Source organism: Squalius cephalus (genome assembly GCF_949319135.1).
Source record: "Squalius cephalus genome assembly, chromosome: 16".
Classification (NCBI taxonomy): domain Eukaryota; kingdom Metazoa; phylum Chordata; class Actinopteri; order Cypriniformes; family Leuciscidae; genus Squalius; species Squalius cephalus.
Window position 1 is genome coordinate 13,439,838 of NC_137137.1, and position 104,382 is coordinate 13,544,219.

The window sequence follows — 104,382 nt, forward strand, 5'->3', positions numbered from 1 at the left end:
AGGTCATCTGTTATAGCTAAACAAATGCAATGATTAAATTTTGCTGCTCCAATCTCATTTAAAAGATATCAGCCTCACATATCCTGTAATTAGATTCAATCAATTGTTTCTAATAAACGTTCAGTAAATGTTCCGCCTCCTTTGTCTATGTTGTGACATTATTTACTAATGGTACAAGGCTACACACACAGCAGTTAAGAATTGCTACTCAATAAGGGAATTACTACAATTACATGGCGAGCAGCAGAGAGAACGGCTCCTGTTAAACTGTCAAGTCAGATAAGTGAGAAGTAACAACGTTTGATTTCCAGCAGGGGGAGGCGGAATACCAAACTCATTCAATCATCCAGAGACGGCTGCTGATCATTCACAGTAAAGTCTTTTTCCAATTAAGGCTGTAGAATAATGTGAAACAGATTTTCTTTAAATGTTGATTTAAGCGTTGTGGTGTAAACTGTGATAAATGTTTTCATCCTCCTAAAATCAGGTGCTTTATTAAATTAAATTAAATGTTTTTTTTTATTTTTCTGAAGTTCTCTTCAGACGGAACAGATGAATTCACTGTCCTCCATTTTCAAAGCCGTTCAATATTTCGTCTTTTGCTGTGGGGTCAAAGGTCACAGATTAGCTGTAACAATAGCCGTTTCTCAATACCAAGTACGCAAAGTTCGGACTTGAGTCCTTGGTAGTTCGGACTGACAAGTTCGACTCAGGAGAACGAACTCCCGAGAACGGGAGGACACAAGTCCGATAATTCTGCAAATGGAACAGCGGCGTACTTGATAGCGTCACTCATGCAGCTCGCTCTGGCTACTCCGGTTATCTCTTTAGGCTACAAATAAAACGAAATATGTTATAAACCACCACTTTGCCTCTTTTCATTTTCATTTAAAAAAAAATCTTTAACATAATGGCCACACAAATGTGGTTCAGGAAACGCAATTGATTATCTTCACTGCATATTTACAACAACACAAAATATAAAGCACAACCCTGACTCTTTTTGTTTTCATTTTAAAAATATGATGAATAAAAAAACATTATAATATTGATCATTAAAACGAATATTTAGCAAAAAGAGACAGGGTTGTGTCATATATGTATATACAGTGAAGAGAATAGGCAACATGCAGACTATAATAAAATATTGTATAGGCTATGTTTTAAATATATAAAATAAAATGACATAACCTTTTTTGTTAAATGTCAGTTTTAATGATCAATAATAGCCATTCTAAAAGTATAAGTAGCCTAAAAGGTATAAGAAGCTATACAACAATAAAAAGCCAACGAGTCAGTCAAACATGTCAGCTCTCGCTAAAACGTTAAATTTAAATAGACTAACGTTAAATAAAGCTATGAAACTTCACTTTGCTCTCAGCTAAAACATTTTGCCAGGGAACAAATTATACATTAATGAGACAAATAAAATAAATAAATCGCCTGTTGGATATACACAAGACGATTTATATCTCATGTTAGTTAAACCACTAGACTAGACATCCGAGCCACCGGCAAGTCAGCAGCACTAGCCGAGAGAGGCTGTTCTCGGCGGGGTACGAGCGCCGAGCGTCCGATTGCCTGGTTCTCAAAACTCCGAAAACGTCAGATCAAATTTTCAAATAGGCGCTATCTTTATAAATAAACCAAAGATTTGAGCTTTTAACAACTACATTCTCGCCTGAAATACTCTTAAAACTACATTTTGTGACACAATTATAGCAGTATTTTTAAATTACGCGGGGTTTCTCCTCTGCTATTGACGCTTGCTGGTTGGTGTGAGATGCATTCTGGGATACCTGGCTGTCTGAAGTCCGCACAAGTCACCTCTCGATGCATCCTCGGTAAAAGGGGCGGATCAAGAACACATCCGGGGATTTGAACTGGACTTGGCTAGATGTGAACTTTGAATTGGAACAGTACTAGGGCAGCGACTGATGACGTTTCACAAGTCCACAAGAACACAAGTACAGACAAGTTCGCATATTGAGAAACGGCTATTGCTTCCACATCCTTCACTCTTCACTAAAGTGTCTGTTGAGCACTGAAATGAGGTGCAGTGAGTTAGTACACACAGCAAAAGAGCAGTATAGGCCTCCAGGTTGACAGTCAGTCTTCCTCTGTATTTATGTCACAGTGAGGGCCTGAGTGTCATGGTAAATGCCATTCTGATGTTCCATTTCTCTTCACATGTCCGCTTTCTAAAAGGAATATGACACACTTTCCCTTTTAGTTGAATCAACTGAGCTAATAACAAAAGGGGTTGCAGAGAGAAGATAGTCAACAATAGAGACCATTACACACACAGACACATGCATATTTTATTTATTTATTTTTGTGTTAGTGTACACTTGTTCGGAGAAGGTTGACATTAAATAGTATACATGTATATTGCTTATTAGAAATGAAGACATGATGATGGGATATTGTTGTCAATATTTAAAGTTAAGATAAATTGTATTCTAAATAATTAGTTTTTAAAGGGTGAGGATGAATAATTAATAACTTCCCTTTTAAGAACCATCCCTTTACCAAATGAAAATTAGAATTATATAGATCAAATTTTGCATAGCCTATTTCTCTATATATTTTATTGTATTTGATACAAGTATCTGATATTCGTGCAAAACAAAAGTAGTGCTTATTGCTTATATTAATTTAAAATATTCATTTTGGCCAGGTCTGGGTATAATCCTGCCTCTAACACGTTGGATGAGGTCCTGTGTGGCAGTATGATCAATGGGAGTTTAATCACAGGGTTTTTCGTGAATGATACATCCAAAATAACCTGCAACAGAAAGAATAAGTTATATTGTTGTTGATTTCAAGAATCTGTAATTCAAGACTATTTCTTATTTGCAACATGTGTATTGTGTATTCAAACACATGACATTGAGTGACATTTCCATTCCTTAGTTCCATTAAAACACAAAAGAAGACTATTAAAAAAAAAATATTCAGCAAAATACCTGACCAACATGAATATTTTTGCTGCTGAAAATAAATCAGACCCTTTTGGAAACCTGGTCTTGTTTTCCGGTACCTACCTTCAGTCTGTACTCTACTTTGAGGATTCTGCAGTTGTGGATGCTGGTGCTGATTTCTGGGGGAATGACTAATACTTTGGTCAGATTCTGTCTGGTGGAGGACACTAAAGGCTCTCCCTTCTCCTTCAGTATCTGTGTGGTGTGAACGGCTCTCTGGCCTCCGGCAAAAAAGCTCTGCTTCTGGTAGATGATGTACTTTGGCGCAATTTTTCGAGTTGAGCTGTTGACAATCTCACCATCAACAACTAGCCCTTCACCTGTTTGAGAAATAAACATTGCATTATAGCTTGTCAAATGAATCAAAGTAATTATCTCTGTTTGATGGTTGTTGTTTTTTAGTTGATAGATCTATTAATTTACCAAAATGCATGTTATATTGCTTGGGTTACCTTGCTGGTAGCCTGTCTTTGGCAAGAAAATATCCATTGAAATATTTCCAGAGGCAAAAAATATGACATTCTTGTCTTTACTACCATGCTGAGGTGCCTGCAGAGGATGAAAGTTATAGAGCTTGTTTGGTTATTACTATTCATAAAGTAAGAGTTACTTCTGCTATCATGTTAATCTCACCATTACAGTCAGAGTGACATTTTTCGGCCTTTTACTATTCAAATTGTAAAACTTGTCGTATTATTGTTCGACGTTTGTCTGCATGTTTCATGCATTAAATGAGCCTTTGAATATTATATCAGGCCTAAACATAATGATTTTAATCATACCATCAGTGTTGACTGATCATAATCAGCTCTGGCAAGAAAGTTGAACTTTGTGTCAGTTTTGCTCGCTGCACGCAAAGACCTGGTCAGCTTGGCCTGAAGTCGGTAGTGGATTTTACCATGAGCACCTTTGAAAGATGACGGCAGCCCCCTGAGAGTAGAGACATTTTCATGAATGACTAACAGTCTTCAGAGAGAAAAACTTGCATCATATGATAGATCAATATTTCAGCATATAGGATATAGCACATTGAAGTATTGACTACATTGCAAAAAGTAACTGAGACTGTTTCAAATGAAGATTGAGTTTCTCTCAGGAATCAATTAAGTATATATACTGTCCATTTGTAAGTCTCATCTATCAACCAGACCGTATGTCTGGTGACTTACTGGTAGGGAAGCTGAAAGGCAAAAGAGAAGACATGTCTACCGGCCACTAGAGTAACAGAGCCTATAGTAAAAAAAAAATACAGACACAGACACAGACACATATATATGTGTGTATATATATATATATATATATAGTCAAAAAATGCTATTAAACATACGGTATATTTAACATTTAATATTTTAAATATACAGTCTTAATGTTGTTTCTACATTCATTTGGAGATTCAGTGTGAAAATATGTATTAAAATATAGAAATATATTACATATTGTAATATTTGGTGTAATTAATAGTGATTAATTACAGAAAATGTGCAATTAATTAGTTATTTTTTTATATACACTACCAGTCAAAAGTTTTGGATCGGTAAGATTTTTAAAGTTTAAAAAAAAAAGTATCTTTGCTCACCAAGGCTGCATTTCTTTGAGAGAGAGAGAGAGAGAAAAAAAACCCAGCATTATTGTGAAATATTATTATGATTTAAAACAGCTGTTTTCTATGTGAATATATAGTAAAGTGTAATTTATTCCTGTGATCAAAGCTGAATTTTCAGCATCATTACTCCAGTCTTCAGTGTCACATGATCCTTCAGAAATCATTCTAATATGATGATTTGATGCTCAAGAAACATTTCTCGTTATTATCAGTGTTGAAAACAGTTATTTACATTTTTATTTCAGGATTATTTGATGAATAGAAAATTCAAAAGAACAGCATTTATCTGAAATAGAAAGTTTTTGTAACATTAAAGGGATCGTATGATGCGATTTCTTGTTTTCCTTTTTCTTTAGTGTGTTTTAGCTGTTAGTGCAAGTATAAGATCTGCAGAGTTACAAAGCTCAAAGTGTCAAACCTAAAGATAACTGTTGAGACTCAGCCACGCTTTCCTAAAACGATTCGTTCAAACACGCCTCCACAAATCTACGTCAGTATGTGGGAGCAGAGATTCATAACACCATCCAAATGTTCACATCAAAAAGAAAGAAGGTGGAACTTTTATTCTCGCTGTATTATTGTTGCGCCGGCGCCTCCATGTCGTGGAGACGCTGTGTTTTTCATTGCGAAAGCTAAACTACTTTGTTTGGCCTTCCAAAAGAGGACACAATTATAAAACAGCGGTTAAGCTTTATTTACAACACTGTTCCAGAACAGTACAACCAAAAAAATTTGACTGTGTGCTGCGCATTTTTCTGAGGACTGTTTCCAGAACCTGGGAGAGTAGACTACGTAACAAAAGCTGATTCTTGAAAGTGGGGCAATTCCATATTTGCATGTACATTCTGGTGCTTCTGACTCACAGACACAGCCTGTAAGTATGTTTTCATTATTTAAAGGATTAGTTCACCTCAAAATGAAAATGTCCTGATAATTTATTCACCCCAATGCCATCCAAGATGTTCATGTCTTTCTTTCTTCAGTGGAAAAGAAATTAAGTTTTTTGAGGAAAACATTTCAGGATTTTTCTCCACACAATGGACTTCAACGATAACCAAATTGTTGAAGTCCAAATCAATGCGGTTTCAAAGGGCTCTGCACGATCCCAGGAGAAATAAGGGTCTTATCTAGTGAAACAATAGGTCATTTTCTAAATAAAATAAAAATGTATATACGTTTTAACCACAATTGTTCGTCTTGTGCTGGTCATGCGTCAAGTCATCTATCTAAGTTATTTGTCTGTGTACTCTGGTTCAAAAAGGTAGGGAAGGGAGAAAAATTCCATCTCATTTTCTCCTCCAACTTCAAAATCGTCCGACATCTTTGTTTTAATGTTTTTTTTTTTTTTTTTTTTTCGTGACCTTCACACGTGATGCCGTAATACGTGGCGAATTATTTTTAATCAAATAACTTTTAAAAACTTTAAAAATCTTAGGCTACCTATCCAAAACTTTTGACTGGGAGTGTATATACATACTGTATAGCCTATTAGTGTTGTGTGTTAGTAAATATATGAAATATATGCACAACATATTATAAAATATATGTATAATATATGAAATATTATGTTATAGAAATACAGTCCATTTTTGTCTCTTCAGTACAGTATACGTCTACGCATAAAATGCAAAGATTGTTTTTCACAGATGAGTGTGTATAACAGCATATGCATCATCAGATATTACCATCTGCTTTGTCCTCCGGTAAGACAGATAAGACGGTTTGTGAGAAATACTTCTCTTTATCCCAGTATGTCACATTATTTTCCCCTTGTGATTCAGTCCAAGCCACATCAGCCTTGCCTTTTGCCTTGACAGTGAGAGTTTTGATCTTGGTTTCCTTTGACACCTCCACAATAACTCTGCCTGCCAAAGTATCCCCATTGCTGAATGTGTTGCGATCATTTAAGGCATCATACTCAATGGCGAAGTTCCGGATTGTCATCTCCAGGAAGAGCAGGTCAAGTCTAAAATTGTAAGCGTATTTTGTAGGATATACCTGGAGTTGAAATAATCCCTTCTGTTTTCTTTATCCGTGTTTTGAAAATACACCTGTTGGCATCTCCCTGACGGACTCACCAAACTGGCTCAGCGGGTTTCACCTCGGAAAGACATAGACCTTACCTCAACAGGTCTAGCATGTAAACTGAAAGTAAACCACATGATGAAATGGAAGAGCTGTATGTATTTCTATGGTGTCAGTGACCAAAGAGTCTATTGGGAAAATCTGTTTTTAGAGCATGTGAGGGAGCAAACATGAATACGGAAGAGCTTGTGTTGTTCACACGGCCCCTTTGCTCTCGCTGCACCTGCTCCACAAACCTGAGCTTTAATCAGTGCAGTTCATTATGGATGTGTGTTTTGTGACTGAAGAGATTTTAACCACAATCTTGTCTATTGTTTAATAATTGCAACATGCAATGATGGATGAAGCAATTATGATTGAATGGAAATATGTGGGATGACATTTCTACAGGATTTCTAAGTGCTTGATTGTGTTTTGGAGTAGCTAAATTTTCTCCTCTTTTCAAGCACATACTGGCAATACATATATGATGGCAATGCAATAATGAAGTTAATAATGAAGGGATGACTTTGAATAAGTCAATTAAAAGCTTGTATTGGCCACTGCATCCTGCTGTTATAAATCTTTTATAAATCTTTTTCTTAATCCGTAAAAAAAATTATGTGCCTTAAAGACGTGCCACTTTTTTTGCCCTGCAGGTCTGCCCTAAGCTTGATTTTAAAACATTTATAGTCTTACATATTGTTGCCAATATTAAATAATATGCAGTTAACATTTACTTATTTACTTATACTTATTTATTTGTTTGTTTTTGTTATCCATTTTTGAAGAATCTACCTTTTTAGTATTTGGTTAAATTAAAATATTCTATTAGATTCCCATCATTAAGCAGTCATCATCAACGTTCGAAATATTTTTTCTGTTGTTGCACATTTCTGTTGCCTTATGTTAAAGGATGCAAATAGTATGATTTTCGTTGCAATGACAATTCTATCAAAGAAAACTGAATCAAAATAGTTTAATAGCTAATAACAGGAATGTGTGCAAATCAGTCACAAGACCCATGACATGATCCAACCAATGTATGGAAAGGAACCTGATAATATCAGTGTTATAGTGCATGAAGATGCAAGAAGGGCGAAATTTGATTCTATAGATTTTCTGAAAATTGCCGAACACACTTACTGTCTGTAACATGATTCTAACCTGATATAGTCAAGGGTTTTCAAGGACAGATTCATTAGACTTGTTCAATATATATTTCACATCCAGCATTTCATTAAATACAAATTAGAATTAGTTGCTGACCTGATTCTTAATTGTTTTCAAGTTGTTAATAAATTCTGTAAATTATTTAAGCATGATGATTTGTTGAAATATATACGGTTTGAATCAAAATGATTGGTTGTTTTTAGCCTCTGTAATAGAGTTAATGAGAGAACATAAATCAATTGATGTCATAATGTCAACATATCAGGCAATAAGTTTTTAGTTGCTTTAGTATAATACATTTATCTAAGCACTGCTCCAACATTGCTTATAACCTATTACATTTTTTCTCCAGCAAGCGGTTAGTCTTTATTTAAGGTTTTCAGCTTTTCAGACTGAAGGTTTTCAGATTATGTTTTTCTAATTAAGGACTGCGGTCTAATCTTCAATAGCCTCCAGTAGGGCATAACATAACGAGCAATGACACAAATGAGAGCCAGGAAAGAATTTATTTTTTTCACTCTTATCTAACTCAGTTGGGTCAGCAAGCATGAATGAAGTATATGTGTGCTGTTCTAGTTGAAGCTCCAATAATTTATTCAGGCTTAAGCTTGAATAAACATCTACATCAGAGCCGATTCAATGATGCTGAAAGCTAAACGTTCCGTAAAGATACTTTTTAAGGATTCGGAAATGGAAAAATCCATCCTCCTGGATTTCAGGTGTGTCCTGATGTGAATTAAAGGTGCAGTCAGTAACTTAAATGTACCATATTGACCAGTGCAACATGAACAAAAATAGACTAATAGACAAAAATGTGAAAATATAATCGTTTTTTGAGGTATTTAAACTCACAAGATTTTGGACTTAAATATCTGGGGGAAAGGCCTCGTTAATTCACCCAGGCCAAACTGGCTTTGTCCCAGGAAGATTTTCATTTTTTAATTCACGTCGCCTGCTAAATATTTTGTACAGTAATCAGAGTAAGAGCTCTAAGGCAGCTGTTCTTTCTTTTGATCGAATAGAATGGAGTTATATGTTACACTCTAAAGTCCAAACTCTAGTATTGGTAAAGGAGTAGTTTTTAACATATTTTGGCCTACAGTTTTTCAAATGAGTGTTGAAGATAACATCTGACATAAAAGATGCCCCCTTGGCCATTATGCCTCTGAGATTGTCAAACAAGCATTGTGTAAAATGATGATCTAACAGAGCTGTTATGGGCCAGGCTGTCCACAGAGCTGATCGATAGTACAGTGCAGTATATTTATGGAGAAGACATCAGGCTTAAAAGGCCCAGTAAGCCAGAAACAGAGGGGCAGGGAGACCAGTAATCAAGCAGATCTATAAATTGCTATGAGGTATAAAGCATAAAAGGAGAAAATTAAATTATTTTTTGTAATTAAATTGATTTAATAAACGCAAGCACATACATAAGTTTGAAAAATGGTTCTAGCACACCTCTATTAACCATCTTACTTGAAGGAAATTTTTAAATCATTGACATAAATCAATGATAACAAACACTAAACCAGTTACAGTTTCTGTGATCAGTTTTCTATTTGAGGTCACAGGTTTAATCAAGCACCATGGGATTTCTAGCACCCTCATACTCTAATACTCAAGTACAGAAACATACGATGTATGAATCCTGATGTATTTAGAAAAAAGTAATGATGTGTTATGCATTTTAATTTCTGAAAGATGTGCTGAGTTATTGTACACACAGAAAAAAATGGTACCTTTAGGGGTACAACAGCTTTTCACTGCATGGGGCGGTAGCCTTAAAAGGACATCTTTGTACCTTTTTGTTTTTTTTTACCACAAAAAGGTTCATAGTAGTACCTAAGGTACGTATTTGTACTCTATATGCACCTTTTAGGAGTAAAAAAGGTACAAAGATGTCCAGTGACAAGCTGTTGTACCCCTAAAGGTACAATTTATGTATGTGTGTTGAATTCTTTTTATATTTTGTATTTCTTGCAACAGACGGGCGTGTTTTTTCCTGTTATGTTTCAATATGAAATAAAGACAAAATTTATTAAGATGCTGATTATTTTATTCTATACACTGCATTGATTTGCTTTCTGATAGCAAGCAAAAGGCATGGTTGTACAAGTTTACCTTAAAAAAAAAGAAACTGTTCCAATAAATGTTTTGGTTTGTGTCTCATTGACTTGTTATACTACAGTTTGTGTGTTAATGATTTGTCCACAGAGTTTACAAAGATACACACTGCCCTCTACAGGTAGATCCATGCTTTAAATAAATAAAACTAATGTAAACAGACGTTTAGACTGTGCAATGTAGGCTACTTGCTGGAGACCACCTTTGCATTCTGACACGCCAGAGGTGTAAACAGCCTTTTTAAGAGGACGCTACACTCATTGGCCGGAGTGAATGAGATTTCATCTTTGTTGATCCTAGAACAACATTCCTATCAACCAGTCAGATTTTAGGGACAAGTTTACAGTTTTTGTCAACTTTAGGCTTACAACCAGGTTTAGGTGCTTCTACATCAGTGTTATTCACCTATCAATGCCCTCTGATTTTAAGGAGAAGTTATGTTTAGGAGATAGGGATAGGGATAGGGTTAAAGGTTGTATCAGTGATTTCAGGCCCAAAAATAAATGATCACATTCATCTAATCTTTCCTAAGGATCCGCTAGCTAACCGCCCCATAAGCAGGCCGTTAAAAAAACGCGTCTCTGTAGGCAGCCTCTCAGGACCTGAAATGGGACACTCACATAAGGCTTCATTGTGTATTCATTCACCAGCTAATGAAGTTCAACCTGCCACAGCAGTTCTACTCTGCAGTTATAGAGTCGGTCCTCTGCACTTCTGTAACTGTCTGGTTCGGCTACCTAATCATACCTCAGAAGACTACAGCGGATAGTCCGGACTGCTGAGAGAATCATCGGTACATCCCTTTTCACTTCCAAGAACTGCACTCATTAAGAGTGAGTAAAAGTGAAAATCACTCTGGACCCCTCACATCCAGGCCACTTCCTCTTTGAACTGTTGCCTCCTGGTCAGCGCTTCAGAGCACTGAGCACCAGAACAGCCAGGCACAAGAAAAGTTTCTTTCCTCAGGCCATCTACCTTATGAATATTTAAATGCCCCCACTGGGAAATAAACATGTGCAATACAGAACACTATTTATACTCATATTTGTTTAACATGTATATCTTATTCACATTCCCTTGCATTGTATATAACATATCTACCTGTACATGGGTCATTGACGATTAAGGTTTTTAAAAGTGTGAAAAAATAGAATGGAGATATAACTATATTTGAAACCATTTTTTTAGTTTACCTAGGTGTTAACAATAAGATTTTGTGGTTTGTAAAATCAATTAACACAGTTTTTTGTCATTTTTTACAAGATGGAAAAAATGTCACCAAAAAAGTCATTCGGTTTAACCACTGATTTGAAAGTTAAAAACTGATTTGACATTGATGTTGAGATAGTATATAGTGTGTACCACAGAAGAAATATTTAAAAAAATTATCACTGATCTCATAAATGTAATCATTTATTGGACTACTCTAAACACTCCATATTCAAGTAAAACATTGCACAGGGAAAGGAGAAAAGGGGAAATGTAAAAAAAAGAGCCTTATCTGCTTTATATTTGTATTATTGTAGTTCCTTTAGTTATTAAAAACAATATTATTCCATTTAAATATTTATATCGGTTTTACCGAATGACCTTTTGACACTTCAAAATCTTTAAAATTCCTTTATATGTAGTAAAATATAATTAAAACCTTTTGGATTCAGTAAAATAGATCAAGTTGTACTACCTTACATACTTTGGATGTTATATATTTATTTTTTTATTATTATTAAGGCCTTTGGACAAAAAAAATGACCCGTCACGTCATTGACCCACATACAGTCATACTGTCCATTATTATATTGTCCACTTTAATCACTTATTTTATTTTTATTATCTGTCTTGTCTGTGCTGGAAGCTTCTGTCACCGAGACAAATTCCTTGTATGTGTAGGCATAATTGGCAATAAAGCTCTTTCTGATTCTGATTCTGTTTAATCGGTTTTAATTAAATCAGGAGTACTTTGACATAAAACTTCATAATGACCTCACTTATGACTGATTGATTGTTTATTATTTCTTAACCTTTGGGTTAAGTTAGGTGCCACTGTCTGTTTTGTTTTTTTAAAGTTTTGAACTTTTTCGTGTTGAAACAGATTTGTTACAGCCGAAAATTGATTGATTATTCAGAATTCAACAATGTAAACGTCACCCTCAGTGGATTACATGGTCCTGGAGTTCCCTATAGTTTAAGATGATTAACACTTACAGGAAAAGACTGCCTGCAGGGATGTGGGAGGTTCATTGTGAGTGCATGTGGAAAACTAGAAATTTACCTGGATTCTGACGGTCATCCTGCTGTCACTTGTCAGTTGTGAAATGCTGAAATACCCTTTATATATTCGGTCAATAAAAACATAGCATACCCTAAAACAACCTTACACTTCTCTACATCAAATATTATTTATCTAAAATGGTTTTTGTTAACAAAATAATTTCTTTAAATTATTATAAATTATTAGTTTAATTATTATTAAATTATTACAATTATTTTTTGTTAAGAGCTTGCTTTTATGACAAATCTCTCATTTGCATTTAAAATACACAATGCAATCATCTGTGTAAATGGAATAGCTATCAACCTGCCTTAGCTTATAACTGAACCTAAGGTTGTTTATTCTTTCTTCTTCATACAACCTCTTCCTGCTTTTCTCCACCCAAATTTCACTGTGTTTGTGTTATGTCAGCAGCACACAAATGTGTTTATTATTGGGACAGCCAGATTCTTGCAGAATTAGTAAGTTACAAATTAGTGGTCCAGAAAATATGCTCACCTTAGGGTGACCAATTACCCAACCTCATACAAACGCACAAAAATGAACCCAGCATTGTCATGTCAGGGCCTGCATGTGGTTGGTTGTGCTAGCAGCTGCTCCTGACTCAAGCGAGGGGGAAATTCCCTAACCTGCTGCCTTGAGAGGAACTGTTGATTTATACATAAAGTTGAAACTTGGTGGTGGTGATGTTGATGATGATTGTTTGTGCATACTGAGGGGATTCTTCCGATAAATGATACTAAACACAGGTCATTAAGACTGTGAATGTTGTGGTGCTTCCTGAAACCTATGTGAAACACATTTTAAAGTTCTAAATACCTGGTATTCTCTCTCAAAAGACATCTCTGAGGAACTAATGTGTGTCTAAGACATTTTTCACAGAGAAAAAAAAAAGAAATAAACATATTTAAACTGTTATAGAGGCGTAGTCTTGTGTATTCCAACATGTTAAATAAGCTCTAATTATATGTGGGTTAATCAAGCTTTGTGGTAAATTCCTCTCACTGCGGCACTGAGTGATCAACCACAGCTTTACAACTGTTTTCCTTCGCCAACTTGAATCCTTTCTGCTCAAACAGCACTTCTCTCACTCCTCATTGACTGTCTTTGGTAAAATCCATCCGTTTTTAGATTTAACCCCCACCCCACTTTTTGTTTGTTGTGTTAACGTTGTTTCTTTCATTCTGCACTTGAATGTAACCTAATTGCCCTTTAAACTGACCTTGTTAAATAAGTCTGTTGTACATTGCATATAACTCTCTTTTTTATTTTGAGTGTGGTTTTGCTGCGGTTGTGTGTATTTATATGTACATTTCTACATTTCTGTCTCTATATTTCTACAGTGTCTAGCTGAATAGACACTGCTGGGTTAAAAACGTAAGTGTTTTTTCAATGGAAGGGAGGAAATGGAAATGGAAAACCACAGGTCTTGCTGCTGAGTTCAGCTTTTGGCTGCTTTGAGGTGACAGTAAATTCTGGATATTGTGCAGTTTATCAGTTAATGCTGAGCAAAAAAAAAAAAAAAAAAAAAACGAACAAAAAAACATCTGTTTTTTGCACACCATTTTATTTTTCCCTTAAACGCATACCTCTGGACTTTAGTAACCCGGGATGTCATTCACTATACCCCACTCTTCATTCATTTTTTTTTTTTTTTAAGTTAGACATCAACCTTCTTAGTATTTCTCAATCAATTCATTATAAACAATAGAACAATTTTTTTTATATAATAGAATGCCTGTTTTCCCATTCATTTTTTGTGAGTATTTTTGTCTGCACAACACTAATTGAATCTTTGATGACTGAATAAGTGCAATTAACCTTTATTCCACAAGGTGGCAATGTCTGAAGTGAATAATGATGAGGTGACATTTCACTCTTTGGGCCTTATTTTAATGATCTAAGCGCATGGTCTAAAGCGCACGGCGCAAGTGCACTTAGGGAGTGTACGAATCCACTTTTGCTAGTTTAACAATGGGAAAAATGGTCGCCCCAGCGCATGGTCTAAAAGGGTTGTCCCTATTCTCTTAAAGGTATTGCGGAGGATTTTCCCGAATTTTAGAAAAAAACCGCCCTCTCCACTTTTTGAAAAAATGCACATGCGCAACACTCTACCTGCTCCCGAGAGGGAACGCCTATTAAACATGTGCACGAGAGAGCATGCACGAGCTAATCATAGCTTACATTAACTTTTACTAGCAGTGATTTTAAATGGATTTCTCCAAATATCATGCCAAACTTTACCTGTCAAGAAACTTCGCGACTGAGACATCAGTGGGAAGCCCAACCTGTGTTTTGAGCGCACGCCATCGTGTGAATCGTGTGCACGAGCACGTACGACGGCCTTACGTAAACATATCACCAGAATGATTGACACTTAGGAGGACCAATAGTCTTGATGATCCCCCCCGGAAAAAGAAAATCCTCCGCTATACCTTTAATGAGTAATGGGTGTGTTTTGGGCGTAAGATTGCTTTAAACCAATCAGAGTGTCATTTCCAAATTCCAATTCCCTTTAAAAGCCGATTGCTATTTACAAGGCGGAATTTGCAAGCGGAAAGACTGAACGCGTCTCCAGAGGGGAAACGGATCTTCTCGTGTGCAAGGTTAAAGTGCGCAAGCAGACCATCTACGGGACAAGCCGGATTCCACCATACACAATATTAATCTTTTACATTGTAATCCTTTTATTTGTAATATTTGGTATGTTTGTGTGCTGCTGCGCGTCCCTGTGTGTGTAATAAGCAGAGTGTATGCACATTGTGCACCAGCCTATAAGCGTATATTACTAATGCGCTCTTTAAATAACCCCAAAAAAATAATACTGAATTGACTTTGACCATTGAACTGAATTGACCATTGACTTTAGACCAGGTTTCAGTTGGCGCAGTCTATTTCGGTTGCCTCAAAATAGCAACGCGCCAACAACGCGCCTGAACACACCTCGTTTTCAGACCAGCACGCCCATGGGCGCACAAATGGGCGCAAATGCATTTGCTATTTAAACAACGTGGCACAGGACGTGAAAAAGATAACTACACCGGGATGAAACTAGCAAAAAACACTTGCGTTTTGCCATGTTGCGCCAGGTATATGATAGGGCCCATAGTTACCACAGGCAGAAAACAAAAGAATATAAAAATGGAGGAAAAGAGTAAAAAAAGTAATAAATGTGATGAAATGGGGTGCAAGTATCATCACTGAAAAGAATATATGTGGCATTAATACGATCAGTTCTAGATTATAGAAGCATAGTATTTGGATCGGCAGCTAAATCTCAGTTAAAAAAGTTAGATGCTGTCCAGGCACAGGCTCTGAGAATATGATGTGTGGAGCTTTCAGAACAACTCCTGTAACAGCCATACAGGTAGAAATGGGAGAATTGCCACTAGAGTTAAAAAGGAAGCAGCTGATGGCAAACTATTGGACGGGTTTACAGGGGCATAATACTGTAATTCACATCTCACTAAAGCAGTACTGCAGGAGAGCTGGGAGTATGAGAAAAATCTAAAGGAACATTTTGGATGGATTGGAAATGATCTAGCCAAAGAATTAGAAGTGTTTCATTTGAGGATAAGTCCCATGGTAGTTTATCCTTGCTCCATGGAAGATAGTATCATGGCCTCCTAATAATCCCCTTACATTGAATTGGCTATCACTCGCTCTCCTCTCTCCACCTATATCTGGTGTGTGGTGAGCGCACTGGTGCCGTTGTTCTGTGGCTGCCGTCGCATCATCCAAGTGGATGCTGCACACTGGTGGTGGTTGAGGAGAGATCCCCTGATATGATTGTAAAGCGCTTTGGGTGCACACTACAGTAGTGCATATGAAAGCGCTATATAAATGCTTCATTCATTCATTCATTCATTCTGTTTGGCCTGAGGTAGACTGGTCTGTGTTAGGAAAAAAGGAAGGCAAAGGAGGATTCTAATTTGGAAAGAGTGTTCAATAATCGGGTAATGGAAAAATATAATGAATATGTCCAGATTTATACAGGTGGTGCTAAGAATCCAGAGACAGAAGCAACAGGATTGGGGGTGGTGATAACGGATAAAGGAATAGGAATCAATAGAAGAACATCTAATAAATTAGGGGTTTATTCAGTGGAAATGCTGGCAATATTATTAAAATGTTAATGTTAAAATGTTATTAAATGATGAGTAGAAAAGACAGGACAGAACAAAGTTTTGGTATGCTCTGTTTCATCATCAGTTTTAGCAAGCCATACGGTTATTCTATTCCAAAAGGTGTCAAGATATTCTGTTTGAAGTAATCTAGTTAGTAACAAAAATAGTAAATCAAGGAAGACAGGTAAAATTGATATGGGTTCCAGGACATGTAGGGATAAGGGGGAATGAAATAGCAGATAGATTAGCAACAAGGGCGTTAACAAAAGGAAATATAGAAATGCAAGTAAGTAAAGGGTTAAAGGGTTAGTTCACCCAAAAATGAAAATTCTGTCTGTAATTACTCACCCTCATGTTGTTCCAACCCCGTAAGACTTTCGTTCATCTTCGGAACACAAATTAAGATATTTTTGATTAAAATCTGAGAGCTGGATAGGTCCTCCATAGGCTTCTATGGGATCGAAACTTGCCGGCCTAAGTTACTAAAGACATTGTTAAAATAGTCCAAGTGACTACAGTAGCTCAACCTTAAGTTTATCAAGCAACGAGAATACTTTTTGTGTGCTAATATGTAATAATGATTGGTGAAACATTCATGCATTTAAGGGTTAACCTTGACATGTTTTCCTGTGAAATTTTGCCTTAATTATATTACTATTCTTTTAAGTATTGATTTTGCTGTTGTAACAGTTTCAGTCATTAATTTGTTTTTATTGTTTACAACAACTGTAGAATCTGCAGTTTACACTGATATGAGTAATATCTCTCTTGCAAACAATTCATCCAGGAAACAACATCATTCTGACAGCTGAACACCCAATTAGCCTCTTTCTCAGGGATTTAAATGAATCATTACAGTGAGGCCTGCTCTATGAAAAGATTTGCAGAACTACTTCAGCCAGACGGAAGAGTCATCTGGGATTTATCAACACCAGCCCTTTGAGTCACAGATCCCATGGATCACAGACATGAATTTATTTTGATGTTGCTTTTTCTTTTCAGCCTGGTTTCACATGACACCTTAGGCTCTAAATAATAATGCCATACATTTGATTGAAAGCATTACTTAGCGTTTTGTGTGTGACTGCATTTACTCTTACAAATTCTTCAGTTTTGTGGGACAGGTGAACTTCAACTTCACCAAAAAAAAAAAAAAAAAAAAATATATATATAATATTTGGTGGGTGTATCATATTGGTTTGGATTTAATGCATTGTTTTATATGTAATGCGATAATTTGTTTTATTCTAATTTTGGGGGACCTTTTGAAGAACTGGCCTGAGATGACATCTGAGGATGAGCTTACAGGCCTCACTTTGACTCATTTACAGTCTTGTTTCTGTTGATTAATCAGCACTGTCTCTGTCAAACAAAGACTGAAAACAAAGGCCCTGCACAATACATAATTCCAAAAACACATACTGTATATGCACTTGCATTTAAGTGCTGCAGGGTGTATCCAGTGACATGATGGAAGTGAAAGTAGGCTGATTTGGCAGGATGACGGCTCTCTTGAGGAAGCATTGTAGTTGACAGGTGATGGGATAGAGTTTGTGTCAATCCATCTCATTCTGAAGCTGCATGGTACTTTGAAGGATGATGGCTGTTACAGTTGCCCAAGGGCAGAGAAGTCGAGAATTCTTAAATTCATGCTTAATCTGAGGGAGTAGATGATGTGAGTCATGTTGTTGCATATATATCAACTCTTGATTGTTGACATAATCTTCCCATGTAGTCCCAATGTTTGCAAAAAAAAAAAAAGTTAAGTGGCTCATTTCCTACCCCTCACTGGTAATGTTTAGGATGAAAAAATCCCCACAAGACTCCTACAGTGTCATCACATACTGAACGTAGCCACAGGAAATGATTCAAGCTCTTATGCAAACACCTATTTGCTGCGCTAGTAGCAAAGCAAAAAGCAATTAACTTTGATTCTGCCCATACCTTGCATTCTTACCGGCAGAGTTGCTTGATTTAACACTGCTCTGTTTCCTGCAAATGGAAGTGTATGTCAACATTGCAGCGGATGATGTGCATTCAGTTGATACACACAGAGGCCATATTCACACAGCAACACAATACAGTTGTCAATATTGCGGTATATGTTTGGTTTATTTAGGTGACAACCACATTCAGGACTCATAACCCCATTTTTGTGACTGAAATGCGGCATACTCTGTATAAAATCTGCTGGTTAATTTGACAGATGCACTTGTGCTGTTGAGCTCTTATCGTGTCAAATAAGACATTTGAGATGTCGCCATCTTTGATATTTACTTTATTTATTGTCACTATTGTTATTGTGATATATTTCTGGTTAGAGTGGGAATATCACGTACATAGGCTACTCATGTAAAAGCTGTTGTGAAAGAGACAATTTGAGAGTCACACCTGTAATTAAATACAGTTACCAATCACTCATTATTTTTGTGCCATGCTGCAAAAAAACAACTATTAAATTATGAATTATATCATTGGATAGATATATTTTTTTATTTATAAAAACATGTTGTCCATTGAATGTAACTTAAATTTAGTTAATTACTTTTTGTTTGTTTGTAGTTTAGACAGAAATCATCAGCTTAGTTTAATTATACGTCAAATTATGATTATCTGTAGCCTGCAAGCTACAGTTTAGCAACAGATGTTTTCTTCCGCATTGAAGAAAACATACATCTGTGTGTAACGTTTTATCGAAAAATAAAAAATATAGTGACTTGGTTCTATTCATTGGTTGTTGAATGGATTTTGTTGCGCAGACCTGGCAACCCTGAGGCAGATGAACATGAGCTTGCAGAGACAAGGTTTAAGTGGACTAAGTGAATGGAGAAGTCCTGCATATATCCCCATGCACTTGTATGTCGTTTTCCCCAGAAGGTCCAGTTATGACATTTTTGATTAAACATTATGAAGTCAAAATATTTTTTTTTATAAATTAATGGATGAACTCTTCACATTAAGATCTATAACATGCATTTAGAAAACGATAAGGTGAATTTTCATTTCATGCCAACTAACTTATAGCTTTCCCAACACTAGTCAAAGAACAGGCCTTTTCAACATGCTTTCTGTGCATTTTCTTTCAGTTTTACAAAATTGTGCAATAATTTAGTAAAAACAACACCAAAAAAAAAAAAAAAAGAAAAAGAAAAAACACGGAAATCCTGGTAGTGTCTGACTGGGAGTGAAATTCCCAACAAACATTTTTTTTGCTGATGTGCAAATTTACCCCCTGTGGGAGTACAATCATGACATTTCAGACCATTTCTCAATAATTCAGAAATCCAGTGTCATATTTGCTCTGCTGTATGGTGTATGGTAAACACAATAAGGAATTACTCTCGATTTATGAACGGTTTATTCGGTTATTCAGCCATTTCGTAACACAATCTCATGGGCCAAACATATCATAAAATATTTTTAGAGTATTGTTTTCCTAAAAAGTAGCCTGCTGGTGTGGGACGAAGCCAAGTGTTGAGGGTTCAGTGTCTGTGTAGGCTTTGGCTGGAAGACCAGGGCAGGGCAGACTATGTTGCTGTGGTCGTTTTATAGCCAGCAATCTCTGCCTGCGACATTTAAAACATAATTATTTTCATGCATCACCCTGAGAGTTTAAGAAGAGGCGGCCACAGACCTGTGCTGTTATCACAAATGATCTTTTCAGATTTTTGGTTTTGTTTTTTTGTGTAGTCACATCACACTGATGTCACACTCACTTCCTCTGTTGTGATGCAATAACATATGTCTCTTTGCTGTGGTTTCCTCTTGTCACATATGGCATGAGAAATGTTTTCTCAAATAAAGGGTAAATTTACTGTTGCCAAACAAGGCAAGTTGATATTTTGTTCCCAGCAGAAGATGCTAGGGGGTGTGTGCTAGGTTTTTGGGATGTAGAATAGCAAAAACACTGTGGCATTCTCTACAGCCCTGGAGCCGTTTTTCATTACTCACTTGACGCCATTCTTAAACACATACAGATGTTTCCGTATAAGCAATCTGGATGTGTGACAAATGCAAATCGTAGCGCCCATATGATTGTGCATAAATTATTGTAAATTGATGTCCGGTAAGTTAACCCAACTTATAAATAGTTATAGCTGCAGGACTTGATTACCATAAAACATTTACAGAGTGTCAACAAGTCATTATAGAACTTTTATTGTAGAAATGCTATATGAAGTGAGAAATCATCCAACATCATTATAACAACAACAGAGCAAAAACCAAACCTGACCACATCAGCAAGTTTTGTTTGATTTTGGTTTCTTTCTAAACAGCCTATTGCACAATGTGTGTGTTGTTCTGCTAATCCGTATCGAAAGGTTTTGTACATTTGACATTTACCATCCTCGTAGGAAGGTTCGTCCTCAAAAGGGTTTTCATGGCCAAACTTTAAATGAACAACAGCGCTCTCCACATCAAAGTCGTATGTCAGAAAAACATAAACACCAGTATATTTCCCTTGTTTTGTTTTGAACTTTAAAGAGTCACTCCCTTGTTATCTAATGAGAAAATTGTGCACATTAAACTAGTCTTAATGTGGACTTACTCTACCTATCAAACAATATTTTCATATATATAATGAAAATGATTAATAATAGAATAATATATAATATTTCTACACTCTTAACTTAAAAAAGTAAGTTATAAACTTGAAAAAATTAAGTTATGTGAATTTTACTTAATAATTTTAAGGCAATTGGTTTCCTCACTTTTTAAGTTAAGTCACTTTTTACAGTGTAAAAAAACCGTGTGTGTGTGTGTGTGTGTGCGTGTGCTTTGGTGTGTGTAAATATGGCATATGGACTATTGCTATTTGAAATTAATGATGTAATAAAGATAAGAACAACTTACAAAATTGTCTCAGAATTTGCACATTTCTAACAAATTTCCTAATGTATGTTAGTTACACACCCCATACAAACTTACACATGGCATTGCACTGACACACATACAAACACACACACACTGGTTAAAAATGACCTCATTATATTGTAATCTTTATGATCCTTTTAACAAATCAAACGCATTTTCCAATACAACTCCACCCACAGGATACAGACATTACAGTGCACCATAAAAGTTTCAAAACTATTTCTGATAAAATGCTCTCAACATGTTTGATAAATTGCCCTATATGGTCATGCTTTCTATAGCGATTTACTTTAAAATCAGGTAGAATAGAACATATACATACGGACTACAGTTCCAAACCTCTTGATGGTTGTTTATGAAAAAAATTCTGAGGGGGAAACATGCAAGTGAAGTGACAAGACTAAACCTCAACTGGGATGCACTCGTCCTGAAGTGTTGTGTGTCATGACACAAACAACTCAAACAAGGGTTCCTTGCCCTTGGCATCCACTAAATCTGAAACTGACAATGAAACAATTTAAGTAAACAACATATGAAGCCTCATAAGCAAACTGCATCTCATCTACAAATGTGAAAACACTGATGCGTGAATGGATGGCAGATGCAAAAAAGCTTTTACATTTGAATTCTGAAATGTTTGTCTTGTTGTCCAATTATGTGCAATAAAGCATGTGTTATTAAGTTGTTGAAAGAGATTGATTAATACCTGTTTGTGATTAGGTTTCATCATTCGCTTCTGATGAAATTATCTAAAAGGATGTTGCATTTGTGTCGGAAGACACAAGAATGTCTTAATGCAAGTTAGTTTTACTGTGGTATCAGTACATATCTGTGTCAAAAGCCATTACTGAATGTTCATATTTATCTCACTTTGCAGTCAGAATGTATATTAAGCTTAAGTTCAGTTTAAATATATTATACTTTTCCCCACCTTATTCTCTATTCTGTTCTTAGAGTAACCATTTATTTATAAAAATAAACAGGTAATTTTATCTATGTCCTTAAAAGAACTAATATACAGGCAGTCACCACCCCCACTGTAGCTGCTGATTCATTATCAAGCGTATTGAGACAGAGGAAATGAATTTTCATGTCCAAAATAGAGACATGCATTATAAATGAGATACTTTTAGTTATGACAGAAGTGTTTCCTGTCTCAGTTTTTCACAGTAAATGATGTAATAAATAATGCTCTTAATGTACTGATGCATTTGTTGATGTTTATACCTAAAAGGTTGTAATATAAAATATTTTTAAAATATTATGTGATGTGTGTGTGACAACATGTTCTTAAAAACGCACATAGACACACCAGCGACCGGAATTAGGAAATTAGCATATGATTGTGGTTTTTTGCATAACTTAAGAACACTCTTACATCCTCATTTTCAAAGCATCATTAGGCAACTTTTCTCAACATCAATAGCTGATTGCTTCTGCATTTTTGCAGACACCAGAGCAGTTTATGGCCATGTATGGATTAGGATTTCCTTTGCCTCTGGGTCAAAACTACTCATCAATACAGCACAGATTAACATGAATACACTTGTGCAACATTGAGTTTTGTAAGACCATAGCTGCGTTAGCAAGACTGTATATGACATTCCAACACAATCTCATGGCAATTTGTTACTACGTTTTGGCGAATTGGTGGCTAATTCATATGAATTCTTTGCATCTCATTCTTATGTTTTTGTCTTTACGCCCCGGTTATGTTTAGGGGTGGACCCTCATGCCAATTTTTTTCTAATAATCGTATGTTTTGCCACCTTAGTTACATTTTTCCGTGAGATCAGGTTGATCACTCAGCTTCATGAATGTCGTGCAATTAATCTGACACCTTTTCAGTTTCCCAAAATTTACTTACACAGTGTGAATTTACATCCATCCATTGTTCTTGGTCCACAAAAAAAAAAAAAACTACGAAAACACCCTTTGAAAAATCACCATGTAATTTATTTTACATTTAATTTATTATATATAGTAGCCTACATTTATATTATAATGGTTTATTAATAATTTTTCTACATTCAAATACATATATATATGCATAAAAAATATGTATGTATGTATGTTTATATATGTATTTATTTATTTATTTTGCATAAAAACATTTATACTCATATAGCCAGTTTCTAAAATGATATACTATTCATTCATTCATGCATGCATTTATACTCCTATAGCTAATTTATATTTCTTGTACATAAGTACATTTATATACTTGTATAGCCAATTGTTAAAAATATATATGATTTATTTATTGTCCATGAATACATTTATACTCTTATAGTAACTGCTAAATATATATATATACTGTTTATTAACTAATCTTTTACATAAATACAGTCATATTCATATAGCCTATTTCGCAATTAAATTATATATACTATATATATGTTTATTATATGTATTATATTTATATTAAAGATACTTAAATAAAAATATATGTTCTTTTTTTTTAAAGTGACTATTTATTTTAAGAAACTAGATAAAAGACAAGACAGTGTTTGTTGTCATCTTTTGTGTCTTCAAGCTCAATGTGAGGTTGCTGGAAATCCCCTTATGTTTTGAATGGACCAAAAAAAAAAATCTCACTCCTTTCAGTGGGCAAGTGTTTGGTAAGTGGGAGTGCTAAAATGACCTACAGGAGGTGGGTGGGTGCTCAGTGACTAATCCATGAGGTGCATAAATACTGCCTTCAGGGCACAAGAGAAGACAGACAAATCAGGAGGAGAAGACGTAACAAGATTGTATGCACTTAGTCTCTCTGGAAGACAGTTTTTCTAGTTTTGAGTCTATTTTCTTATTGAAGTTAACTTTTTTCTAAGTTGGCTAGAAACTCAAACCATGAGACTTGGAGTCGTGGTGTTTCTGGTTCTTGGAACCTGTTCTTTGAGAGCTTGGTCCGTGCCGCTCAAATCTGTGTATGTGACGTTCCCTGGAGATGTGATCAAGAATATGACGGACATTCAGCTGGCAGATGTGAGTATATAGATTTTTAGTTCATGGTTTTTATGATTATGGATATCTACTTTCAGTCCTGTACTTTGAAAATAGTACAAATGCAGTTGTATCATTCTAAATGAATACCTCTCTATATAAATATTTGCCTCCAGGAGTACCTGAAGCGTTATGGCTACATAGATGTTCTCCAGAAGAGCGGAATGCAGGCAGTCGTGTCCACTTCTAAGGCTCTGAAGAAGCTCCAGGAGAAGCTCGGGCTGGAGGAGACGGGGTCGCTTGACCAGCCCACCATTGATGCCATGAAGCAGCCTCGCTGTGGGGTCCCAGACATCCGAAACTATCAGACATTTGAAGGAGACCTGAAGTGGGATCACACTGATGTTACATACAGGTGGGATATTATCTGCACCCAACCTTTACTACAACACTTTTAAATCTCATAGGTTTGTGATGAACATGTTGTAATCAATTGCATTGTTTTGACTTTCAGGATTTTGAACTATTCACCGGACATGGAAGCCCCTTTGATCGATGACGCCTTTGCCAGAGCTTTCAAAGTCTGGAGTGACGTTACCCCTCTGAAGTTCACACGCCTCTATGATGGCACTGCTGACATCATGATCTCCTTTGGGAAACAAAGTGAGTTGATTTTTTTTCTAATGGATAAAATTATTAAGATTTAACACTTGGACTTCTGAGAAGGTTTGAATGAACTGCTGTTTTTGTTTCAGATCACGGAGATCCCTACCCTTTTGATGGGAAAGATGGACTGCTGGCTCACGCTTACCCTCCAGGTGAGGGAATCCAAGGAGATGCCCATTTTGATGATGATGAATACTGGACCCTTGGATCTGGACCAGGTGAGTGGGATTCTTACTTGAAGTGGCTTTGATAAATAGTTCACATATCATGAAGCATCTTTGCTCTAACAGTTTCATAGGGGACATAGTGGGACAATAGCTCCCTCTACAGTTTTGAGTGTAGTGACAGTTAGAATGTGTCCTAAAACAGGGATTGTCAAACTGGGAAAATATTTAAAGTATTTGATTTGGGTTCATTTTAATAACCATAAAAAAGCCAGTTACTTAATTTTTGAAATCTATTGTTTTTATAATATCACACTTAATATTTCTCATATAGAATAAATGAGTCCTTAATTGTTCAAATGTATAGTTCTGTTTTTAAACTTGGGTCAGAATATGACCCCACTTAATTTCATATATAATATAAATAACCCTTATATATAGAAAAAAGAAAATTATATCTCGGGTCCCACACAAGGGGATCATCATGTTTACCCCTATATATATTTAATTTATATATACATTTGTGGATTAGACAATGACATTGATGTGTCTCTTTCAGCCATTCAAACCCGCTATGGTAATGCAGATGGTGCAATGTGTCACTTCCCCTTCCTGTTTGAGGGAACATCCTACACCTCCTGCACCACCGAGGGCCGCACAGATGGTCTCCCCTGGTGCGCAACCACTGCAGACTACGACAAGGACAAGAAATTTGGCTTCTGTCCCAGTGAGCGTAAGTGTTCCAGTAATAGGGCTTTAATTCCAAAACAGACATTTAAACTGCCTCCTTTTCCCATAATATGTGGAATTAATGTGAAAGTATTTCAACAAGCACACGTTTTTATTCATTGAGCATGTCTAACATTCCATCTCTGTTTTCCCACAGTTCTCTTCACGTTTGATGGGAACAGCAATGAAGCACCATGTGTATTCCCCTTCGTGTTTCAGGGGGTAACATATAACTCATGCACCACGGATGGACGAACTGATGGGTATCGTTGGTGTGCCACTACAGCTAACTTTGACACTGATACCAAGTATGGATTCTGCCCTAACAGAGGTGAGCAGTTGTCAAGACTCAAACCTGAAACTTTGGTGGAGTCAGATACATCGTAAATGCAAAAATAATATGTTCTCAGCAGTTCACAATCAGATATCATTTTTTCACTAACATATAGCATATATAGTAAACATTTAACAGCATATTTCTACAGTATCTATCTAAGATATGTAATGTTTTATAATATAATATTTTCCCCTCACAGATACAGCTGTGATTGGTGGAAATTCAGAAGGAGAGCCATGCCAGTTTCCTTTCATCTTCCTGGGAAATACATACACTTCCTGCACCAGCGAAGGCCGTGGTGATGGAAAACTCTGGTGTGGAACTACCAGCAACTATGACACAGATAAAAAATGGGGATTTTGCCCTGATAAGGGTAAGTGATAATCATCCCCTTCAGACACTATACAAATATGAAAGTGAGAGATTAGCTAACATGCCTTTTCTCTTATAGGATACAGTCTGTTTCTGGTGGCTGCTCATGAGTTTGGTCATGCACTTGGTTTGGATCACTCCAAAATTAAAGACGCTCTGATGTATCCCATGTACAAATATGTAGAGGATTTCTCCTTGAATCAGGATGATATTGAAGGCATTCAGTATCTCTATGGTATTTATCCACCATCATTCACTTATTGTTAAGTTTACTATGCATGTTCGTATTCAAGATTCAAGAATTTTGATCTTGACACTTAAGAGTCTGGTCAATTCTGGTTTTATAGCAATATTTGTATTCATTTTTTTCTTTTCAGGACCTAAAACTGGCCCTAATCCCACTCCTCCAAAACCAAAGACCACCACTTCCTCTCCGGTTGTGCCAACTAAACCCACCCCAAGTGAGAAAACAACCACTGTTTCCACCACAACACTTGTAGACCCATCACAGGATGCCTGCGAAATCAAGGAATTTGATGCCATCACCGAAATCCAGAAAGAGCTTCATTTCTTCAAGGATAGGTATATGCTGTAATTCTACATATACTGACAAGAAATTGCAAACATAACTCAGGAAACTTCTCATTTAGTCACATTCTCAAATAACATCTTTCTAAATTCTCTCTTTTTAACATCTAAGGCATTACTGGAAGATCTCAAACAAAGGAGAACGCAAAGGCCCTTTCTTGATATCAGAGAAGTGGCCTGCCCTGCCTGCCACCATTAACAGTGCCTTTGAGGAACCCCTCACTAAAAAGATCTACTTCTTTGCAGGTTCTTATTTATCAGATTGAGATATTTTGCCATTATTGCAAAATATATGTTAAATTTCAGATATATAACAGTGCTGTATTTCATGCACACAGGTAAACAGTTCTGGGTTTATACTGCAAATGAGGTGCTTGGACCACGTAAAATCGAGAAGCTCGGCCTCCCAAGCGACTTGGACAGAGTGGAGGGAACTGTGCAGAGAACAAATGGCAAGGTGCTCCTGTTTAACGGAGAGAAATTCTGGAGGTAAGTAACTTTGCTATGATTGTAACTGATCAGAAAGAGTAAAGTTTATAGCATTGAGTTAACGATGGGAAATTATAATTTAATAATAATAATTGTAGTTTTTCATAGTATTGTCTTATCTCTTATTTATTGTCACAGACTCGATGTGAAGGCTCAGATGATCGACACAGGATACCCTCGATCCACTGACATTGTTTTTGGTGGAGTGCCCATCGATTCACATGACGTGTTCCTCTACAAGGGTAAGTGAGATTATGTTCAAATTCATTTAAAAAATCTGATTTACTGATCAAGCAAACTAAATTTGTTCTTTCTATTTTTTAATATTTTGCAGGATTCTTTTACTTCTGCCGGGAAAGTTTCTACTGGAGAATGAATGCCAAAAGGCAAGTAGACCGTGTCGGTTATGTGAGGCACGACCTGCTGAAATGCTAAGACGTGCAGTCGCTCGGCACAGTGAAGACGTCCAACATCCTAACCTGATGATGACAGAGCCCTTTTTAAAATGGGGAAACCATTTCTCTTCTGTGTAAAATTTAGTGAGGAAGACACAGACAGAATGTATTAAATTTTAAGTCCTGTTTTGGGGATTTTGACTTTAACTGTTATAGATGAACAGTTTTAACACTGAAATTATCATAGGCACATGAAACGGGATGTTAGGCATATTTGTCTCATTGTCTGTCAGCTTTAACTTGGTCTTATAATTTATTATTTCAGCTTACTATATAACTGCTTTGGTCATGATGAGTTTCTTAACAGCACAGTAAGAGAAACTATAATCTTGTTCTATAAAACGTCAATGAGGCAATGCCAGTCTAACTCGAGGAATTAACTTTGTGTATGTAAATGTATGAGTGGAGTCACCACAGGAACATTGTAGCCTAGATGCATTTGTTGACAACTGAGCCTCTATTCTCTGTATTGACCCACTTAGATGTTTTTCAAAGCAAAGGTTTATTTTTAGCCTTGGAGCTAATGTTGAGATGTTATTAAGCCCAGATTTTGGTGTATTGTGTAATCATTTGCCTGGTGTAAATGATAATATTAATATTATTAATTTAATGTTCCACTTTCCACTTATTTATATTGTATTTGTTTGCTGCATTATGTTTACTCAATAAATTTGTAAGCAAGACCATTCAATATGTGCAACTGCTCTTTCATTAGTATTTGGCCTGTGTGAAAACACACTAAAATCTCTCGTATGGTGATTTTACGAAAAAATCGGGTGCTTTTTCGTAATAAGCAAGTTTGGAATATATTCAATAACCAATCACTGCAGATGGGTTTAAACAGTTGCCACAAAAGCATTTGACATGTAGCAGGTGATAAATATTAAAAGTAATAAAAAGGTTCAAGCTTGTATGCAGTATCCATAAATGTCCACACATTCACACACAATCCACCCCACATACTCATGTTAAAAGTTCTCAGTTGAAAATACAATGACTCATAAAAAAATGCTCTGTACAAGAAAGTAAAACTGTCTAGATTGATTATGCAGAAAGTAATAAAAATACTTATTGAATTTCAGGGGGGCTTTTGGTATTGGTGTGTGAAAATGTTGGGTTGTCTTTGAAAATGTAGGTAAATGATACAAGATAATTGACATAAAAAGCAGTGTACTTTAATGCATGCTCTAAATGATTTACCAAAAGGCCATTTATGATTTTCTTAAATTTACCTTACGGGTAAATGCACAAATAAGTGAAAGAGCTGGACTAATTCTAGAATCAAAATCTACATTTAAAATAAAATAAACCATAAATATGAATAGCAGGATGACAGCATATTTGCAGTGTGGTTTAATGCCACATATCCACAGCACAAATTCAACAGAATGCAAATTAAATCGTGAATACCATGTGATCCCTCACATTCAATCTGAGCAAAGAGATGTTTATTTTGGCGTAATCAAAAAATATATACATATAAATGAGAATCTCAAGATAAACAACTCGCGTCATATTAATCCGCGAGACATTCAGTGGTTTCATCCTCTCAGAGCAATAGTCCTCCGGTTCACACTTTTACTTGACAAAACACTTAAAAGATAAAGCGAAATGGTCGATATACACGTTCTTTAGATAAAACTTGACTTCACGAAAAAATCGTGATACATTATTAAACCGATAAAGCGTTTATCCCACTCCGTCTTTTCCCCATGACAGATAAATGAGTTCCGGCCAGCTCTGAGGACAGGAAGCGAGGAGACGCTGATGGCGCCCGACTAGAAAGCACAGCAACTATTCGCTTTCGAAGATTTATTTATTTCGCCTCATTCGCGAGCTTGAAGAGCAAAACAATCGTCTATTTACGGTAAGAAAAATTCCTAGCTCAAAATAATGGGGGCAAATTGTTTACAAATTCAGCTTCTTGCATGATGGCCGAGAGAAAAACATTCGGGCGGACTGGCTCTCCCTGCTCACGCAGGCCCTCGAGGTCCCCGAGCGGTTCTTCATATCGCCTGAGCGGAAAAAAATAAACTCGGTGCGGCGGGAGGGAAAATGGCGCTGCGCGAGCAGGCAGGAGGAAGGGCAGCACATAGTCATTTGAAACGAACAAGACAAGATTAGCCAGCTACAGTTCATGCGGGGCCTCAAGCTTTAACTTATGATCTATTGCTGTGACATTGTCTCCATAAAGCTGTTAGTGTGCTCAACATTAAAACGTGTTAATGATGAGTAAGAACCAGGACCTTGATGTCCTTGAGAAGTTTGAATCAAACGACAGGTTTTATGTCCCAAACACAGCCAGATGGGTGCTCTGGTGGGGAGGGATTGATATCATTTGGCGTATTGTAGAAATCAAATGGTTTAGGGTTTATTTTTTTTAATTTTTTTGCTGTTAAAGTGCATGTGGAGACCACGTTGGCTTGTGGTTTCGCTGGTAAGCTTATAATATGCTTATAAAGTACTTAAGTGACCTAGAAAGGTGCTATCACAACAACTGCATTCATCCCCTGGGGGAATTTGAGACGTTCGTTAAATTTTGTTTTTTAAAAAAAAAAACCTTACATCATTTGACATAATCAAATCACACAGTAGGCAATAACATTTCATACAAAACCAACACAAAATATAAAGAGAATAGATGTGAATAAAACGTGCTATGTAATGTGCAATTAATTATTTAGAAAATTCTAATGTTAATTGTGCAATAAGGCTCTTGTGCAAATACTGCAGAGAATATGCAGGTGAATGAATGTTTATGTGAATGAATGAAAAGAACACATGCAAAGTGTATCAAATTAAACTCTCTATGTATATATAGTTTTAAATTACTTTATTTCCACACAGATTAGCCTACTTAGCTCACATTACTGTGAGAAACAATTGGAAAATCTATATAACATATAATTAATATATAATTTGATATATGAAGCCTACAGTAAAGTTAAAAAGTTTGGTGTCGGAAAGGTTTTATTATTATAATTTTTTTGTATTTAAAAAAAGTCTCTTACGCACACCCAGAATGCATTTAATGATAAAAATAAATAACTATAGTAAATGTAGTAATATTGTGAAATGTAATTGATGATGGCAAAGCTGAATTTTCAGCATCATTACTCCAGTCTTCAGTGTCACATGATCCTTCAGAAATCATTCTAATATGATGATTTGCTGCTCAAGAAACATTTATTATTATCAATGTTGAAAACAACTGTGCATCATGATGATTTTTTTTTTTTAGATTCCTTGATGAATAGAACATTTCAAAGAACAGCATTTATTTGTAATATTATAAATGTCTTTACGGACACTTTAGATCAGATTAATGCAAAATCTTAATGACCTCAGACTTTTGAACATTAGTGTGTTAAATCATTATTTTAAACAATATATTATTCATATAAATATTAAAATACTGAACATCCACTGAATCACTTCAATACATCAAAATAATTTTTACTTGTTTTTTTATTCATTTATTCATTTATTTATTTTTTAAATAAAATGATTATACTTACCTACACTTTACATTATGCACTTGTCCACATGTCTTCCATATCCTAGCATTTATAATTCAGGACACATTCAGTGCTGTATAACCGAGTGACAGACACTTTCCCATAGAGCAGAGATGGATTCTGACGACATGGAGGTGGAGAGCAGCAGTGATGTGGGGCATTCTGGGATGGAGGAGCCGTCAGAAAGCGGCATGGGCATGGAGTCTTCAGAAGCCATGTCTGCCGATAGCAGCGATGCGGCCGCTCCTCCTGCCCCGGCCCCAGAATCAGACTGTCACGTAGGACAGAGCTCCGAGGGACTTGTGGTAAGACAAGTAATCCACACATCTGCGTAGCTCCACATGTTGGTGTGTAATTCTTCATTTTGAATTTTTTCTTTGGGTGGGTGTTTTGTAGGTTTTTATCCCAGAGACAAGCTCCAGTACAGATGTGCAAAGAGTTCATCTCCCAGACTCCTCTTCTGTCGCCCAGTCAACCAGTGTCTCCAGCGTCTCCACCGTGACACAATCGGTTCTGGTTTCGGAGTCTGTCCAGGTCCTGGTGCACTCCAGTGCTGTTTCTGAAGGAGGAATGATGGTTTCTGATTCCACTGCTTCCACGTCCTCAGATCTTGGCTCGGCTATTGATAAGATCATTGAATCCACCATTGGACCCGACATTATGAATGGTAGAAAAACCTTGCCTCTTCATTTTTATTACACTCAAGGTATTTAAGTTTAGTATTCAATGTAAATGCTGTGTTTCTATGCCCATTTTACAGGATGTATTGCAGTTACAAGTGCAGAGGATGGCAGTGCAGAGACCACACAGTATCTGATACTCCAAGGTCCTGATGATGGTGAGAAAGATCCCCAGAGTTCACAGTTTAGGGCTGCGTCTGAAATCACATATTCTAGTAGGTTCTTCTTTTGTAAAAGTACTTTCGTTCTACATAGTATTAATGTAATCCAGACGTGACCTACAGCCATTCACAAATCCCTTCCCGTGGCCTCATGGGATAGTAAAGGGTCCATAGGATGCGCACTTCAGAATCTTGCCAGTGGTAGTAAGTCATCCTGGTACTTTTTGCCTACTGTTTAATGAATACTGTTAATTTGCACGTGCTACTCTTTTCATATACCGTCTTTAACACAACTACTCTAAAGTAGGGAAGTATGCATATTCAGACGCAGCCTAGATAGGTTTTAAATTAAATTAAATAATAGTTAAAGGGATAAATCAATTAAAGGGATAGTTTAGCAAAATATTTAAGCTCTGTCATCATTCACTTAACCTCATGTCATTGGAAAGTAAATTCATTTCCTTTTCAATGGAACACAAAATTTGTTATTTACCTGTCCAGTCTGCTGTTTTCCATACAATGAAGGTGAGTGGGAACGGGGGCTGTAAAGCTATAAAAATGTACCATAAAAATAGCCATGCAATACTTTTATAGTGCTTTTGTTCCTTTTGGAGGTTGGCAGTACCAGTATGGAAAAAAGCAGCCTTTACCTTTGTTAAATCAGTGGTTCTCAATCAAATAAATATGTCTTCTTGATTATGAATGACTTAAAATAAAAAAGCTAAAGTTATAAGCATTTCTTATATTAATTCACTCCCAAACTTCTGGAAAACTATTTTTTTAATTTAAACTATAATTGTTGTTACTTATTTTAGTTTTTTGTAGACATTGGGGGGCCTTGGAGTCAAAAAGGTTGCGAACTACTATGCTAAATAACGTTTTCTGTGTTCCACAGAAAAATGCTAATCAAATGGGCATGATTGAGCGTGAAACATCATGAGCATGAATACATTATGGACGATTTTTCATGTGTGGCTAAATTATACATTCATATGGCACTGTCATTAGTTATCTTGTAGTAAAATTCCCTTTTGTTCTTTTTCTCAGCATAATCTTCGTGACAAATCTAGATTTTAAAGTTGTTAATCAATGTATTGTTTGACCCAAATGTGCTTGTGTTACTGCCACACTCGTTGCAGGAAAGAATATTTCAAATGAACTTAAAGGGACAGTTCACCCAAAAATAAAAATTCTTCACTCGCCCTCATGTCATTCCAAACCTGAATGACTGACTTTCTTCTGTGGAACAAAAAAAGATATTTTGAAGAATATTGGTAACCAAACAGATTCAGTTCAATTTGCAAAACATACAATGGAAGTCAATGGGAACTAGAACTGTTCAGAAGTTCAAAATAAATTCTTTTGTGACACAGAAGAAAGAAAGTCATACGGGTTTGAAGCGACATGAGGGTGAGTAAATGATGACAGAATTTTTATATTTGGGTGAACTATTCCTTTAAAAATCAAATACATTTGCAGAAATAAAAGAGAAGTGGGGTAGTTTTTGGATATTCAGACATTTTCTTTGTTCACTGTGTGTGTAGGAGCTCCTATGGTGGCACGGATGTCTTCCTCTGCACTGTCAAGCCGCATTGCCATTGAAGCCCTTGCTGATGGACCCACCTCCACTTGCCTGGACCAGGCAGACCTGTCAGAAAACCCGCAGGGCAGTGTGGAACCCGACCAGCCTGGACACTCCGGATACCGTGAGCATGACGACAGCAGTAGCAGCTGCAGCCGCCCAGACCAGCCTCAGCACTCCCAGTACATAGAATGCAGTGGAGGAGACGACCCAGACCAGACCAGAGAGGCTCGGTACGTCGAGTGCTCGGGAACCGAACCAGACCAGACCCCACGTCATTCTGGTGTCACAGACTACAACGTGGCTGACTCAGAAGAACCTCTACGGCGTTACGCAGCAGAATGCAGCGGTACAACCGATAGCTCTCAGAGGTGCTCATTTCGCTCCTCCCGCTATGTTGTAGAGTGCAGTGATGGGTTTTTGGACTACGGGGCGGAGCGGCCGCAGCATTCACGTTATATCGACAGCAGCATGGATGACAGGGATCACGTCTCGGCCTCGGAGCAGGAAGATAGCGTGGTAGAAGAGCCCCAGCACTCCTACATGTCGCATGGCTCACTATATGCCGACGAGGGCTCTGTTCGCCACTCCCTGGCTGACACGATGGGGTCCCAGCTCAATGACCAAATGGACTGCAACGATAACTTGCCTGGCCCATACATAAGTAGCAGTGGGACCTATTCCACCCAACCAGATCCTGAAGTGGTGGGGTCTGGGGTGGTGGTTGAATCTGGGCACAGAACCCCAGACATGGCCGAACTGGAGGAAATGATGGAGGTGGTGATCGTACAGCAGTTTAGGTGTAGGATGTGCCCATATAAAAGCGCTTCTAAGGATACACTCATCAACCACATGAGAGATAAGCACTTTAAACCAGCAGGTAAAGTAGGAGGTGCTAATTATGTCTTTGTCAAATGTAAAAATAAACTAATATCAGCCCCATTAATGGCCACGTCCCAAATGGCACTCTCAAACCTTGCAGTCCTTATCCAGGACTATACTTTGTGCTCGACAAATTATAGGCAGATGGTGGCCACAAAGACTAGTAATAAGAAAATAAAGTAAGAAATAATAAAATTTTAATTGAACAGTCTTAAAGTTACCATGAAATATGATAGAAGGACAATTCTTATATTTTATATAATATTGCAGTGTTTATTATAAATTATTTATTCATATTTTTTTTATGTGCCTAAATCGAAATGACCTCCCCTCCCACTTGCAACAACATCTCTTTTATGAGGATGAGGCATCCTGTCACTCACAGGAGATTGCAGCAATAGCAAACCACACTTATCTAAACAATTCCCAATGGACAAAATCTGACTTTTTCATGCCGACTTTGAGTTTCCATCAGGTCTTGATTTATGCATACAGTTTTTTAGGTTCTCTAGTTCAGGATGTGCTATCTCACAAGCAGGTGTTCCAGGCCAAAAGAAACGTGGACGGGGACGTCCACGAAAGTCCGAAAGCAAGGCCAGGGCGGTCGGTGAGGTCAAAAAGGAGGAGCCGCCAGAAGAGGAAGATGATGACATCATTGATGCGGGCGCTCTTGATGATCAAGGTTAGTGGAGTGCCGTTTGCAGTCACCATTTCATAATTTTCTGTTTTTTAATGCAGTTTTAATTTGCACTCAGGTGACAGTGATTATAAGCCAGCTGAGGAAGAGGCCAGGCCCAAATTGGCTCCCAGTCACTCCACTCCTCCTTCCTGTTCTTCATCCTCTTCCTCTACCTCACGGAAACGTCCCCGCAGGATGGTGGGGCCACCTCGCAAATTCCTTCCTGAGACAGGTCAATGTTCATTTAGCTTTTTGGGTCACAGAAATATATTAAATAAAACAGTAATTTTTAGCTAGTTGCATTCAGATATTTAAATGTAACTTTTTCATTGGTCTGTGATAACTCTTATTTTCACCTTTTTATAAAACAGAGATGGCAGCAGTGTCTCAAGCGAACAATGCAGAGGACCCTCAAGCTCCTGAAGAAGCAAGTTCCTCTGGATTAGAGAATGGAACTTCCTCATTATCCAACGGGACGGCAGCGGAGCCAGGCGTCAGTCAGTCAGATTCAGAGAACAAAGATCCATCATCAAACACAAGCCACGATGACATGGAGTCTTTGCCCAAAAAACGAGGCCGGCCTTCAAAACGTTTCCTTCAGAAGAAGTACAAAAAGTACATGAATCGCAAGTATGTAATGCCGGCACTACTTTTTGATCATCCACAACAACATTTGATTGATTTGACTTGTCTGTTTGACACAAATTATATCTTAGAATATTTTATAATCCAATGTAACCACATATTCTGGACAGTCAATATCTCATTTTTCTTTTTTTAAGTAAATACTACAGATCCCTTAAGCCTCTGCTAAGGCCTCATAACTGCTGGATCTGTGGCTCTCGCTTTCTTTCACAAGAGGATCTCAGATTCCACGTGGATTCTCATGAGGGAAACGACCCTGAACGCTTCAAGTGCCTGCAGTGCAGCTACCGCTGCAAACGGTGGTCCTCACTGAAGGTAAGAACTAGAGTCCTTCATCTTACAAACCATAAATCCATAAAAATATATTTACTATTTTAATGTTTTAATTTTTACATTTTGAAATATTTTTATGTAAATATTTGTATAATATGTGCTTCAGTGTCTAAATAAATAGATAAATAAATAAATCTTTAGTCATTATTCGGCATTACACATAATAAAATGTATCCATGTGTCCTATAGGAGCACATGTTCAATCATGAAGGTACAAAACCTTACAAATGTGAGGTATGTGAATACTCCAGTGTTTACAAGAAGGACGTGATCCGGCATTCAGCCGTCCACAACAAAAGCAAGTAAGAACTCAAAATGTCTCCTCTTTTATTTATCACTCATCATGAATTTTATTTTGTCAAACAAAAAATTGAAATCAAGCTGCATTGTGTCTGTCCCTTTAATATTGTGCAGATTATGAAAATATAACATTTTGGATTCATTTAAAACTCACACCTGACATAATCTGATTAGAGTATTAATAAATGTTCTTGTTTCTTCTCTTTTAGGAGTCGGAAGACAGACATGGTAAGGCTCCAGATGTTAAAAATCAACAAACAATCATGTTTTAGCACAATTGTCCTTTTACTGGCATGATGTATCTGTTCAACTTGGCTCTTAGTGGTTTGATGAGGGTAGCTTTTTATGCGACAGCAGTCTTGCATAAATCCTTCACAGGTTCCCAAAGTGTCCGAGTTTCCATGCCCAATCTGCTGCCGCGTGTACCCCATGCAGAAACGCCTGACGCAGCACATGAAGACACACAGCACGGAGAAACCTCACATGTGTGACAAGGTAAAGTTCTTGTATGCTGCAACTAAGCATGTGAATTTAGTTCATTAAGCTAGTTTTGATGAATCAATGAATAAACCTAAGCAAACTGTAGAAAGCACTGGCTTATGACGTTTTTGGGAAATGCAGCCCTGGATAATTTGCTATGCTAATACTAGTATAAATGTGTTTGCTTTGCAGTGTGGGAAATCCTTCAAGAAGCGCTACACTTTCAAAATGCATCTTCTCACGCACATACAGAACTGTGGCAACAGCACGTAAGTGAGATGTCAGTGACATGTCTGTTTCTCCAAAAAAAAGTCTACTGGTAAACATACTGTAAAGGTAGCTATTTTTCTCATCTTCTTTGTCAGGTTTAAGTGTGAGTTTTGTGAGTTCACCTGCAATGACAAGAAGCACCTGCTCAATCACCAGCTGTCCCACACCAACGACAAACCTTTCAAATGCGAAGAGTGCAAATACTCCACGAGTAAAGAGGATTTCCTGGTGTCCCACATTGCCATTAAACACACTGGTGAGTCACGTAACGATTAGGAATGTTTGCAGTTAGAAGGTTTCCTGATCAGTCATGCCTGTCCATCTTTACCCCCTGCTCAGGTGAAAAGCCCTTCTCCTGCGACATGTGCCACTTCACAACAAGACACAGGAAGAACCTGCGGCTGCATGTGCAGTGTCGCCACCCCGAGGACTTCGATGAGTGGAGTCAATCCCACCCAGAGGAGCCAATTCGTCGACGCCAGACGCCCGTTTTCTCCATGCAGGAGATTGAAGAGCTGAAATTACAGCAAGAAACCCAGGGATTTCAGGGGACAATTGTGAGTACATGGATATGCACCATCCATCCATCCATAGTAAATACATTTTAGCCGAATACCTTATTTGGAAAGGCATGGATAACGGCTTCAAAACGGATAACGAATTTGACCAAATAATAGAACAAATATTTGGCAGGCAGTCACGCCTCGTGTTTTCTGGATAACTAGTGAGCCAGGGGATAGCACAATATTATACGTAAACCTCTAAAATCACTACGCAATAATGAGTGTGTGAAGTGAATGAGTGAAAACTCTGAATAAAATGAGCACAAATCAAATAGCCGCACTGTCGTCTCTGTGCGTCTCTCAGATAATAGAGCTTTGCAAGAGTAATATCAACTAAAATACTACATAATTCACATTTTCTACTATTTGATATGTCTATTAAATGTTTTAAACCTTGTATGATATGATTTACGAATGAATTATATAAGCACAGCTCCTCTTATTTGAGGTTGTGGATGACTGTGTTCGTACACAAAGGAAAGGGCGAGACTCGAACTCAGGTTGCCCGAAGCAAAAAGGCACTATCGGCTCCGACAATTAGAAGTTATTTAGATAAATGCTATAATTATAATACAAATAATGAGTTGTACAAGGCATGGTTGTTAAATGAAAACTACTATATATATATATATATATATATATATATATATATATATATATAAAATATAAAAGTTTTTTTTTTTTTTTTTTTAAATGTTCACACCTAAAGGTAACAGTGGACCCCATTACGCTCCAAAACATGGAGTCCATTGGGAACACATCTATATCCCAAGATGCACTGGGAAACACTACCATCATTTACGAGCAAGGTCAGTAAAAAAGTTGTCAGTACATCTGTGGTTGTAACCCATCTAAAATATAGTGTGTGATCTATGAATTCATTTACACATATTTTACCATTGACCTCATGATATTAATATCCAGCTTATGGTGTTAAATTTAAACTGTACCTTCTTTCACAGCCCAGACCACAGACCTCTCAGCCCAGAATGCTCTAGATCTGTTGCTAAACATGAGTAACGCCAGAGAACTGCAGGTATGTACTGACACACTGGGCATCTTCTACCATAGGTTAATTCTACTGGAATTCTGATTCTGAATATAGAATAATGTTATAAATGCCTAATTTATATGGCATTTATTGGATGAAGAGGTATCAGTAAGTGAATTAGTGTTATATGTAAAAGAGTAAGTAACAAAAACCAGATCTGTTTTGCTTTTGAATTGTGCTTTTAAGTGTTCAGATGCACCCCTACAAAAAGGCACACAAGATATTTTAGCGTTAAATTCATAATGTTATAATAGTATTATGCTTATTAAAGACATCAGAAAATAATTACACAGGAATAATTGGATGTATTATAAGATAGTTTGCCAAAAGCCTGCTTATTGTAGATTATTTATGAAATTCAATGAATTCTTAGTAATTATGAAAAAACTATAATACTATCAGCGTTTTTTATGCTTATGGCTTATTACATCTGTGCATCTCTATAAAAGTCATCAGTATCAAATTAGAATTAGGATTTTACTCTGTCTCAGAATCATATCATCACATATCATATGAACATGAATCTATAAAATAATTTACCATTTTATTCATTATATATCTGTATTTAAATATAAATCCTATAATGTCTTGATCAGTCGATTCACTCTACTCAGGTGGCAGTGCTGAAAACCGACGGTAAGACTCTGGAGACGGGAACGTGGCCCGGAGATGGCTCTGGGAGTGAGCCTCAAAAGATCGTCACCTTCCATGTGTCAGAAAATGGGGACACTCTGGTTCAAGAGGCTTTTGAGACAGCTACAGGAGAGGTGGAGCAAGAGGAGACAACTGGTGAGTCGCAGGAAGTTACACAGATTGGCATCGGTACATACGAGGGAGCAGATTTCAGCGTGGTGGAGCAGGCCTCCGACGAGACAGCACAGAGGTACTACTTCACATCGAAAACTGCCACTGCAATGCCTATAAATGTCATATAAACCCTTTAAGATGATGCGTGTGTGTTGTCAGCAGTTTAGAGGAACCCTCTGCAGAGCCTCAGGTCATGGAAGTGAGTACTGAGCCCTTGTCCATCTCTACACCTCTCAAAGAGAATAAAGAGAGGTTTTTCCTGAGCTCAGGCTTGACAGATGGGGTCCTGCAGCAGGTAGAGGTAAGACTGGGTTTTGCTACTTCACATATGGAATAAGCAATGTTATGTTCCTTCCCAATGGAAAGTTGAATTGCTGAAATTCTCTTTCTGCAGCTAAGCAGTGAAGCTCCAGGTTCCCCTTCCCTGTGTCCATCACCCCCTTCTCAACAGTTAAACACCAAACGCTTCTCCTGCCGCATCTGCATGGAGGCTTTCCACGGCCGCTCGGACATGGAGAACCACAAGAGGGCGCACATAGACCCCAAAACATTCAAGTGTCCAGACTGTGACTTTACAGCGCCCTCTTGGCCAGAAGTCAAGGTGTGTGTTAATGCAGTGTCTATGAATTTTTTCTTACCTGTCAAAAATAAATAAATTTGTGTTCAATACTTTTTTTTTTTACAATCTTAGTCTCACATGGCCATGCACGCATATTTGAGGCCTCATAAATGCACGAGCTGCAGTTTTGCCTCTAAAAACAAGAAAGACCTGAGACGCCACATGATGACACACACCAACGAGAAGCCTTACGCCTGTCAGGTCTGCGGCCAGAGGTGAGGGAGCAAATGAGAAACCATTGTTAAAATGATAATAGAATTGATTTATCACATAATTTGTGCTGTTTACATTATGGTTTGTACTAGTCTATTCTACATCCATAAACGCTTCTAATATTCGATGTAAACAACACGTATACACACAGGCCTCTGCAGCTTCTCAGTGCTCTGAGTTTCTCTTTTAGATTTAACCGTAATGGCCATCTAAAGTTTCACATGGAGCGGCTTCACACTCAGGAACCCTCGCCCCGTAAAACCCGCCCTGTCCCCTCTCAGCAGACCATCATTGTTAACAGCGATGAAGAAGCTTTAGCCACACTACAGAGTAAGTGCAGACCTTGTGAAACAGTATTTTGTTTATATAGAAATAATGGATTCACACAGCCCTGTTCTGATTATTTGACATTTTTAGTTATGTTGTAAAAGTGCCCCTATTATGCTATTTTTAAAGGTTCCTAATGTTGTTGTTGGAGGTCTTCTACAATAGGTTTACATGTATCCAATGTCAAAACACTTTAATTTTCTCATAATACACATTGCAGCTCTTTTCTCACAGTGTCTGAAACGGTTCGATCAAGGAATGGGTCTCTCTAGACTCCTCCTTTCCGTGAGCCTACTCTTCTCTTATTGGTCAGATGGCCTGGTCTGTTGTGATTGGTTTACCACTTACAGTGTGTGTCTGAAACCAAATTCCATTACCATATTACCAAATTACCATATCTGAATTTCAGCTCCAGTCCAAAGGCTTCTTCAGCACTTGTTTACCCAAAGATACGAATAATAACGATTAGTTTTACAAAATCAATCCTCTGGTTGGTGGAAAATGTGTCTATTTTGAAAATCGCTTGGTCCATATTATTTACACATGCTGTCGAATATCCTAATATCCTAAAAAGCATTATAGGGGCACTTTCGTTGTTCTTAATTTTTACTTCTACCTAATAATATTTGTTTTTCCCATGTTCTCCAGATCTGCAGGCAGGTCAGACAGTCATCAGTCCGGAGAGGTTGCAGCAGGCTTTGGGTCAGGAACACATCATTGTGACTCAGGATCAGTCGCTTTCTGACCAGGTATTGCGCAATTGCTCATTTTCATCCTTTATGTAATTGACTCTTTTTGGCTAATTAAAGAACAGCTTATTACATTTTAATTTGCATGTAATGCAGATGGTTTTGATTATTATCTTATGTCAGACTTAAGGTAGTTTCAGGTTTCATGTTTAGCTTAGTTTTGTTTTTGACCAAACTCTCTATTTCTCAGGAGGAGGCGACTTATATTCAGCAGTTCACAACAGTAGATGGACAGACGGTACAGCACTTAATGACTGGAGACAATCAGGTCACTGAGGTACAACTCATTTTCTAGGGCTTTATTCTGACAACCAGCAAAAGTCATAAACGCTACAGCTCAAAAGTTGGGGTTGGTAAGAATTTTTATGTATTTTTTTCCAAGAAAGAAATGAGTTAATTGAGTAAAACAAATATCAGTTTCCATAAAAATATTCAGCAGCACAACTGTTTTCTGCATTGATAATAAGAAGAAATGTGTCTTAAGCATCATATTAGAATGATTTCTGAAGGATCATGTGACATTTAAGAAAGCTTTGCCATCATAGGAAAACAAATACATTTTAAAATAGAACATTTTATTTTAGAAAATATTATAAATAGAAAAGTTATTTTAAATTGTAATAATATTTCACAATATTACTGTTTTTAATGGATTTTTTTTTATTATTGAATAGAGTGAACACAAGAAATTGCTTTCAAAAACATTTAAAAATCTTACCGACCCTTAATTTATATATAAAATACACAGTCGTTTTCTGTTGTCAATTAGTTTTCAAGATTTACAATTCAAGAGTTACAATTTTGGTGCCCTCTTCTGCCCTACATTTTTTCAGGTCCAGTATATCATCTCTCAGGATGGAGTTCAGCACCTGCTCCCACGGGAATATGTGGTGGTATCTGACGGAAACCACATTCAGGTTAGTATGTGCTCTTTAGATCATTCATGACCCCCGGGCTCCAAAACAGTTCTCGGGCTAGAAACAGGCTCATCTGATCCGTAACTACTGACTGAAAAGCATTTTCAGTTTCATTCATGGTCTGTTGGACATTATATTGCAGATGGAGGATGGGCGGATCGCTCACATTCAGTACGAGCATGATGGGACGTTTCTGCAGGAGCAACAGGTTGAGCTCTGAGCAGGATACAAACCTGCTTTTTACATTTCAGCTTAGTTTATGTTACATTATTGGCATGTCTGAATTACAGTAAATGCAACATGATAACTTGAAAGTATTTTGTTCTACGGCAATGTTCATAATGCCAAATGGCATGTGCATATGTGTTGTTAATGACAGCATATTAAACCTCTATATGTTATTTTAATGAAGCAGCATAAATCAGAAGTATGCTACTGTTCAAAAGTTTGGTGCACCAGTTTCCTGTGATGGCAACCCTAAATCTTTAGCATCATTACTCCGGACTTCAATGTCCTTTGATCCTTCAGAAATCATTCTTATATGCTGATTTGGTGCTACTTTCTGATTATTATCAAAGTTCAAAAACATTTGTGCTGCTTAATGGTTTTCTTTTTAGAAACAGTGATATACCGGTACTTTTTTTTAGGATTCTTTGAATTGAAAATTCAAAAGAACAGCATTTATTTGAAATATAAATCTTTCTTACAATGTAAAAGTCTTAACTTGAACTTTTTGATCAGTTTAATGTATTATTAATTTTAATCATTTATAAAGACAAAAAAAGAAAGAAACTTTTGACCCCAAACTTTTGAACGGTAGTGTGGACGTACATTTACCTAACTGGCTTTAACAGTGAAAACGGAAAAACTGGTTCATGTGTAAATGTCTGTTTTTGTCAGATTGCTCTGTCTCAGGATGGACAGATCCAGTACGTCCCCATCACTGCCGAACAACAGGTTGTGGCCCCTGAGGACCTGGAGGCAGCGGCCCATTCCGCTGTCACTGGTAGGACCTTTCACCTTTTACCTTAGTAGTTTTGATCACTCGAAATGCCAAGACAGAACATTGTAATACTTCAACCTTCTGGTAATGCAGAAGAATCAGAGGTGATGTAAGTGATGTTTGTGTGTGTGTGTGAAGCTGTTGCAGATGCAGCCATGGCTCAGACTCAGACGGTTTACACCGAGGCCACACCTGAACAACTGGAGCAGCTGCAACAACAGGGCATCCAGTATGACGTAATCACTTTTACTGAGGAGTAAAAACAAGACACACACTTTGACTATTATTTAACAACACCGACACACAGACAGAGCATCTGCGGCTCGTCTCGGTTACAGATGAGTGCAGTGGACACCAAAAAACTCTGACGGGTTATTCCACAGGCTTAAATTTGTCTTCTACCAGAATTAGTCAGTAAAAGGGTGAATGTACAGTTAGATCCTCTCTGCAAATTATACAACTCATGCCACTGTAAATATTTAAAGCATTTAACTTTGTGTGCCTACAGTGTTTTGCCTTGTAAAGAAAAAGAAACACGAAAGCCAAGAGCAGCTTGTATAGAGAATCCTGTATTTAATTCTTCATGTCACTGTAATGTACTACGGTAGATGCTACTTCAATGACAGTGTGTAAGCGGTAGACTGGAGGATTGACATTAACATTGTTATGAAAGGAGGGTTGATCATTTTTCATTTTATGTAAAACGTGCCGTTTCATCTTTAGCTTCTTAAGTTTGAAAGATTTATTTTTCTTTGAGATGGCTACAGAAAGGAACTTAAAATGCATACCAAATAAATCACAACCTCTTTAACCTATCGTTCATTTTCTTAGTTCTCATTGAATGTTCATTACAGTAAATGTCATTTTTATTTTTATATGTTTTTACAGGCTAAGGGTGGAGTCAACATGATTTTCTGTTGTATTCAATTGCATTCTTAAGACTAAGTCTTAAATTAACACAGAATGTTAAGTTTGCATCGTTGGTAAAATTTATGTAGTTGAGTACCAAAATATCTGTTTTTTGTTAATGGGTGACAGGCTTAATTAAAAAAAAAATGTAAACAACATCATTTGAGGCAATAGTTCCTCTAATAGTTCCAATAAAATTGTATATAATTTTGTGCAGAAGATATAGTTGCTAATATAACATGTAAGGTTTAAGCATTATGGTTTCTTATATGCTACTGATAGAGCCATCAAAATTATTTTATGATGTGTTCAAAAACATGCCACAGATGGCAAGAGATACTATTGAAATCATAATGTTCAATTAGCACTGTTAGTGGTTGTAAAGAAATATCTGGTTTTCATTGCTGGATAACAGGCTTGATTAACACATTTGAAGAACATCATTTCAACAGAGTTACAAGGCCACACTTCCTTTTTCTGTTAGTTGTTCGTCATGGTCTTATATTTAGAGTTTGTTCCTCAATTTGACAGAAGAAGAACATAAAGCTTGCCGAAGTCAGTCCAGCTTTTTAGAGAACATTTGAATTATTCGAGAGAAAAATGAAGCTGATTTTCTTTCTTCTTGTGCTCTTGAAGAACGGTGAGAATGTTTTTTGTTTTTTTCTGCTCTTTTTAAAAGATTATGGAGCAAAAGCATCATTGTAATTCCCTATTTAAATTTGATAGCAGATTTAATATATATATATATTAGATCAATTTAAAAAGTTTATGGATTGATTTTTACGAAATTCTTTTATTAGAACTTAAATCTATTTTTATCATTTCAAGAATAAAATACAATATTCAAGTAGCAATAAAAGATGGGATTATGTATATAATCTCAATTTTAAAATGAAAGAACAATAATGTTCAGAAAATGTTTTTCAGGAATGAATCCAACCGAAGGACTCCATGTGATTTATTCATCAGGGCAAATTATTTTAAAATATTCCTTTAACCGATATTATAATAGTTTTGAAAAAGTTTGCTGTAAGTTTGATCAGTCAGAGTGCTTCTCCTTTGTGAATAATAGAGGATACGTTGCTCCCCTGTATCGAGGAAGAATACTCATCAATAATTACAGTGGAGGATTTGAAGTAATAATTACGGGCCTGAGTGTAATGGATGCTGGCATATACATGTGTGGTGTCGCAGTGTTCCCTGGCACCGAACGTGTTGAAGTTACAGTTTCTGGTGAGATTTTCTTTTTATAAATTACTGTTTTTTTGCATACATTGATTAAGGGTTGATAATTACTTTGTAATCAATTGATCAGACTTTTATGGGCTATGTGTTGGTCATTCTCATTTGAAAGTTGTATTTAAATATTATTTAATAGTTTTTTTTTATTTTATTTTTTTTTATAAATTGTAAAATAAAAATGTAAAAATACTGGTATTTTCCACAAATAGACCTTAAAGATCTCAGTGGAGTAAACACAGCTCCTCTTTCGCCAAAATCCTCCATCAAGCCAACAGTCTGGCCCTCTTCTCCCTCTGCACCCATTGTTTCTGAGAATGACGCAGGGAAACTCAGGTAAATTTTGTCACAAATATTAACCCCTTACAATTCAATTAGTATAGTAATAGTCATTAATCTGTGTAACACAACATTAAGCAGTGACGGCTGGGAAACAACCTACACGCTCGCTGCAGTTTTAAGTGTTCTGGTGTTTGCTGTCATCTCAGTCACACTGCTTGTCTATCGTCTAAAGACCAGGAAGAAAAAATCCACAGGTAGGTGCAATGGACGATGATTATTTTCAATTATCTAAGGTAATCTGTCTTTTGGGTTGATCACTTTTTTTTTTTCTCTCCCACAGGAATAAGTGGAACTTGTGGTTCTGCTAACACCACTATGGTAAGAAGTACATACATTTTCAATTGACGGATGACTTTTATTTAGTCCCAGACAGATGTAAGATATTTAAGTGTACACTCAAACAAGTAATAAAAACTCAGTGAGTGTTCTCACCTCATGGGATCACAACACTAAGAGATAGTAAATCTTTTCCTGGATTTTTTTTTGTGCGTTCCCGAGATTAGACCTTCCTTAACACAATGCCGAAAACCCGAAGTCTCTAGGTGGTCTGGTTGAGGAGTAGATAGAAGTGCAAGATTGGTGCGCACAGACGCACAGAACAGAAATCATGAGTTAACAATCGCAATTTGTCCGGTGGAAAATTGCGCTAAAAATGAATTTTTGCCTCTTGTTAAATTCAATTAATTAAAATAAGCAAAAGTAACACGATTGTTTAATATTTTGTCACAATTTAATTGTGTTCAATCGACCTAATATATTTAAAACTGACGTTTACTTGATTAATTTGTGTGAAAACTACATGAATCATTTTTGTTGACAACTAACTGGGCAATGGATCTGTAGTTCCCAGCATGCTTTGCAAGGGACTGCATTAGGAGGGTAAATTTAGGGATTAAAGTGTTATTTTATGTGTTTTTCTGTAAATGGAAAGATGTTGTCAGTTAATGTTAGTGTTTAATATTCAGTTATGTTAGAAATTTGGAGGACTTTCTGTAATGTTTTTTGAATTTTGTGGTTACCATTATGCAGAAGAGTGGCGACTGTGTTTAGCTTAGGGCTGTGGGCACTCATTGTACACTATTTTTGCATTAAACCTTATTCGCACACTTGCATAATATTCAATATTGCTATGTAAAAAGAGGTTTTAATTAAATTGAACACTAGTGACTATCATTGGAAATAACTGTAGAGTCAAATTAGCTAAAATCATAATGTTGGCGATTCTAGGCTGGGCAAAGATTAATTGTAGTCAACCTGACAAATCTTTATCTAGTAGGAATGACTAAATGAATTTAGGTTCATACAACAAGATTACAACAAATCATTTCCAACATATTAGATTTTGTTGGAAAATGTAATTCATTTTTGTGGAAAAGTTTTCCTTAATTTAATCAAGTTCGTTCAACAACTTATTTTTTGAGTGTAAATTACAGATTATTTATTTTTATATATCTCCCACTTTTATGATACATTCATCGGTCATGCTACAAATAAGGTTTATTATGGGGTAAAACCGATGAGTTCAACCACAGCTTGCATTCTGCTTAATCGTTTCATTCCTTATTCATAATAGTATGCTAATCTGTAATCATCTTCATCAACTGGGAACATCTTGGTAGAGATGGATGATTTGTAGAATCAAACCCTGTCTGCTCAACATCTCTCCATAGGAGCAGAACAGCGTCATCTACTCTATGGTGGACTTCAAGCCCCACCAGGATCCATCTGAAATTTATGCCAATTTACAGATACGCAGTCCAGGAGACACGGATCCTTCTTCAAGATGTACATTCACAACAGAGGGAAGTGTAGAATACTCCACTATTTTGAGAGCACCAGCATAAACATTTGTGATGTTTGTTTTCTATAATATTTACATTCTTTAGATTTTTTTCATTTGTTGTTTTTGGCTGTTAAATGGATATTTCTTTTCATTATGAGAAACTATTTATGCAACACTGTTTGATATGATAATATCAAATATAAATGATGATAACAAATGCCTAAAAACGTCTATATAGTAAAAAACTATATTGTGTACTGTCTCTATATGAAGCTAAAAATTAATTACTCTTTACTCTCATACTGTATATCGTTAAATTTGGGTGTTTGGTAGACAGAAACGCACAGGATGACAATAATTATAATTACAATAATTTTATTTTGGATGAATAGAGAACCTTTCAGCTATGAAACTAGTTAGATGTCGAAATCGGTAATAACCAATTTTTGCAATCCAGTACTTCTTTTGGCAGCAATGGCAAGACCCATCAGAATCGAGAGTGAGTCTTGGCCACTTCTGTCAAAAGCATAAGTATTGCAGAGCAAAGTTACACAAACATATATGGTGATTTCAAGGGCCCTGGTTTAATCAAGGCCATTCAAATGAATCAGGACAACAACTTTCCACAAATCATGCCAATAAATTCAACATCAACATTTTAGGGCACCCTTGCTTTGTCTTAATAATGTTTGTTCTAGGCAATTTGTTGACCTATCCATGTTAATCAGCCAGAAGCTTTCAGAAATGAAGAGAATTCATTTGCATTCACTGCAGAGTTCATAGGAACCATCTTTGAATAGATACTGCAATAGTGTTTTTTTTTTTTTTTTTTTTTTTTACATTCTATGAAGTCAAACTCAGATTGCCCCGGTCATACAGAACAGACGTAGACTGTTAAAAAGAAGTGAAATTAAAAAAAGAAGGGTCAAATGGTTATCTTTGATTCACACATCTCTAATTGTGTAATATTGAAAACACATCTCTACTATCTACTACACACATCTCTACTATTGTGTAATATTGAAAACAATGCTTTATGTTCCTGTATTGCACCTAATTTTCTATTTTACATTTTTACATTCATAAACCTTTATGTTTTATATGTGCTAATGCATATGTCTTATCTATTATTTCTCATTTTGAAAGTATATAAAATCTCTTTTTGGAGGTCTAGGGCATGTTTTTTCTCCAAAATTTAGTTTCCATTATCTTGGAAAATCAAATAGATTTTTCAGTGAGTGTTGACACCCTAACGCATGTTAACAATGATTATTTGTTGCGAACATGATTACTTTTAATGAACATTCTATTAACGTTACTGGAAGAACGTTTGTTCATAATTTTGAGAGTTCTGTGAAAGTTCCCTGTTAGGGATGAAACACTATTGTTTGCTAGTGTTGCTAGTTTAATATCTCACCTTGAGCAGTAGGTGTGCATTTCAGAGAAAGTCAGGAGTGATTTGATGCTATAGTTTAAAACTGTTAATGTTTTAAAGAAATTCTAATTATTTTCCCCCGTCATATACTTCGTTAACAGAAACATTAAGGGCAAGACATCAAAAAGTCTGAATGCATGAAAAGATCCAGTTCACATTCACTCTTCACACAGTGAAAAAAAGCACAAAGACAATTCAGACTGATTATATTTTATTTATAATAACTAAGCCTTCAACATATTTACAGCATATTGAAGATAAATTATTCAGAAATATGACTCCCTCCTAAGCACATTCCAAAATGTCTCTGTTTGCATGTACACAACATAAAGGTGTATATATCAAGGTGTGTGTAACATAAAGGTAATCTGGTGATGAGACTAACTTTGCTTTTACTATCAAGTGTAGTGGATGGCAAGGTAAACCAGTGATTCTAAATGTAGACCTTGCGCCACTGCGAATAAGGTCTGCATTTCTGTTCTGCAAAGTGCATGAGAGTGAAAAATAAAAATGAGCAGAAAGGTGCTATGGCACTTGTTATTAATCTTCTTGTGCTATCCTACTTTCAAGTATTCCCCTCCTCTATTCCTCTTGCACTCTTTCCAGTGTTAAAAGTCTATGTTTTTAAAGTCGCTGTTACAGCGATATCTGTTATCGCTGTAGCTGGTGCAGACCAGATGTGGCAGGCAGGGGCAGGTGTGGTGTTGTCTCTTCCCGGGGAAAGGAAACTGCAAAGTCAAAACACACAGATAACTTTATTAATCACTACATGACATTATTATTTCATATCATTTATTATTATTATTGATCAGCAATGCATTGATTAAAAAAACATGAATTGCTACATTCAAAATAATAAAAATAAAGACATTTATTTTTAAACCTTGACTGGTGTAAAGACGTCACCATTCTAATGAAATCTTTGCAGATGTTAGGTCAGCCAATCAAGATACTACAAAATTCTATAAGCGTAGGTTTCTGTTTAAGGATCTTGTCAGTTTTATTAGTCATCACTGAGTCACAAAACCTCCCAAATCTGCTTTTCTTCACCTCGTAGCCTACGCTGAATGGCAAAGCTTCTGTATCAGTCTGAGACTGTCCGTCAGAGTGATGAACAGCCCTGATCTGTGAGACATTCGATCGATATCAGCTACACTTATCAGCAGATTCTTTTAAAGCCTTTCTCACTCATCTCTGGCTGAATGTTTACTTCACAATCAGATCAGATGTTTAAAAAGAGATTGCATTCTTGAATCCGAATGTTTCTTTTCAATTTAGAGTTGTTTGACAATCTATTGTCCGTTCTATCTCTGTTTTGCTCTTTCTCTCTATTTCTCCTTGTCTCCATTTTTCTCTTTCTCTTCTTACAACTGTTAACCTTGGGTTCCCTCGAGCCAGCCAGTCGAATCACTGCTTTGATTTTCCGGAGGGGTCTCTCATGGCTCTGTACAGTGTGTGTGTGTGAGTGTATCTGTATACCTTGTGGCTGTACGGGTGGCATTCGTCTCCTTCCAGCCCCTGTGGTGTGCACATCCGCAGGCCTCGGAGCCACAGACTCACGGCACAGCACAGACCCACGCCACACTGCACATCCCTGTCACACGCCTGACACACAAACACAGAACACGTCACATACTGTATGCCCTTGATTCCCAATACATATAAGATCTTGCTTTGGATTGTTTACTTGTAAGATTACAATTTTGTACAAATGATATAGTGTATTTGGTCATGAGTGATATTGAGCTTCTGTGTATTTGAATTCTCCAATGCCAAGAGCGCAAATGACCGTCGTTAACATTTTTTCTTATAAATAAGATTAAATAATGCCTTTCTCAGAAAGTTAGTTTGTTCTATAATATTACCTAGAATGTTCAGAACCTTTTATAGACCAGCAAGCCACTTTCTTGGTAAGTCTGTTTTTTTAAGTGTATCTTGCAATATATTTATTATTCTTTATTAAATGAAAATGCTAGATGATAATATGAGTTAAATGGAGGATATCAATTTAGGATGTTACTGATGGGGCTGTGAGAGTATTAAGCTAAAAAGGAAGGGAAACCCTTATCAAATATTGGGGGGTGATAGAAATGCAAAAAGGATTAGGCTATATAGGTAAATGTGGAAAAACGCATCTAAAATCTGATGAACAATGAACAAACTGTCCTTTCAAAAACATTTATTCTAATACAGTTAATTTAATATGACACACAGCCTGACAGGCAAACAATTATCAATTAAACAATAAGCCTGAACAAACACAATGAAGGTAAATCATAAATAAACTGTATCCACTGGTAACGTCTCTTTTGTTAACATTAGTTAATTAACATTTTTTGAAGCATTTATTAACCTATTACTAAAAACACATCAGTTTACAGGGCATTAACTAACAAATACAACTTTTGATCTTAAACATGTATTAGTCAATGCTGATATTAACATTAACTAATAAATGCTGTATAGTTAATGTTAACAAATGAAACCTTATTGTTACCAATCCATTTAGGATAAAGTGCATCCATTTATAAAAAACTTGTTTCACTATAAGTTATTGAAACCAACTGAACACTATTCATTATTATGTATAATTGCATAAATGAATGAAAAATAAAATGAATAAAAATGACTAAGAGTAAATGGAGTGAGATTACAGTCAGACTCACCCCTGTGATGACGGCACATCTGCACCAGCTCAGGGACAGCAGGAGCACGGACAGTATCAACACCCTGCTCATAGCAGCGGGACAAACACCACACAACACTAAGAGCACGATCTTATTTCAGTCTTCTAAATCTCCCTATTGATCTTTCTTCTGTCCTGCGGAGCTCCCAGAGGATTTTATATGGCCCTGAGGAGACGATTTGACTTCTCTGCTGTTCTTAACCTTCTGTCTCAGAGTGTGGAGTCTTTGGTAACTTCTGAAATAAGGTCTGAGATCTGGCTCTGTCTCTCTCTTTCTTTCTCCATCTCTCTTTCTCTTTATCTCCCCTCGCCCCTCTTTCCCCCCCACCCACACCTCCGCAGAGACTTCGTCATCTCTTTCTGTATGACGCTGGACCAGATGATGGAGAAGAGACCTTTACTGGATGTTTCACTTCAAGCTAATCCTTCCTGATGACACCAGCTATTAGCACGTTTTTCATTGGATATGCGTGGTTATTAATCAGCTGAGTTAAATTTAGAAGAGCATTGTTTGCCAAATCGTCCCCCCCCCAAAAGCCCCAATCAATAAGTCTCAAGTACACCTTCACTGAAACCTGAAATGTGTTCATACTGTCAACTCATTTTATACCGAATATCCTTTATCATCACAATATCATTAATACAATTAAAGTCAGAATTTATTAAAATCACAGCTGATATGTGGTTTGAAAACAGATTTACACAGTAGCACGAATATTATCGGTGTCATCCACAGAAATTCATAAAAAACGCAATATTTTGTTTATTAATTTAGTGTTTTAATTCTTTTCTTAAAATGAACTTAAATCAGTTTTTTTTTCTTTACTTTTATAGGTTTAACAAATCAAAATCGTTCCAAGTATTCCTAGTTGGGAATCAATAGAGCACAAATTACTATGTAATATTTCAGTAAATTCTCTAGTTTGTTTGATTGATTAAAGTTTTGTAGGTATAGTTTGTATAATTTTTAGTATCTGCAGTTAGATTCTCTAATTTATTAAATTGTGCAACAAATAGAATATCACAATATATCTTTTTTTATATTTTAAATTTGAGGATTTATCATTTGTAATGATGTAAACAATCATTTGAAAATATATATTTTAAAATGATTTACTCCATTGTCAAAGAGAAAGAATCCCCATCATCTAATATCCTCTATGCATCCGGTTTCATGCGTAGCTTGTTAAAGTAATTTAATTTCCCCCCTTATTCACTTCTCCACAAGGCACTTGTTCATTTTACAGGAGTCCACGGGGCCATAATTATCACCTTCTCATTTGAATTATTAAGATTCATCACCCTTTACAGCGCCAGAGTATGTCAGTTTTGCAGCCAAGTTTCAGAGTACCAACGCAAGTCAAGTAAGTTCATAGGAAATGAGTCATCAGCGCAAGGGTTGACGAGAGAAACGTTTATTTTTGCTTCCTGACAATATGATGCAGCTCCCAGGTAAATCACAACAAATTAAGCACTTGTCAATTCATTTGAGACGTTCAAGCCTACAGTCACCCCGTGACATAATATGCACTGTCATTCACTGACAATTTCCTATTCACAAGTCTTAAATGTGCCAGTCAGGCACAGACTGTTAAACGTATTCGACATCATGTCCTCTCAAGCCTGAAAACTTCTCTGACCCAGCAGTAACAAGAGTAATTGCATCTCATCGCGGACACATGTGCCCTACTCACTACAAACAGTACATTTCTCACGACGGGACTCTTTAAAAATAACGACTCTTCAAACCCTGGTGTCAAGTTTAATCTGGTCTGGACTTCAGCTTTTGCTGCTGTGAGGTCATCGGAAGGCCTACACTGAATCATCGCCCGCAGAACTTCATGCAAAGCTCTGTAGTTTTACACAGAATTAGAACGCCTGCCATTCATAACAGCCACTTGCATGCATGGTTAAATATTCTGATAGTGCAGCTAACAATACATTTAAAGAAATACATTCATGACTTATGTGGCCTTGCACTTTATGAAGTCAGGCACTCTCTTTTCATCAGAGTCAGATGCATATGGAAATGTGGATATGGCCTTTATGAACTGCTGATGATCAAAGCCCCTGGGTTGGAGATACGTGATGGAATGCAATTATTCAGAATCAATGAGCTTACTTGAAATTATAGCTAAATAAAATATCCAACTTGACAGCAATTGGAGTGAAGGATAGCCGATTGGAAAATGTCAGTACAGTTGGGATTTGATTTACGTTTAGCGAGAGCATGAAAATGCCATTGGTTAGTCAGCAGTGCATTTCTTGGCTGCAGTGAAAGTGATGGATGCCACTGACGGCCAGGCCACGCAATTACATTGCAACTTTTTGCCCCGTCAGCAGGCCAGCTTGGCTCTAACTGCACAGGACTGGGCAGAAATCATCAAGCGTTGCCAGCAGGGAAGAACTTATGTTGGCTAAAAGAGCTTGGTCGCTGTTAAACGTAACTTCATAATGCAATGTGAGCATTGAACCAAATAGAGTTGAGCTATATTATATTATATTATATTATATTATATTATATTATATTATATTATATTAATCAGATAATGGCCATTATAATTTATATAATAATTATATAATGTATTATATATAAAGATATTTACCTAATAATTCTCACACTAATTAAACTAAATTATCAGCACACACTAATATCTTGTCATTTTGGCACAATAAGAGCATAAACACACAGTATAATGAATACTTCATTTATTCGATATAGTAGCAGTTTGTAAAAGCAGTTAAAATATCTTGGCAGTTAGGATCTTAGTAGGCTATATTATTAATTAATCTATCGAGAGAGAAATGAAGGGGAAATAAATTAAATTGACCTAAAAAATGTGATACCCATAAGGCTGCATACATTCTGGAAACCTGAATCAGTTCTGGCCTCTAGGGATTGTTGCTCTGCTCTGCTTCATTTCATTTGCATGTATATTGAGCTCTATAAGCTGATTTATACTTCACAATGTGCACAAATACAAAATGGTAGGCTGTATTTTTGAAGTATACAGTATACACAGTCTAGATATATGATATACATACAAACATATATTTTATGTATTATATAATGGACAGAGTAAAACTGTCTTCGTCAAAAGTGGCTCACGAAACACAAAAGACAGAGTGCCTCAGTATCATAAGTTCAAAATAGAGAAGACAGCACCAGTTTCTGATAAAGAACTCCTCAAACAGAATTGATGGTAAGGAGCTGGACTGGTCTTTTATTCTGCTTTTGGTCAGAGCATGGGGTCTTCTAGAGATATCAACAGTGAACATTCACACATTCCCCTGGGATTTCTCATTGACAATGACAGCTAAATGTTAACCGGATGTATTTGCCCTTTAAAGAATTTTTTAAGAATTCTTTAAGAATGTATTATTGATAAAAAAGGAAGTAGAGGAAAAAAAGAAAAAAGAAAAGATGTTGACCTTGACACTGAATCATATGTGACCACCTGCTATAGTCCTGCAGGAACATCCATCTAAAGCTGGTTGCTGCGTTTTGGTACATCGTAGCTTGTTTTTAAAGTGGTCCAAGCTGGTCTTAAACCATTTTGGTGATTTTGGTCCAGCAAAACAACAGCTTTCAGCAAGTCTGACTGCGCAGAAAATTGTTCAGTTCTCCTGTCATAAGTCTGTTAAACTGTATCATATAACTTACATTTAACCCAAAACACATATTACATTACAACTACATGGAGAGTGTTTCGCTGCTTACAATATTTTCTTTTTTACTGTCTTGAGCTAGATGGCGCTAGATCGTATTCACTTGTGTTTTTTCCTTGGAGGACGCCGTAGTGTTTGAGTCGCATGTTCGGATGTCAGCTGACATCCCGGAAGTAGCCCAAATAATAACTGCCGCTTCACCTCTCTCCACAATATTTACTCTTACTGTTAATTTAACATCGTTATTTAAGCCGCTATTATGGAGGGTGCACTGGAACAGCATCTTGATGATACGTACGTTAAAAAAATGATCGTTCTTTACCAATCATATATAGCCTACTTATTTTGTGTGTTGCTTTACCAATCTGTGTTTTCTTGCACTAGGATGAAAAATCCTGCCATTGTTGGGGTTTTGTGCACAGACGCTCAAGGCCATAATCTAGGATGTAAGTATCGTTTGTCTCGTTCATCCACTGGGTCTTGATGACAGTAACGACTGTATTTGCGTAGTTTACTTGTCCATTCATTTATTTATTTATTTTTTCAGCAACCTCAACAACAATAATTTTAGGTTAATAAGTGTACAAGTGAACGTGTAGTTGGGCCAGTAGAAAATTACTAAAGTTGTGAATGTTGTTCAGTTTACTTTCATAAAATTGGCGACATTATTAGCCTACTATTTAAAATGGACAACTTTACATCAGAGTTGTCATTAACTAAAACTAAAATGATTAAAAACCTAAGAGTTAATTGAAATAATAGCCTAAATAAAGTATTAAAAATGAAACTGAATGAAAATTAGAAATGTTGCTTAGGAAAACTTAATTAAATTTAAATTGAAGTACTAAAAACTCTAACTGAACTCTAATTCTAAATTGTAATATAAAAAAAAACTAATAAAAATGACAAAATATAAAACTACAAAATGTTAGTAACCAAAAAAATAATTTATAAAAATGAAAGCTAATTCAAAATATTAATAAAAACTATAATAGTAAAATAACGCTGCTTCACATTATTACATTTTTTTTTTTCACTAATAAATGAAGGGTAATAAAATATGGAAGCTTATTTCCGCCATAGAATAAACAAATAAAAAAGGTAATTGTGAATTTTTGTCTCACAATTCTGACTTTTTTTCTTTTCATAAAACTATTAATTATGCTATCTTTTTAAAATCTTACCCACAAATGTTTGAATAGTTTCACTGTTTCCACAAAAATGTTAAGCAGCAAAAACTGTTTACAACATTAATAATAAGAAATGTTTCTTGATCATTAAATCTTAGAATGATTTTTGAAGGATCATATGACACTGAATGAGTAATGATGCTGAAAATTCAGCTTTGCCATTACAGGAATAAGTTACTTTTTTTTTTTTTTAAATGTATTAAAATAGAAAACAATTAATTTAAATTGTAGCCTAATTGTATTACTGTTTTAACTGTATTTTTGATTAAATAAATGCAGCATTGATGAGCATAAGAGACTTGCTTCAAAAACCTAAAAAAAATGTTAATGTTTCAAAACTTTTGACTGGTATACTCTAAACTCACAGTTCTGACTTTTTTCTTGCAAACCAATTTTAAAACTCACAATTCTGACTTTTTTTTTCCTTACAATTGTGAGATGAAAATGACGCTGTTTCGCTGTAGTCGCAATTACGCAATTAATAAGACCAGTGACAAATTCCTTAAATATTCCTTTATCACAGTTTTTTTTTTAACGTGCAAAACAATATAATTGAAACTGAAATACACTTTATTATCCCTCAGGGGAAATTTGTCTTGGACTCAAGGTGTGTTTACATTGACAATAAATTGGGTCCATAAACAATAAATGCAACAATACATAATAACAATTAATAATAATAAAAGCACTATGGCTGCTGTCGTATCATCCAGGAGGATGGTGACATTGGTGGTGGTTGAGGAGATTCCCCCTTCCATGTAAATCGCTTTGAGTGCAGAGAAAAGCGCTATATAAATGTAACAATTTTTTTGTTGTTGTTTATTATTGTCTTCCAGAGGGCAACAATTCATACTCTATGTGCAATATGCCTCGGCTAAAATTCGATGTGCTTCCCTACTGACTGTTTTTACAATGACTCAAAACAAGACTGGTGTTCCTTTTTCCCTATGGTCTTCATCGCTATTTTTACCAGGCGAGCAAGCTTAGACTTTGCTTGAGCCGTACGGTTACCAAACCATACCATAATGCCATATCTAATTATGCTCTCTATAACTGCCCGATAAAATAAACGCATCATTTTCTGGTCCTCTCCATAAATCCTAAATCTGCACTGAAAATATAATCTTCTGCACACAGGAGCAAAATAGAGTTAAACCATTAAACATATTGTTTAATAAAATATAGGGTTATTGACTTGTGCTTTTATATGGGTTTTCTTGAATGTTTGAAATCTTTTCCATTACTCACCATAATATGAGAACGACTTATGTACTGTAACTGTAAGCTTCTTTAATGTTTTAATCTCTAGGCCGTGGCTCGCTCTCTGATGAACATGGAGGAATCGTGTCTGTACTGGCCAAGCAAGCTGCTTCTCTAACCAAAGACCCCACTGACTTCCCTACTGTGTGCCTGGAGTCTGACTGTGGGTAAGACGCTTCTTGATTAAGCTTCATTTCGATAGAGAACAAAGAACAACAAAACAAACTCCAGATCTTAAAGGCTTAGTATCCTCATCCTAAATTTATTATAAAGAGACTTATAATACATATTGCAGCTGCTTTTAAAGTATTAATTGGGGAATGTTTGTAATTCTGTTATTGCAGGAACATTTTGGTGAGAACACATGGAACAATTACACTGGCCGTGCATAAGATGGCATCATGAATTCTGTTTGTATGGAATTGTCAGATATTGAATGTGTGCAGTGTTTTTAAACACCATTACTTTGAGTTTGAAAATCTTTAAAGGTCTAGGCCTGTTGTCAGCAACATAGAAGCTTAATGATTGGCTGAGATCAAGTCTTCCTTCACATCAAAAACCATCCGATGTTTGTTGTCCGTGGTTAATCACTAATTTCTTTTCCAATATTTGAATTTTCTTATAACCATAAACCACAGTTCAAATGTGTTTACTGCTTTTTTGCTCAAACAATATTGTTTCCAGTTAATAAATTGTGTTATTTAAGGAAACTTATTCTGACTGTGTCTAATTGCACACAATAGTTGAAGTACCATAGTGTGTCAGAAGGGGACAGTAGTTGTAACACATAATCAAATCAGAGCAAAAGTGTTTTCATTCTGAGCTGCTGTTTATATTATAAAAGTTAAGACAGGTGAGGTGTTTTTTAATCTGTAATGATCAATAAGTAATTATTTCTTAAACAGAGACATGTAAGCTGAGAAAACCTTTTGAAAAGAGTTTTTTTAGGAATAACAGAAATACATTATCCCTATCCCTTTTTTCTTTTCTGTATGTTTGCTTGGATTTTACTGGTTTATGCATATGGAGAATGCAGAGAATTCATTAGTTTTATTTTTGTCATGCTCACTCTCCAGTAAAACATGTGAGGGGAAAAATGAGGTATCTGAAGATTGCTGAATTTTTTATCAGTCACTCTGGCCTGTCATGAAGCGTTCCTTCTGAACACATGTGATGACTGGTGAACCAGACTTTTATTTGCCAAGTTTGCAGTTAATATGATGATATGCAATAGGTATATAAAGAAAGCAGTGTTAGGAGGTAACGGTTTAGGACCCAAGGAGTGGACCAGATGTTTACCGTACATTCTTTGACGTACTGTATCTGTAATGTATTATTTGTAATGTTTAGTAGATGTTCTGAATGTCTAACTTTCAGAACACAAAAACAGCCCTGACAACAGAACACAATGTAATCATCATCTTAGCATGTGTGGGTAAACATAACATAATTTCATGACTATTAAGAGAAAATCACAGTTGAAAGAAATGCACTGGATCTTTTCGTATAATGCCATATACAACTAAAATGACATTATATTATCTGAATTGCAGCTCCAAATAGTTTGACAATTTCGGGATAAACTAAACATTGCAGAAGGTTTGTGTGTGCTTAAGTTAGCAGATAAATATTCTCTAAGTACATTTGTATGGTTATAACATTTCAGAATACAGGTGTATTTATGGAAGGTTTGTCCCATTGTGCCATAATGAGACCTGACTAAAGGAGGACACTTGACACATGGCGATGTTTACCTGCTGCAGACAGTCTGTCATTCATTACTGTCTATTTACCTGTGTTCTAACAGCCTCAAATATTAACCTGCCTTCAACCAACCTTTTAAGGGCCTGAGCATCTCACATTACTGCATTTAGGGTTTTTGGTGATACCTATGCATTCATAATTTGCCCCTGAAGCTGTCACAGTGTAGTGACCTCTTTCAAATAGGCACAGTTCAGGAAAGCCTCTGAAATGAGTTCCACTTCAATGCTTGGCTACTAGGTTCCGGTCACATGGTCATTAAATGCACTGGGGCAGTATTTGGCTCTGCACAGCCTGAGCGCATTGCATCCGATCTGTGCCGGTCCAAGGGGTCAGATGTGACCCTAGAGATACTCAGAGACTATAGGGGCAAACTTTCCGAAAGTAAGAGAAATCCAGCACAGGGGGTCCAGCCATGTTCAGGGATGATTCTGAGAAGATATACCAGCACATAGGAGGAGCTGTAACCGGGAAATCCACGGATGTTGCCCGCAGCGCAACTGCTGATGCGCGCATTAGGAAACGTCTACACAAATTAAGTCTTAACAAGTGAAATCTGGAATAAACTGACTGATATCGTTTCGGGAAATATGGTAAGTCCTTATTTTTTGTCGCCAACCATATGTTTCCATTTATAAAATGGTCCTTGACAATTCACAGAATAAATTGTTCGGTTGCAGGTCACGTCATAAGTTAAATAGCCTATAACAAGTTTTTCTACAGTTTCTCTTTTTAAGTGTCTCTCTCACGAGTCATTTTAATAGCGAATGTTTTTTTATTTTTATTTTGATGGATTTCTGTGTTAGTAAGTCATAAAATAAAGTAGGCTAGCCTATTTGATGCTTTACTTGAAAAAAAGGTATCATTTTATTTACTTTTCGAATTTGTTTACCTTTAAAATGAATAGTTGAATCATTGTAATCTAGCAAATGTGATGTGTTTTCGCGGTTTTGTTCATTATTTAATTTATTTGAAAAATTTGGTAGGCAACATAATGAGTGTAGAACGGCAGGTAACCTATTTTGGGATTAACTTTTTTTTAGTGTTAGGCTAGCCTACTTCACTTAGGCTACAGTAAAGTGAAACCCGACATGTTTTATCAGAACATGAATCATTGTTAGTACAATGCCGGAGGATTAATGACATTGTTTTTTCATCGACTGTTATCGATAGGTGTAAAGTACTGCACTCCAGTAGCGCGCACTCACATGAACGCCGCTGGGCTCGCGCGAACCACACACGAGCGCTATGCGGCTGCGGACAGCGCGCGACAGCATCAGCTTGGGCGTTTGGGGTAAGTGGCAGTGCATACATGCAATACCCTCGTGATTTTCCACAATGTTTTGTGCCATGGTATAGGATTATAAACTAAGCTTTTTCAGACGTTTAACTATACAACCTCACTTAGTTGTCGTCGATGTAGTTGTTGATGTTTGAGGATGATCACGTTGTAGACATGTGGGATGTCCTGAACAGTGCGTTCCCAATGTGCATCTCTGAAGGGTGCAAAACATTTGTTTAAATAAAAGTTAGGAGTCACGTGGCCAGCTTTCATTTATGGCAATGGCAGTGCATTAATAAAGTAGACTCGAAGAGAGATGTTGTATCATAATATATATCCAAAGTTAGAATATGCTCTGTTAATCTTACTCAATCTTACCAAACCTACTATTATGTTTTACATTGTTATAGGCTAAGTTGTGTATGTTTTGTAGATTCTAAATGTTTGATGTGAAGACACTGGGAGCCAATGTGTGGAAATGTACTTCTGTGAATATGTGTTTAGAAAACATACAGAAAATCAATGGAGAGGTCAAAGGATTTCATTCGCCTAGCTGTAATGTCACAATGACAAGATAACATTTGCAGATTCATCAAATGAGTGAGATTTATTGATTTAAATGCAATTCTCACTTGAATTAAGGTGATATAACTAATTAAAAAGGACCAACCCCCTGCAAAAATCCAATACAAGAAAAACTGCTGCACAATCACAGGGGTGTAAAGTTCCTCACAGGTATGCCAACAACCTACAATTTTGTAAAAAAAAAAAAAAAAAACGGCTTTTGGCGTTTTTTGCGGACAAAAGCAGTAGGCTACTTTTCACCTCAGAAGTCACCGCAGTTATGAATGCTTGTGATTCCCAAGTCAGACATTTCTAACAATGAATGTAGGATTAACTGTGTCATGCGTCTCACAGCACGCATGGAAATTGTGAAAAAAATATTATTTTAAGTATGTGCACACCTTGAACACCCAATGATTAAAGATTCTTGTGTGGGGAAGATCCAAAACACAGCAAGTTATAACAGATTTTGTGTAACAGGTTTGTCAAATACGGGATCTACTAGTTGAGCTTCATGCAGAAGATGACACATAAATAAGGCCCTTCATTTTCAAGTGCTACAACTATGCTGCCAAAAGAGCAACACTGGTGAGTCTGCAATTCCATTGTCCTTTTATTTAATCAGCATGGCTCTAACATTATTGATCGATTTTGTGAATTTTATATTATTGTCATAATCCACAACTCTCCTTTTCCATGTTAGTGACTCTAAAATTGAATATGTTTAGGATGTTCAAATGTTTTGTTTAGTTTCTGCTCTTAGTTCACTTCAAAATGAAAATTCTGTCATCATTTACTCTCCCTCAAGTAGTTTAAAACCTGTATGAATTTCTTTCTACTGCTGAACACAAAAGAAGATATTTTAAAGAATATCAGTAGCCAAACAGTTGATGGACCCCAATATATATTTTTTCCTACTATGGAAGTCAATGGGGTCCATCAACTGTCTGGTTACCGGCATTCCTCAAAATATCTTCTTTTGTGTTCAGCCGAGAAAGAACTTTTACAGGTTTGAAACTGGTTTGAGAAGAGTAAATGAATACAGAATTTGGGTCAACTATTCCTTTAAGACTTGAGAATGCCTAATGGACGGCCCTTTTTGTCTATATGCATTTTTCACTAATGTTGCCCACTCAATTGCTGCCTAGGGCAATTACCAAAAATGCAATTTGTGGATTTTTAAGAGGCTTTTGAATGAAAGTGTCGGAGTGAGGAACAGGGTGGATCGTAGTCTGCTGCAGTACCTAACCAATATAACTTCCTGCACTTTCCCTTGAACCGAGGCATTTACACTTGTGATCTTGCATATATGCATGCAAGCACACACACATGGAGACACACTCCGGGGTGGCCCGTGGTAAGCACATGGAAGGAAATGTTTTCACTTACAACACACTGGCCCAATTCATTGCTCTGTAATCCTCTAAGCAGTTTCTGCATGCTTTGGCCTCTCCACATCACACGTCTATCTTCTCTTGAAGGAACAGCCAACTACTTGAACGAGACAAACCACATATTTTCTTGACACAGTTGTGTTTTCATCAATGAAACACTGAATTTCCAGAACTGTTTTTGTCTTTAAAAGGTATACACACTTAACAGCATACACACTTCAAGATAATCAGGCCGATTTTGGGCTCAATTCTCCTCTTCTGAAAATCCTTGGTAAAGTTCAGATTATCTTGATGGTTCTACAGATTATTTTTTATCAGATTTCCCTGTGGTGTGATGTGTGTTAATGACCGCAAGAGATTTTGTGAGATTTTTCCATGTCCACAGTCGGGACTCTGGTTTTTTGTTTGTGAATGGAATCTGTTAGTGTGTGGTGTGCTGTCTTGGTCACATTGCGGCACTCCACACACTATGGGAACAAAACCCATTTTGTGCTTTTTGGAGCTTGGAGATTGAACTATACCTTTAAGATAAAACATATATAATTCTATACAGATGTTGTGTGTATGGTAAATATGCACACATACATTTTAAAATCAGCAAATTTCATCATGTTCCTGCTTCAGCTGGAACCACCTGTGGTGCTGACTTTGATTGTTCTGTATTTATAGTTGAGCAAACATTTATCTCTGTGAAATATTTCAAAGGATCCACCACATCCACACAGGGACTCGCAGTTTGGTTAACTTTATGCCAGGTGTTTGTTTGAACGAACCCGTTACCCTTTGACCGTTCTTTCGCTCAGTCTCTCTGTGTCATTTCGAACACTGTACTAGACACACATTGTATTCAGCTGTATCAGCCGTAAATAAAGAGGTCTCAGGCCTGGATCCAAAACACCTCACCTCATACTGATCACCAGATTAAACCAGTGGCATCCTCATGTTTACTCAAATTTAAACCACTCTAAAGAGAGCATGGTACTACTGATGTCATCATAATCTACTACACCCTGGAACAGAAAATATTTAAATAGCCTAAAATCACACCACATTATTTACTGTTTTTGGGTCCAGTTCAAAAGAGATAGAAGAGAAATTATTGGAAAAATCAAAAATGATTAATTTTTGGTACATTTGTCTTTGTTTTCATTGAACCTGTTGATGTAAATTACCTAATGTGTTCACGGAAGCCCTTTCAGAAAATTAACAGTAGCCTTAGCCTACAATATTAAGCCTCGTTCAGACTGTCAGTCCAAATCTGATCTTTATGTCCGTTTGGAATCCGATCACCTTTAGCAAGTGTAAACGCGAGAAATCACATGAAATTCGTTTTGAGCCACAATCCTATTCAAATCGCATTTCCAGAAGTCTATTTCAGTCTGATCGCTCTAATCGGATTTTGCGTGGTTTACGTAGCTTTCTCGAGTCACGGAGAACATGCCAGACGTTGTTATAGGAAACATGCTAAAGGTTGCTGTGTTGTTAAAAAGTGCAAGTCGAGCAGAAAATTACAATAGCCTTTAAATGAAGACATGTTTTGAGACCGGCGGAGACAACAGCATGGAATAAAGCCGCACATACCAGCAGCCACCCATGTTTCTGCCGCTGCCTCAGAAGACGTAGTAGTCCAGCGCGGTGGCCACATATTGTCATGTTGTAAGACAACATCTTTTTGTGAACCCTTCCACGTTGCTGTTGAATTGAAAACAAAATTGAACTTGTCTCCATTATATTGTAATTTTCTGCTCGACCGGCACTTTGCAACAACACAACCTTGTTTCTGCAGCGACTTTCAGCACATTTACTATAACAGTGTCTGACATGTTTACATTTTAAATGGAAAGAAAGTGACATAAACTAACTACGTGAAATCTGATTAGAGCGCTCAGACTGAAACGCATTTTGTATAGGATTTCTAACCACAAGAATGTTGCTCAAAAATGGATTAGTACATGTTTTTTATACCACGTTCACATTTGCTAAATATGACCGGATTCCAGTTGGATATGCACAAAAATCAGATTTGGACTGACAGTCTGAACTAGCCTGGAAATCCAGACCTAAATCTAAAAGATTAATGGTCTGGCGTCGACTAATGAAAATCGGCCAGCTTGAGGGGCGGCACCAAGCCTGCATTTGAAAATCTCACTGCACGCAATTGGATAACACTACAACCAATCACAACAATAAACCCCATACGCTTAGCTACCAGCGGAGCTAACTGGTAGATTATACTCTTACCGTATCCGGTCGGCAAAACAGCAAAAACGTCCTTCTTGCAAAGGAACGATTCGAGCGGCGTCTTCTGTTCCTGTTTTAGATAAAAAGCCAAGTCTAACTCGTTCATTGTAGCTGCCAAAGCCGTTTCAAACAACTGGTGTTCATCCATAGCCATCTTGCAATATTTACTAATGACTTCGACGTCACAGCGCTGTCGTCATCTGTTTAGCTCGCCTCTGGCCCGCCTATATCAGATAACCCAATGTGATTGGTGCAGCTCAGATCGAGGGGCATATTTAATGAGCATCATTACTCGACACTCGCTTGGCAAATTCAACTTGTGCTCTTGCGAGAACTCTGGATTACCAGGGTAAGTCTGAACGAGGCTTTAGATCACATTCCAATCAGATTCACATATAATTGGATTTGGACTGACACAGTCTACATGGTCTCATGATACTGATGAAACTCTATCTCTTACTAGTGGATGTATTGTATTACTGCCTGGTTTCACAGACATGGTTTAGATTAAGCCAGGATTAAACCTTAGTTCAATTAGGGCATTTAAGTAGCTATTATAAATATGCTTTGGAACAAAACATTACTGATGTGCATCTTGAGACAAAACAATGGCACTGACATATCTTAAGATATCTCAGTGCAAGCTGCTTTCAGGTAAAACAGCTCAAACATGCATTTTAGTCTGGACTAGGCTTAAGCCTTGTCTGTGAGACCGGGGGTAAGTGTATAAAATGTATTAAGTGGATGTGATAATGTTCCAGTGATGGCAAGGCTGCCAAAACCTCCTGCAATGAAGAAAAAGCCAAGGCCATGAAGAATGAAAAGAATGAGGTTGTGTATGTGGACCCACCAGATGGCGGTTGGGGTTGGATGGTGGTTCTGCATTGTTTTCTGGTATGTCATAAATGACACTTTTATATACTTTCATTTAGAGCATCTTTGTTATGATAGAACTGGAGGTTTTTTTGTATTGAGCTAAAATCTTCTGGTGTCTTTTCAGGTGAACGTGTTGGTGATGGGTACATTGAAGAGCTTTGGTATCTTCTTTGTGGCACTGCAGGATGAGTTTGGAGGCTCGTCCGAGAGCATCAGCTGGATTGGATCCATAATGTCCAGCCTCAGGCTCTCTGGAGGTACGGTCACCATAGCAACCTTTGAACCAAAGGGTCAATATGACAAGTCATGAACTTTGTTTGTGACCCGTTAGGTCCGTTGGCCTCGGTGGCCTGTGCCAAGCTGGGGAACAGGATTACCTCCATAGTGGGGGCGCTTTTAGTCAGCGCCGGCTTTCTCTCCAGCATATTTGCCACCAGTGTGATCTACCTTTACATTAGCATGGGGTTAGTTGTTGGTGAGTATTTTGTTTTATAAATCAAAGTTAAATATTGGAGGGTTGTTATCATGCAATAAGTCATCTACAAAACTTTGATTTTTCCAGGTCTCGGGTTTGCTCTTCTTTATCAGGCCACATCTGTTGTAACAGTGACCTATTTCCGAAAGAGACTGGCAACTGCGTATTCTATTGGACGCTCTGGCATGGGACTGACCTTTGCCCTCGCTCCTTTCACTCAGCTGCTTTTGGATCAGTATGCTTGGCAGGGTAGTTGGCTTTCGGCTGCATTATTATAAAAATTGTTTTTTTCAGGATTCTTTGAGGAGACAGAAAGTTTGAAGAACTGCATTTATTTGAATTAGACATCTTGTATAAATGTCTTTACTGTAATTTTGGAGTAATTGAACAAATCCTTGCTTAATAAAAGTGTCAATTCCTTTCAATAAATAAATAAATCTTATTATTTACACTGACTGTTTTTTGTTCTGTCTTTAGGAGCTCTGTTGATTTTGGGAGGTTTGATGCTGAACCTTGTGGCTTCTGGGATGCTTTTGCGGCCCATTAACGTTAGACCTCCAGCTTCACCCATGTCAAACTCCACCCCTCATCAGGCTGGGTCAGAGAAAGATCCTCTTAAGAACAATATGAATGGCAACACGCCTGTGTCCAATGGCACTTCCAAAATGGACAGCTCATCCACCAATCACAGGGACACACTTATAATAGAGAACCCAGCTCATGAGCAGAACACTCTTCCACATCCGGAACTCAAAAAATCCATCCAGAATGGTGTGAACGGAACGGATGGCAGCCAAGTTAAAACGTCCCCTGAGATGAATGGGGTTTCTCCTGTGGATGCGTTACTTGAGAACAGCAAAACAGAAACTCTTCCTGAAACCCCCCCAAAAGTGCTGGACTTCTCGCTGTTGAAGAACCCTTTCTTTTGCATCTACACCTGGTCGCTAGTCTTCAGTCAGCTGGCTTATTTTATCCCTTACTTCCATTTGTCTGCAAGGGCCCGGAACCTGGGCATCGACCCCATGGATGCTTCCTTCATCATCTCTGTCGCTGGTGAGTCAAATTACCTTTGACCAACCTACAGTATGTAACACTAGAGTTTTGTTTTCCCACTGTCATCTATTTTAAGCATAAAGTTCTTTTTACAGAATTAATTTTGCATTAGCAGGGGAAAATATAGATAAAGGTTTGGGGACAAAGGTTACATGAAGATTCTAATTACAAAATTTAGTTTTAGTTTATTTATATAGCACAATAAAAAACCTGTCGCTAACCATTGTGCTGTACAAGAATTATTAAAATTAAATACAGAAAACAACATCAGAAAGACTCACATATTATAAGCCTTCTGTAAATGGTAGGTTTTATTTAATATATAGAGTGGTTAAAACGTGTCACGTGTGACAGTGTCACAAGTTTTGTTTTAAACAGAGATTCTGTAGCGATTAGCCTAATAGATAACAGAAGGCTATTCCACAATTTGGGTCCAACTATAGCAAATATATAGTACCTGTTCTCTTTCTAAGTTACCTTTCTAACTCCCTTTCTAAGTTACCTAACTTTCAAAGTTACCTATTGCATAAAAAAGTCCTCTAGTCAGCATGTTTGTTATTGCTGTTCTCTGGCTGCAACAGTTCAATTGTACACTAATAATGTGTTACAGTAGAAGAAATCAATAGGACGTAAGCACTGCTGAGCTGTGCTGTGGAAAATTGAAAGACAAAAGACCCTGTAATGTCAGTGCTAGTGGACCGCGTGTCATTAGCGGTGCCAGAAAACAGATTTTCTTTCTGGCTTCATTAGTGCTGTGTTTCTGGAAAGCCATAAAGCCGTACCTGAGAGATGCACTAAGGCCATTGTGCTTTGCAGCAAGATGTGCTCCCATATGGGCTTCAAAGGGTTGATGCAAACGCAGCCAACTTCACATTAATTATTTGTGAGCAGTTTAAAATCTGCAGTGTTATGCAATGAGTTCTCTTACATAAATAATGAACTTTGGCCCAGTGGCTAAAACCAGAGGGCTTGTAAGTGCCCTGTCAAAAATGCCGTAGTGAATGAAAATGTACTCAAATGAGTTTACTCAAACATGCGTTTTTCACTTTACATTTCTTTACCAAAAGATAGTAGTAACGAATGCTACCCCACCCCCCACGCCCACCAACATGTTTTCAGGACATGTAGTACTCTAACCATGCAACACCTTATTAATTATCTGTATGTTTAATGCAGTACACACCCTGATGAAGGCTGATGTCGTTTTTAATGTGCCAGGCCCTATTTTAATTTGAAATAAAATTCTGACCGATGTGATAAGCTGTTGGTTATTTTCATGTTATAACCGATGATAACTGACCAAATGACCAGTAATAAAATGATTAACTATTTTGTGAAAAGAAATTAAGAATAAAATGCAATCGTTTAGTAAGCCAAAAAGTCACTTTTCAGAGTCTCACCTAAAATGTATGAATGTCTCTAATAATATGACAAAATATCAAACCAAATATAATTTATTTTAAATACTTCAAAAAGCACACATTTCAAGCAAAGCATTTTTTAATTAATAAAACACTGCAAAAATGGCTCAACGGGAAAAGTTTAGCATCACTTATTCACAGATGCCATTTGTTTTAAAAATTTTAAGTGTCCAAATACTTTTAAAAGCCACTGTATTTAATACATTTTTGCCATTTTCTGTTTTGCCTGATTTAAGCTGTCAAAAAAAAACTGCTTCCAGAAAAAAATCGCTAGTAAATTTCACAAATAATTACAAAGAAACGGCAAGAAACACATTAACACAACATGAAATTTGGAAGTAGAAACACTGAAATAGCATTTTCTTGTAAAATGTACTCCAATAATCTTTGTTTTTGAAAAAAAAACATTTTTTACAGAGTACTCTACCGTTTAGTGAATGAATTTGATACGGTTATTTTGTAATCCAGCATTAGAGTCTGATAGCCTCACCCCCTCCGCTATGGAACTTGAGAGAATATAGTATCCAACATTTCACACTTAGTTTTTCCGGTTAATTAAGTGCTGAGTATTTAAAGTGCACTTTTTCTTTTTGGAATTTTCAGTGTGAATATACTACTCGCGTATTCCAAACGTCTCATATCCCCCACCCCCTCCCACCTGCACTTTGCAGTTTTCACATCAGGCAGGGTGTGCAGGGAACTAAAGCTCACCTCCTCGTGGCAGGTCACACACAGTCGGCGAGCTGAGGGAAGTCGCTAAGCAACAGCCCAAGTAGCTGACGCGAAGCTTGGTAGTTCTGTGCCCAGTTCTGAAGTGCCTGACATTGTGTGGCTTGCCACCGAAGCAGCAATGCGGACAAAAGAGAGCGAGGAGACGAGCCAAACACGTTTTGTGTTTTAATGAGCTAGTAGCGATCGGACATGCATTTGGACTCTCTGTACCTCAGTGAGGGCCTATTGTCCGCCTTTGATGTAGTGGGGACATTGCATTCGTCCAGTCCTTTTGTGTCCACTGGGTGAAGTACACAAAGACACAAACACCTGTCACATGCCCGATTACCCTGGTGAAAGTCCCGCTATACACTATAGAGTTTTGTGGACTAGGCTCCTCCATATAAAGGCAGTTTGCTACTTTCTGTCTCTGAGGTTTTGTATTAAAGTTTCATTGTACAAAGCATGACAGGAACAGCTGTGAAACTCAATGGCCCTGCTGGGATTTAAACACACAAACAACGCACAAAATGTCTTTGGGTCCAAGCGGGGCACACCAGGATATCACCTTTAGTGGCGCACCGAGGACACGCAAACATTGAGCAGCTGTTTTGTTTTATGTCTGGCCAGCAATAAATGACCCCACATGTGCATGAACTCATCAGCTCAAGCCGTCAGTTCTACATGAGCTGGGCTGTGTTTCCTAAAAGTATCTTTAGCCTAAGTTGATCTTAGAGACCATTGGTGGCAGTTGTTCTAAGATCAACTTGCTTTTGGGAAACAGCCCTGGTCAGTATGGTTGATCATGCCAACACCTCTGGTTTTTGTGTAAACATTTCCATTTCGTTACATAAGAGATTATGAATGAATTACAGGATAAATATGATCCAATGTATTGGGCATATGTGCATTTTTTATACATCCAATAAACTGCATGTCAGCAGTGAGTGTCACACTTTGGATCTGTTGCGTATGTATGAATCTGCAATAGTGCTGCATCAGGATTTTTCCTAGACTGTTCAATAAAGCTCTGCAGCACACGGACACGCAATCACAACTGCGGCTCAGAGAACAGCAAATACAAACCAGCACTGAATGCTTTGTACAGGACGCCACATAATAACTGAGCTGTTATCATTACTTCTGTTCTTCTGTCACTCTTTGAACTGAAAAATAGATTCCGCCAGAGGCTAAAAGCAATTAACTGACACTAAATGACTAAATGTAAATGTATATACACAAGTCATTTAGAGCACTGTCATAACACCTTTATGGTGCTTTTTGTCATTTTGCATCTTGACAGTCACAGCCCTCATTTGTATACTGAAAAGAGGTCAAACAGGTTTGGAACAACATGAGAGTGAGGTAATAATATAAGATACCAAGCTGCAGTGATCGGCATTTAAAACTGGTGATGGTTGACCAAATTTAGATTTATTCAAAGGAGAAAATCTTTTCATTTTCGCATAACTTTGAAGCTCACTCATTAATGTGTTGCCATCTGCTAGTGGCTTAATATAATACTTCAGTACTGTATAAGCATGAAACCTTTGAAGAATCCAACAATATGTGGTCCATTTTCAGGCCATCAGTTCAGCGCCTTTTCTGTCTCACAGGTATAACAGAGACGGTGTCCCAACTTGCATCTGGTTGGGTGACAGACAGGAATCTAGTTCACAAATATCACTACCATAAGGCCTACCTGATCCTGTGTGGCGTGGTCAATCTTCTCTCCCCTCTGGCCACCTCATACATCTTGCTCATGGTCTACGCTATCTTCTTTGCCATCTTTTGTGGGGGGTACATGGCCCTACTACTTCCTGTGCTGGTGAGTACTGGCAGACTGAGTATAAACTGTATAAACTGAGTAGTTATGATATGGACTTTACAGTTTTTGACAATCGCTAGGACCCATTTCTCAATACTTTCAAAACTCTTCACCAGTGTACACAACAGCAGTCTATGTGGGATAAACTGTGGATCATTTGTCATTGCTTTGGAACAAAATGCATTCAATTATGACATCTTTCAAATTTCTTGACACAAACACCTCCAACTCTATGTACATACAGGTTAATGTTTAAATACTTTTCTTAAAAACTGTTGAACTTAAGTTAACATTATACGAAATTGAATAAGACTGCAATTTTCTACATTTCTACAGTACTACCATATTCAAATAAATTCAGAATCTAAAAAATGTAATACTATCAAAACAATTAGATGAAGCTGAACACCTACAAAGGTGTTAGTCTTTCGATTTCATTACCATCTATACAAAATTGGACTCCTTCGGAATAATTTTGAACTGGCATTTTGTATAGATAGTAATGAAATTGAAAGACTAACACCTGTGTATGTGTTCTGCTACATCTAATTGTTTTGATGGTATTTTTCAATGTCAATATGGTATTACTGTAGAAATGTAGCAAATTGCTGTTTTATTCATTTTTTGTATTATGTAAGGTTTCGAACTTAAGTTGAACAGTTTTGAAAAGATTATGTAAGTGCAAATTGTTCTGTAGGTACATAGAGTTTTGGTGGTGTTTCTGTCTTTAAGTGAGAAAAGAATTTATGTAAAATGACTGGACTGGTTGGAGGGGTTTGACGACATCCTAGAGTGCTGCTACCTTCACTTTTATTAAATGTGCTCATGAAAAGGTCTCCGTACCTTTCTAAGTATTGAGACATTGAGTTCTTGTGCTGTAATACTGTGCAGGGCAGTGTAAGGAGAGAGGGATAGATTGACAGTCAGCACTGCAGTGCACCCGTTCCTCTGGAAGGAATCTTAGGTTTTACCTTTCAAATATTTTTACAACCTATGGAAACACTCTCAGTGAATCAGAAAAAGACCCTGGGGGAAAACAGTCTTTTGCCAACGTGCATGGACATTAAATAAGTATTGCTTGTTGAATTTAAAAAGTAGTTATGTTGAACATTGCTTTGAACAGAAAAAGTGAACTCCCTGACCCTCAAGAAAGCAAAAACCAAAAAAAGAAAATACCATTTGTGTCAACACAACGTCATTACTTGCCCAAATGTGATATGCAAATCAGCTGTTCTATTATGATTGATGAGTAAAAGTGAAATAATTTCCTCCATTACAGCAAAGTCCTTAAAAAATTTCCATTCAAAAGTTAAGGGTCTGCATAAGATTTTTATTCAGCAAATATGCATTAAACTGGTCAAAGGTGACATTAAAGAGTATACTGTTAACACAAAAATTATATTTTAAAAAAATGCTGTCCTTTTGAACTTTCTAATCATTAAAAGTCCTGGACAAAAATTATCACATTTAAATATTAAAAAATATTAAGCAGAACAACTGTCTCTTGAGCACCAAATCCGCATATTAGAATGATTTCTGAAGGATCATGTGACACTAAAGACTGGAGTAATGATGCTGAAAAAATAGTTCTGAATTACTGTATAATAATGATAATATAGTCCAATAATCCATCACACACACACACACACATCTTTGTCTATTTTTCATATCAAAGAGTTTGCTAACTAAAGCTCCATTTCTTCTGGCCTAGTCAGAGAAGTCATAATCTGTCATATGTCATAAATATCATTCATATTCCTCTCTGCGTTTTCCAGGTGGACTTGGTGGGTTCTGAAAAGCTGAACAACTCGATGGGGTTCTCAATGTTCTTTGTGGGGCTTGGCTGTCTCACAGGTCCTCCTCTTGCAGGTATGTGGAGTTTGAATGAGCTCCATGACTAGATCACACAAGCATCAATAGGTAAATGCAGTCTTGATGTCTCACAAAAATAACCTGCAGCTTTGGAAAGTCTTGGCCAGTCTTTATAATGTGTAAGACAAGCCTGCTTCTGTGTGTGTGGCTTGAGGGACACTGCGGTCATTTAGGTTCATATTCCAATTTAAGTGGGTTACAGATGGGAGTCATGTTAACCCATCTAAAAATAGGATGACCTGTCTGGTTAGATTGAAATGACTTTTGGCACTTTTTCATCATAATATAATGCTGAACAAATACCTTTAGGCTACTTTCATGATTATAGAACATATATTTATTTGTTTTATTTGCTGCTATTTATTAGCAATGTTCAGTAATAAATCCCAATACAGAATCTCCTTATGTTGAACAGCTGTAAAGCGAAGGGACAATTCTTGGAAATACAAGTCTTGCAGAGGGGCCTCTTTAGGAAGGCGAGTATAGACCTTGCCCTGAACTCGTTAAAGCTATGCTAACATGAACCATCTTGTCAGGGCCCCCTTCCACAATCCCTCCGCCTACCAAAAATAATGAGCAGCCAGGGAAGCAAAACTGATTTTATTATCCTACCCAAGGCCTTTCCGGACTTGACCCGCTTTTGCTTGCGTGGCGAAAACAAGCCGTCGTTTTAAGCGTATCCAGTCAGAAAACAGGTGTGGGAGATTCTGGGCTGGAAAGTGAAGAAAGTTTTCTCCATCTGTCCATCGTCTTAAGCGTTAGGTTACTGACTGTTCGCAAATGTATCTTGCAAGGGAAAGTAAAAAAATAAAATCTTTTTTCCTTGTTTTCTTCATTGACTTCTTTTTAAGGAAAACATTCCTTCTGCCAACAGTTGAATGTATGTCTAACGCATTGCGTTTTTCCTGAAGGCTTCCTGTACGACTACACACAGACCTACGACTGCTCCTTCTACCTGGCAGGTGCGTGTTACCTGTTATCATCAGTTTCTCTTTTTCTCGAGCCTCTGGCGAGACGCTGGCAAGCCCGAAAGAAACGGCTGGAGACGATGAGTGAAGAATTGATGTGGAATAATGGCTGTTTCTGCCCGGCGCCTCAGAGGAATGGTGTTGTATAATAAAGGAAATAAACTCAAAGCCATTTTACTTTCCACCATGTCATGTGGTTCTGATCGGAAGAGGACCTGACCTGAACATTTGGCGGGACCACAGTGTGGCAAGCAAATTAATGTTCATTTGAATATAGAGACCAATAAAGGAATGCTTGAGGACACTACAATGCAAACTATTTTGTTAGTGGGTGAATGAGAATGGATTTTGTTGAATTGGTTTGATATATAAACAAATAGTACGTTTCCCTCACCGCGATCTTTAATGACAATCAAATCAGCACAAGAACAAAATGAAGAGTCTTCATCACCACATAAGCATTTCTTTTCCAGCACATTATTAATCAGGATCTTCCTTCACTAGAAAGTTACTCAAAAGCTTCCACTGACATGCTTTTAAATTTGTGTATCACATGACACATTTTACTCACTTAGGCAAATAAACTCGAACTAAAATAAGGGTATTTTGTCAGATGGTGATGGGTCTATGCAATAAGCCTAAGATGGCTGCTTCTTCTGTGAGTCCCCATTTTGAGCCTTTAATGCCTGTTCATGTCTGTTGATGTGTATCAGTTGCTATGAAGCTGTGTAAATGACTACATAATGGCACAATGACTGAAAACAACATAGATTTTGTTTTGCCGTGCCGTCAGTGCCCCAACTGTAATACATTTGGGGGCAGAATATTCCAGACATGGACTTTTCTTCTCACTGGTGCCAAATCAGTCATTCACTACTGACAACAACCAAGAGATTTGCTGGAACAAGTGAATATTCTTCTGATGCTAATGAGCCAAGTGTTGCAAGAATTAGGTCATTTGGCTTGTGGGTTCATATGTACCTGTACAAGAGGCCCAGATGGTGAGCCTTTAAGTGGAGAGTTTCTCGAAAGTGCAAATCCTTTATACTTATTGTCATTTTTTATTTTATGTCATGTTTTTCGCCACTATTTGCCTTTGTACACAATGACTGTGCTAAATATCATGTAATGAGAGCCAAAGATGCAATAGAAATATAATTTATCAATCTATGCCTTTGAACATGTCCTTTGTTTATAGAAATGCAATCTAGTTACTGCTCACACGTTACAGTTCTCTCAAGAAGTTCTGCGTGAGCTTTTGCCCTCTAGAGGCACTAATGATGTACTGCGACTGGAATGTTGTATCTATTAACAGGCAATCCATGTTCTGGAATGTCTAGTTCTTTCCTTTCATCAGCAAGTAAATACAAACAGTATTTCCTAACAAGAATGAGCAAGACACGCACAACTGTGACCATTTAACAAATAAGCACATCACAAATATAAGAACAGTATGCCACACTCTGGCCACTATTTTTTTTTTTTTTTGCAGAAAGCATTTCTTTATCACTCTTAATTGTTTAATAAAGGCAAGTTTCTTTGGAGAAATGGGTTAGAAATGTTTTGGTAATGTTGTATACATTGTTTGTTAGCTCAAAAACTAGCCTTAAAGACAGTTAAAGGTATAGTTCACCCAACAATGAAAATTCTGTCATCATTTATTCAACCTCAAGTTGTTCCAAACCTGTACGAGTTTCTTTCTTCTGTTGAACACAAAGATATTTTGAAGAATGTTTAACCAAACAGTTGATGGACCCCATTGACTTACATAGTAAAAAAACAAAATAAAAAAAAACAATGGAAGTCAATGCGGACCAGAAACCAAAATTTTTCAAAATATCTTTGTGTTCAACAGAACAAAAAAAAAACTCATACAGGTTTAAAACAACATCAGGGTGAGTAAATGATGACAGAATTTTCATTTTTGGGTGAATAAGGGGACACAATAACAATATTATTGTCAATGACAGACTTCAGTAATTCTGTACTGTTAATGATTTTGTAATTGTGTGGAAATATGATAGCATTATGCTGGTATTGTGGATATTAACTGAAAGTGTTTTTGTTTTTTACTGTTTCTGAAGGTTTTGAATAATTATTTTGTTGACAATGCTCACAGCTGTTAAGATTTACATGACTGCAATTAAAGCCCGCAGTAAATTTGACAAAGCAACTGGGTTTTCTATTAAACATTTGTTGATACCTGAGAGATGTTCTCCTTTTTCCCCATGAGGAAAATATAAAAGAAAACAGTTCATCTTCAAATCATAATATACTATAATATCTAAAATGCAACTGTCTGAAGTACATTAATTATTTTATTTATTAGCTTTTTGAAAAAAAAGATTGCATTTTCATGTGTAAAATCAAAAACAAAACAAAGTGGTGTAAAAATATCTTTATTGAGAACACAATGTAGTACATACAACAATGGTAGGCAGTATTTCAAATTTTAATGCATCATTACTCTAATCTAAAAAATGTAAAATATTGTATTACAAGAAATCATTAGCACCCATTAGTATTATGAACCTACTCAATTCTAAAATATGGAGAGAGAAAAAAATGCTTAGATTAAAAAAAACATTAACTTGTACTTACAGAAATGTGAGCCGTGATGAGAGACTATTTCGTGTTTAATCACTGATGGATGGATACCCACAATGCAACACTGATGTTCTGTAAACACCAAAAAAAGCACATAAAAAGGTGTAGCAAAATCTCATTAATTGCATGCATAAAAGAAAACATGAAAAACTAATCAAAGGCTTATAATCAATAACAAACCATCTAACAGTTTCTCTCAGCAGATCCAGATCTGTCCACCTGGAACCCATTCAGATCAGCACATCGGTGAAAAAAATAATATTTCAGCATATATACTTGCTAGAGGGATAGTCGGTGTTCAAATTAAGTTATAACAGCAGAGGATGCAGATAGGTCACCTGTGGCATCAACATTATACTGTGTTGAAGAATTTCAATGATCACTCTCCTCTAAAATGATTAGTACATGTATAATAGTTTAGAATTAACTTTCTAAAAAGCTAATTCTGGCTGTATTCAGTTTGCACATTTAACTTGAGTTTCCAATAAACACTCAAGAGTAGTAAGGTCATTCTTATTAAGATCAGAGGGTAGAAAGCCTCTTGTGAGGCCTGAAATAGTTTTATAGTCATCATGTGGTAGCTTATGGAGAGAACTAAGCTACAACCAGGAACAATGAGCTAATGTTTTGGTCTGTCCAGACTTAATATGGTCTTTTCATTGCTTGGAAAAGTGGGGAGGGAAAAGTGCCAAGACTACACAAAGAGATTATGCAAATGAGGCCAGAGGAGGGGTTTGAGTGTTACCGTGGAGACCTACGGTTACCAAGTTACCAGGCCCATTCCATAGCATCAGAAGACAGGCCAGTCAGTCAGAACTGTGGTGAAGACACAAGAGAAAACATAAGAGACCACAGCTGAGTGCCATGGACTGAGAGAACTCATTTCCGTCACTGCCATGGTATTCTCTCAATGCGTAACTGAAACTGGACAAGTAAAAATGTTATAGAGATGAATTATATCAGGTGTATTTGTTAATGCAAATGGATTTAATATTAGTCAGTGCCCAAATCTTTTTGCAAAGAGCAGATTTTGGTCAATACTCATAATAAAAGCTGTCTCATTTCAAAAGGCTGCGCCCTCCGGAGGTCACCTTTGTGGAACGCATAATATGTCATCCAGGATGTTTCCTTTTTAGAAAACTAATCATTTTAAAATTGACTGTTCCTTGTGAGGAGTAAATTATTGTAATTTGGTTACTTTTCTGAAATGAGGCAGCGTCAATGACATATGACCTTCAAAATGAGAGAGTAATAGAATCGAAATTTGAAATAAAACACCAATATTTCTTTAAATGTACTGTAAATTCTTTAAATGTACTGTAAAATTTGAAGATTGACTTTTTATAACTGAGTGTGTGTGTATATATATATATATATATATATATATATATATATATATATATATATATATATATATATATATATAAAATATACATACATATTTTCAGCTTGTTAATTCTATTCATATCCATGGGCAGAAATCTATGTTTGTACAGAAAATTCCTGTTTGTCTTTATGTTTATAAAGTGATCTTCATAAGAATACCAGTATTAACAGTGTCATTCATTGTGAAGGTAGAAATGATGACAGTCCTATGTATGCTAAATAAAAAAAAAGCCCTATGCAATTAAATAATTTTTCTGACACCTATCATAATTTAATTAGATATTCAATATATTAGATAAGATATTCAACACAATCTCCCACAGCCCCTGGTTATTTTCAAGTATGTTCATAATTTACTGCATAACTAATGTAATCACTATCTTATTCATTTCCTGCTATCATTAGGAAAATATTTTACAATCAGGAGGAGCCTGATATTGACATCATTGTAGCAAATTATTATGTACCTAGTGCTCTAAGAATCTATCAATTACAGTACTTTCAACACAGACAGGTGAAAGTTACAATGAAAATTATCAATAGAACTTATAAGGCAATTAATTGTTATGATTATAAGGCTGATTAAATGGCTTAAAATGCTAATAGTAAATCTAGTGAAGCTTTAACTGGAGTGAAAAACTCTATGAAAATACAAAGGCTAAAATGAAGTGTGGCATTATGTTAAAAGGGATAGTTTACCCAAAAATGAACATTTTGTCATTACTTACTCACTGTTCTTCTGTTGAACGCATAAGAAGATATTCTGAAGAACGTTGGTGTCCAGACAGTTGATGGTAGCCATTAACTTCCATAGTAGGAAAAAAAATACTATGAAAGTCAATGGCTTCCGTTAACTGTCTGGACACCAACATTTCTTTAAAATATCTTATTTTTTGTTCAACGGAAGAAAGAAACTCGTACAGGTTTGGAACAACCTGACAGTGAGTAAAAATTATCCCTTTAAATTGTATATGTAATTTTATTGCAAATTGTAAATGTGGTTGTTTTAGATCTTATAAAAGCTGTCTCCAATTTTGTATAATCCAAATAAAAATTTAAGAACACAGATAGCCTATACTTATTTTAAAGTTTTGTTTTTTTTCTACATTTATTTAAAACTATTAATGTTAATTTGAGTTATGGTCATTCTAGGTGTACAACCAACAATTATTTTTGCATCTATGAATAATATATAGGTTATTAATTTATTTACATTTGAAAATACAATGCATTTATTATTCTTCACTTAAAGGGATAGTTCACCCAAAAATGCAAATTCTGTCATAATTGACTCACCCTCATGTCATTCCAAACCTGGATGACTTTTTTTTTTTCTTCTTCTGTTGAAAGCAAAATATATTTTGAAGAATGTTTTAACCATTGTTGCCCATACAGTTAAAGTCAATAGGGTCCAAAACAACAATTAGAAAAATTATACGTAGGAAAAAACAGAAAATTTCAAAAAAGAAAGTCATACAGGTTTGGAAGAACTTGAGTGAGAACATTTTCAGGTGAACTAGTGCTTTAACATGAACATCCTTATTGCCAGTTTATTTGTGTAAATTCACAAGTCTTTGACCTCCTACCAAAAATATAGCGTAACAAATATTTCGGTAACACTTTACAAGTCTCATTTATTAATGCATTAACTAATATGAACTAACAATGAGCAATACATTTGTTATAGTATATAATCTTTGTTAATGTTAGTTAATAAAAAAATACAGTTGTTCACGTTAGTTCACAGTGCATTAATGCTAACAAATGCAACTTGATTTTAATAGTGCACTAGTAAATGTTGAAATGAACTAAGATGAATAAATCCTGTAAAATATTGTTCATTCGTAGTTCATGTTAACTAATGCAACCTTATTGTAAAGTGATACCGATATATATATATATATATATATATATATATATATATTTTTTTTTTTTTTTTTTTGTTCAGTCAGAGGAAAGAAATGTTTTGGATAATACAGGCCAAGATGTCACAGTTACAGTCAATGTTCTAATGCATTTGTTTAACTGACACTTACCTGTACCAGGTAGACTCTGAGTCTAAAGACCTGGTATGAAGCAAATGCTCCCTTACTCACCACCCACACCAGAGGACTGGTCTGGATCCTCACGCCAGAGGCCTGAATGAGCTGCTGGTGAAGTGATGCAGCTGACCGCATGTCTTACTAAGGAAAGGGAAGGAGGTGGTGTTCATTCTCTTCCTCCTGATGAGGCTCCTCGCAACGCAAGCAAACTCCATGTTAACTTTGAGTGGAGTTCACAAGGGCAGCTTGTTTTCTTTCAGGGGTTCTTCACAACGGAGGGTCAATTAACCACGTACCGATCATCTGGATGCATTTTACAATCTCTTTCGGGAAAATAAACGTTTAAGGAAACAAAACTATCAAAGCTCGATTCGAGGCGCACACAATTTCGAAGGCTAAAACCGCTTTTTTGGCTTTTCTAAATCCTCTTCCTTCACTGATTTTCAATGGAGCAAAACAAAATCATATCAGACGAAATCAAAGGATGGGATAAACAAATGCCTGCTCCTCTGAATTGGAAATCACTGATATCAGGTAAGGTTCAGGCAGTCGTGCTGGCAATGCATAGTGTGGCCGGCCAGGTTACAGCAAGCCTGGATACTTCCAGCTGAGGGACACATACGGGGAGCAGCCGGCACGCCTGAGAGAATCAAAAGGTGCTGAAACAGATATTTCAGTTTAGATGAAGGTCTGCGCAAACATCATCTCTCCACTCATTCTCAACGCTCAGCAGAACGGCCCCTTTCTCCCTGATCTGTTTGAGGGTTGGGGGGGCAGCAGCACCCTCAGGTTACTTAGCATGTGGGGCAACTCCAGGACACAAGGGTGGAAAACACAGATCAACAACAACATCGAGCCTCAAAAGAGCTCTCTCGCCCCTTCGCTCTCACTGCCATGACTGATCCCGGGCCGAACACAAAGGAGGAGAATTTCTCTTTCCTGAGCAGAAACAAGCATTTGAGCAACAATTCCTCCCGAAACACAACCGAAAAAAGCAGCGCAGGCGTTCTTCAATTGATTTCCAAGGAATAAACATTTCTCCCTCAAATGAAACAATTTATTGATAGCGTGATATAATCAAATGAGGGGCCAGTGCACTTTTTGTGTGTGTACAAACAGCCACGTCAAGAGCTGTGCAAGGAGTGAGTGACGCTTCCTCTTTCTCCCCAATCAAGAAATTAGGTAAACACAGCACAAATCAAGAGTGTCATTATTTCCGTTTAAATACGGGAACTGTAAGCACAAAAAAAAAAAAAAAACAATTACACAAGCAGGAAGATGCTCTCAGTGAGAGTACACTAACACTAAATGGAAAGCTCTTGCCCCTGTGCATCCAAAGGGCTCCTGAATCATTTCAAACAATTATTTCGGCTTCCAGCCATGTGAAGTCCACTTGTGGAACGGTCCATTTGCTGTCCTGTCCTGTGTGGCCGGGACTGAACGTACAGTATGTCCATTTAACCATGTACACAAAGAGCTGTTATACTGTGAAATTACCAATCAATCAACTTTTAAAACACAATTTAGTGTGAGGAATAGAAAAGTCATACATGAAAAGATGTTAGTTATGCATCAGATCAGTACACTGCAGTTAGCTAAACAGACTAAGAACACAAATTTCTACTTCTTCAGGACTTCAGAGTAAAGTATAGACTGTCATTTTAAAACCATTCGAACAATGACACCTAAGAACCACAACAGCGTGTAATATTTCAAACATAAATGGCTGTTAAACTATGAACATATTTAAATGTACATCTATATTGTCAACTAAAAGTATGTCAATAAAATAAAATGTAGGACTGTCTTACAGTTGCACAAGATTCAAAATTTTAGGGCATCAAAGTCTCTGTTTGTGTGCAAATCTGTGGGCTTGATTTCTTTAAATTAGTCACACACCTTAAAGGGTTAGTTCACCCAAAAATTAAAATTCTGTCATCACTCACTAACCCTCAAGTTGTTCCAAACCTGTATGAGTTTCTTTCTTCTGTTGAACCCAAAATAAGATATTTTGAAGAATGTTGGTAATCAAACAGTTGACTTTCAGAGTAGAAAAAAAAATACTATGGAAGTCAACGGCTACAACATTCTTCAAAATATCTTCTTTTGGGTTCAACAGAAGAAAGAAACTCATACAGGTTTGGAAAAACATAAGGCTGAGTAAATGACAGAACTTTAATTTTTGGGTGAACTTTCCCTTTAAGTTCTCAGTGCTATCCACATGGCATATTTAGCAAATTACGGGTGACAATGACAAAATATCATATTATACGCCACATGCACTTAACATTGATTATTTGAAAAGTCTGTTTTTTTATAGCAAATGCATCTTTATAAAGAGACCTTTATAAGAATACCAGTATTAAAAATGTCACTGTAAAGAGGATATATCTGGAAAATAATGACAGTCCTATGGGGAAAATAAAATTAAAACCACACTATGCAAACAAATTAATTATAATCATAATTTAAACTGAGACACCTCACTTTGAAACCAGAATCATGCTTAATTCAAAACCTTTCAAATGTAACCCAAAAACATGGAAACAGTATGTCAGAATACCTTATTCTTCACAAAATTTGATGCTTGATGTTTGATGTAACGCTTTGGTCTAAGGAGGACTACTTTTATAATCAAAATGTTTACAGATTTTTTTTTTAATGTGAAATGGGGTGTTAAAATGCTGCCTGTTTCAATCAATATAACACTGATGACACTATTTGGCTACATCTTTGTATATTAAACCTCTGCAACAGCTTACAGTAGAACACGAGCATTAACATGCAGTTCACTGAGCAAAATATTCGGCCTGTTTTAGTTGCCTACAGGACTATATATACTTATATTACACTCCCCATTAATGAATGATTGTTCAAAGCATCAAGACACAAACCAAGTTCCCATTAAATCAGATCAATTGAAAACCATGAACATGAATGAAATGAACATTGATTTCGTACAGGGATAACTGTCTGGAATCTGACTGAAATACATGTTGATCGGAAGTATTGTAACTAAACAGTGTTTAATGACCCATAGCAAATTAAATTTCTATTCTAATATACCCAATATCACTCATTCTTTTACGCAGGGTACAACTTATCACAAACTAGACATCTGAATAAATTGCAATGGAAAACAAATATATTGCTATATAGAGCTAAACTTTGCTATACGAATGGGCCTTTTTCTTTCGTTTTTGTACAAGTTTGGCAGAGCAGGTAATAACATTTGCCCTTTACTCTAGTACCACTTCTGCTTTAGAGAGCATGCAATTAAGAGACATTAAGAGAAGCTTGCATTTAACAATACTTTAGTGTGTATTATGATTGTTAGGATGCTCCTCGCACAATGATCATGACCAGGAAGTCCTCTTCCGTTTTGGCAAGAGCTTTCGCAGAAGAATCTAAGAACTGCTGAGAGAAATCACATGGTGGAAATGCGTGCAGGACGCCAGTGTTGTCCTTATCTCTACTGCCCCCGACGGGTAAACTGATGACCCCAGCGGCCTGCTTTTGCTTCAGGTAGGAAACCAAGTTGCGCAGGGGCCTCTGTGTCGATGCTGCTGGGTCTGAAGATGAAGGCTCCTCGGTGCTTCCCGGAACTGCCAGAAGAACTGCATACCCGCCCGGGCCTGCGACTTTGATGCGGCGAGACACTTCGTCGATCTTGGGCTGGTCGAGGCGGAGACGTTGCGTGATGCGCAGCTGAGCGACTTTGCCGCCCATGCTGCCGTCGATAAGAAGACTGGTGGCGACGCTCAAGTCCCCGTCCAGGAGATGCATGCTGGCTGGGAAGTTACTGTTCTTTAGGAGCAGCATGCCATTCCAGGCCATGCTAAGCTTGCCCCCTGCATCCTGCTTTGAAGCCTGGCTGCTTTTGGAGCTGCCCTCGGATCTGTCCCTCTTGGAGATGCCTTTGGCTGAATCGCCTGCTTTGCGCTTTCTTTCCGCTGGACTTGCGCCGACACTGGTCTCTGAGACGCTGCTGCCTTTTATGCGCTTCTCACCAGGGGCTCGGTCCAGGCTGCTGCGGCTCTCTCGTGCAGGGGACACCCGATCTGCTCTCGCTGGACGCTCGGAGTCGCTGAATCGACCATCTCGGCTGCTCCCTCCCGGGCTGCCTTCAAGGGACGGCGGTCTGCGGCGTCGGGCTGCCCACTCGCTGCTGCTGTCAGGCGAACACTCCAGATGTCTCCCGTCCTCCATGAGTCGACGTTTGCGTGCAGCGTCCCTGGCCGGCAGCTCCCGCTCCAGTGACCACGCCTCTCGCCGTCGTTCACGCTCCAAGTGTTCAAGGGGCTCAAATGCAGGAGTTCGTACACGTTCACGAATGGCAGGGGCAGGCCATTCAGCCCCGGCGTACAGTTCTCGTTCTCTGAAGTGCAGTGGTGGGGGAGTCCGTTCTCGGACCCTGATGGCCTCGGGGGTGGCGCGATGGACGAAAGACTCAGCCACGATTTCATAGTGCTGCAAAGGGAGGGGCTGCAAGAACTGCTGCTGGTAGCGGTGCTCCGTGTCAGCGAAGTCCACCCTCAGCCTCCTGTCGGGACCGCCGAGAGGAAATCCACGCATGTGTGTGCAGGCTGCCTGAGCGGCATCCAGGCTTTCATACTGAATATAAGCCCAGGTGTCCCCTTTTCTGTAGTCTATAGTCCTAATAGTGCCAAAGCGGTCAAATTCCCTGGCTAGCGCAGTGAGAGGCACCCAAGGTCCAAGACCACCCACCCATAGGCGTGTGGTGGGGGTGGCTTTGCCATAGCCAATTTTTATGGGGTTTCGGCCCACGACTTTCCCAGACATGCTCATTTTTGCTCTGTGGGCCATGTCCAAGTTCTCAAATTTAAGAAAGCCATAGGTGCTGCTCTGGCCCCGAGTGGGCCTTTTAATGTCCACCTCAGTGATGGTCCCAAATCGTTCAAAAGCCCTCCTCAAATCATTTTCAGTCACAGTAATATCCAAATTACCCAGAAATAGTGTGCGGTTGGCTCTCTGGTCGTCCTCTGGAGAGATAAAGTCCTCCTCACGGAAAGGAGCGGCTCGCTCAGCGATGTACGCGGGCCGCGCCCTCGCTTCATAAAAGGCAAATTCTCTTTCTCTTTCAAGCTCTCTCGGTAAGGGCGGGGGTGGGGGAGGAGGAAGCCGGCCCAGCGCTAACTGCTGTAACCGGTAGTCTCTGTAACCCAGACCGGTTGGAGAGAGCGGCCTCTGGGTATGCAAATGTCTATGGCCAGCAACGACAGAGAAATGGTCTTTATCTACCGGAGACCGACTTCTCCGCCTATTCAAGTAGACAGCCTCGATTTTCAAAGGACGGTCGTACAGCACCAGCCGCCCTCGCGCGTGCTTTGCCGCCCTGGCATCATCCGGTCTCCTAAAGTTGACGAATGCGATTCTCTCGTCATTGACTCGGCTGATTTTAACGCTCACATCACCAAATTTTTTGAATTCGTGGAAAAGGCCGTCCTCGATTTCCTCGTCGCTCAGTTGGGAGCCGAGCTCGCTGATTTTTAAAGTTTTGTACTCACTTTCGTTGGTGGGAAGCGGGGCGCGCGACTCTCCGCGCGAGTTGGTGCGCGCGGCCGCCTCTAAAGACAAGCTCGACGCGTGATTCTTGCCGCTCGAGCTCGCAACGGGGCTGGTGTAACCGTGGTTATTTCCAGTCCGACTGGAGACATGTCCGTCAAAATCCCTTCCATCTCTTTTATCTCCGATCAGCCCCCTTCGTGCAGAGCCCCCTTCGCTTTTAGAAGAACTATTGCCGTTGTTGCTCCCCCCGCCAGAAATCGAGATAACCCCCATTTTCTTACTGGTCGGGTGGCTTCCTCCCCTGTCTCGTATATCATCCAAGGCCCTTGAACGCTTTTTCACAGGCGACCGCTCTTTCCCTTTCATGTTAGATATCCTCTGGCTTTGCGCGTCAAACAAAACACTTTTTTAACAGTTACGCTAACGCGATGGCAACGAATTTACACGAGAAATTGTATAATTTGTTCAGTGTCCCTGCGGCAAAACAACCGCATACGCCATCTTGTCGAGACTAAAACATGTCCCGCCCGTCGACTTTGATTGGTTTGACTCTCTGAGAAACTTCCACGCCACTGGTTGTTCTGTCTGTCAATCTAGACCGCCCGTACAGCGCCCAGTCTCGATGTACACCATTTTAGCTTCAAACGGCAAATATTTATAACCATAACCATAGCCACTTTATAAACAAGAGAGGTGACATTTAACTAATCTTCAATGAGGTCTTGAGGTCATGCACCTAAAATATAATATATGTGCTTCTGCACCAAATTCCATCATCTTTTAATAAACATGACGAATCAATAAATCTGTTAGGATTCAACAAAAATTGTTTGAATTTAAAAAGTGTTTTATGTTGAGTTGATTCTAAATACTGGGAGTTTTGTCTTACATTTCATTTAAATTACAAATGTTATCTTTATAAATTGTGAGTGGTCGAATAAATGAAACATAAAAATATGGTAGTTCACTTTATGTCCAACAGATGGTGATGCTTGCCTGTTCCACTGAGGTGAACGGAAGGGTCACGTTAGTGTAAACGTGAAGAATAGTTTTTTTAACATGTCGGTTCAGTAGCCCATTAGATTTAGCATTGTCAACGGGGTTCACCCTAATAAAATGATTTTTTTTTTTTATAATAAAGATTTTCAGAACGGGTGGAATATTTATTTATTTTTGTCTCCCAAATAGCTAACCTAAGGCTAATGTAAGATGTTAAGTAACATATTTAAATAGCTACAAAAAGCCTATAGTGGTTATCTGCCAGTTAACTGCCAAGTTGTCATTCAAACTGCTGCAGGTCATCAAGACAGGTCAACTCAATAGTTTTGGCTATTTTATGGTTAATATTAAATATTGAGATGCTGTGTATACGTTTATTGTATGTCCGTCCTATCAGAGCTTACAATAGTTAGCACACACTGTCTTTGTGTACATTTTTCATCCTGCCAGTTTCATTGTAGTTCTTATTAGTAATGCTTCTCTTGTATTCCTGAGCTATGTTTCTTTATCACATCCTTTAATCAGGGATTTAATCAGTTTGCATGTGTAGCTGGAGCTGGCTCCCCTTTCTTGAAAGATCAGGCTGGAATTCGAAGCTGTGGGTGTGGAGAGAGTTTCTGTCAGCCTCCCTTTCTATCCTCTATTGGAACCACATGTCAGCTCTCTCCAAAACACGGCACGGTCAGCTAAACTGGCACTTAATGTGATCCAGCATTTCTGTCATCCTCAATGCACAAAGGAAAGAAGCAGCAAGAAATGCTTGCCCCAAAGAGACTGTCGATCTGTTCCCATTTTGAGAATTAGGAAATCGAGAGAAGCTTTGAAAATCATGTTACTGCTGCTTTTTTCATCTCGAAAAATTTCGTCTTATGTGTCATCTAAATGAAGTGAATCACCCTGAAAGAATGGCTGGCAGGATTGGCATGCAGTCATTAAACCCAGATGGAGCTGAATAACCCACACCAGTCCCATTGCTGGGTCACAGAACTGCCCTCCTCAAGGCTGTTTGGCACTTGTATCAACAGAACACTTTAACTTCAGCTATTTCCCACTGGATCGGGATTCCAAAAACACATCAAACACGATCAACTGTATACTCTTATGAGGGACATATAGTTTTAGTTAAAAGTCAATGTCAGAAAAATTGAATATGTGACAATATGTTTTCACCAGGCAGAATTTGAGTTTGATTAGATATTGAGGCCTATGTGCATTCTGAACTTGTTATTACATTTTCATTATTATTATTCTTTATCCAACACATTCAACAACAGAGCCAGCTTCAAGAACTTGAAGCGTGCACTGGAAAATTAAAGTATTTAGGATTTTTGTCCAAGACTTTTGAATTAAACAGTAGCATAACATGTAAGTTGACTCATAATTCATTAGGCTTTGTGGTTCTGCTCTGCTGTCAGACCCCAGACCTCAACTGATAGATACGACAGAGAAAAACCTTGCAATCCATCATCAGTCCAGGAGTGAAGGGCTTGTGGTTACTTAGTTGGTTTTGTATTAGCAGTGGTGTCACATGCTGCTGATGTATCGAGTGACATTTGACAGCCTTCCCAGCCGGCCTACAGCAAAACACACATTTAAAATTACACATTAGACGGCCATGTCTTCTCTCAAATACAAAACGTTTCACCTTACATGCAAACATTTATCTAAAGGCTACTAGCCTTAAAGAATTGGCACACAAAATATTTTCCTTGCATTATAATATTTTGAGATGCTTGTATGTTTCCAAAAGTTGTCGGGGCCTGTTAAATTTGCTATGAAATTAGAATTAAGGATGCATGAATATAAAGATTTTGGTTGATACCAAAATTATGGTTTAAATCTGTACAATTTTATCTAAATACATTTTTTTTTTAAATAAAATAAAAAAATGTTTAATGCAGCAAGGGAATTTAGCTCTATAATGCTCAATATGAAATTCTGATGTTTGCTAAAGATAACATTTAATGTTTTTCTTTTACATTTTTTTAGATTAAGCATTAGATGATGGCTAAGGTAATCTAAATGTAAAACTTGGAGAAATGAGCAAGCATAAGTAGAGATTAAATATAGGCCAAAATCATTAAATAAAAAAACCTGTATCAGCAATAACCAATATGATACCAATAGATCCATCATGCGTTTCCTAATTAGAATAAGCATTAAGCAATCAGCAACACAAAATGCAATCTATATGAAGAGATGCTTAATTCCAGCCAAAGAAGCACACATGTAGTTGGTGTTTTTGGTGACATATTTGAATGCACAAAGTTGGGAAATGTAAAAACATTTATTGACTGGGACTACATATATACATAATGGGGCTAAAACACTGCATACACTGAAACTATGAGATTAACATTAACATACTTAAATAAACATGTTGCACATCCTCTTTGGTAATTGATATTACACAATTTTTACAATTTTAGTATCCCAGAAAGTATTAGTTAGGCAAGTTGTGTGCAAAGCCCATTATGGCTCATTGAGTTTCAACAAAATCACACAAACAAATGAGACGCTTCCATAGGGAAAGAGATCAACACAAAGAGTCCGGGCACAAGCTGGTTCTTTGCCGTGAAAACATCTAGAAGCCTGCAAAAAAGAAATGTGTACATTGAGCGTTTAAAAATAGTGTCTTTCAGTTGTGTGTTTCTGAGTAACATTATAACATGCCGGTATGTGCAGGCATGCTCAATGTTTGTTGGCTCAGTGATGTCATCGCAATCGCAATTGCAGCTGCACGGTCATGTCGGCCAGGATAACAGGCTCCCAGGGTCTTTGGTTTTCATGCGCAGGGCCACCAGACCTGAGGCCTTGTATTCAGACTCCGGTCCGGGCTCATAGGAATGGGCCCCTAGGCTTCCTGGGAAGCCATGGAGTGAGTATATCCCGTTTATACTAGGATGGTGGGTTGGGTGATGATGATGATGATGATGATGATGAGGATGGCCTGCAGATGCAGACATACCCATAAGCCCGGGTAAGTTGCCATGAGGATGGGGATAAGGGGTCATGCAGGATGACGCCATGTTTTCCGTGCCCAGAACACAACCACTGGCCGCTCCGCCTACACTTCCCGTTCCCGCACTGCTTGGCCATAGGGTATTTTGCATCTATGTGGACATTAAATAGAAAAACACAAAAAATACATTAGTGAATTATTCTAATATGTCTTAGAATTAATGATAATTATAGAATATTGTCTGAAAAATAAAAAAACAAATAAAAAAGTATTTGAGAAGTTTACATACGTTATCATTTTGGAAAGAAAAAAAAAGCACTTTGAAACCTGTTCTGAAAAGGTTGCGGTTTCAGGCTCCCAAGAGCTGTTGTCAAGTAAATTAACTAAAAAAAAGATTTCCATTTTTAGTTGAAAACGGTGGTATTTTTAGGTAATGCAAATTGTTGGAAACAGTGTGGTTCTCAGGATGCCATACAACCACTTTCACATGCCCGAACATCAGAAGTTTTTGTAAAGATATGCACTGTATTAGAAAAGATTCAAGGCACTTCAATTGATTTCAGTTTAGGGCTTTACTTGGGCAGTGTGTCAGTGGTTTCCAGGGAAAGGAGGAACAAATACATGTTTAGAAAAACTAGAAGCTGTTATAAACCTAACCCTCCACAACAGTAATGGATTGGTTTTAAAAAGTATTTTCAATATATTACATTTTGTGTGAATTTTCAGAAGGATTTATTGGTTGATTTCTGGTCCAAATGGATTGAGTATACAACTCCTATAGAACCAAATACTTTTTTGATATAGAATTAACATTTTATTTCTTTATTTATTATCATTACTTTATTTATTCTTTTTTATGAGTAATGTGACTACTTCCCCCTTCTTTTTAAATAGTTTCTGTGTTGAAACTGAGGATAACTTAAAGAGATACATTGAGGTGTTTTATATGAAGAACTTGAGTCACTGGAGAGTTTTGCTTTTCCTGATTAATGAATATAATTGTAAGCCGGTAAAGCTGTAAAAGTGACAAATGTCATAAACAGATGTGTATTTTTTTCCCTTTGCAATAAAAACTTAAATTAAAAAAAGAAAAGAAATCGGGGTTGTGTAAATGGCCCCTAAATTCAATCAGTGTTTTTGGCAACAAATATAATTTGTTACAATGTTCACTATATCCCCAGTCAAACCAAAGCAGCTCCCCAGTGTGTGTTGAAATACTTGTTCTCAAGCTCTGTGTGTCTTCTGTGTTTGTATATTCGTGTGTGTACCTGGTATGTGTCGGAGCGAGGGAGAAGGGAGATATCGTATGTAGCAGCAAAGTGGTTTCGCACCTCTTGCATCTTCCCGTAGCGCTCTCTTTTTCTCCATTTGGCCCGTCTGTTTTGGAACCACACCTGGGGAAAGAACTCATTTATTCATTTAAAGTTTTTCTTTGATTGGCTGAAGGTGAAGCTGAAGTATAGGCCCTGTCTGAATGAAACACCTCTGTCTCATGTAAAATGTATAGATCTTTTCTTAAAGGGTTAGCTCACCCAAAAATGAAAATTCTGTCAGTTATTACTCACCCCCATGTTGTTCCAACCCCGTAAGACCTTCGTTCATCTTCGGAACACAAATTAAGATATTTTTGATGAAATCTGAGAGCTGGCTCACTCCTTCATAGGCTTCTATGTAATCGATATCTGCCAGCCCAGAAAAGTTAGTAAAGACATCGTTAAAATAGTCCAAGTGACTACAGTGGCTCAACCTTAAGTTTATCAAGCGACGAAAATACTTTTTGTGCGCAAAAATAACGACTATTAATTTTCTTGTGTGTGGGCCTCTGAGTGAGTTCACGTGTAAGCGCAGCGCTTCTGGGTTGTACGTCAGAACATAGGCTCACTATTGGCCAGCATCACATGCATCACACACATGACCAGCGTCGGCCAATAGTGAGCCTGCGTTCTGAGATGTACAACCCAGAAGCGCTGTGCTGTTACACTACGTCAACAGCTTAGGAGAAAGACATGGAAGAGAAGAGATGGTTGAATAAAGTCGTTATTTTTGCGCACAAAAAGTATTCACATCGCTTGATAAACTTAGCCACTGTAGTTTTAAAACAACAATGTCTTTACTAACTTTTCTGGGCCGGCAAGTTTCGATCCCATAGAAGCCTATGGAGGAGTGAGACAGCTCTCAGATTTCATCAAAAATATCTTACTTTGTGTTCCGAAGATGAACGAAAGTCTTAAGGGGTTGGAACAACATGAGCATGATAAATTACTGACAGAATTTTCATTTCTGGGTGAACTAACCCTTTAAATCACAATTGTATCAATTCATTTTCAACAGAGTATCCAGATATATTAATCAATTACAGTTGAAAATTTTACTTTGAAAAAATGTATACTTTTTTTCAGAAAGGATACATTAATCAAAACTGACAGTAAAGTCTTTGACAATGTTACAACAGCTTTCTATTTCAAATAAATGCTGTTCTTCTGAACTTTCTTTTCATCAAAGAACTCTGAAACAAAGTATCATGATTATCACAATAATATTAAGAAGAACAACAACTGTTTTCAACGTTGCTAATAAGAAGAAATGTTTCTTAAGCACCATATCGGCATATTAGAATGATTTCTGAAGGATCATGTGACTCTGAAGACTGGAGTAATGATGCTGAAAATTCAGCTTTGACATTACACAAATAAGTTATATTTTAAAATATATTGATTGTTGTTTTAAATTGTAATTATATTTCAAAGCATTACTGTTTTTAATGTATTTTTGATTAAGTAAATGCAGCCTTGGTGAGCATAAGGACCCTACATTTTTGAACGATAGAGTGTATCATGATTGTTTTAATATAAACCAGTTTTATTTAATCTTGCATTCCTCTTACATGCATAGCTAACAACCCGTCCCAGGAGGTGGAGTCGAACACACCTGCACTCTGGCCTCTGTAAGCTCCGTTCTCAGTGCCAGCTGTTCCCTAGCATACACATCTGGGTAATGCGTCTTCTGAAAGACCTTCTCCAGCTCCTCCAGTTGAAAGGTGCTGAAAGTTGTCCGGTTTCGCCGCTTCTTGTTCTTGCCTGAAAGGTCGATGGAGTCAGCGATGGAGTCTCCAGTTAGTTCGTGGGACGGCTCTTTCAGTTTTCCACAGCACTCTGAATTTAATGCAGGATAGCCAAGGGTCTTGGGTAGGGTTTTCTCTCCTGCGAAGTTACAAACAGGCAAGTTAAATGCAGATCAGAGACCATTTAGTCTCTAACATAATACTGTGCAGGCTAATTAAACATCAGTTTCTGAGTAAGTACAGTGCTTTTTTTGTCTCCTCAACTGCTGTTAATGACATTTTAAATTGTTATGTATAACCTGAATATTTCATCATGTGATGTAGCTGTCTGGCATGGCTAAGCGACATTAGACTAACCAAAGTGAGTTTTAATTAAACGGCAAACACAATTATAATGCAGTATCTATATATATAATAAAAATAAAAAAAGACAAATTAAAATGCAGGCTTTCATTTGAATATATTCCCTAACTTTAGCTAAAAACACATTGTTGATATGTAATAAATTAATAGCAATCACTGTATATGCTACTGTAAACTGTGTAAGCTCAACAGTGCTTATGTAATACTGGGATTGAAATAATGGTGTGCAACCGGCACATAAAATCAAAAATATCTCTGCTTTTTATAATAAATAGTAGACTATTTAACCAACCTCGTAAAGACAAAATGTTCTCCTTTAAATATTCTGTCTGTTTTTGAGTATTCCACATACTTTAAAAGGGATAATAAAACACACTGTCAGTAGAGCTTACTGTTTTGATTAGCTTGAAACTTGATATTGAATGGCTTGAGTTTAGAGTGAATGTTGCAATTTTTGCTAGCTCGTATGCTTGCTTGAATAATACAATAAAAAAGCATGTCATTACAAAATCCACTGTTATGATGTGACAGATTAAAAGTTTGTAAGAAGTCGAAGAATTTTAGACAACAACAACAAAAAAAGATTGTTAAAATCACTATAATAATAAACATCATTCAAACAGGACGTGTTTGCTTTTCTCAAGAGAATATAAAGGATGGGAAGTGCTGTTTTATAAGGAATAAAGCATAGAGCTTTAGCTTTAGAAGGCTGTTTTCTTTCATGACTACTTTCCAAAATAGTGAGACGTTGAGAAAAATTGTAATGCAATATTTGTATTCCCAATTTTTACTGAAAAGGAAATAAAACATGCCTTAGTGATGTAGCTGGATTCATGTTTTCAGATATATTTGTGCAATTTCTCATAGTTGCCTGAACGAGGCATAGAATGGAGAGATAATGTTTAAACCATGATCATAGGTCAATAAAATGACAAAATTATGGCTCTATAAAATGTAGGTTAATAAATAAGATACACATACATAAAAAACTATTATATTAAAAGGCACATCTAAAGTTCCTAATAGTTCAACTCATAATATTGTTTGATAATAATGCTGTTCGGTTTCCTCTCAAGAACTCTGCTCCATCTGAATTAGAGTGAACTTATAATTTCTCTAGATATTCAAAACATCTGACCTTGGGTCATAAAATATCCTCAGGCAGTTTGCTTTACTGCTCAATGTGTCTCTTTGCTCAGTGATTACAAGTAGCAGAAATGAATTATTCTTCATAATTTAATTTGAACCAAAACAGAGGAAGTCATTTACAAAGCTACATAAAAGAGTTCATTATATCTGATCTCTTAAAATAGTTTAGGAACTAAAAATAAATTCAGTTTTATAGAACTGTCAAGAACAGTTATACTGTAAGGTTCTGTAATGTAGTCTATGTAAATGTTTATTCATTTTCATTTTTATTTGGGATAAATATATCCCAATATGTCTACTGACCTTCAAAAGCCTGATAAATAAATTATTGTAAAAATGACAAAATAGTATTTATGTGAATAGGCCTGTATAATAAAGTAAGTGCAATGATGTATCAAAAACAAGTTATTTCCAAAACTCCAGTCATATTTGAAACAGCCCTGCATTTTTTTTTCTGTTCCTTATACTGTAAGCCAAAAGACAACCTATCTTTGAAATGTTCTTTTGACCTGGTATTATAACAGTGTTGCCTTCAGAACTAGTTCCTTCTGACTAATTAAATCCAGGCTATATTTAGGGTATATACCCCCACCCCCCCATAAGGTATATGGTTCCCAATTAAAGGGCTAAAGATAGCCTGCTGGCTGAACAAATCTGTGATCTTAAAACAAATAAGTTATTTCAGAAATGGAAAACTGCTTGTTGACTTATGGAAAATGGTATCAACAATATCGTTCATAAATTAAACGAATTTAGAATCCCCAAGCATCCTAGTTCCTACAATCTGTTATTCCGAGGAAAATCAATGTTCGTCTTTATATGTGACAATATATTGTAAGGCATTTAAAAGCAAACGAGACAGGCCTCAAAACTGCGCAGACAAATCCAGTTTTGAATGCTGTAATCTGAATAAATATTGTTTCTGAGCATTAGGCCTTCACATCGCAATATTTTAGGCCTGCTATATAAATTGGGACTTGTGGTTGAAATAAATCGTTCCAGTCCGGTAAGGGAAGAAAACGTTAAATCGCTTCGAGGGTTATTCAACCTCCTGTTAAAATAACTATCAATAATCTAGAACTTTATAAATGCTTTATTTTTTATCATAATATGGAAAAGTCTGAGGACGAAACGCGCCATGGATATTGGCCTGTACAGGCCTGAACTTAATCTAAAATACATATAATTCTACAACCTGAAGAAATCATTCAGCTGTTCAAATAAAATAAAATAAAATAAATAAATAAATCTTATTTAGGGTAAATCTTTTTTTTTTTTTCTACAAAATAATAAAATATCAATAGTTAGGCAATTTGAGATCAATTTTCTCTACAATCTGAAAAAGCTAATTAAACATTTTTAAAGCCTAACATATATTTTAAGTGTAGCAAAATAGCCTAAATAAAATAATAATAATAAATAAATAAATAAATAAAAATATGTATTATTTTGTAGTTATTTAGAGAACCTTCTATGAAAATATCAACAAATACACTGACCTGAAGATCCAAACATCAACTTTTTTCATTTCTCAAAAAAAAAAAAAAAAAAAAAAAAGTAAAACCCCCACACGGCCAAAGGGTTTTTTAATGTTTCTTTGTTGAACCTAAAGTCTTAAAGAACTTTATTTTTATAAGTGTATTGTCTTGCTTGTTTTTAAGATTTTGGTATTTTTCTTAATAGCCTTATTAATGTTACGTATTTACTGTTTGGTTATTGAGATCTGTATAGCCTATTTTTATTAGTAATTATTAGGCCTATATTTAGAACTAGCTAATTTATAATAATATAATAATTACATTAATAATGACATTTGACCATTTCAACAATTCTGCTTATAGGCCCACTGATTGACCGAAAAGACTAAATGAAAATTTAAATTAAATATTAAAATAGGCCTAATCTATCTCTAATCATCACAGATTAACTTCTTAGATGTGATATCTTTTTAAGGGAAAATGAAATAATAATAATAATAATTAAAAAAAGAAAAATCCAATTGCCATAAACTTTTAACAAATTATGGGTCAGTTAAAAACATTAATGGTTTGTCACATAACAGTCATCTTGGTTGTTTCGAGATGGGGCCTTTCAGACGGAGTTTTTGAAAAAGTTTTTTTTAAACTTTAATTGAGAATTATTATTATTATTATTATTATTATTATTATTATTATTATTATAGCGTTTGGTAGGCTATATTACAAACTACCAAAACAACAGTCACTTACCTTCGGAATTCGTCTCATAAAATGACGAGTTCTTCTCGGTGATCGAAGGTTTTTGGTCCTGATTCATATTCTCCAAAAACTTGGTATGCTTTCCAGGCGAGGCGCGAGGAGTTGTGCTGACGCCGTGCGTAAAGTTCGCGGAGCCGCCGTCAGCGTAGCGTCCCATGAAAAACTCATGTCGATGCGCTAGAGGAAGATGCGGAGACTTTTGAAGGTCGTCACACTGAAAGAACGAGCCGGAATTATGCTCCAAACCGGGTGAATTCTCCGGCGTGATCCTGTTTGGAGGCGAGGAGAAAGACAAACAACTCTCAGTCTCCATCACCTCGTCCCGAGCACGAGAGCGCAAATAGTGGACTAGGATGCTATTAACAGGGGACACGTTAGTGTAGCGAGCGAGTAGGGGATTTTTTTCCACCTCTTCATTTCAAGTGGGTGGGATTTAGAGGATCAGAAACAAAGACCCGTGAATTGGGAGGGAGTGAGACAGCGATCTGATTCAATACGCCCAGAAATCAATCACGTGCGGCTCCTGTCAATTAACCATTTAGCCTACCTCCAAAACATTTTCAGTTATAAAACAAATTTGTTATGAGAGATAGGACAATGTGACTAAATCGAGTAATTGTGACCAATTGAGCCCTTATAACTTTAAATCACCCAAGTTAATCCAGATTTGATGAGTTTCGGTCCATTTTACGCGTGACGCTGCCGGTCACTGTCATAACTCAATCAAAGCAGGGATCAGCCAAGTGAACGCGCACTGGCTATAAAAATGCCCTGAATGAATTTAATTATGATTTATGGCATCTACATAAAGGATCGATGACAAAATTCAGATATTTTGCATTTACGGATATGACCACACAAATAGCTATCTGCTTCTGAACTGCCATTATGTTTTTAGGCTATATGCTATGGACAAAATAGGCCTATAATTCAGGCCTCATCGTTTTTTTTGTTTTATCATCGAGACGATGACTTATGAACGAGGTCTTAAGTACAAACAAATCATTGTAATTGGATTTACAGAACGAAACAACCTTGTGAAACAGGGCCAGTTAAATGTAGACTGATTGAGATTTGTGACATGTAGACATGTAGAATTATTACATTAGTGATGCATTAACCCTGCTTTATATCATCTTGTTAGTATATGAATATGTTTTATCTGGCGGTGTCAACATCTCGCTGTTTTCTATAAATACATTTGCTGTTTTCTGTTAAACTACAGCCTTTGAAATGTTTCACAGCTTTTGGGATATCAAACGTAGCCAAAGGATTTTTTTTTCCCCTTTTTAAAAAAGATCAAAACGCGGATCCTGTTGCATCTTTATTAAACATTACAGAAAATGTCCAATCTTTCATATAAAATTCATCAATGTGATCAACTCACTTATTTCTACTTCTATCATCGCAAAAGCACATAACTTCAACTTTACTCCTAGAAAGAGGCATAAAGCAACCACTTTCAAATCAATATATATTAGGAGAATGTCAATTAGTTCTTGCATCTTTTTTTTTTTTTTTTTTTTTGTAGAGGGTTTGCTGTAGACTATAGGGTTATTAAAATGAAAGTCTGCTGCATCCATTATTTTTTTCTGCTCGATATGTGGTTCTTAAAAATCCAACTTCTCCAACCCAGCAGAAAAGTTGGTGTTTTAATACTAATTTTGTCCTTTTAAGTTTCAAGTGACTTTAAACTCAAAAGTTTGAGGAATACTGCAAACTGCAGACTGTCCACCAAATTAATCCAAGCCAATAAGAAAGAAAGAAAGAAAGAAAGAAAGAAAGAAAGAAAGAAAGAAAGAAAGAAAGAAAGAAAGAAAGAAAGAAAGAAAGAAAGAAAGAAAGAAAGAAAGAAAGAAAGAAAGAAAGAAAAATCACCTTCCACGTGGAGTTGCTTCAGTTTGGACATCCAGAGATCGAAGAAATTCAAAACTGTTGATATTGACGTGGCAGCTCAAATCTCTGCAATAGATCTCTAAACATAGAGCACTTAAAGTGGCTTGTGCTGCTTTCCAGGATGTCTAACCGTTTTTTTTTTTTTGGTTATCAAAGCCGCATGGAGCCAACCTGACGGACAAGTGTGTAAACATCAAGTCCATTTGCTTCGATCAGCCCACATAAGAACCGTTTCATTCGACGATGAATTCACCAAGCTAACATACTTTGGGATAGGCTACGGAAGAGATCATATCACTTCCTCTGACAAGTTGTTTTGTTGCACTGCAAAATGCACAGTCTTTTAAAATGTACAATTTTAATTAAATATTGATTCACTTGTGTGTCACTGACGTCGTATTCTTTTTCAAACCTAGGCCTAGTACACCTTATTTTCTGTTATTTTGTTGCATAACCTTCTGTTATATATATATCACTTGAAAGGTTATTGCGGTTTGTATAAAAAAGTACATGTGCTAATTTGTAATGGGCAGAGAGAGAGTAAATATATTTGTTACAAATAAGGAGAACAGAAAAAAATTGAATTTGAGGGAAGCCTTGAGCAAACAGCCCACATTTAGCCGTGCACAGACGAGATGAAGATGAAAAAGAGAGAGAGTAAAAACGCCGTCTTTCATTAGTGATCATAAAAGGCATCAGGAGCCCCGTTAATTACCGAGCAGAAGTTAATCAAAAGGACATGACCGGCCTGCCGCTCGTGGTTGCAGGGGCATGTTTGTAACCCAATTAATAGAGAACATGACTTGGATTATGTTGGGGGAGCTCTGGAAATGGGCGAAAACTGGAGACCCTCTGAGTAGAATGACCACCACATCCTGTCTATGAAATGATACAGCCATGTATACAGCGAACATGATTAAATACACGCGTGCGGGAGAGTTTACGGACTGCAGAAAGTTGGAGGAACAGAGATAATGCATTTTAAAAACTCATGCGTGTAAAATTATACATATTGGGGAGTCTGAGGCAGGTTGTCACAAGAGCGTCAAAGGGTTTGGAGTCGAAACATTTGTTTTTTAGTGTTAAACAGTTCAAATATTTTTAAATTAGAATAATTATTATACTCTTCAGACTAATTCCAATAGTGTCATTTTTATAAAATTGCTAAACAACAAGCTTAAATAACACTTTATTTTGATGGTCCCTTTTGAACATTATGTTAAGTAACTTTGCAACTACATGTCAACTAACTCTCATTAGAATATTAGTGGAATATCTGCTTAATATCTGCTAACTCTTTATTGTGATGCTCCTCCAACAGACACTCTATTGACTATAAGTAACTTTGCAACTACATGTCAACTTATTCTAACCCTAACCCTAATACTCTACTAATACTCTAATGAGAGTTAGACTATAGGTGCAATACAAGAATGTGTTAAAGGGACCATCAAAATAAAGTGAAACCAAAATACCTTATACTGGCATGAATTCAGACAGAGTCAGGACACAAAAAAAAATCATAAATGTCTGGTTGGGTGCCACATTTTTATATATTATATTTAAACAGGTGTGACAATATGCCCCACGATTGTGGCATGTTGTCAAAAAAGGTCAACTTTTGTACATTTAACTGCTTTTTTTTTTCCCCTTGGGCAATAATAGTGTAAATGTTAAATATATTTTTAAAGCCCAGACTTTAAGGATTGTGCCTATAGAATTTTGACTTTCAAAAATAAACCTAATCTGAGAAATATTCACTGAAGTAAAAGTGTGACAACTAGCCCCAAACTCCACTTTGTTAATGTGAATACTGTACTGTGTATGCAGTGCACCCTGAACACTTCTCTTGTGTGTGATCCAGTAGCCTCAGCCAGGTTTTGTGATTCTGGCACAGGGTTAAATGGCTATAGAGAACATTTCAATCTAGCCGGAAGTGATGGCGTGTTCTTGAAATAAAAAAAATACCCAGTACAGAAAATGTACTCCAGAAGACACGTTTCAACTCTGAGTTGGCTGGATGGCCTCAGCAACCAGTGCTCTTAACTTTGGTGTTGACAGAGTTGGCGTGTGCACAACCACAGCCATATCATTTGTATCTGCAGGAAAGCAGACTAACAGCTGATGCTCTCCTCTACTTCAATAGCTTGCTGATATCATTCAAATCACAACCGGCTATAGAGAAAAAAACGAATGCACTCCCCTTTTCGATCAAACAGATCAGCGGCCATTTTAGAGCACAGAAAAATATGTAATTCTTGCATACAAATGAGTCTCCTCTTAAACTGAATATGATTTGTGTGTCCAATAAATAGAACTGACTGAATCCTGACAAAAAAAAAAGTTAGATCACAAAAAGCAAAGATATGAACAACACTATTCCATTCTAAAGGTTTTCCCATAGAAAAAATTAGGTTAACAGCATCCGTCCTTCATTAAAAGACCCTGATAACCTAAACTCCAGCCACCAAAACTCTGCCGGTTATAGATGAGGAGGAAACACCAATTTCTGGCCGTGCTGTAAATCTCCAGCAGCTCTTTGGATTTCTGGTAAGTCATCAAATGGCTGACCCTCGCTCCTCCGCTTGCTGTGGCTTTGTGGCCACTCTTGTTTCCTGAACCTGGGGCAGCTGAACCTGTCCCTGGCATGACCCCACACAGGAAATCAGTCCAGTCTGTGGCCCACGCTCTCTCTTTCCCCCTTTCTCCCTCTTTCTTTTTCATCCAGTTCAGAGCAGAGAGTTGGATGTGACCCTTCTGAGACCTTCAATTCACACAATGCTGGACCTATACAGAAAAAAATGATTTGTTGAATTTAATCAATTTTTTTATGGTAAGTGGTTGCACACAATTGATTTTAGCTACATTTAAACAAATGCATTAAGTTGAACTAAAACTGATTAAGTTCAACTTAACGCATTTGTTTAAGCTAAAATCAATTGTGTGCAACCATAGAAACCATACCATACATTTTTTTATTAAATTCAACGAATCATTTTTTTCAGACGCCAATTAGTTTTTTATCTGTTATGAGAAGGAATCCAAATAACAGTTTTTCAGTGTCGCTGCACTCCATGAACCATATATGCCATTGTAAATGATGGATAGATGGATAGATTTGGTGCATTCTGCAGTTTGAAGGGTTGGTTTACATGATTAGGATTTCAACAATACCATGCAGCATTAGTTGTGTTTAAACAGGGAAACCTCTGTGCTGTTAACAATCTGATTCACACACTCTGATCATGTGTGGATGGTCTTTATCATTTCAGCAGCCTACAGGTTTGCATGGGAATATGTGGAGGGGAAGGGGCAGTAATTCAATTATGTGCCCTGCATGCAGAGAGATGATCCCATATAAAGAGGATGGATTTTTCTCTGAGGGCTCTTTCTCTCTCTTCCACTCCCTCTGTCCAGCAGTTTGATGGCCAGCTGAAGCCGAAGCTCTGATTGACAGCTGCCGACCCCCAGGTCATAACACATGACAGAGGGAGTCTGGGAAGCGGGAGTTTGTTTCCGAAAAGCACTCAAGAAGGGCCAGTCTGTATGTGTGTGCAGGGGATATTGGGTAAAAACTGACTGTCCCCTCAACAACCCCATATTTCACTGCCTCTCTCCATGAGAGTACTGAGAGATGCCGAGGTGATGTGAATGCAATGATGTTCAAATTCAAATTTGAACATTTATTCAAAAAAATTAAGAAAAAAAGTGCCCCCCCCCCCCCCCCCCCCCTTAGGGGTGCCTTCTGAATTTCCTCCGAGAGATATTAGAAATATTAGAAATTGCATGTCAGGGTTGTGCATAATTCAGAATTGAAGAATTGACTCCTGTTCAAATTCATGAATTAGCCATGCTCCACAAGAAGTTGAACTGGAATTTGAATTGGGATAAAAGGAAGAGGAATTTACTGAATATCAACACAGGCAATGTATTCTGAGAAATGAAGTGTTCTTCCAAAAATCCAGAAATTTATAAATTGCATTTTATAAACATCATTTTGAAATGCAGTTCAGCATTCTGTTTGCAAACTCAAACTGGAATTTAAAAAGCATTCTCAATTCATTTCATCCCATATCTATCAGTCAAAAAAAAAACTATATCGCATGTACAGCATAAAAGTTGAGCTCACTCACTTAAAAGTCTGAATGCTCATCATGCTCTTATCATTCTTGTATGTAAAGCTGAATGACTCTAATCAAAAGATCCTCGTTTTCCTCCTCTCTGACTGCAGGAATCCGTAAACAGGCTCCTCGTCTGGGTAACCATCTGGGTATCAGTTGACCTGGCTGCTGTGGACGCACGCCACAGCTAAAAAATAAATAATCCCTAAATGTGTTTATACTGAAAGGGGGGAGCTGGTGGCGGAGAGTCTCTGTGACCTGTGGCTCTGATTCAATTAAAGGTGCTCACACAATGACTATGAAGGAGGTTCTGAAGCTCAGATGCTCAGCCATGGGATTTTCATTAGCTGCAGCCTGAGGCATGGACTCTCTTCTCAGATATGGATAAATCCGGAGAGTTGGCTAAGCATCCTATTTTACCTCTCCTCTATTCCATGCAGGACCTCTGCTCTAAGAAGTCAAAACATTCCTTGAGCACCATGTCCCTCTAAATATAATTGTTCTGGTATGCAATTTGGACTGCACCCTGCCCTAAATCCATAAAGTCCTGTCAAACATGTTATTGTAGGTTTCTTCAAATGACTATTTACATTTTTTAGTAATTGAGAGAGTTTAAGGTATGTTTGTCCCTTATCAAGAAGGAAGTCCAGCTACTTTTTTGAAGGATGCATTAACCTCATTTTTTTTCTCCACATATCACCAATTTCCAAAGGTCACGTCATGCCCATTTTGCGCCAAGTCGCTGTTGCTCTAAAATAAAATAGAGTAAAAATAAAGTACAAAGAAAATAATTATTCTTTGATCTTGTCAAAATTAAACACAATAAACACAGACAATTTACAGTATTGTGCCATTTGTGACATCATTCATTCCTTGCTGATTTTTGGTTTTCTTAAATAAAGTAGACCTTTCTTTTCGACACAAGCATTGTGGATGTTTCATGAGTCATGCGCACGGGATAGAAAGAGCCCTTTTAAACTGTCACCGAGAAACGAATGAGTGGTCATGTCGCTTCAAAGCTTGTAGTTAAATCCATGCCAACTTTCTGTCTGTTCCTCTGGAAGTCACCAGCGAGTCACAAAACGGCCAGTAATAGATTCAAGTCTACTGTTCGTGAATTAACAATCAACTTCACTGTCATTTCAAACAGCCTATAGCCAAATCCGACCAGAATATTTTGAAAGCATAATATGAGAAATATCGAGGCCTGACTATAGGCTATATACACACACATATTTAAATGCTTCTCTACAGAAGGAATGGTGGAACGATTTAGGGGTAGCCTACTCCAAAGAAAAATATATTTAAATTCTGTAAGTAAAAAAAT

General features: G+C 37.0%; 9 protein-coding genes across 17 annotated transcripts; 5 read left to right on the forward strand and 4 right to left on the reverse strand.

The window, feature by feature from the left end:
• Positions 1-2,310: 2,310 nt before the first annotated feature.
• LOC307174351 (arrestin domain-containing protein 3) lies at positions 2,311-6,651 on the reverse strand. Its single transcript, XM_079898110.1, has 6 exons — positions 6,273-6,651; positions 4,154-4,214; positions 3,767-3,914; positions 3,437-3,533; positions 3,048-3,304; positions 2,311-2,788 (listed from the first exon to the last, which is right to left on the reverse strand). The coding sequence occupies exons 1-6, from the start codon at positions 6,529-6,531 to the stop codon at positions 2,654-2,656; spliced, it is 957 nt and encodes a 318-aa protein (XP_079754236.1). The 5' UTR covers positions 6,532-6,651; the 3' UTR covers positions 2,311-2,653.
• A 17,288-nt stretch (positions 6,652-23,939) lies between these two features.
• mmp9 (matrix metallopeptidase 9) lies at positions 23,940-28,120 on the forward strand. Its single transcript, XM_079897101.1, has 13 exons — positions 23,940-24,207; positions 24,342-24,580; positions 24,680-24,828; positions 24,921-25,049; positions 25,555-25,728; positions 25,882-26,055; positions 26,261-26,434; positions 26,513-26,668; positions 26,811-27,015; positions 27,134-27,267; positions 27,360-27,510; positions 27,649-27,752; positions 27,845-28,120. The coding sequence occupies exons 1-13, from the start codon at positions 24,073-24,075 to the stop codon at positions 27,943-27,945; spliced, it is 2,025 nt and encodes a 674-aa protein (XP_079753227.1). The 5' UTR covers positions 23,940-24,072; the 3' UTR covers positions 27,946-28,120.
• A 1,581-nt stretch (positions 28,121-29,701) lies between these two features.
• On the forward strand, positions 29,702-44,564 carry LOC307174024 (zinc finger protein 335-like). 6 transcript variants are annotated; one of them, XM_079897661.1, is made up of 28 exons: positions 29,702-29,832; positions 31,590-31,788; positions 31,880-32,150; positions 32,244-32,321; positions 33,869-34,786; positions 35,327-35,470; positions 35,544-35,699; positions 35,839-36,097; positions 36,250-36,427; positions 36,635-36,747; positions 36,955-36,973; positions 37,103-37,240; positions 37,418-37,494; positions 37,591-37,751; positions 37,835-38,052; positions 38,768-38,867; positions 39,021-39,094; positions 39,724-39,992; positions 40,076-40,217; positions 40,311-40,517; positions 40,608-40,750; positions 40,939-41,078; positions 41,724-41,824; positions 42,015-42,101; positions 42,658-42,741; positions 42,884-42,949; positions 43,642-43,747; positions 43,883-44,564. In XM_079897661.1, the coding sequence occupies exons 2-28, from the start codon at positions 31,597-31,599 to the stop codon at positions 44,002-44,004; spliced, it is 4,563 nt and encodes a 1,520-aa protein (XP_079753787.1). In that variant the 5' UTR covers positions 29,702-29,832; positions 31,590-31,596; the 3' UTR covers positions 44,005-44,564. The 6 variants fall into 6 exon arrangements, with proteins under 6 accessions (XP_079753787.1, XP_079753782.1, XP_079753783.1 ...); XM_079897656.1 differs by having other exon boundaries at positions 29,708-29,832; positions 31,595-31,788; XM_079897657.1 differs by having other exon boundaries at positions 29,714-29,832; positions 40,079-40,217.
• Positions 44,565-45,167: 603 nt separating this feature from the next.
• Positions 45,168-49,183, forward strand: LOC307174026 (uncharacterized protein). Of its 3 annotated transcripts, none has more exons than XM_079897665.1 (6): positions 45,168-45,293; positions 45,581-45,886; positions 46,105-46,228; positions 46,313-46,428; positions 46,515-46,552; positions 47,905-49,183. In XM_079897665.1, exons 1-6 carry the CDS (start codon positions 45,254-45,256, stop codon positions 48,076-48,078), a joined length of 798 nt encoding a protein of 265 aa, XP_079753791.1. In that variant the 5' UTR covers positions 45,168-45,253; the 3' UTR covers positions 48,079-49,183. The 3 variants fall into 3 exon arrangements, with proteins under 3 accessions (XP_079753791.1, XP_079753790.1, XP_079753792.1); XM_079897664.1 differs by having other exon boundaries at positions 46,310-46,428; positions 47,905-48,884; XM_079897666.1 differs by having other exon boundaries at positions 45,726-45,886; positions 47,905-48,884.
• On the reverse strand, positions 48,830-52,410 carry prok1 (prokineticin 1). The gene is made up of 3 exons (XM_079897667.1): positions 52,119-52,410; positions 50,932-51,057; positions 48,830-50,180 (listed from the first exon to the last, which is right to left on the reverse strand). Exons 1-3 carry the CDS (start codon positions 52,188-52,190, stop codon positions 50,061-50,063), a joined length of 318 nt encoding a protein of 105 aa, XP_079753793.1. The 5' UTR covers positions 52,191-52,410; the 3' UTR covers positions 48,830-50,060.
• Positions 52,411-55,953: 3,543 nt separating this feature from the next.
• Positions 55,954-58,971, forward strand: lamtor5 (late endosomal/lysosomal adaptor, MAPK and MTOR activator 5). Its single transcript, XM_079897131.1, has 4 exons — positions 55,954-56,101; positions 56,192-56,253; positions 58,307-58,424; positions 58,602-58,971. Exons 1-4 carry the CDS (start codon positions 56,067-56,069, stop codon positions 58,660-58,662), a joined length of 276 nt encoding a protein of 91 aa, XP_079753257.1. The 5' UTR covers positions 55,954-56,066; the 3' UTR covers positions 58,663-58,971.
• A 1,316-nt stretch (positions 58,972-60,287) lies between these two features.
• Positions 60,288-76,316, forward strand: slc16a4 (solute carrier family 16 member 4). Its single transcript, XM_079896146.1, has 11 exons — positions 60,288-60,611; positions 61,192-61,312; positions 62,345-62,452; positions 66,261-66,393; positions 66,500-66,632; positions 66,707-66,850; positions 66,938-67,099; positions 67,328-67,903; positions 71,652-71,863; positions 73,639-73,732; positions 74,647-76,316. The coding sequence occupies exons 3-11, from the start codon at positions 62,430-62,432 to the stop codon at positions 74,850-74,852; spliced, it is 1,683 nt and encodes a 560-aa protein (XP_079752272.1). The 5' UTR covers positions 60,288-60,611; positions 61,192-61,312; positions 62,345-62,429; the 3' UTR covers positions 74,853-76,316.
• A 4,328-nt stretch (positions 76,317-80,644) lies between these two features.
• Positions 80,645-86,795, reverse strand: rbm15 (RNA binding motif protein 15). The gene has a single exon (XM_079896667.1). It carries the CDS (start codon positions 86,631-86,633, stop codon positions 84,072-84,074), a length of 2,562 nt encoding a protein of 853 aa, XP_079752793.1. The 5' UTR covers positions 86,634-86,795; the 3' UTR covers positions 80,645-84,071.
• Positions 86,796-89,536: 2,741 nt separating this feature from the next.
• On the reverse strand, positions 89,537-97,413 carry alx3 (ALX homeobox 3). Of its 2 annotated transcripts, none has more exons than XM_079898065.1 (4): positions 97,030-97,413; positions 93,157-93,428; positions 91,560-91,622; positions 89,537-90,379 (listed from the first exon to the last, which is right to left on the reverse strand). In XM_079898065.1, exons 1-4 carry the CDS (start codon positions 97,349-97,351, stop codon positions 90,011-90,013), a joined length of 1,026 nt encoding a protein of 341 aa, XP_079754191.1. In that variant the 5' UTR covers positions 97,352-97,413; the 3' UTR covers positions 89,537-90,010. The 2 variants fall into 2 exon arrangements, with proteins under 2 accessions (XP_079754191.1, XP_079754190.1); XM_079898064.1 differs by having other exon boundaries at positions 91,497-91,622; positions 97,030-97,410.
• Positions 97,414-104,382: the final 6,969 nt, after the last annotated feature.

What these genes read in the sequence shown, in the direction of transcription:
- LOC307174351 (XM_079898110.1), bottom strand. Translation starts at nt 6,531, where the DNA reads ATGACAATCCGGAACTTCGCCATTGAGTATGATGCCTTAAATGATCGC. An exon ending in AAAGACAGGCTACCAGCAAG is followed by an intron (nt 3,305 to 3,436) that starts GTAACCCAAGCA and finishes TTTCTCAAACAG; the next exon opens with GTGAAGGGCTAGTTGTTGAT. An exon ending in AAGTAGAGTACAGACTGAAG is followed by an intron (nt 2,789 to 3,047) that starts GTAGGTACCGGA and finishes TTTCTGTTGCAG; the next exon opens with GTTATTTTGGATGTATCATT.
- mmp9 (XM_079897101.1), top strand. Translation starts at nt 24,073, where the DNA reads ATGAGACTTGGAGTCGTGGTGTTTCTGGTTCTTGGAACCTGTTCTTTG. An exon ending in GGGATTTTGCCCTGATAAGG is followed by an intron (nt 26,435 to 26,512) that starts GTAAGTGATAAT and finishes TTTCTCTTATAG; the next exon opens with GATACAGTCTGTTTCTGGTG. An exon ending in AACGGAGAGAAATTCTGGAG is followed by an intron (nt 27,511 to 27,648) that starts GTAAGTAACTTT and finishes TTATTGTCACAG; the next exon opens with ACTCGATGTGAAGGCTCAGA.
- LOC307174024 (XM_079897661.1), top strand. Translation starts at nt 31,597, where the DNA reads ATGGATTCTGACGACATGGAGGTGGAGAGCAGCAGTGATGTGGGGCAT. An exon ending in GGGCGCTCTTGATGATCAAG is followed by an intron (nt 35,471 to 35,543) that starts GTTAGTGGAGTG and finishes ATTTGCACTCAG; the next exon opens with GTGACAGTGATTATAAGCCA. An exon ending in CAAATTCCTTCCTGAGACAG is followed by an intron (nt 35,700 to 35,838) that starts GTCAATGTTCAT and finishes TTTATAAAACAG; the next exon opens with AGATGGCAGCAGTGTCTCAA.
- LOC307174026 (XM_079897664.1), top strand. Translation starts at nt 45,254, where the DNA reads ATGAAGCTGATTTTCTTTCTTCTTGTGCTCTTGAAGAACG. An exon ending in TCTTGTGCTCTTGAAGAACG is followed by an intron (nt 45,294 to 45,580) that starts GTGAGAATGTTT and finishes AATGTTTTTCAG; the next exon opens with GAATGAATCCAACCGAAGGA. An exon ending in GTTCTGCTAACACCACTATG is followed by an intron (nt 46,553 to 47,904) that starts GTAAGAAGTACA and finishes ATCTCTCCATAG; the next exon opens with GAGCAGAACAGCGTCATCTA.
- prok1 (XM_079897667.1), bottom strand. Translation starts at nt 52,190, where the DNA reads ATGAGCAGGGTGTTGATACTGTCCGTGCTCCTGCTGTCCCTGAGCTGG. An exon ending in GATGTGCCGTCATCACAGGG is followed by an intron (nt 51,058 to 52,118) that starts GTGAGTCTGACT and finishes TTTGTGTGTCAG; the next exon opens with GCGTGTGACAGGGATGTGCA. An exon ending in GCCACCCGTACAGCCACAAG is followed by an intron (nt 50,181 to 50,931) that starts GTATACAGATAC and finishes TTGACTTTGCAG; the next exon opens with TTTCCTTTCCCCGGGAAGAG.
- lamtor5 (XM_079897131.1), top strand. Translation starts at nt 56,067, where the DNA reads ATGGAGGGTGCACTGGAACAGCATCTTGATGATAC. An exon ending in TCAAGGCCATAATCTAGGAT is followed by an intron (nt 56,254 to 58,306) that starts GTAAGTATCGTT and finishes TTTAATCTCTAG; the next exon opens with GCCGTGGCTCGCTCTCTGAT. An exon ending in TGCCTGGAGTCTGACTGTGG is followed by an intron (nt 58,425 to 58,601) that starts GTAAGACGCTTC and finishes CTGTTATTGCAG; the next exon opens with GAACATTTTGGTGAGAACAC.
- slc16a4 (XM_079896146.1), top strand. Translation starts at nt 62,430, where the DNA reads ATGCTGCCAAAAGAGCAACACTG. An exon ending in CTGCCAAAAGAGCAACACTG is followed by an intron (nt 62,453 to 66,260) that starts GTGAGTCTGCAA and finishes ATAATGTTCCAG; the next exon opens with TGATGGCAAGGCTGCCAAAA. An exon ending in TGGTTCTGCATTGTTTTCTG is followed by an intron (nt 66,394 to 66,499) that starts GTATGTCATAAA and finishes GTGTCTTTTCAG; the next exon opens with GTGAACGTGTTGGTGATGGG.
- rbm15 (XM_079896667.1), bottom strand. Translation starts at nt 86,633, where the DNA reads ATGAAAGGGAAAGAGCGGTCGCCTGTGAAAAAGCGTTCAAGGGCCTTG.
- alx3 (XM_079898064.1), bottom strand. Translation starts at nt 97,351, where the DNA reads ATGGAGACTGAGAGTTGTTTGTCTTTCTCCTCGCCTCCAAACAGGATC. An exon ending in TTACAGAGGCCAGAGTGCAG is followed by an intron (nt 91,623 to 93,156) that starts GTGTGTTCGACT and finishes TTCTTTCCCCAG; the next exon opens with GTGTGGTTCCAAAACAGACG. An exon ending in CTCGCTCCGACACATACCAG is followed by an intron (nt 90,380 to 91,496) that starts GTACACACACGA and finishes ATGTCCACATAG; the next exon opens with ATGCAAAATACCCTATGGCC.